We start from the raw sequence: 144,179 nt of genomic DNA on the forward strand, positions 1-144,179 counted from the left end.
CGTGGGATTTGATGCAGCGCGATCCGGGAACTCCTAGCTGGCGAACGTCTGGCTCCTACCTGGCGACGGATGGTACTTGAGAAGAGGAAGGTGAAGGATTCCCAGGGGATTTGCCCGGTGGGAACACTCCGATGCTTAAGTTAGAATACTTGGGAGAGCTGTAAAGGATGCAAAGAGAGCTAAGAGTGCAGATCGCTTTACATCAGTTAAATTCAAGATACCTTTGCCCCTTCGACACTAGAGCCTTTAAATGCAGATGTTCTTGTCAAATCGGGTGTAACCGCCACTGGCCCTCTGTCGCAGCCGTTATTTTCCAGGGCTGCGCCGGTAACTGTTTATAGAGTACTGCCCAATCGGATGAGAGACACGACCCAGAAAGGACAGACACGCCATCACCTGTCCAGAGACGTGGGTGCAGTCTGCTGGGCTGGCAGGGACTACGCCGTCAGTCAAGAGACGTGATGCAGTCTGACGGGTACGGTCTCGTCAGATAAGAAGCTTCCTGAAAACGCCGCGTCGCTTAACAGCGAACTGCTTTGTAGCGAGCTACCTTGTAGCGAGCTCCTGAAGGTATCCCGAGGTGATTCCACCTTAGGTCGCCTTTGGGGCAGTCTTCTTGCCTAAGTATTGGAGCGAGCTGATTCTCTCAACTCGTGAGCTGTGATAGATTTGGCTTGGATTATTCCCTTTCCACATACCGGGGTCCTTGAGCTCGCGTTGTAGCGAGCTCATTCCGTGGCGGGCTGTAATGTAGGGAGCTATCCTGCGAGGGCTTTAACGAGCTCGTTACTCAGTTGTAGTCAGGCTGTCATGTTGAGTTGTTACTTACGTTGAGTCACGTCCACGTGTCGCCTTCTTAGGAGGTCAGGTCAAATCACCCTCCATCAGGATTCATTCTCAAATTGTACTCTCTTCACCTTGTGAGGATTTTCCTTAGTAACTTTGTGTGATATTCTTTCTTCATCACCTTAATAACTAAATTGTCCACATAGTTCTCTATATCTTTAATAGTATTGAGTGCTCATCCTTGCTTAAGTTTATGTATATGAATAGAGGTTTTTTCTTTTCATGGTTTTTGAGATGTGTATTTCTATCAGTTTCTCCTCCATTGCTTCGTTTTCTTCTTGTAATTGTTTTGCTGTCGGGTGTGCCTCGCTCACTTATTCTACAATATCCGATTGATTTTCTATGGTATCTGGTTTTGTTAGAAACTATGTTTAAGGTATTGCACCGGTGTTATGAATAAATCAAGTATTTAACAAGCCCTCTTGCTCTTTTTCTCTATTTTATTCATCCTCTAAACTTTATCAATCTCATCTAACGATTAGTGTTAAGTCCTATCAGAATCTATTCATACATACATCCCTAACAGGGTTTCACCATACGGTGCTCTCTCAATATAGTAAACAACATCATGCATGTAGACTTATGAGTGCTTAGAGGGTGCCCTTGTAGATGGCACCCTAACCTGTTTACCATGGTAAATGCCTTTAAGGCATGATGGTAAGGGGAAGGAACAACCTAAAATTGGTGAAAAAATGGACAACACCTATCTTCGTCAACATACCTTCTAGACCAGATTGAATGTTTTCATACTCGAGACAACACCTATGTATTCTCTATTCTTTTTTCTCACTTTGACTTAGCATGAGGTGCTAGGTAAAATCATTGATAAACTCATACTCAAAAGAACTATATAAGGTGCTCATTTTGGGAGTACATGGATGTTAGTCCGTTTGTGCTGGCTTGACTATGTAGAAGAACCCCAAATACGTGAACATTGGCTTATGGGTAGTGGATAGGAAGGGGGTTGGTGTCAACGCTACTGCTTGTATCCTTGAAAAAATCATCATCCTTCACGAGTTTCATGAATTGCCACTAGAGGTGAGTATTGTGTGTAATATTATGAGTGTTACTCGTGTGATACTCACACTAGTGTGAATTGTTTTTGTCATGCTCAGGGTATAAACCCCAAGGCGGAAGTAGGCATTTTATCTTTCTAACCTCTAACAATTTCTTCATAATGACAAGCACTTTTTCCATATTGCGAGGAAATAAGGGGTGTGTAATAAGCAACAAGAGATGTGCTCCTCTTGCTTTTAGCATTAGGGTGTCTAGCTTTCTTTTCTACAATAAAGGACTCTTGCTTGGGTGGAGATGGTGTCCCCTTCCACCATCTATTTATGTTTGGCTTTTGGACTAGTTTGTTTAATTTTCCAAGACTAAATGATAGTTGGGGTGCATCTTCCTGATACATTCTATATTCTTCATAAACCTAATGAGTTTATGAAATAAGTTCAGTACATTATTATTTCATGTATATTGTTATATATATTTTTTATAATACCCCTTAAGCTAGAAACTTATTAGCTTAAAATGTTCTCAATTGATTGATAAACTTGTAGTGTTTATCATGCAAAGGCTTATAGTGAGTGAGTGTTTGAGAAACATTGATTGTGAACATCTCCAATTAAACCCTAGACCTTAGAGATAAAGGGGTAAGATTGAAAAGTTATACCCCTTGAAAATGATATTACACTAAGTGTTGGATCGGTGTTTTTTTGATATGTCAATTAGTGAGATCCATCTGAGGTCAAATAACTAGGTATGTTGGAGCAGACTGGAAGAACACTTGAGTGGGTGATTATTGTGATAGGATCAACAACTGTATTAGATAAAGAGAATATTCCTATATGATGGATACCAAAAAAACTATTGGTAGTGGATTTCAACTTGTTTTGAAATATGTTTTAAAATGTATTTATAATTATAAATAGTTTATTTTGATGAAATATTTGAAAATGATTTTAATCTTGGGATCCATCATGAGTAGAGGGTATGACAATTAGACCTGTTCATGAGCCGACCCAGGTCGGGCTCGAGCTAGGCTTTGCCTTTTTATCAACAAAAAATGTGTAGGCCCGAGCTCAAGCTCGGCTTGACCATTGGTCCTAGATCTTGAGCCCAAGCCCAGTTCTTGTATAAAGCCCGAAGCCCGACCTGTGCAGAAAATGTCTTATTTTCAATGTACTTTTATAAACTAATATTATATTAATTTAGTAATAATTTAATAAATGAATAAACTAATTTATATTTCCTAATAGTAAATTAATATCTATTAATAATTTAAGAAACAAATATATTATATATATTTATTATATATAACACAAATGTTTTTTTATTATATGTAATAGTATCGAGCCAGGCTTGGGCCCGAGTCAGGCTTATTTGAGAAAGCTTGAGCCCGACCCAAAAAATGACCGAGCCTGATATTTAAAGCTCGAGCCCAAACCCACAGGCCCAAAGTTTTGTCCTGGCCCAAACAATAACCAGCCGGGCCATTAGACTACCCGGCCCATAAACATGTCTAATGACAATGTATTTGGTTAGTTAGGGAAGCGGTCCTTCCCTACCAGTAGTGTTATGATATTATTGATTTAAAGATTATGCGCAAGTGTCTTCTTAGGCCTTTATACTTGGTGGACATTAACTTAGCCCATTAATAGTCTTGGGCTCATACATGTTGAAACATAAAACTTTAATAGGCCAATTATTGGTCCCGATGCACTTAATGCACTTAGGTGAATTCACTTGCATAGACAAATTGAATTCAGCCCATATACATGTGTAGGTTACACTTTGGTTCAGTGTGGACCACAGTTTATAATTAATTTGGATTAAGATATCGTCGGTACCGTGCCACATGGACACCCTTTCTTATTAATCCTAATCTAGTAGGGGTGTAATTTTTCCGGATTAGGGTTGGGATTTTGTCAAATTTTCAATAGACCCAACTTGAAACCCGAGCCCAAAATAGTGTAAGCTGTTAATTCGGGCCAATGCAACTTGCACCCCCATAATATAGTAATCTTTGACAAGATTTAGATGTACCCTAATGCTGGTTAAACTCTAATCAGAAAGAGTTTGAGTTGGAATTATAACTAACTAGCTTGAGTAGTCAAAGTCGTAGCTGAATTAGAAATTCTAATTGGATTGGGAATTTACTAATTGATTTAGGGGAGGATTTAGGCAAGATCTGATGGACTCTAATAGTTATGAGAACCCTTGGGTCAATCAAACCTTGTCACTCATGCATACTACCGTGTTGAGAAAAAATTATGAGAAAAGAATTCGACATGGTGAGAGGAAAAATTCAAGATTACGGGTTATTTTGGCCATAAAAGACAGGCAAATCATTGATAGTACATTAGAGAAGGAGCGATCTTGGAGGTGCGCCATCTTCTTCTTTAACATCGATATAGTGAAATTGACTGGGTGTTCAAGCGTGAACCCGGATTTCCTGCACTTGCTTTGGTGTGGGACGTGGTGCACTTCTAATTAGATTCAACCACGTGACCTTCTACATGGTCCTCTGTTTCGAATGTGTGAATTAAAAAGTTTGAGACGTTTTGTCTATAAAATTCATTTTTTAAGACTTACTATAATGGAAAAAATTGACTATCAAGTTTGACAGATGGAAGAGAAACAAAACAGATGAGGCATTTTTCTCAAAACCAATATAATAAAAAAAAAAACTTCGGTCATGAAAATACACGTTAAAACACAATTTGTAGGAATAGATTGTTCTTCAATCAAGAGGGAACCATTGCTATCAAAAAATTTTCAGTCACAAGCATACACCATTAAAAAACGATTTGTAGGAGTAGATTGTTCTTCAGTCAAGGCGTAGAATTCAATTAAACTTCTAGTCATGAAATTTCTTTGCATTCGAATGCATTTACAGTAAAGAACTTAGAAGACGTTTTTCTCAGAATCATTATTACTAGAAAAAAATAACCGTAATTTATAAATCTAACTCCTTTGAAGGATTCACTGAATCTAATTCACATAAGCACATGGATGGCTTAGATGTGATTTCCAATTACATGTTCTGGTCTGTTGCTTAACTTGGTGCAAAGTGCAGCCTGATGTTGCATAATACTCTTGTTATAGCTTCATTTGTAAAAAAGCAAGATCCTCAAGTGAGAAGAAGAAGAAGAAGAAACAGAAAAACGCTGATGAAATCAAATGATTTGTTGAAGAAAGAAATCTGCAAAGCTCTTATTAATGGTGCCCAGGGAAGAATACAAAACAGTATAGAAAAAATCCCTTTCCTTGCATTTGCAAAAGGATTTCTACTCCTTGACTGAAGAGAAGTCTACTCCTACAAATCATTTTTTAATGGCGTACGCTTGTGACTGAAAATTTTCTAATAGCGATGGGGTCTTGATTGAAGAACAATCTATTCCTACAAATCGTTTTTTAACGATGTATTTTCATGACTGAAGTTTTTTTATTATAATGGTTTTGAGAAAAATGTCTCCTCCGTTTACCTCTTCCATCTATCGAACTTGATAGTCATTTTTTTTTCATTATTTTAAGTTTTAAAAAATGAATTTTATAGACAAAACGTCCCAAACTTTCAATTTAGTTTAATTCACACATGCGAAACAGAGGATCATGTAGAAGGTGACGTGGTTGAATCTAATTAGAAGTGCACCACGTCCCACACCAATGCAAGTGCCGGAAATTCAGGTTCTGATAGTAAATAAAGAAGGAGCGATCTTGGAGGTTTGCCATCTTCTTCTTTAACATCGACATAGTGAAATTGACTGGGTGTTCAAGCGTTAACTACCACTTGGACTTTTGTGTACGTGGGTTGTCTTCCATTAAGTATAAGGATGATGGTTTTCCTCTCTTAGGTCTGAAATTCATGATGAAAAATCTCCGAAATTGATCCTGATCTTCTTGGGTGAATTTCAGGTTGAAATATAGAAATCAATATGCTAAAATTAGTTTTGACATATTACAAAAACTTTAAATCATAATTCTCTCTAAGGTTTTTAAAAGAGGCAAATTTCTTAAACTGCACCTGCTACTTAATTAATATAAACAGTAGGGATACTTTAAAGACAATATATAAATAGTAAATGTAATATCGATTAGCTAAATAATAGGAATAGTTTAAGAAATTTGTCCGAATAAGAAACTGTAGGGAACTAGTTCCTGTGTCAAATAGTCCAATCATCCAATTTGAACGAACAATTCATTCTAACATAACAAATAAAAATAAAAAAGACAAAAAACTGTTATCCGGATTGATAATTCAACTGCCTAGGTCAAAGAATCATTGACCAAATCAACGGTTTTTGACCAAAAAATGGTTTTAGGATGATACACTAATCGATTCTAGGTTTTTCAGTTCGATCATCCTATGCGATCCGATTTTCAAAACCATGATTCTACCTTCTGGCTCCATTTGATGGAGGCCATTCTTCATGCTTGCCATTTCTTAGATCAGTGATAGCCATTCTTATCTCCATGATGAACCACTTGTTGAGGAATCATTCTAGTAGCTGGTCCCAGGATCCGATACTACCTAACATCAGTTGACGAACTACGTATAACCCTTGGACTTTCATATTTATGTCAAAGGCAAAAGGACCAGGCACATCAGTGATATGCTCCTTGGAGTTGCCATTTTGGCTATCATAGTCATAGAGGTGCCATTGTTTGAGGTGGGGTGCACCCTTAGGGGTATAACTTACTCTGTGGGATAAGGTTTAAAGTATTGATACGATATACCTCGTATTGAATATATTGTATCGTATTATTTAGTTTCGATAATAGATGTTTTAGCACCTCATTTATTTCAATAAAAAACCTCTTACAGAATATCTTCAAAAATAAAATTTTGAAACATAAATAAAAAAAAAAATAAGCAAAACTCTTTTAGTACTGATACGCCCCTGCCGATACACAGGAGCTTATTGATACCCTGAACCTTGCTGTGAGATGTCCATAGAATAGGGTTTAATTTTCGGTACAAACTTGATCTCAACTTGATCAGATTTTCACCAATGATAGACTGTAGACATTCTAAGAGCACTTCTTTGCCCATAGCTTGAATTGGATAGAGCAGGATCCATATTCGACCCAATTACAAAAGAGTTCGGTTTACTCTTAACCGGATTCGAGTTTGAATTAACGGATACTGTTCACAACCCTCATACCGAATCTTCTCATCATATCAACAAAATAATTTTGGGCCCTCTCGAATGAATAAGTCAGAGGCTTCCTTTACACCTGGGGAGGGCCCTTGTGAAGGTCAAGTAGTGGAAGGTTCATATTCTTTTAAATAATCCTTCTACATGGTTCATGCAATATCCAATATAAATGGTGAGAAAGAAAAAGAATAGGAAAGAAAAAGACAGAAAAGAGATTCATTTCCATGAAAATGCCATTCATCCAAAGTATCATATTCATCAGGCCATGTTGTATATATAAAGGTTCATGTATCCTACTTGAGAACTGCAACTTTATTCGAAAGAAAATATTCTTTACACAGGAAACAATTCAATGTATACAAAAGTGTTAATTGTCTCCAAGCTGCATTTCGGATTACTAGGGTCTGGGGATAAGATCTTGTTGCCACCTTGAAAAAGAAAAAGAGGTTCGAAAGCTATAATTTCTGGCTTTTTGTTAAACTGAAATTCTTACACAGGAGACAGGACAACTCCTTTTCTCGGTATCTCACAAAGAGGTCCTTGTCTTATTCCTGCTGGAATTCTGTTTTTGTGGCCTGGAAGTTAAATAAAAAGCATGTGAATATTTTGGATTCAAAAAGATTACACTCGCACTTTTAAATGACCATTAGCCCCTTATAAATTGTATTGAAGGCTGTGTTTGGTTGCAATGCAATTTTATCTGTACTACTACAAATGAATGGAAGTGTAAATGAAGAAATGCAAATTCCTGTTTAATTTTGTTTTGGATTTTACCGTATGCTACTTCATGTCTTATTTTATTTCATTGTTACTGCAATCAAACAAAATAAGCTAAATTTTGAAATAAAAATAGGTCAGAATTTACGAACAAACCATTTGTAATGCCATAGTTTTGTATCAGTGCAAATTTATTTGCATTGCAATCAAATACAGCTAAAGGCTCAGTTTGGAAGGAGTACAAATACAAATATGTAGAGTGCAAAACCTTCTATTTTGTATTATTTTATATGTATTTACATTGTACATATTTGCATTTGTACTCCTTCCAAATTGAGCAAAAATAACATGAACAACTCATCTGCAATTGTACTTAGTTTGAAAGGAGTACAAATACAAATATGTAGAATGCAAAGTTTTATATTTTGTATTACTTTGAATGTATTTATACTATATATATTTGTATTTGTACTCTCTTCAAACTGATCCTAAAGTGCTGCCTGGCAGTCTCCCGAAGACGAGTGCATGGAAAGACTGAAAAGCTGAAAATTGGGAAGCTTCAAATGAAGCTTTGGTCTAAGGGTGTAAATCAGGTATCCCTAAGCTAATAATTTATGCTGTTCCAAACTCGGGCTTTGAATTGGACCTATTGAAAAATTGATAAAATCCCAACCCCAGCCTGCAAAGTTTGCACCCCTATTTCATTTTTTCCTTGCTAAAAATAGCCTTCCCATCTGTTTTTAATAGCCTGGTAGACCATGACACAAACCAAATAATCATAGTCTTCAAAGAAAAGACCCCAAAAACTTGATGTGTCTTCTAATCTATTAAGCTGTTAAAAGATCTACATAGAAATACTTTCCAAACAACCCCTAAATCTATTCACAGTCATTCTTATCTACATGAAAACATCCATCACCAAAAACCATCTAAAGCTGAGCATGACTGTAAGCAATCTCAAATGGAACCCAAAGCATTCGTTCTTTTTATCACAACCAGTCCCTAGGCTTATCATTTCTTTTAGTGGCTTCTCCAAAGCAGCTTTCAGTGAAAGATCAATCCAAAAAGGCCCTAAATTCAGTTGGAATCACCAAATAACAATATTATGACATTTCTATGCGTCAATTTACATGATTATACCATATTACTTTTTCATTGGTCCAGATTTTCCTATGCCTTAATAGTGTCAAAAACTGATATACCTCATCAAAGAAAAGCGTTAAAACTGCCATCCACAGTACTATTTATTAAGGCTATTTTTGGTTTAAGGAACTTTCTCTCAACTTTATTTGTCTGTCTTATTTCACTGAAACACCCTCTGAAAGCTTTGTTTCCTAGCTTCTGATTTCAATTCCTTTGGAAAATGTAGATTACAGAATTTGGAGTTATTATTATTATTATGATCATCATCATCAACGTTTTTAAAACTGATTCAGTTAATAAACCGGTCAGGAGTCCGGTTTCTACGTTGAACGGTTCGACTGTTCGAATTGAACGAATGACCCACTCTAACAAAACAATTAAAAAATTTAAATTTTTTTTAAAGAATAAAAAACAGTCAAAACCATTGAACAGTTTGAATGAATCAACTGCCAGGATCAACAGTTTGCTGACCAAATCAATATTTTTTTAACAAAAATCCGGTGTTGGAGAAAACTTGAACCAATCATCTCTGCTTCCTGGTTTTTCCGGTCTGACCATCTGGTCCGGTCCAATCTAATTTTAAAAACTATGATTATTATTTTATTTTTTGTTAGTAAAATGAATACAATGTAGTACTGGGAATCTGGGATCTATAGAGATATCTTATATTATTGAATCAGATTCTAAAGTTGCCATCGGTCTCAAAAAGCAGAAATCCTAATAATGGCATTGGAAAGTGAGTTAATAAGTTCGAGTTCTTACAAAATTTCATTCAACTTTTGAGCCTTGATGCTGTCTTCGTCAAGGGACCGGCCCATGATCAAAATTTAAAAATTCCTTCAATAATATTATAATCAAGGGAATTAGAACATTGACCTTTTGTACATCGCTTTAAGCTTAATATGAAAAGCTATTGACATTTAAAAACCCTGGATGCCGTGGAAAGCATCTGAACCAAGTTGTGAAATAAAAGTAAAGATAAAAGAAAATCAAAGAAATGAAACAGAGAATCACATCTTGTCGTTACCCAATGGGTGGTGTTGCTGTCAATGGGTTGGGTCTGGTCTGAGTCAGGCTCGATTAAGACCCGATCCAATCATTAAATGTCCTAAGCAAGTTGTGTCTTGTGGGCCTGCGGCTAGCTGCATGCAAACAACAATCACCATATAAATTAAATTAAAGTTTAACATTATGTCAGCAAAAAAGTATTGAAGAGGGTGATGAAGTGGGACAAGGGATCATGGCAGCATCTAGGGTTTGATGATGATGGTGGTTTCTTCTCAAATGAATCTATCCCAAGGATGCATATTTATATTTGGCTTCACTTCTAAGATTTAGGTGGCATTTGATAAATCTGAAAAGTTAAAAAGATATTATTCTGTTCTAAAATCTAAAAAGAAGTAGAAATGATTTTTTGTTTTTTAGAAGTTCTTAAAAGATAAGATCATTTGAGTTGGAGCAATTCTCCAACATCTAAAATTGTGAAGTTTACTATTTTACTCTTAGAAATATATTGTTTGATAATGTTATAAATAATTAAGAGAATATTAAATAAAAACAGTATTCTATTAATAAACAAATATTATATTTTTAAAATAAATAATTATTTATTATTTAATTAAAAAAATATTTATTTATTATTATTAAGTAATAATAAATAAAAGTATTTTAATTATTAATAATAAATATATTATGAAATATTCTTATTACTATATAAATATTAATACTAAATATTATTATTTATTTAAATTAGAATGATATTATTATTTAATAGTAATATATTTATTATTAGTAATAATAATAATAATAATATACTACTACTACTACTACTACTATGAAATAAATATTATTACTAACATTGTTATTTATTTAAATAGAGAAATAATATTTATTATGTAATAATAATATTTATAACTATACTGATTTATGATTGTTAATAAATAATATAAAATAAATTATTATTATTATTGATGAGGGCAGATTTGGCTCTCCAGTGAAATTGCGACACGTGGCACCTCGTGACAACTAGGCAAGCACCCAGGCAACAACTTACCAAGTTAGTGTCCCCCCCGGGCACCGGTCTGGCTAGCCTGGCGCGACCTGCACGCGGCCCACAGGCGGCCTGCACGTGGCCTGCGCGACCTGGCCGGATCAGCCTACCACAGGCACCGACCTGGCAACCTAGCCCGGACACAGGCGCTGACCTGGCAATCTGGCCCGGACACAGGCGCCGACCTAACAACCTGACCCGGACACAGGCGCCGACCTGACAACCTGACCCGGACACAGGTGCCGACCTGACAACCTGACCCGGACACAGGTGCCGACCTGACAACCAGACACGGACACAGGCGCCGGCCTAGCAACCTGGCCCGGACACCGACCCGCCGACCTGGCAACCTGGCCCGGACACCGACCCGCCGACTGACACAAGCGCCGACCTGACAACCTGGCTCGGACACAGGCGCCGACCTGGCAACCTGGCCCGGACACCGACCCGCCGACAGACACAGGTGCCGGCCTGGCAACCTGGCCCGGACACCGACCGCCGACTGACATAGGCGCCGACCTGACAACCTGGCCCAGGCGCCGACCTGGCCGCCTGGCACAAGCGCCAGCCTGACAGCCTCAAGGAGTTCATCACCGTACCCCGGTTCTGACGGGATATGACGTCTTACCATTTGAAGGCTTTTCACCCACCTAACCCGCGAGGGCACCACTATATAAGGACTCCGACCCCCAAAGACAAAGGGGAGAAAAAAAAGGATGGTAACCCCCGCTCTCTAGCTCTCTCATTTCTCTCCAAGCCCTCTCTAATCAGAATGCTAACTTAGGCATCGGAGAGTCCCCGCCGGGAAAATACCCCCGGGTCCTCTGATTCAGTTCTCGCAAGTCCCTCAGCTCCCGCCGTCTACAAAGGGGAGAAAATCACCTCACGCGGAGGGTAGTCGGGTTGCGCTGCACCAGGGAGCTCCACCATCCTCTGAGTTGCAGACCGCCTAGGAGCAAGTCAAGTGACGAGTTCTTCACTAGGCAATTCGCCATCAGGCAGTTCGCCACCAGGCAGTTCGCCACCAGGGAGCACTACCAGGCAGTTCGCCCCCAGGGAGCACTACCAGGCAGTTCGCCACCAGGCAGCTCGCCACCAAGCAGTTCGCCACCAGGGAGCACTACTAGGCAGTTCGCCATCAGGCAGTTCGCCACCAGGCAGTTCGCCATCAGGCAGTTCGCCACCAGGCAGTTCGCCATCAGGCAGTTCGCCACCAGGGAGCACTACCAGGCAGTTCGCCACCAGGCAGCTCGCCACCGGGAAGTTCGCCATCAGGCAGTTCGCCACCAGGGAGCACAACTAGGCAGTTCGCCACCAGGCACTTCGCCCCCAGGCAGTTCGCCACCAGGGAGCACCACTAGGCAGTTCGCCACCCGGCAGTTCGTCACCAAGTAGCCCTCCACCAGGGAGCTCGCCACTAGGTAGTTCGCCACCAAGCAGTTCGTCACCAAGTAGTTCTCCCCTAGGGAGTTCGCCACCAAGTAGCTCATCACCAAGGCACGTCACCACCGGGTCAAACAACGAGGTACTTAGCCAAAAAATTTATACATCACAAAAAATGGTACGTGACCAAAAACGGTTACATCAATTATTATCATTATTGATAAGCATGTTATTATTATTTAATAGAATTATTTAAATAAATAATGATAATATGAATTATTAATATATTATAATAATAATTATTATCATTATAAATAAACATACCATCATTATAGTTGCTTGGATTGAGGTGATATTGCTTATGGTTGCTTAGTACTCGGTTATTGTATGTGGTCTAAATGTCTGTTATATGATGTTTGATGAGAAGAAGATTTGTTTGAAGAGATGATCATCCTTTTTCTTTTTGTTTTTATTCTGTTTGGATTGTTATGGTCGAGAAGTTCAAAAGATTGTGTTTGAGTGAATTCTGGAAGATCCAAAGTATGCTTTATGTTGGTTTCTGGTAAAATTATGATCGTTACGAATCATTCCATTTGTCACTTCTTTTAGATGTTTCCAATATCCATTATCTACTTCCGTTTCAGAAATTGTTTATTTTAGCAAGAAATCCGGCTTTCATATTATGTCTTTTCAGTTTTCTTTTTCATGTAGTATCAAATACGATGAGTTTTTAGCGGCAAAGAAGAAATGAGACAAGCGTTTTTTGAATCCTTAATTGCATTATGAAGTACTTTTACTTTTTGATTGTGTGTTAGAATTATATATCTGTAATCTTTGAAATATCAAGATCACATTGAATTCTCAATGTGCCATCTTTTGTAAAGCAATCGGCATATTGTGCGTAACTATTTAATAAAGAATGTGTGCGGAACATGTTATTATGTTTGACACATATATATTGTAAGGCTGCAACTTGGGCTGGGTTAGCCCAAACCCAACCGGGAAAATCAGGTTGGAGCAAGTTTGAGAAGATTATGAGGGACTTATTGTGGGAACTAGGTGATGAAAAGATCATTTAGTGAAGTGGGAGCAAGTTTGTTACCCTAAGGAGCAGGGTGGATTAGGTATAGGGAACCCATTAAAGAAAAACAAAACCCTTCTAGGGAAATGGCTGTGGAGATTCCCTTGTGAAGAAGAAAGGTTGTGGCATAGGGTCATTAAAAGCATTCATGGTGAAGCAGATAACAGCTGGGATGCAAAACTAGCCCCCAATGCAGCTCCATTTTCTCCCTGGAAGGCAATCTTTGAGGTATATCCAACCTTTCTTCAATTTATCAGGTTTGATGTTGGTTGTGGCAACAAAGTTTTATTCTGGGAAGACCTTTGGGTTGGGGATGTGCCTCTTATGGTCAAATTCCCAGACCTCTACTCCTTATCAAATCATAAAGGCAAACCTGTTGCTAGGTTTGGTGTGCTTTCAGATTTGGGGATCTCTTGGGATTTTGGTTTCAGAAGAGGGTTGAGGGAAAATGAGTGTGAGTCTCTAGTGCTTTTGACTTCAACACTTGAGAGGGTCTACTTAGACCAATCTATAGCTAATTGTAGAGTTTGGCCCCCAACTTTTGATGGTTTATTTTCTTGTGCATCTTTCTTTGGTTTGCTCACTCATATTGATCTTATGGGGGTGAACTTCCTAGTGAGAGAAATCTGGTGTAAACCGATCCTTCCAAAAGTACAAGCTTTCTGATGGGAAGCCTGTTGCTAGGTTTGGTGTGCTTTCAGATTTGGGGATCTCTTGGGATTTTGGTTTCAGAAGAGGGTTGAGGGAAAATGAGTGTGAGTCTCTAGTGCTTTTGACTTCAACACTTGAGAGGGTCTACTTAGACCAATCTATAGCTAATTGTAGAGTTTGGTCCCCAACTTTTGATGGTTTATTTTCCTGTGCATCTTTCTTTGGTTTGCTCACTCATATTGATCTTATGAGGGTGAACTTCCTAGTGAGAGAAATCTGGTGTAAACCGATCCTTCCAAAAGTACAAGCTTTCTGATGGGAAGTGTTCCTAAGGAAGGTAAACACTTGTGATGTGCTACAGAAAAGGAGGCCAAACAATTGTCTCTCTCCTCATGTATGTTTCCTTTGTTTGGGATGTGGTGAAACCCTAACCCACTTACTTTTATCTTGCTCTTTTGCTTCTAGTATTTGGAATGTTGTTTGTTCTCTCTTTGGATGCAGATGGGTTCCCCTATAGGATGTGGTAAGTCTATTCAGCCCCTCTTTCCTGTATCAACAAAAGAAAAGAGGAAAGTGCTTATGGAAGGCAGTAAGAGCAGCTATAGTATGGACTATATGGGAGGAAAGAAACCTAAGAATTTTTTCTGGAAAAAGTAAAACAAAGGAGGAAGTTATTGAAGCCATAAAAATCAGAATTGCACATTGGGTGAAGACCATGGAGATATTCAGAAACTACTCCACGAATGAGATCCTAAGAAATTGGGCTGAAGTAGCACAAATAGATGTACCCAAAGTACTTGTATGGAATGGAAGCTATCAGCACTGAACAAACTAAAACTGAACTTTGATGGGAGTTCTTTTGGCAACCCAGGAAGGGCAGGCATAGGGGGTGTGTATAGAAATCATCTGGGTGTGGTGGTGACACTCTACTCAAGACCAATAGGTTTTGGTGACTCAATACAGGCTGAATCTCCAGCCCTACATCAAGGTCTAAAATTGGCTGAGCAGATAGGAACAACAGACTTAGAAATAGGAGACTCACTATTGGTCATTTCTTGGGCAAAAAACATCACATACTTGGAAGCTCAAATTTATCTTCAGAGAAATTGACACACTTGCAAGGAAGTTCAACTCTCAGTTTGGTTGGGTCAAACGGGATGCAAATGGGATGACGGATACCCTAGCAAAACAAGGGGCAAATAGATATTCATTGTACTGGGCAGAATTGTAACTAATTGTTGGAGATTGCAGTTTAGATGTCCCTCTGCAATCTTTATCTATTGTAACCGAATTTCTCAGTTATTAATGAATTTTTTTTTTGCTGATAAAAAAAAAAGGTTGGGCTGAAGTTTGGGTTGGGGCTAGAGTTGAAAAATGTGAACTTGACTCATCTTCAGGTTGGGTTCCACCATTCTGCTCTGTGCAGTGTCATATCCATTGTTAAGTTATGGGCCCTTAAATCTTTTTGGTCTGCCTCTAGCTTTTCTAGACCCTTCAACTTGTAACAAGTCACTTCATCTCATTGGTTCTTTAGATGGTTGTCTCTGCATGTGATCAAATCATCATCTTTTATTGGTAATAATTAACTTCATTGATCATAAAAAGAGTGGATGTATCTTTACAAAATTAGAGGTATGCCAAGCACTGCAAGTGGTGGCTTATCCCCTTTTTTCAAATTCCCCCATGTTACAATCAAGATCTGAGGGAAATTAATCCCCAATACAGTTGGTTTCTATGCACCCCATGTCTGAGGGAAATCAAATTCCCCCATGTCTAGCTAATTCATTGGCTAGGTCATTAGGAGGTCTCTTCAACCATTTAAAATGTGTGCACATCTCCCCAGTCAGCTGTATATCAGTGTTGCATGGACATGGATATGGGAGTCAGAATTTAATGCATGTCCAATACACTGACTTGACAAAAGGAGAAAAAAAAATGAACTCATGGACATGTCTATGGAAAGTATATACTATTAACATATTTCATATTTTTGAATTCTAACATTATATACATACAAAAGTGTTGTATTTGTTATTAAGCGATGTTTGATGCAAAAAACTGGATTGATCTTATAGATTAGCTGTTTTATTAATATCAAATAAGCTAGGAAATAAAAAAGAAATGTTATGTAGAAGTGCCCTCAAGAACCTGTGGACTGTTGGACTTGGACATGTGTCTAACATGACATGTCATTCCATTTAGGAGAGTTCATGCAACACTGCTGTGTTGCCTCTCATAATGTATGTGTACATGGTGTACGTATTTCTAAAGCTAAGGGATTTGACCAGCCTTAATCCTTAAAGTACTGCATGACATTCAGCCCTTGTAGAGTGTTCTTACTCTATGGGTCCTGAAAAGTTTGTGAGTATGCATCCACTACTGTCTCTAAAAACTCCACCAATTCCTGATTGGCCAGGATTACGAATACGACAGCCATCATAATTCATCTTGATGTAGGTGCAGAACAATGTTTTAAAACATAGAGGTGTGATGCGAGGTGTTCCACTACCTAGAGGCGTGAGGCGTAGTTCAGAGCGTAGCATGAGCCTCCTTAAGAAGAGGGGGGATGAGGAAGAAAAAATCTCATTTTTCTTTCTTTTTCTCTTTTTTTTTCTTTTTTCTTTTTTTTTCTGTTTTTTTTACATGAGGTGTGCATGAGGCATATGCCTCTAGGACGCGTCATGAAAAAAAGCATAATGCCTCATAGGTGTCAATGCCTCTAGCATACACCTCAGTGTCACGGGGGTAGTTCTACAGCGTAAGAAACCCGTGCGGCGTCCGGGCCAAGGTAGGCTAGGACAAGCCTTTATGCGCTTAGAGGCTAGGAGTTGCCCGATGGGATGGCTCCACCAAAGTCAGTAGCACTGAATCATGACCTCGGTCCAATGGTCAGGGCACTCTCCTGGCTCAGACCGGTCCATGGGAGGCACCGCTTACGTGCTAAAGGGGGACAACCATAATGCAAGGCGACCATGCGCCGATGAGGTGACTTGGCACCGATGTGAAGGGACTCCTGTATGCCGATGATGACAGGCACCTGTGTGCCATGAAGATAGGCAACCGCTTGGGCCAGAACACACCTGTGCGCTAGGGGCAACGGGATAGCTCTATATCAGCTTGGGCAAGGGGCTGGCGAGGTGAAGGGTCATGCTTGAGCCAGGCCTGCCTGCCAAGCCTCCCTTGAATGTTGGCAGCGCAGTGCCGGTCCAACGCTGTCCCCATGAGCATGTGTGCGCCCATGAGGAACCCTGGTAGCCATGCTAGCCATTAACCAGGGCCGCTCCGCAAGGGGATGAAGGTCTGGGAGTGCCAAGGTTAGGCACCTAAGGAGGTCAACCACCCCTCCTCAAAGAGTACGTTAAGCTTTTGGTGGTCTGCCTAAAGATGACATCAGTTCTCCCAAAAATCTTACAGGCGAAAATGACGGTGGTGTCCGTAACAGGCTCCCCCACTCAATTCATTGTCGTCCTCGACAATGACTCCTTCCGTTAATGGGCGTTTGTGTCCCGCGCCATCCACTTCGTCTGCCAGTTCCAGGGTTCGTCTGGCTTGCCTGGGTCTTGCCTATGTTGGTGTCCATTTATGGGGACGGAACCATTTCACCATGCCGGCCTGCCTGGATTTCACCTCCCAGTGTTGAGGTTACTCAAACCGCTCAATGGCTATGCCGTTGAACTGTGAAAGAAGGGCCCTCGAAGAAATGTGTGGTGCTTCGCGGAGGTCCGCCCCATGTATCATCTTACCTCAAGGCTCAACCGTCTTCTTGGTAGCTTTTCAGTGATGCTACCGAACACGCTGATAGGTCTACTCCTCATGTTGGCGATGACCTGGGTACCCTTTCACCATGCTGGCCTGCAGACTTCACCTCGCCGATTCGGGTTACTCAAACCTAGCCATGGCTTATGCTCTCTTGGCCCTCGAAACTACGCTTCGCCTCGTCGACTCGGGCTACATCTTCACTCCGAGGGGGCCCCACTGCTGCTGCCTCAAGGAGACCCAACCGCAATCTGTGCGAGTGTGGCAACTTTTACCCATGAGCTGCCGAACATGCACTCGCCTTGTGATGAGCTTCTGCTGCTGCAAGTGATCCACCTGAAAACTGAGCATGTCCACCTGATACTTTGCCGGTGTAGGGCCGCCATGCTCCAACGGCTAGTGTACCCACATTCCTAACAAGGTTCACGCGTCTTCCCCCGCAAGGGAAGCTGTTTTGGGTCATTGGAATGGGAACACGAACAATGAATGGCCTCTTGCTAGGCCTGATAAACAATCTGCTCGGACAGTGTACCCACATTCCTATCAAGGCTCACGCGTCTGCCCCCGCATGAGGACAACAACCAATGCGTCTGCCCCCGCAAGGGAAGCTGTTTTGGGTTCATTGGAATGGGGCCACGAACAATGAAGGGCCTCTTGCCAGGCCTGATATACACTGATTGCTTGAAACATGTGGAAGTGCCTAGGGACCGCACCCCACGATGCTGCTTGTCGTAATGACCGCTTCAACTGGCTCTGGGCTAATTTGCTGAAAACCAACTGCGGCTGCAACTGGCTAGCTCGCTCTGATACCAACTGTCACGGGGGTAGTTCTACAACGGAAGAAACCCGTGCGGTGTCCGGGCCAAGGTAGGCCAAGACAAGCCTTTATGCGCTTAGAGGCTAGGGGTTGCCCGATGGGATGGCTCCACCAAAGTCAGTAGCACTGGATCATGACCTCAAGTCCAATGGCCGAGGCACTCTCCTGGCTCAGACCGATCCATGAGAGGCGCCGCTTACGTGCTAAAGGGGGACAACCATAATGCAAGGCACCATGCGCCGATGTGAAGGGACCTGTGTGCCATGAAGATAGGCAACCGCTTGGGTCGGAACACACCTGTGCGCTAGGGGCAATGGGATAGCTCTATCAGCTTGGGCAAGGGGCTGGCGAGGTGAAGGGTCATGCTTGAGCCAGGCCCACCTGCCAAGCCTCTCTTGAGTGTCGGCAGCACAGTGCCGGTCCAACACTGTCCCCATGAGCATGTGTGCGCCCATGAGGAACCCTGGTAGCCATGCTAGCCATTAACCAGGGCCGCCCCGCAAGGGGATGAAGGTCTGGGAGTGCCAAGGTTAGGCACCTAAGGAGGTCGACCACCCCTCCTCAAAGAGTACATTAAGCTTTTGGTGGTCTGCCTGAAGATGACATCAGTTCTCCCAAAAATCTTACAGGCGAAAATGACGGTGGTGTCCCTAACGTAAGCCTGCCAAGCATAGGCCAGGCTAAGCCTGTGTTGAACCGTAACATCAGGGCGTTTTGGGGGTGCCTCCTCCAGGCGTACACCTCGCACACCTTTTAAAACACTGTTGCAGAAAGCAAAAGTGTTGAACATGGTTGGTTATTGAAGGGAACATTTGTACTTGGCTCAATTGTAATCTGATTTTAAGTCTTTGTGAGGGGTAGCACCTCTCCAAAGGTTGATATTTTGATGAACTATTAATAAAATTTTAAGTTATTTATCAAAAAATCAACTTAACTGCTGGTGGTGTGGTCCAGTTGGATATCCCTCTACTCCTTGTTGAAAAGATGGGACAATGTGGTTCCAATACTTGAAAAGGTTTTCACATGAGAAAGGCATGAATGCTTGCAAAGTTTTTACCCAATGCATTGATGGAGATGTTTTCAATCAGTGCTTCTTTACTCTTTAGTGAGACATTTTTCTTGAAATATTCTTAAGCTTCTTTTTTTCCAAATTGTCCAAACTCCAAAGCACTACTTCCCTAGTACATCTCCACAAAGGAGGAGGTCTTGAAAGTTTCTCTCAACTCCAACTGGGAGGGGGGGGGGGGTTCACTTACAAGTTTCAGCCAAAAAGAGAAAAGCACTCACAAATCCCTGACCAAACCATCTTAGTTTACCTTAAATTCTTTAGCCTACTAAAAAGTTTCATCTTTTTTGAGTTGCATTTGTGTAGATGTTCAAGACTGCTATTCAGTCTTGACCACTAAGAGATTTCAGGTTCGATGAGAAGAGAGTGAAGAAGAAGAAGAAGAAGAAGAAGAAGAAGAAGAAAGAGTGGTGAAAGAGCAGTAGAACACAGATTTTGAGGAGAAGAACAGAATGTCAATATTCTGCCGCCGCCACTTTAAGTTAATATATATATGTTATGCTAGTTACATGAAAGGACATATCTGCCCTTGGTGTTTACATCATAACTGTTAACAAATAACAAACAATATAAAACTGAAACTAGAAATAACAGAATAGCAAAATGACCAAAGCTGTGACTAGATACATTCTACCCTACGGACAGAGTGGGACCACTGCTGTGGGGCCCACATCAATGTTCTCTACAATTTGTTCTCTCTCTCTCTCTCAATGTTTGGAGATAAAAGTTCTTATCGACTGAACACAAACTGATCTGAACTCCTTGATTGACACACACTGAACTTTCAAACTGATTGAAAGTAACAGAAAGGCAAATGCATGTGTGCTACTACCATCTATTGTTTGCTTGTTTTCATCATTCAACCTCTGGTATTTGTTGGAACTTTTCCTCTCATTCATTTGTTTGTCCATTTATTCTAGTGGTTGATGTTGGATGGGGCCCACCTGTTTTCTGCAGTCTTATTTTTCCATTTTTTGCTTCAACTTTTTTAGGCTTAGTTGCAGCAAGTATTTTGTTTTTGTGTTTATAATATCAATACAAGAGTGGCTAAGTTTTTGCTTTTCTCTTTAACTGGTTCCATGGTTTCCATTTGTATGCAGCTATCCAAGGTTCATCTACTGTATTTCACATGGATGCTATTGATTCATCTTTGAATAATTTTTATATTCAGTACACGCTCATAGTTCAAGGTAAACTTCATTGATGCAAAACATAATGTTATTGAGGATTTCTTAATGCTAAAGCCCTTTAAAGGAACCAATAATTACCGAACACTTTGCATTCAGGCACCAAAAATGTAATTAGTGCTTGCCGTGATTGCGAGGTCAAAAGACTTCTGTACAATAGTTCTGCCGATGTGGTTTCTGATGGTGTTCATGATATATATAATGGAGATGAGTCCTTGCCAATGCCTTGGAGAGTATGTCTCTTTCTCTACTGAAGGGAATTTTTCTTCATTGTTTTTGTTCAACTGTATTTTTTTGTTTGAATTGAATTTTCATGAAACATCAATGATGTTGCTAATTCTGTGATTTGTACACTCCGGTACAGTTTAAGGATATGTTGAGTGATTTAAAAGCTCAAGCAGAAGGAATGGTCTTATTTTCAAACGGTTGTGATGGGCTTTTAACATGTGCACTGCGGCCAAGCAATGCTTTTGGACCTGGAGATAAATTCCTTATACCATTTCTCTTGACAGGAGCAAAATTAGGCTGGACGAAGGTTTTCTATTTATATTCTAATAGTTTACTTATATACATGGTTTTTCACAAATCAAGGAAAGAATAGTTAGCATGTTTCATGGATTGTCATCATCCTTACTAGTGCATTAGTGGCCCAATTCTTGTTTTTTTTCATGTGATCAAAAGGATTTTGGCCATCTGAATTTTGCAATAATTCTTCATACTTCTGGACCAGAAGCTAGACTAGTGTCAATCCTTCCCCAGTACACCTGCCCCAACAGAGGTTTTGGTTCTTGAACCAATAATGTGAAATGGTGGTTATGATACATCTAGATTGATGACGAGTTTTCCATATGATATGACCAGTGTAACCATATTTCGAGAAGCTAAAAGAGGTCACTTTATTGGTTCACTAGAAACAAGAACATCGAATATATTGTGGATTCTTTGAAACATATTTTTGATTTCGAAAAAAATACAAAGCTGAGATAGAGGATTATTATGTTTCACTGCATTGATCTGAATCTTGTTTTACTAGAGCTTTATTCCTTATGAGGTTTGCATGCTTAATTGCAGATCAATAGAAGATAAATTTTATTGAGAGAGATTTTGAAATATCATATTTGATCAATGATCGAAAAGACCCTGTTGATTACCTAGACAATGGAAGAAAGCTTGTGTATTAATAAAATGGACCATGTATTAATATTAACTACTAGTTTATATAAGTTTGGCATAGGATTTATAGAGGAAAATATTCAATATAAAATGGACCAATCTTGTCCATTCATTTAATATAAATATTTCTTTCCTAGGTTGGATCCGGACTAATTGACCAACCAAATAGACTTTCTCATTGTTGTTTCTCTCTTTCAAAACTCTCACTTCTGAACTACCATTTGATATGGAGGCCAAGAGTAGTGGATACATAATTACACAAATGGAATTCATTTTGGCTACTGGTGCAGAAGTTTCTTGGTAATCAATTCTATAAGTCTATGTATACCAATGTTGTAAGACTTGAACCAGATCGGAAGATCAAAAACAATCTCCTTGTGCTTGGTTTGACCAGTTCAGGACAATTTTATGAAGGGTGGGATTTACTCAATCCTAGTCTAATTATACACTCTTTGTTAAGAGGAAGGAGGAGGTGATCAAGATCGTTATTATCTATGTGGATGACATTGTTGTATAGGCAAGGACTTACTTGAGATGGCTAGTTTGAAGCAGTTCTTTGGAATACAATTTGAAATAAAATATCTTGGTCAGTTGAGATATTTTCTTGGGATAGAGGTGACATGTTCTAAACATGGCATTTACATTTCTTAGAGTAAGTACATGTGCCCGTTTGGGAGGGCTTTCACATAGTAGCTTATTACATGAGTTGAGAAAATTGGAATGTCATTAAGCTGTGTTTGGTAAAAAACTAGAAAGCTGAAAAAAGGTTTACATGAGCCATAAAATTTGCTTTCCAATGGAGCTATCTTATGTAGCTTCTCTGAAGCAGTTTAGTCAACAGAGGTCAATCAATGCAGAAGCCCTCCCAAAAGAGCTCAATGATAGATCTCCTTAGAAATATAGGGAAATTATTTTGCTATCTCTGCTTTGGGTGGAACTTGGGTTTAAGAAGAGCTTTTAGAGACATAGAGTTGGATAGTATTATGACACTCTTGGGCATCCTTGATGGGATTTGCCTAGACCTCTCATAGTTAGATACTAGAATTTGGACCCCATCTCCCTTAGGATCCTTCACTAATTCACTTGTGCCTCCTTTTTTAAGACACTTATGATGAAATATGTACTTTATGTCGTAGAAGGGCATTTTTGTCTTTTCCTCTTTTTTTTTTATTTTGTCTTGATTGCCCTAACATATAAATAACAATGCTGGCTTCTTTTTCTACTTGCTAAAACATGGTATCAGGGCAGGTTGGTGCTCTGTAAAATCTCCTCAACTACATCGGCTGATTGTTCTATAATTTTTGGACCGAGAACAAAGGAAGCATACTGATGTTCTGGACTTGAGAACTGTTCGGTTGCATCTCCTTCGTCTGTTCTGGGCTAAAAACTCGACTAAAGTGATTCCAAAAGTTGTTGATGATAGGCTGAACTTCCTAAGAGGTTGGCTGTTCTTTTTTTTCTTCTCTGTTGTTCCCTACTTTGTTACTGGAAAACCTAGAATTCTCCCGGACTGATCAAGGACACTTCGATTTTTTTTTTTTGGTTCTTGGTGCTGATACCAAGAACAGGTTAAGGTTTTTCTTTGCCCTGACCAAATGATATAAGGTGGGTTTAATCCCTTTATGGGTCGGATGATCCAGAAAACCCTTTTTTCTTGTGAAGAAATCTGTAGGTCATGAGTGACCTAGTTCGGCTGACTGGTACAACAGCTTTTTGCTGATGTTTGTGGCTAATGTTAGCCTTGGGGGATCTGTTACTCCTGTGAGAATGTTCAAGTGACCAGCATCACAGCAGAAGTTGGTTTTTTTATTGTTAGTTACTCAGGGTGAGGGTTGTGTCTTCTCTTGTGGGTGTGTAGTGGTGAAGAGTCTGCAACTTTGGGAACCGCCATGAATCACAGTGGAATGAGTAGTGGTCATGACTCCATGAACTTCCCAATGACTATCACCTCGTTGGATGGTAGAAATTACCTAGCTTGGTCTAAGGAGATGCGGCTATATATCACAGCCAGGTGAAAGGCAGGGTATATTAATGGGACCAAGAAAATTGCATGATTATGTCCTGGCTTTTGATATTCATGTTACCATCTGTCAAACAGAATTTTATGTGGGCCGAGACAGCAAAAGAAATATGGGACCAGGCACAAGCAACTTACTCAGAGCAGAGGCATTATGCTAGAATCTACCAGCTACAAGCAGAATATTCGACATGTAAGCAGGGAGAAAGGAACCTATCGGCATATTATTCTGCTCTCACTTCAGTTTGGAAAGAACTTGACCATTACTAGAACATTGAGCGGGAAAGTGAAAAGGATGCTAAAGCATATAAAATGTTAGTTTCACAACAAAGGGTGTTCGCTTTCTTTCTGGGTTTGAATCCCGTGTATGAATCTTTCGTCGGTGTTCAGATTTTGGGCAGCAAGGATCTTTCGTCTGTCCAAGAGGTTTATGCACTTGTTTAGTCTGAAGAGAGTAGGAAGTCTGCCATGAATCTTCCTGAGGGGGAGACTTTTGCTCTTGCTGTAAGGGGAAACACTAGGGCACCGAGAAAAGGGGAAAATCAGAAAAAGACAGATGATAAAGACAAAATGTGGTGTACTTGTAGAGAAGATGGGCCGAATGGCCCATAGGCTATTTATCTTTTTTTTTTATCTTTTATGTTCTTTGCTGTAATGGGCCTTAATCTGGGCTTTATTCTTTCTTATGTTATGTTTTTTAATTTTCTGCCCAACTAGGGGCCTCTCTTTAAATTATTAAAGTTTAACTTAATGAAATAGAATTAAGGGAGTAAGAGAGGAGGTTATGTTCGAAAATCTCTCTCTGAACCCTAGTTGCCGCCACCTTCTTCTTCTTCTTCTCTCTTGAAACCTGATTTCTGCTACTTTCTTTAAACAGTCCTTTCTTTTCAAAAGGTTGTTTTTCTTCTTGGGCACCCTAGGGTTTTCTAAGGATGAAAAGAATGAGTGGAGAGGCACCCTAGGGTTTTCTAAGGAGAGGGGAGTATGCTAATACAGTAGGAGGGGTGTCATTTTTGGTTTAGCAGATAGGAGGCGCCCTCCTGTGCTCAGTTTTTCACAAAACACCCCATCTCTCAATTGGACTTCACACCAGCTTCCCAAAAACTGCATTTCAGCCTTGAAACTCCCCAGTTTTCTCCAAGATTTGCATAGAGACCCTCAGAGGTCACAATATTGAATTTAATTGGGAAAAGGGCACACTTTGACTATTCTAAGGCTGAAAATGCCCTTGAAATGATGCCCTTAAGGCATCAAAATACAGAGTTATCACACCCCCCAACTTAACCATTGCTAGTCCCTTAGCAATGCAGCGTTAAAATTACACCGAGTAAAGAGATCATTCCCATTGCAAGATCATCCCTTACAAAATTAGCCAAGTATCCTGATTCCAGAATTCTTGAACTTTTTGTATAGATCGATATTGGGCTTAGGGGGTAAAACTGTCCTACTTTGAATATCGTAGAAACTTAGCGTAAAAATCTTATTTACCCTTCCATTTGCAGACTGTCTTGATAAGCTAAGGTTAATTTTTGAAATCAAGTGAGTATTCTTATCATTTTTGACAATGGATTTCTACCCCTGAACTTGATATGCACACTTATTTTTATTGTTACCTTCCACCGTTTTACACGAATCTTGACACTTGCCTTAGGTGAAGAGACCCGATTACTAAGTGTTAGGTAAGTGTCTTTGGCATACCCTTTTCCGTTTGATACGAATCTCGACACTTGATTTGGGTGAAGAGACCCGGTTACTAAGTCTAGGGTATCCATTAACCTTTTATTCTTTCTTTTTTGAAACACTATTCAGGGTAGTCCACTGTCTCTAACAATTTGAAGAATTTTTTTGTCTAATTTCTCAATCTTTCTCTTCTTATCCTGTTAGGGGAAAACTTGGGAGTATTTTCCAATTTCTAAACGGTTTCGACAATATTCAAATAAGACCAATTTTGACTCCTATCACTTGTTACCAATTTCTACAAAATTTATTATTCTTCTATCAGTTTCCTCAACTTTTTCTGTTTAGGAATCTCTTTTAATGGAATGAATTTTAAAATTTTCAGTAAAATTTTAATTCTACATATTTAAAGGCTTAGCTTCTCATTTTTTTTTTCAAAAATTTTTTCTCTCTTTCCTCACCCCCTAACTTAAATGCCAATCCTCAATGGCACGACTAGACTGATCCTAAAAGGACTTGGGCCAAAGGGAACAATTAATAGGTTTTCCTGAGGGGTTCAAGGTCTACCAAACTAGTCTCGAATCAAGAAAAGAAAAACTCTAATCCTAACAGTAGAAACACTAAAAACTACATTGGGTTGCCTCCCAACCAGCGCTAAGTTTAGCGTCTTCAACCGGACACATTCATGCACTTTCTTCATCAAAACTCTCCGACTCACTTTCATCTTTCGATAGATAGGGTTCAGATTGGGCTAACCAAGGGGTAGGCAGGGCATCTAAAAGATCGTCCACTATATCCACCTTGCACTCATCTTCCCCTAGGTTTGGATACTTAGAGGCACTAAAAACGTTTAACTGAACTTTTTGCTCCCCTAATGAAATGTCCATTTCTCTTGATTTACAGTTGATGTTTGTATTGGCCATTGCTAGAAATGAACATCTTAAGATTGTCGGGATATGGTTCAGTTCTTCGGTTGGGGTCATGTCTAGGATGATAAAATCCATTGGGAAGTGACAACCTTCTACCCTGACAATGACGTCCTCAATAACACTTCGAAGAGTCTTGACTGACCAATCAGCGAGTTGCACTAAAAACTACATTGGGTTGCCTCCCAACCAGCGCTAAGTTTAGCGTCTTCAACCGGACACATTCATGCACTTTCTTCATCAAAACTCTCCGACTCACTTTCATCTTTCGATAGATAGGGTTCAGATTGGGCTAACCAAGGGGTAGGCAGGGCATCTAAAAGATCGTCCACTATATCCACCTTGCACTCATCTTCCCCTAGGTTTGGATACTTAGAGGCACTAAAAACGTTTAACTGAACTTTTTGCTCCCCTAATGAAATGTCCATTTCTCTTGATTTACAGTTGATGTTTGTATTGGCCATTGCTAGAAATGAACATCTTAAGATTGTCGGGATATGGTTCAGTTCTTCGGTTGGGGTCATGTCTAGGATGATAAAATCCATTGGGAAGTGACAACCTTCTACCCTGACAATGACGTCCTCAATAACACTTCGAAGAGTCTTGACTGACCAATCAGCGAGTTGCAGAATTACCAGGGTAGGTTTTAACTCGCGGATCCTGAACCTGTCATGGATAATGGACGGAAGCAGATTTATACTGGCCCCAAGATCCAATAGGGCCCGATCGAAGGTGATTCCAGAGATGATACAACTTATGAGAGGAGCACCAGGGTCTTTCATTTTTTGGGGAAGTTGGTTTAGAAGAGCTGCACTAACATCTGCCGAGAGCATCATTTTTTGTGGGGCCGATCGTGGCTCCATTATTTGAGTACACAGCTCTTTCCAGAACTTGGCATAGGCCGGGACATGTTGGTTCGCGTCGAGGAGAGGGAAGTTAATATGGACTTCCCTGCTCTCCTTGTTGCGAATCTCTTTCTTCTTTCGGGTCCTCTAAAATCCTCCCACTCCTTAAGGTTGTAGAAGAAAAACAGTCTTTTGAGAGGAAAGGATTGTTTAGAAAGATGCAAAAAGGCAAAAGAAAATAGCAGAAATCAAAATTCTAGAAGGGAGAAGATGAAGAAGGTGGTGGCAACTAGGGTTCAGAGAGAGATTTTCGAACATAATCTCTTCTCTTACACCCTTAATTCTATTTTATTAAGTTAAACTTTGGTAATTTACAGAGAGGCCCTTAGTTGGGCAGAAAATTAAAAGAACATAACATAAGAAAGGATAGGCCTAAGGCTCATTACAGCAAAGAACATAAAAGATAAACAACCTATGAGCCATTCGGCCCATCTTCTCTACACTCCCCCTCAAGCTGAGCATAGATGTCAATCATGCCAAGCTTGCCAGTATCATGTTGAAGTTTAGCCTTGGGAATGCCCTTGGTGAGGAAATCTGCCAACTGTCCTTCAGAGGTGATGAAAGGTAGACACACTTCACCAGAAGCCACTCTTTCTCGAATGAAGTGTCTGTCAACTTCAATATGCTTAGTTCTGTCATGTTGCACTGGGTTGTGAGCAATGTTGATGGCTGCCTAATTATCACAGTATAACATCATTGGCTTATCATGCTCAATACCCAGTTCCTCCATCAAATCTGCCAACTGTCCTTCAGAGGTGATGAAAGGTAGACACACTTCACCAGAAGCCACTCTTTCTCGAATGAAGTGTCTGTCAACTTCAATATGCTTAGTTCTGTCATGTTGCACTGGGTTGTGAGCAATGTTGATGGCTGCCTAATTATCACAGTATAACATCATTGGCTTATCATGCTCAATACCCAGTTCCTCCATCAATGATTTAAGCCACAATAGTTCAGAAATTCCATGTGCCATGGCTCGGTATTCAGCTTCGACTGAAGATCGAGAAATAACAGATTGTTTCTTGCTTCTCCAAGAGACAATGTTACCAACCACCAAGCTACAGTACCTAAAGGTAGATCTTCTGTCATCAATGTTTCCAGCCCAGCCAGCATCTGTGTAGGCTTCAAGTTTCATATGGCCATGCTTGGCAAATAAAATTCCCTTTCCAGGGGAGCCCTTCAAATAACACAGAATCCGCTCTGTTGCTGCCATATGAGTATCCCTTGGGGCATGCATGAACTGACTGATGCAGTTGACAGCATATGCAATGTCTGGCCGAGTCATGCATAGATAAAGAAGTTTTCCAAGTAGTCTCTGGAAGACTCCCTTGTCCTCTAACTATATTCCATCTGAAGCAGAGAGTTTATGGCTCATATCAATAGGAGTAGCAACTTGTCTAGCACCCATCTTCCCAGTTTTAGAGAGCAAGTCAAGAACATACTTCCTTTGGGAGATAAGAATCCCATCCTTGGATCTAGCAACTTCTATGCCAAGGAAGTATCTCAATTCCCCCAGGTCTTTAATCTCAAACTCTGTGTGGAGGAAGTATCTCAATCCCATCAGCATGATATTTTATAGTAAAGACCCACTTACATCCTACTGGATCATTCCCTTTAGGCAAATCAACCACTTCACAAGTGTCATTTTTGTGTAGGGCATCGATTTCTGTTCTCATAGCATCCCTTCATTCTTGAATATTAAGAGCTTTTGACATAGACCTGGGAATTGGGTTAGAAGCAACAGAAGAAAGGTAGGCAAAATATGAATGAGAGAGCAAACTATAAGAAAGGTGTTTGGAAATGCAATGTGCAGTACACTTCCTTTTTCCTTTCCTAATAGCAATGGTGATATCAAGGTCAGGGAAGGATGGCACCGAAGGGGCTGTAACAGTACCTGTTGTCTCATCTGTGACTGGAAGTGCATGAGGCTCATGTGTTGTAGGGGAAACAACCTGCTCATTTCTGGTTCTTTGCCGTTGATACATCCTGGGATTAAAAAGAGGGCGAGGAGGTAAAGGGGGAGGAATAAGAACACTGGAATGAGAGTGAAGTGACTAATCCTCCCTTGATTCATTTGAAGGAGGAATAGACTCATCAAAAAACTCAACTGGGACAGGAAGAGAAAGAGCAAACACCTGTGACAAATCCTTCCCCTTTGGACAATGTCTCTTCAGAGATGAACCATAAAAGGAAGAAAGCTCATCAAAGGTGACATCCATTGAGACATACCGAGTGCCAGTTTTCGGATCAAAACAACAGTAATCCTTCTGTGTGGGGGAATAACCAAGGAAGATACACTTGTGGGCTTTTGGTTCAAACTTATGTCTTTGGACACTTGGAATATGTGCATAACAGGTGCAGCCAAAGACACGAAGAGGAATAGGAAAAAGATCCTTGTCTGGATGAAGGAGACTGAAGGGAGACTTAAACCCTAAAACCCTGGATGGCATACGGTTTATAAGGTAGGTAGCAGTGAGAACAACATCACCCCAAAACTTTGTAGGGACATGTGAGGTAAATAGGATACTTCTTGCAACTTCAACAATATGTCTATTTTTCCTTTCAGCAACTCCATTCTGTTCTGGGGTCCTAACACAGGAGCTTTGATGAATAACCCCTAAATCAGTGAGATAGCAGGACAAGTTTTTCTCAAAATATTCTTTTGCATTGTCGGATCTGAAAATTTTAATCCTGGTATCAAACTGGGTTAGGACAAATTCATGAAATTGTCTCACAAGTTTGGGAACTTCATCACGGGACTTCATCAAAAATATCCAAGTGAACCGGGAAAAGTCATCAATGAACAAGATAAAATATTTGTATCCACCCATAGAGAGTAAATGGTAAGGCCCCCACACATCAGAGTGCACAATATTAAAAGGAGAAGAAGATCTTTTATTACTCAAAGGATAACTGTTTCTACAATGTTTTGACAGTTCACAAGACTCACAATGAAGACTGGACAAACTAATTCCCTTAAACAGTTCTGGGAATAAATGACTCAATGCAGAAAAAGAAAGATGACCCAAACGAAAATGACATAACATGACTCGACTGATAGACTCTGTAGATGTAGACCCAAAAGCAGCTTTTCCAGGTTGTTCATGGCACTGTCCAGGAGTATCTAGAAGGTATATTCCATTCGCCTCACGGCTACTCTCAATCACCTTCTGAGGCTCCAGATCCTAAAAAACACAGTAGGAAGGGAAGAAGGTTACACAACAGTTTAATGACTTAGTTAGGCTACTTATAGATAACAGGTTTGTATTTAGTCTACGTACATGAAGAGCAGAAGGAAGAACCAAGGAGTCTATAGCCTTGATGGTTCCCTTGCCGGAGATAGGGGCAAAAGAGCCATCAGCTACGGTGATTTTGTCACGTCCAGGAAGTAAATCATATGAAACAAACAAAGTAGAAAGGCTGGTCATATGATCAGAAGCACTAGAATCAATAATCCAAGGGATCCTACGATTACCTGAAATAGTTGCCTGATTGGCAGAAGCCCGTATACCTGAATGAGCAAATGCAGAAGAGGTTGAGTTCTCTGAAGGGTTGGAAGAAGAGGTCACACCCTCTAGGTGACTAATCATCCTCCCAAACTTCTCATATTTAGCTTTCATAGCAGCTAACTGCACACTAGCCGACATCTCTTCAGTTTGGTACCTGTCACTATCTGAACCAGCAGCAACATTAGAACTCCTTGCCCTTTTATTATCAGGCTTCTTCTGGAACCGAAGTGGTAGTAGCTCAAGATGCAATTTCCAGCACTTGTCTTTAGTGTGTTTTGGCTTTTTACAATATTCACAGACAATCTCTTTCTTCCCTGAGTTACTTGGAGTTCCTGCAACCCTCTTGGGTTTCACTCCCATATTAGCAAAATGATCATTAAGACCAGCCCCTTGGACCTGGACAAGTCTCCTGCTTTCTTCACTACTTACCAAGGCATATGCCTGAGACAGTGAGACACTATCCTTGGATAAAATATTTTGTTTTGTAATATAATACTCTGGATTTAGTCCTGTCAAGAACTCAAACACCCTGTTTCTCTCAACCAGTTTTTTGTAGGTCTCAGCATCCATCATTAGTGGCATCCCAGGTTACAGCCTCTATCAAATCTATTTCTTGCCATAAAGACTTCAGTGTTGAGAAGTATACAACTAATGGTTTCTCCCCCTGTTTTAAATTCTTCACATCACTTCTCAACTTGTAAGCTCTGGCCACATTTAATTTTTGGGAATAGGTTTCAGCAATACTATCCCAAATTTCCTTTGCTGAATTCATCCACATATAGTGTTGACTAATTTGTGGCTGCATTGAGTGTACAAGCCAACCAATAACAGTATAATTTTCTTGTACCCACTTTTCATATGATGGATCATCTTTCGAAGGAGCCTTTGTGCTCCCAGAGATAAAACACCACTTGCCTCTACTACAAATATGAATCTTTACTGATTGTGACCAAGCCAGATAATTAGTTACATCCAGCTTGACTGTAGTCACAACCAGTAGAGAGTCTATAGAGGCTCTCGGAACCTGTTCGGATTCAGCAACATGTTTGTTTTCAATGTCTGATGGGTTCATCTTCTTAAACTGTTGGAAAGTAGAAGATTGACTCTCTGATTGATTCTCCATAATTTTAGGTCCATCAGTTTAGGAAACTTAATTTCCTAGAATCATGGGATATTCTAGAATCATGGGATATTAATTGGAGAATCCCACTGATATAGAAATTAGTTTTTTAGGAAAAGTTGGTTTCCTATTTTATCACCCTGTAAGTTAGCTCTGTAATTCTATATAAAGCTGTGTATATGCTCCTTCCAAGACAATACAATCAATTCATTTTTTCTCTCAAATTTTCACATGGTATCAGAGTTGGTCACGAATTAATCTACACATAGTATCTCTTTGGTCATCTCTGCTGCTGGTTCAAGAACACTCTAACAGTATTTGGGAGGTTCTTGAGTGTCCTTGATTCTTCTTCGAGATCGGCCCACCCAATATGTCAGAAGCCACCGTATCAAATACCACTGTACAATCGGAAGAAGTTTCCTCACATCAAGCATCTGGCGACCTGCAAAACATTCAGGCAGCATATAGGTTGAACGGGAAAAATTATTTGAAATGGTCTCAGTTTGTTCGAACATATTTAAAGGGAAAAGGAAAGCTTAGCCATCTCTTAGCGACGGGACCGAAGGAAGGAGATCCAAGATTTGATGCATGGGACGAAGTTGACTCCATGATCATGTCATGGTTAAGGAATTCAATGAACCCTGAAATCAGTGACACGTGTATGTTTTTATCCACGACTAAAGAGATCTGGGATGCCGTCCGACAAACATATTCAAAAGCACGTGATGCAGCACAAGTGTACGAAATCAAAGTCAAGACTGGAGCAACTAAACAAGGTAGCAAGACAGTTACGAGTATGCAAATTTACTGTAGGTTAGAACTCGATCATTATCGGTGCATTGAGACTAAATGTGCAGCGGATGCAGCAATCCAAAGGAGTTTTATCGAAAAAGATCGCATTTATGACTTTCTTGCAGGACTCAACGCAGAATTTGATCAAGTTAGGGTCCAGATTCTCGGCAAAGAAGAGGTACCATCTCTAAATGAGACTATTTCTCTGATTCGTGCTGAAGAAAGCCATAGGGGGGTTATGCTTGAACCCCAAGTACTAGAAGGTTCAGCCATGACTACAAGGATGGAACAACCGAAAATACTGGAAGGAATGAAGACAGATTTGTCCTCTGCACGGGACAACAAGGAGTCTCTTTGGTGTACCTATTGCAAGAAACCAAGGCACACCAAAGAGAAGTGTTGGAAGCTGAATGGTAAACCATCGAATAGGGAATGGGGCTATCGAGGAGGACAACAGACGAGTCGAAAGTCAAGCTAACTTCACCACGAATCAGCCGAGCCAAGAAAAGCCTCTAGACAAGACCGAGTTCAATAAGGAGGAGATCGAAAAGTTAAGGGGGCTTCTGGGATCGTTGGAGAAACCTAGTGGTATAGGCTCTCTTGCAATCTCAGGTAAGTCTTCTATTCCTCACGGACTAAATGTCTCAGATGAACCTATTAGGGATTTATGGGTTATTGACTCGGGAGCCACAGATCACATGACTCTCCTCACTACATTTTAGCACTTATACCCCCTGCCCAAGCAATCGAAAAATAGCCATTGCAGACGGTTCCCTTACTACCGTAGCTGACCTTGGGGATATCCATATTAATCCATCACTGACACTAAAAAGTGTCATTCATGTTCCAAAATTGTCCATTAACCTGATATCCATCCGAACACTCACCCATGACATGAACTGTAATGTGCTTTTCTATCCTTCTTATTGTATATTTCAGGACCAGGATTCGGGGAAGAGGATTGGACTTGCTAAGGAGAAGAATGGACTCTACTATCTTGAAGAATCATGCAAATCAAATATTGTCCAAGATAAGTTATCTCTGTCATTCCTTTCATCATCCAACAAAGACACCATTTGGCTTCATCACTTTAGACTAGGACATCCATCTTTTGAAATTCTGAAAACTATGTTTCCCTCCTTGTTTAAAGGATTGAGTGTTGAATATTTTCATTGTGATGTGTGTGAATTTGCAAAACACAAGCGTGTGCCCTTTCCAATCAGTCTCTTTTATTGATGATTTCACTAGGGTCTCTTGGATCTTTCTTCTTAAATCTAAATAAGATGTAAGTAGTGTACTCCCAAATTTCCATAACATGATCCAAAATCAGTCTGGGGTCAGAATCAAAAGATTTAGATCGGATAATGCACGGGACTATTTCAACCAAACTTTATCCCCATATTTTCAAAAAGAAGGGATCATCCATGAATCCTCCTGCATTAATACTCCACAACAAAACGGAGTAGTAGAAAGGAAGAATGGTCATCTACTAGCTGCAACCCGAGCCTTACTTTTCCACCAGCATGTTCCAAAAATCTATCGGGGGGAAGCTGTGCTTACAGCCACATATCGGATAATGCACGGGACTATTTCAACCAAACTTTATCCCCATATTTTCAAAAAGAAGGGATTATCCATGAATCCTCCTGCATTAATACTCCACAACAAAACGGAGTAGTAGAAAGGAAGAATGGTCATCTACTAGCTGCAACCCGAGCCTTACTTTTCCACCAGCATGTTCCAAAAACCTATTGGGGGGAAGCTGTGCTTATAGCCACATACATTATAAATCTCACCCCAGTGGTGTTGGGATTTAAAACACCAATGGAAACACTTTCTCAATTTTATCCCGATCTACGTACAACAAATAATCTCACCCCAAGAATCTTTGGATGCACTGCTTTTGTCCATGTTCATACCCATAATAGAGGGAAGTTAGATCCAAGAGCCGTCAAGTGTATTTTTGTGGGTTATTCATCCACCCAAAAGGGTTATAAGTGTTACCACCCACCTACTAAAAAATTATTTGTCTCTATTGATGTCACTTTTGAAGAAAAAACACCATATTTCACTCGACCTTATCTTCAGGGGGAGTCCTTGTCATCCATTGAAGATAAGGACAGAGATTTGTTCCCGCTTGGTCTATCTATAGTTTCTCAACACCCAAACTCAGCATCTATACTAGTTCAATCCGTATCTCCACCTATCGAACCACCTCAAACCAAATCAACTTCTTCACCCATTCATACCAGACCCATGACAGAGAATGATGAACTTTGTGGCTCTATGAGATTGCAGGTATATTCAAGAAGAAGAAACCAGGATCCTAATCTTGTGCAGGTTCAAGATTAAACTCCTAATCCTGAGAATGAGGTAAATACAGTTCCAAAAATTTCTTCTGAATTAGCATTTGACCAAGATCTTCCTATTGCCCTCAGGAAAGGCACAAGAGAATGCACTAAACATCCCTTATATCCCTTAGCAAATTTTGTGTCCTTTAAAAAATTCTCACCATCACATAGGAGTTTCCTAGTTAGTCTAAACACCATTCATATTCCTAATACTTTATCTGAGGCATTATCTGATGAGAAATGGAAAGATGCTATGAGAGAAGAGATGCAGACTCTAGATAAGAATCAATCATGGGAAATTGTTGACCTACCACCAGGAAAGAAACCCGTGGGCTGCAAGTGGGTTTTCACAGTAAAGTACAAGTCAGACGGCTCTCTAGAAAGATACAAGGCAGACTCGTGGCAAAGGGATATACACAAACCTATGGTGTTGACTATCAGGAGATATTCGCTCCAGTGACTAAGATGAATACGGTAAGAATTTTGTTGTCACTAGCAACTAACTTCGACTGGTACTTGGAGCAATTTGATGTAAAGAATGCTTTTCTTCACGGTAATTTAGAGGAGATATACATGGATATTCCTCCAGGCTTCAAAGGAAATCTAATAGGAAATAAAGTTTGCAGGTTGAAGAAAGCACTATATGGTCTCAAGCAATCACCTAGGGCGTGGTTTGGAAGATTTACTAAAGTTATGCTTGCCATTGGATACAAACAAAGTCAGGGAGATCATACACTCTTTATAAAGCATTCAGATGCAGGGGGAGTCACGACTCTTCTGGTATATGTCGATGACATAATTGTGACAGGAAATGATGAAAAGGAGAAGGAAGCCTTGAGAAGATGCCTAGTCAGAGAATTCGAAATAAAAGAACTTGGGAGATTGAAGTATTTTCTAGGGATTGAAGTAGCTCATTCCAGAGAAGGCATCTTTATCTCACAACAGAAATATGTAACAGATCTTTTAAAAGAGACAGGAAAGTTAGCATGCAAACCATCCTCCACACCGATTGAGCCAAATCACAAATTGGGAGAAGCAAATGAAGATTCAGTGGTGAATAGGGAAATGTACCAAAGATTAGTAGGAAAACTTATATATGTTGCCCACACAAGGCCAGACATAGCATATGTCGTGAGCGTGGTTAGCCAGTTTATGCACAACCCGAAAGAGGTTCACCTACAGGCGATCTATAGGGTACTACGTTACCTAAAGGCTAATCCTAGCAAAGGAATCTTGTTTAAAAGAACTACTGGATTAACCCTAGAGGCATACACTGATGCAGATTATGCAGGCTCTCCCATGGATAGGCGGTCCACTATAGGTTACTGTACGTTCCTTGGAGGAAATCTTGTAACATGGAGGAGTAAGAAGCAAAATGTGGTAGCTAGATCAAGTGTAGAGGCAAAATTCAGGGCAATGGCTCAGGGAGTATGTGAATTACTATGGCTCAAGATAATTTTGGAAGACCTAAAGATCAGATGGGAAGGTCCAATGAGATTATTCTGTGACAACAAGTCAGCTATTAACATTGCTCACAATCCCGTCCAACATGACAGGACAAAGCACATTGAGATAGATAGGCATTTCATAAAGGAAAAGCTGGATAACAGATTAATTTGCACTCCATACGTCTCAACGAATGGTCAACTGGAAGATGTGCTGACAAAAGGGCTCTGCAGTGTGGCATTCCAAGGACTTGTCTCCAAGCTGGGAATGAAAGATGCATATTCACCGGCTTGAGGGGTGAGTGTTGGAAAGTAAAAGATTGACTCTCTGATTGATTCTCCATAATTTTAGGTCCATTAGTTTAGGAAACTTAATTTCCTAGAATCATGGGATATTAATTGGAGAATCCCATTGATATAGAAATTAGTTTTTTAGGAAAAGTTAGTTTCCTATTTTATCACCCTGTAAGTTAGCTCTGTAATTCTATATAAAGCTGTGTATATGCTCCTTACAAGACAATACAATCAATTCATTTTTTCTCTCAAATTTTCACATAAACACCTCAAAAAAAATTTCAAGTAACTTCGAAAAACACCAAATGAAGACAGAACAAAAAACTGTGTTGTGAGCCAACCTCTATGCAGCCGTACTAGTAATCTATGTCACACCCGGAAGTTGGGAGAAACAGAGAAAATTCAGCCGCTCCTTGTAGACTTCACAGAACACCAAACCACTTGATTCGATCTTCAAGAAGGAAAATAAGAAAGCCTTCAGTCACTGAGCGCCCAGGACAAACTCCCTGTGGGGCCCGCAATCCGATTTCTCCAGAAAATTAGGGTTTCGGGCAACACCCCTGAAATTGTCAAGGGGGCGACAAAGTCAGTCCTCTTCTCTCCAGAAACCACTAATAACTGGGCTGAAAAGGTGTCTTTAACTATTCATACAATTCAGTTCTCCATACACACAGTGTATGGGAAAAAAGGTGAAAAAGAAAGAAAAACGAGCCTGCTCTGATACCAAGAAGAAAAACAGTCTTTTGAGAGGAAAGGACTATTTAGAAAGAGCAAAAATTCAAAAGAAAATAGCAGAAATCAAAAATCTAGAAGGGAGAAGATGAAGAAGAAGGTGGTGGCAACTAGGGTTCAGAGAGAGATTTTCGAACATAATCTCTTCTCTTACACCCTTAATTCTATTTTATTGAGTTAAACTTTGGTAATTTACAGAGAGGCCCTTAGTTGGGTAGAAAATTAAAAGAACATAACATAAGAAAGGATAGGCCCAGATTAAGGCCCATTACAGCAAAGAACATAAAAGATAAACAGCCTATGGGCCATTCGACCCATCTTCTCTACAGTTGTAATAGCCTTGGTATTTTCAATCTAAGGGTTCTTAGGAGGTGGTTGAATCTGCTGTGGAGGAAAACCCGGTGGCTTATTTATAGGATTCGCAACCGGTTGACTCGATAGTTGCCCTACTTTTTTCCTCGCCTTGGCTAACGGCTAGTTGTCCTATTTGGCTCTCTAATCTATCGATGGACTGCTACTGATTTAGGATCAGCTGCTGAAGCTGCATGAATTGGTCATCAACTGTACGGGTCTGAGGAGGTTGTTGGTAGGCCTGATAAAATTGAGCCGGTTGATTCCTACGGTACATCTACTAGAATTGACTCTGCACTTGTGGCCTCTGAAATTGCTGGGCCATGGAGTTAGATGGATGATGATACTGCTGTTAGGACTGTGTGTAGATTTGACATGGTTGAGTTAGTTGAGTCCTAGGGTAATCATTGTACTCACAGTGAATCTGGGCTTCAAACTACTGAGAGTGCATATCTGACAGGGTGGTTTCTTGGACTTGGGTCCTATAAATGAAGTTGGGCTGATTTTCCCACCCAGGGTTATATGGGCGAAAGAACGTGTTAGCTTTGGGTTGGAAAAATCTGTTGGCCGCATGCACTTGGTTTGGAATGATTGATTGACATGGGCCCGCCGCAGGGCACTGGCTAATATGATGGGCCGGGTTTGCACAGATGGAACATGTTGGATAGGATGACAAGGTTGGGTATGGGCCACTTTGTTAACGAAATGCAAGGACTTGATCAAGTCTTTGGGTCATCCATTAATCCTATCCAGTTGTTGAGACAAATGGTTCCAATCTATCTGTGGCTCAGGTTGGAAGTAGTTTCCCATTCCACAAACTCTGGCCATGGAATACATTTTATCTTATTTTGTTTTAACCACCATTTTTCTTCTTTTTTTTTGAAATTTGAAATTTAAATTTTGAATTTTAATTTCAAATTTAGATTTTGAAATTTAAATTCTGCAATTTAAACTCAAATTTGAATTTAAAAATTTTTTAATTTCTTTATTTTTAATTTTTTATTATTTTTTTGAAAATTTAAATTCAAATTTAGATTTTGAAACATAAATTCAAATTTGAATTTTTAAATTTTTAAAATTTTTTTTATTCTCTTTTCTTTGAAATTTGAAATTTAAATTCAAATTCAGATTTTGAAATTGAAATTTTTAAAATTAAAAAAAATGCAAGCAAATCAACCACATGACCTAGGGCTGACCTAGGGTTTCCTAAACTAGTGGTTCAACTAATGTGAATCCTTTTAGGTTCACTTGGAATTACACCACTTCCTTTGGCTAGCCAGGTAAGAGGTGGGGATGTGGGAGGCTCCCCTTGCTCTCGCAAGGACCTAATTAAGTAACCACAAAACCCGCTTAGGCTTAGCCAGGTAAGAGGTGGTGGGGATGTGGGAGGCTCCCCTTGCTCTCGCAAGGACCTAATTAAGTAACCACAAAACCCACTTAGGCTTAGCCGTTTAACCTCTTTCCTTAGACACCAACTGCCAGTTATGGTAAGTAATCACAAGCTTCCCTAAAATTCAGCACACCTTTGAACCAAATGTGGGGCTCCCTAAAGGATCTTGCTATCCAGATTTTAAATTAGGGTTTAGGGTGAACCGCACGTGAAGGATGGCGATTTTTGGGCCAAGGTGATGAAATCCCCACCTTATCTTATTTAAGTTGGATTGCCCTTAAATGGATTAACGAAAAGAAAACAAAATAAACAAAGCAAATGCAACTAATTACTCTCAGGGTGTTTGGGTGTGTCTGCTTTGCACATATCATTGGTCCTCACCGCTCGAAGCCTAATCCCAAGGCAAAGAAGTGTGTCTTCCTTGGATATGCAGAGAATCAGAAAGGGGTACTGCTATGATCCAGTCTTTGGGAGCCGGTATGTTACCATGGATGTCACCTTTTTTGAATCCACGTACTTCTTCTCAAAGAATCCTTCTCAGGGGAGTGTTTTGGGGAAGTGAGTCAACAGTCTATTCCTCTCCCAGTTCCAGTCCCTATGCTACCTTGCCATCTCCTTTGCGTTCTGCTTCTCGGCATTACTTACGACAGAGATTTCACACGGAGGTTGATTCCACTACAGCAGAACTCACATCACTTCCTGTCGATTCCTTGGAGACTCCAGATTCGGCTGACATGGATTCAGGTATTCCTCTTGGTCCCGCTACTGTTTCAGTTCCCATTGATCCTACTAAAACTGTTACAGATAACCTTGATCTCCCTATTGCTCTCAGAAAAGGGAAGAAAAAGTGTACTGCTCATTGTATTTCACAGTACTTATCCGACAGTGGACTTTCTCCTTCCTACCGTGCTTTTCTTTCCCCTCTTGATTCAGTGTCTATACCCAAGGGTGTTAGTGAGGCTCTCTCCAAACCTGAGTGGAAGACAACTATGCAGGAAGAGATGGCAGCTTTGATTAAGAATCAGACATGGGACATTATGGATCTACCAGAAGGCAAGGAGACAGTTGGATGCAGATGAGTTTACACAGTAAAATATAAGGCAGATGGAAGTATAGAAAGGTACAAGGCAATACTTGTTGCGAAAGGGTACACACAAACCTATGGCATTGATTACTTAGAGGCCTTTGCACCAGTTGCAAAGATGACCTCTGTTCGGATACTTCTTTCTCTTGTTGCCTCATACTCTTGGCCCTTGTTTCAACTTGATGTGAAGAATGCTTTCCTAAATGGGGATCTGCAAGAAGAAGTGTATATGGATCTTCCTGTTGGCTTTTACAATGATACTGAAAAGGGAAAGGTATGTAGGCTTAAGAAGTCACTTTATGGCTTGAAACAATCTCCATGGTTTGACAAATTCAGAAAGGCCTTGATTGCTTTTGGCTACATTCAGACTCAATCCGATCACACCTTGTTTGTGAAGCGAAGGGGATCTTTGGTGTCAGTCCTAATTGTTTATGTGGATGATATTGTTGTCACCGAGAATGATCTGAGTGAGATTGATGGTCTGAAAAGGAACCTACATAAAGAATTTGAAATTAAGGATCTTGGAGAATTGAGATACTTCTTAGGCATTGAAGTTGCAAGATCAAAACATGGAATTTTTATCTCTCAAAGGAAGTATGTCTTGGATCTCCTTCAAGAGACAGGGAAGCCTGGAACAAAGGCAATTAACACCCCTATTGATCAGAACCATAAAATCAATGCATCAGAAGGTGAACCAGTAAAGGATATTGGGAAATATCAGAGACTTGTGGGTCAGCTGCTATACTTGTGCATGACAAGACCAGACATTTCCTATGCAGTAAGTGTAGTAAGTCAATACATGCATGCTCCACGAGTCCAACATTGGGAGGCAGTTGACAGGATTCTTGCTTATCTGAAGGGACACCTGGGAAGAGGCATATTGTTTACTGATCATGGACAGTTGAAACTAGAGGCTTATACAGATGCAGATTGGGCAAGATGCCTTGATGACAGGAGATCAACTTCAGGAGTGTGCACCCTTGTTGGGGGTAACCTTGTCTCATGGAAGACTAAGAAACAAATAGTGGTGGCAAGATCAAGTGCTGAAGCCGAATACAGGGCCATGGCACATGGAGTTTCAGAACTTCTTTGGATTCGTTCCCTGTTAGAAGAAATTGGTGTATAGGCAGAAAAACCTATGATGCTATACTGTGATAACCAGGCAGCAATTAACATTGCCCATATAACCCAGTCCAGCATGACCGAACTAAGCACATTGAAGTGGATAGACATTTTATCAGAGAAAGGGTAACTTTTGGAGAAGTTTGTCTTCCATGCATTGCTTCTGATCTGCAGCTCACTGATGTTCTCACAAAAGGTGTTGCAAAGAACAAGTTAGAGCATGATCTATGCTAGTTGGGAATGTGTGACATTTACTCCCAACTTGAGGGGGAGTGTTGAGTTGGTCCGAGTTGTTTTTTATTTAGTTAGGAAGTTGTTGGGCTTTAGGCCCATTAGTTTATGTTTTTTTAAGTTGTGACTGTTCAGCTATATTAGTAGCCGTCCTACTAAGGGCATCCTTGTAATATCTCATCCTTTAAGTTAAGTATAAATATAATGAGAGGTAGGCGGCTAGGGTTAATTCAAAATCCTGGTTGACTTCCTACTCTTTTCTTCTCCTTTCTTCTCTACTGCTGAAATCTTCATCTTCCTCCTCTTTCCTTTCACAAGAAACTCGACTAAATCTGCAATTCGTTATTTCTACTTGGTATCAGGATTATGCTCACTACGACATTATGATCTTTGTGACAAGTTGGGGATGATTGACATCTATGCCCCAACTTGTGGGGGAGTGATGAAATATGTACTTTATGTCGTAGAAGGGCATTTTTGTCTTTTCCTCTTTTTTATTTTGTCTTGGTCGCCCTAACATATAAATAACAATGCTGGCACCGCTAGCAGTGAATTCTTTTTGGCTCTCACGTCTTTCTCCTTCTTCTTCTTCTTCTTCTTCTTCTTCTTCTTCTTCTTCTTCTTGAAAACAACTTACTCAACTAGTTGACTTTTTTGGTTTGTCTTTCCCTATTAAGGAAGTCTAATGTCAGCCTATCCCTCCAAAGGTTAGGAGTTTTTGTTAGGAAGTGTTTCTAGAAAGAATCAACACAGGTGATTTGCTTCAAAGAAAGAGACCTTATAGATGTTTATCTCCTCATTGTTATGCTCTCTGTAAGGTTGACAGTGAGTCTAGTTACCACTTATTAATTTCCTGTCAATTTGCAAAAAGTATTTGGGAATGGTTCACTTCTTTATTTGGGTGTAGTTGGAATCTCCCACCCTATGTTAAACAAAAATCTATCCAATTTTGAGCACAATGGGTTTTCTTGAAAGTTGGACCAGGTAAAGTTTGTTTGCAACAGGGGGATCTCCTTCAATTCACACAAATCTATGAATTCATTAAACTTCCTCATACTAGCACTTGTTAATTTCCTGTCAATTTGCAAAAAGTATTTGGGAATGGTTCACTTCTTTATTTGGGTGTAGTTGGAATCTCCCACCCTATGTTAAACAAAAATCTATCCAATTTTGAGCACAATGGGTTTTCTTGAAAGTTGGACCAAGTAAAGTTTGTTTGCAACAGGGGGATCTCCTTCAATTCACACAAATCTATGAATTCATTAAACTTCCTCATACTAGTGGTGATAGACTGATGGGGGTTAGAAGTTTCATTGGAAAATCTTATTACACTGAAATCACCTCCCTAACACCACACACTTTCCCACAAGCCCCATACTACATATAGTTCCTCCCACATATCACTCTTCTCTCTATAACTATTTGGTCCATAGACATCAGTTAGCATCCAAGTGAATCCATCCTCCACAGTTTTGAACTTAACAGATATGGTATATCTGCCAATTAGTTCTTCCATTGATTCCACCGCTTCATCCTTCCATAAAATTGCTATACCCCAGACCTCTTACATTCCAACTAGTTATTTTCATTCTTTCACTTTTTAGATTGACTCTCTTTTATTCTTTCCTCTCTACTTAAGCTTTTTCCTTATATCTCCTCTCCCACTGAATTCAATATCACCCTCTACATCAGATATTAGTCTTTCTACCTCTGTCTTTTTCTTCTTTTTTTTGTCCTTTATTGTTTCATCCTTTCTAACATACATCTTCACCCTCTGATTACCTTGTTTTTGTGTGTTTTCCTTTACAACTGGGTCAGCCTTATTTTGGACTCCCTCTTGACTTATTTCTTCCTTTTTTTAAGGTCCTCCAAGAATTCGCTAATCAAACCCCAAATCCTTTCTACTTCCTCCTCTGTCCCCCTCCTAACTTCTATCTCCCTCCCTCACAACCTCTCTATCCCATCTCCATTCTCCTTCCTTGGGATATCAGGTTGGGTAACTGCTGTACCTGTTTCAGGCAGAGCACACACATCAGTAACCAAAACTGAATGGACACACTTACCTGGAGACGCTAGTGGAGGAACAAAAGTGCAGTTTGGGGTCCAGGTTTGGAGATCAAAGAATTGGGATTATCCCCCAAACTTAGTTTCTGTTGATCGGGAATTGGAGAGTTTACTCTCTGTTTGCGCCATTAACCTTCTCTGTTTTTCCCTTCTCTATTGCCTCCATGCTAACCTTCAAGCTCTCCTCTTGTCTCATTTCCTGAGCTTCCTGTCCTTGCTGGGAGACTGGGGGTAAATTCTCTAAGTTTAGGGAGGAAGTAATCTGCTCAGCTTCGACTGTAAATACTGCATGTCTGTAATCTTTTATTTCTTTTTCACCGATCGATTCTCCAAAAAGTCTTCTAAAAACAGTTCTTCGGTGTTGAAGCTCTCTGCTTCATTCATATCAATCTTCACTGTTTGATCTATACTGCCCAAACTCGAGTATTCACTTGATTATGAGTTGCTACTGTCTTCAAACTCTGAGTCTGAATCTTGCAATTTCTTCTTACCTTTGTTGCCGCTCCTATTAAACTTTGGGTTCCTCTTTTCTGGGGAAGTCGAAGCTTTCCCTTTGGTCTATATCCACATCATCGAAAATAGCCGCCCCTGGTTTTTTCTTCAGCCTCCCACTGTTTCTGATTTGGTCGAGGAAGATGATGATGGACCGAAATTATCTTCCATCATTGGGCTTCCCTTAGTGCTCATGTGCCCTTTAAAAATGTCATGTGCTTTGGCCTATTGAAGCCCACTGGTTGGGCCCAAGGGACAAAACGAGCGGCTAGGCCCAAGTATTGAAAGCGCAGGCCCGATTTCCTTATTACCTCTCACGTGGTCACTTAAAGTGCCACGTGATGGGCTTTTAGAATTTGACCCATCTGACTGAGTCCGGTTCAGGTCTGATGTCCCAGCCGGCTGAGTCACCCCTGCTTTTGAATTTTGAATTTGAGGCTGCTTCCCACATCAAAGTCCACTGGTCACTGCTTCAGCATACGACCAGCCGTGTGTCTCGTCCCTCTCTATCCTTGGCTTATATATTTCTGTCCCTGTTATTTCACCTTTTTCTCTCCCCAGAGATTGTTTTTCTATTTCAGTGTAACTTCCTTTCTCCTTTTCTTCATCCATTTGACCTCTGCCATGTAACCACTCTTCTTCTGTCTTCTCATCTTCTTTTCTTCTTCCCTCCCTCCATAGCTCAGCTTCAACGGCTGTTACTAACCAGGCTGAATACAGTACTCCATCAACCAGCACTTTCATGAATGGGGGATGTCTTCCAAATTCACATTGCTCAGACATATTGCCGCAGAATGGGGAGGTCTTTAACAAAAATACCATCCAACCTTGCTTTACATAGAGTGGCTATAGAGGCAAAAACATCTGGACTCCAAAGATGAAACAACAATCCCAAGATTCGAACAGTTACTTTGTCTTTCTCATGCAAATCCTTGGAATTAGAGTGAGGGGACCATTTTGAAACAGTCACAGAAGCTGACTCCAACTGATAACACATGGCATGGAGTTCCAATTTCTCTCCTACTAACTCTAGAAGGGCTTTATATTTTTCAAAGGGGGTTAAAATTATAGTGCAGTTTTGAAGGGATGGGATATCCATCACATGGACGCCCAAGTCTTGCGGAATGGACTGGGCGAATTTCAAAAAAAATTTCTCCCATCTTTGTAGGGAATCGAATTCCCTATTTTAGAAAACAAATTTTCAATGATCAATCTTGAACCATGAACCAAATCAGATTTGAACCAAAAGGAGTAGGAGGGAGGATGTACTTGATACGGAGAAACAATATCTCCCAATGGAGGTGTTCACGCCCAAGGAAGGATCCAAAATCTGCTCCCACTGAAGATGGCGCAGTGCAGGATGGAGCAAAATCAGCAATGTTCTTCCAAAAGAACTTGACCCTTCGCAAGAATCAACTGGATGGCTGGTGAGTACAGCTCCAACCAATTTTTTCCCAAAAGATTGGAATCAAGATCAGATCTTGATTTCTCCCAAGAACTGGAGATCGAACTGAAGGTGATGGCGGTGGCAGGAAGGAGGCGGCAAGAGAGAATTCGCAGGGTGCAGAAATCTCTCTTCTTGTGATTTTCAGCTCTGAAGAGAATTGAACATCAATCACTAACTGTTTTCGCCCCTTTCTTCTTTCATAATCTTAAAGGGATCAGCTCCTAATCCCATTAGGAGTTGCTAATCCAAATCATATTTGGATTAGAAGTCCCTTTAAGTGATAAGGGATAACCCTTATCTTATCTGCAGATCAGATCAGCCATCTCCTAATCTAATTAGGAGGCTTCCAGATCTAAATCTCATTTAGATCTTGGACTCTCTAAGTAGATAGGGTCTAGGCCCAATCCTATCAGCTGATCCATCTCAGAATTCGCCCCCTTTAAATGACTGATCAAATCAGCCCAGTTCGAAATGGGCTTAAGGCCCATTTAAGGTTATGTACTCACTTATCCTTCCAAACTACTGCCCAGTTGGGCTTCCTTGTATGGCGTGGGACCCAAACATTGATCTACACATTAGCCACATAGGTTCAGCCTAGCCTTTGTTACAAGGCCTGGCCGAATACACTGTTATGGACAGTGCACCCCCTGAAACCCATCTTATGGGCTCTATGGGCCCAACACTTACCCTAAGTGGTCCCTGGGCCAAGCCACCTTGTAACACCCAGGGACTGTGGGCAGATGCAAGATTAGCCCATCAGGTATTATCCTCAATGGTCTTACACTTAACCTCTCAGCCCATAAAGATATATATATATATATATATATATATAAATCTTTATATATAAATATATTTTGCAAAACAAAATCTCAACAATTGAAATCGGCTGCCGGCAGTCTTGGTTTCCATCAGAGAGAGTGCATCCCCGATCATTACCTTTGTCCGACAAAGGGGCTGATCCTATCACTATGATCACCCACTCAGATGAATTCTCGAACTGTCCCAACATACCCAGGTTTTGACCCCCGCTAAGGATCTCACTGATTGGTACATCAAAGACAGCCCAATCCAACACCTAGTGCAGTATCATAATCGAGTCTAGGGGTCAGGTGTAACTTTCCAGTTTTGCCCATCTATCTCCAAGGTCCAGGGCAATACTGGAAATCTGGTCCGGTTCAGAGGTTCTATTAATCCTACACTGCATGTGCTTCGGGTCTCACCCTGGTAGCTGAGACAAGCCACCCCAACAGTTGGCCGCACATCAGTGTCAGCCTTGGCAGGATAAATCTCCCCAGACTTACCCAATGGCTGTGAACATTCTAAACTAAGTGTCCAGTTTAAGGGTATTACACAGAAACACACCACAGGAACATGAATCAAATGTGTACTTTATTCATTTACAATAAATTCATAATGTACATAATTCTGATTGAAGCTAAGGGCATACAACTGTCTAACAAGTTTAACTTCAACTTTTTCAACAATTCTTCATCAATCTTCTTCCAATCTTGCAGTGGTACTGTCAAATTTACAATAAATTTCTCCTCCCAATCATTCTTGAGCATATTGCAAACCATTATGCAATCCTTTGCTGCTTTAGCCATAATCTGCATTTCTGTTTCTTTTTTGGGCTTTTCCTTCTGCTTTCCCACTTCAGAGTCTCCAGTAACTCCTTGTGTTTCTTCTACAAGTTCCACTCTTCTATCTTCTCTAGTTTCCTCCTGAGCAATGTAGTCCTTCAAGATTTTGTGACCTCTTTCCAGCCAGTCCCATTCTTTCCTTAGGGGGAGCATACCATCTGCTTTTTTCCTTCCCCATAAAACTCCATAAGCACCACATATGTTCCTTTAACATTCTCCCTTCTTTCTGCATACCTCCTACCAGCAAAATCAAATGATTCTTTGCCTACAAGCTTCCTTCGCACCTGAATAGCATCCTCCATGAAGGTCTTAAACCACCCAATAGCTTCTTAGCCTATCAGAAACAACATCACCATGTTGACTTCTCTGATCTTTAATGCTTTCTTCCCCTTCATCCTAAAACTTTCATCAAACACAAAATGCTTTGCTTCAATCCTTAGAGGTCTCCTTCGAACCTCAGTCTTCTGAATTTTCCTTTCCTCCCTAACTTCCATTTCTGCCGCTCACCCTTACAACTTTCCTATTCCCTTTCTTTAATCCTCTTATTGTTGAATGTGATTTTACTAACCATAGAACAGATTCTTGGATATAGTATTATCAACTCCATCTTTCATTTGATTTTGACAAGCTTGTATCCCATGATTGTGTATTTTGCACTGTAGATATGATTGATCTTATGTTATTTGTTTGGTTGTTCCTATAAAGTAATAGAGGCCTACTACTTCAGTTTATTATAGGCAGTGGTGAAAATATGTGTGATTTCACATACGTTGAGAACATAGCCCATGCTCATATCTGTGCAGTAGAAGCTCTACACTCTGCAATGACATCAGTGGCTGGAAAGGTATTCTTAGTTCAGTCACTTGAACATCACCTTGCGTTACTTAAAGTCTTTCTTAAATATAGTATTCTTATCTTCTATATGTTTTGTAGGCCTTTTTCATCACTAATCTTCAGCCAGTGAAGTTTTGGGAGTTTGTTTGTCTGATATTGGAAGGCTTGGGATATCAAAGGTAAAATATGAATTTGACGTGACATATGATCTGTAGGTCCGAGGACATTTTTTTGCTAAATTAGGTCTTATATATTTATGCACTAGGTCTTAGGACATAAATCATATGTGGTCAACATTTTCTTAGGAACTGGAATGTTTAGGAAGGGTAGAAGTCATTGCTATTGAAATCAATAAAATGGTCGAAAGAACAAATGATCAAAATTGGACTGATAAGCACTACAGAAAATTGTTAAATTTATATAAGTATTCTTACATTGTAGGAAAGATCACTTGAGAAGTGACCAGTAGTATATATGGTGACCAGTAGTATATAACATGTTTGTAAGTGGTGACTAGATGGTGATCAGTAGTATATTCTGACACTCCATCATTCTTTCTAACTCTTAACTCTCTCTCTATAAATTCTTAATAGTCACAGTCAAACTAAGTTGTTTTGATGATTAATGGAATTGACTTTAGGGTCTTAAAAATATATCATTCTAACCCAATTTGAGTCTTACATAACATACCTAATGCGATGATTCAATGATTTTATGGTGACTAAAAGACTACATTTATTGTTTATGTAGGCATATATGTTGTTTGGTCTTTCTAATTGGGTTAAGCCCAATAGAATGGCCCATACCATATTAGAAACCACACCAAACCATAATAAATCAGTTTGGTTTGATCTAAGAAATTAACAGATCGTATTTGATTGGTTTAGTCTAAGATCTTCTCCAAACCGCACCGTACCAGACTGTTGAACACCCCTAGCCATAAGTTTGAATCTTCTTATTCACATTTTAAAGTTTATGGTGATTTAGGGTGTGTTCTGTATTGTGGATGAGCACCACACCCTGTGGCAAGGACCAATCCACACCACACCACAGTCTACAGTTGTTCTGAACTGTGGACAGACTATGTGGATTGGACCAATCCACACCCACAATGGTGTTCTGTAGGTGGGGTGTGGACCAATCCACACCACACTTTTTGAATCCATGTATCTCATATACGTTTTATGAATGATCTACACATTCAATCATAAATGTCTAATTTTTGCATTTTATATGATAAATAAATTGAAAAAAAGGCATCAATAAATTAATATTAACCAATAAATATTAATTTTAATAAAACGGATAGTAAAATAATTAAAAATAAAAATATTATTTTATTGATAAAACATTAAAAAATTAATATTTAAATAAATGAAAAAAGAGTGGAGAAGGAGCATCGTCGGGCTTGTGCTAGAATTAGCATTAAAAATTATTATTTTATTGATAAAATATTAAAAATTAAAATTAAAAAATTTATTATTTTAAATTTTAAAAATTAAAAAGAAAGAAAATTGTGGACCAGTCCCGTCGAGGTATATGTGTAGCCGAGATGTGGACTGGCCACATCCACGAGATATATGTGTGGCTGAGATTTTGGGCTGTGGATGGGGATGTCCATGATAAATTGTGGACCAGTCCCGTCCACAGCCAACCGAACACCATGGCCATCCCATGGCGTGGACCGAAACGGGCCATCCACGAAATGACGATGGTTCTGAACACCACCTTAGTGACTTGGGCAGGTCAAGAAAATAGGCTGGGTTGTTGAAACCTAGCTGGTTTTCAAAGGTTCCACCAGTTTTTTCAGAAATCTGAAAAAATCGGTTCGGTCCGAGTCTTACAATATTGGTTTTAGTTTACCATATTTTTAGTGAAAGAAAACTTATACAGTTCCTACAAACCAAGAACACACACATGCACTATTATTACCTACTAATTAATTACCTTTAGAGGTCAACTTGGGCAGGTTGGGCCAGGTCGAAGGTCAACCCAAGCCCCAACTCTAATGGTGGAAGCCTTGGGCTCGGGCCTAGCCCAATCCAATGTCAAGCCCAAGTTTATCAACCCAGTCCCAACCTAACCCAACATAATCAAGCTGAGCTCCGGTTCAGGTTGTTTTGGTTTAAAATAATTTATGTATATAGTTTTATAGTGCCATCTTTTTGTTGGGCTTTATGCCCAATTTAAGAGTAGAATTGATTGATAATATGTACAAATTTCATATATAAATATAAAAATACATATTTTATACATGTATACTGTTTGAGCGGGCTCAAGTTGGGTCAGTTCTTGGTTGGGTTGGGCCAGGCACATGTTGGGCTCAGGTTACCCGAGGCCTCAACCTACATTTAGGTCAGGCCCAAGTTTTCTGGTCCAGGTCCAGCCCACCGCCTGAAAACTCAGGCCCGACCCGTGCAAAAACTCGGGTTGGGTCTGCCCAAGTTGCACCCCTAAGTACACAAGAACCTTAGCCATGATATTTTATATACTTCTGAATGAATTTATTGGTCTATAAGTCCATTGAAGTTTTGGCTTTGTCTTTCTTTGAATTAAAGACATGCAAAGAGAAGAAAATAAAATGACCTTCTCCATTCTCAAAAGACAATGCTTCTAACTTTGCACATTACCATTATTAGGAAACCAACCTCATAAAAATAATAAGGAAATATTCTTATTTCTATATTCATCAAAAAAATATCCCTTCATTTATACCCAAAAGCTTACTTCTGCACATAAATAAAATATATACACCTAAGAGAGCACCCCATCAGGTTATTATGTTTATATCCAAAGCGACTTTCCAAAAGAAACATTGGCTAGTTACTGTAAACTGGCATATGCAAGGAATATGATTGCTCTCAAAATACATTTTCTTCACTTGATGCCATATACTAGTAACTAAGAAGATCAAAATGCTGCTGATTTTATGTTCCATGGAATTTCACAACCATGTTTTAATTTGGACATCCTCTTGTACCCAATCATAATAAATAAAATTACTAGATTCTGCTTTCTTAATCAGTCAAAATATTTAACTTTTCCCTTGTCCGTTAGAAAAAACTTCAATAGATTCCATCCATACAACATAGTTGCTCCTATTCAACTTGATCAAAGTCGTTTGAATGGATAAAAAGCCAGAAGACAACATAGCAGTGGATTTAGAATCTATTTTCACTTGCCACATTTTTTATCAGCAACAGAAATTTATTGCATTAATATGTGTCGCTCACCACTTTCCTAAATGATCACAAAAATGGCCATTTTTCAGCATGTAAACACCAGTGTGAACTTACAAACAGCACCTCTTGACAGTGGTGGGTCATATAACTGGTTAAAGAACTGACCAAACAACACTTTCACTAATCACGGACTGCATGCATGTCACTCTTTTCTAGTATCGCAGAGACACAGACAACGTATCACACCAAATATTCGCAATTCCTATTTGTATTTAAACAAATAGAAAAAAAACATATCAATTCACCATCACATCACTTAGGAAGGAGGAAATCATAGAGAGGGAATAGTGAGAAGCAACCGCATCTGAATCACCTCTCAATGTTTCCTAAAAACATAAAGAAAGAGATCTGAAATAGAAGAAAGAGGATGAATGAACTCTGGTCTAGTTAAGTTCGGAAATAATAGCCTCTGGTCCACGGCCATTTAGATTTGAGAATATGTGATTAACTCACCCGGATTTTGTGCACTTGATTGGAGAGTGGAGAGAAGATTTAAGAGGGGTGAAGTGGAAGAGAGTGAGATTCCACAAAAAGCTGAAAAGGTTGAGATCCAAAATTAAGGAGTGGAGCAGGGAACAATTTGGAAGAATAGAGGAGCAAAAAAATAATTTGTTGTCTAGGGTCGAGGAATTAGATTCCAAAGAAGCCCAAAGGATGATGAGTGAGCAAGAAAGGGTTTTGAGAAGAAACTTAAAGAAGGATTTGGAAGAGGTCCTTCTGAGAGAGGAAATTTCTTGGAGGCAAAAGTCAAAACACAAATGGATTAAGGGGATGGGAACACAATTTTTCCATGCGTTGGCTAATGGGAGGAGAAGAAAAAATTTCGTGGCTAAGTTAGAGGTGAATGGGGAGGAAGTAACAAATCAAGATGAGATAGCAAGATTGTTTGTGGATCATTTCAAATCAATCTATAGGAAACCATTGAATAATAGGCCAACATTGGAAGATTTGGATTGGAATAGGATATCTGAAGAACAAGTAAACTGGTTAGAAAGGGATATTGCTGAAGAAGAGATCAGACAGGCGGTGTTTTCAATTGATAGATCCAAAGCACCTAGTCTAGATGGCTTCACAATGGCTTTTTATCAGGATTGTTGGGATGTTGTTACAGAAGATCTTGTTGGGGTGTTTCAGGAATTTGCAGATAAAAAAAAAAAGGTAAGCATTGGAGTTAATGCAACTTTCTTAGCCCTAATCCCAAAGAAGATAGATGCAAAGGACCCTAAGGATTATAGGCCGATTAGTTTGGTGACAAGCATCTATAAAATCCTGGCTACAGTGTTATCTATGAGAATTCGAGTAGTACTACCATCCATCATTAGTCAAGCATAAGGTGCTTTCGTGCAGGGAAGGCAAATAAGTGATCAGATCTTAATAGCAAATGAGTGTGTGGAGGACATGAGAAAGTCGGGGAATCAAGGTTTTGCATGTAAGCTAGACTTAGAGAAGGCTTATGATCTGGTGGATTGGAGTTTTTACTAGAGGTCCTTGGGTGTTGTGGTTTTGGAGATAGATGGTGCAACTAGGTAATGGACTGTATTAGCTCCTACCATTACTCAGTCTTGTTAATGGGGTGGTCAAAGATTTTTTCCAGCTTGTAGAGGCCTTAGACAAGGTGACCCACTCTCCCCATTTCTTTTTACCTTAGTTGCAGATGTTTTCAGTAGATTAATCTCTAAGGCAGATAGGGAAGAGGAAGTGAGTGGTTGGAGGATAGGAAGGAACAGTGTTCGGGTAACCCATCTATAGTTTGCTGACGATATCATAATATTTTGTGGAGGTGATAGGCAAAAAGTGAGGAACCTTAGAGCTTTGGTACAACACTTTGAGAAGGTCTCCAATTTGAAGATAAACTTGGATAAGAGTTGTGTGGTAGGTGTCAATATGAATGAGGGGATTCTTCAGTCTGTGGAAAATTCTCTAGGTTGTCCCGTTTCTTCTTGGCCCTTGCAGTACCTAGGTCTCCCTCTAGGGGCTAACCCAAAAGAGAGTAGTTTTTGGACCCCAGTTTTGGAAAAGTTTGAGAAAAGATTAGCTTCTTGGAAAATGAACTATATCTCTATAGGGGGTAGAGTGACTTTATTGAGAGCCACCCTTAGCAAACCTACCGGTCTATTTTGTGTCCATTTTTAGGATTGCCAATAGGGAGGTTAAGAAACTGGAGAGATTAATGAGAACTTTTCTTTGGAAGCCAGGGGAGGAAAAGAAAGATCATCTAATCAATTGGGAAATAGTTTGTAGGAGCAAAGAGGAAGGTGGACTGGGGTTAGGAAGGTTAACTCTCAAGAATAAAGCCCTATTAGGAAAATGGTTGTGGAGGTGGCCTAGAGAAAGGGAGAGGTTGTGGCATGAAGTGATAGCTAGTATACATGGCAAACTGGAAAATGGATGGGATGTGTGTGTATTACATCAAGCAACGTCAGCATCTCCTTGGAAAGCAATCCGAGTATCCTCCCTCAATTTCTCAACTTTGTCAGGTATGATTTCAATTCCGGTAACTTTGTTTTATTTTGGGAAGACACTTGGATGGGTACTATTGCTCTTAAGGACCAATTCCCGTCTCTTTATTCTATTTCCCTTTACAAGGAAAAAGCTATCTCTCATTTTCTCCCATCTCCTAATTCACCCTCGTCCTTAAGTTGGGACTTTGGCTTTCAGAGAGGTTTGAGGGATGATGAACTTGACAGTGTTTCAGATCTGTTGTCTCTTCTTGGCAGTGTCTTTTTGGACCCTCTTACTGTGGATGTGAGATTATGGTCCCCTCATCCAAAAGGTCACTTTTCTTGTGCTTCCTTCTTTAAGTCTCTATGCTCTTCCCTGAGGCAGTGGGGTTTTCCAACCAAGGAGATTTGGTCTAGACCTGTTCCACCTAAATTTGTTATTTTCTGTTGGGAGGTGTTTTATAGAAAGATTAATGCTTTGGATTGCTTGCAGAAGAAAAGGCCTTTCATGTGTTTGTCCCCTAACTGGTGTGCACTTTGTAGGGCTAGTGGTGAGGATTGTTCCCACTTACTTGTATCTTGTTCCTTTTCTAGTGCTATTTGGATTTGGATTTTTTCTTTGTTTGGGTGCAGGTGGAATCTATCCACAGACTTAAGTCAGCTGTTTGATCCTTCCTTTTTTGTATGGCCTACAAAAAAAGGAAAATTGATGTGGAGATGTATTAGAGCAGCTGCATTGTGGACAATCTGGGAAGAGAGGAGTGCAAGGATATTCAAAGAAAAGGAAAGAAGCATTCAGCCATACAAAATACCCCTGTACTGTCAACTCTAACAAGGCTGTTGAGGATTGTATCTTGACTAGGACCATTCATTGGTTGAGAATTATGGACTGATAATATTTGGAGAAATTGGAGAGCGGTGGCTAACAGCCATACAAGGAAGGACAGGGAATCTGCGGTTTGGATCCCCCCGCCCGAAGGATGGGTAAAGCTGAACTTTGATGGCAGCAGCCAAGGAAACCTAGGCCCATCAGGGATAGGAGGGGTGCTGAGAGATACGGAGAGCAACATCTTAGCCTTGTTTTCAGGCCGCGTGGGAATAGGACACTCTAATAGATCTGAGATTTTAGCGGCGGTACAAGGTATTCAGATTGCAGAACAATTAGGAGTTCAGCACCTGGTAGTGGAAAGAGACTCTCAGATTGTTGTGGGATGGCTGACAGACCCAGCTTCAGTCATGTGGCGACACAGACTTATTGAGGGAAGTCAACTGGCTTACAAGAAACACGACTATTACCTCTCTTTGGGTGGGAAGATCAGCAAATACTTTAGCGGATGAGTTAGCTAAGCAGGGGGCCACAAGGGAAAATTTATTTTGGGCTGCTCTGTAATTTTACTTCTGGGTATTTCTGTTTTAATTTGATGTAATATTTTTTTTTTTTTTTGAAGAGGTAACAGCTCATGCCTCTTCTTGGGTTTCCTGTATTGCCTTTTTCTAAACTAATAAATTATCTTCATTCATCAAAAAGAAAAAGAAAAGAGGATGAATGGATGGTCTTGATAATATTAGTATTCCTTTTCCAATGCAATGTACAAGATCATATTTTATACATAGCAAGGAAAAAGAAGTAATTTGTTACAAGTGGAAGGTAACAGCTCATGCCTCTTCTTGGGTTTCCTGTATTGCCTTTTTCTAAACTAATAAATTATCTTCATTCATCAAAAAGAAAAAGAAAAGAGGATGAATGGATGGTCTTGATAATATTAGTATTCCTTTTCCAATGCAATGTACAAGATCATATTTTATACATAGTAAGGAAAAAGAAGTAATTTGTTACAAGTGGAAGGTAACAGCTCATGCCTCTTCTTGGGTTTCCTGTATTGCCTTTTTCTAAACTAATAAATTATCTTCATTCATCAAAAAGAAAAAGAAAAGAGGATGAATGGATGGTCTTGATAATATTAGTATTCCTTTTCCAATGCAATGTACAAGATCATATTTTATACATAGTAAGGAAAAAGAAGTAATTTGTTACAAGTGGAAGGGGCTAGAAGAGCTAGGGGTAGACCACAAAGGACATGGTAGAAGTAGTAAGAAATGATTTAAGCACTAATAATTTAGCAGTAGATATGGTTTTAAATAGGATGGATTGGTGAAACAGGATTCATGTAGCCAACACCATATAGTTGGGATAAGGCAGACAGCAATCACATTTGAGAGATCCATTCTCCCAATCAGTCAAGCCTCTATTTATAATTTTATGTAACTTGTTTACATTATGTATAGTATTCAGCTCATACTGATGCACACAAGTCATGGACATGATGTACATTATGCATATATTAATATTTCTATGTAATTTTCTTTTATTTAGTTTTCTAAGTCAGAGTATATAGCCAAAAATGAAGTATAAAGCTGTGAAAAAAAAACCCACCCAAGTTAAATTCCCCCTTTCCCTAGTTTTATATTGTTAACTATTGGCTTCATAGTCTTGGGGTCTTCTTGGGGAAGAATTCTGAGTGGGTTATTTGTAGAGATTTTTGTGATGGTTTTTCAGTAGGTGGGTGAGGTCCTTTCTTTTTTCCTTATTGTTTTTTCTTATCTCCATCCCATCTGCTGTTCTTATGTTATCTTTGAAGTCATAGACTTGTGCCATTTTCTTGAAGGTGCTGGCTGACTTCATTGGTACTCTGAGGATTGAGCCCCAAACCTGTTCTGCTTCCGCATTCTGAATCCTAGACACATTTATTATCATATTGTTATTTAGATTGCATCTTATATATGGACTCCCTGAAATCGTGCTGCTATTTGTTTTCCATGGCAGGCCAACAGTCCAACTTCCTGCTAGGATGGTTTCCTTCTTTTTTGTTCTTGTCAGATGGGTGCACAAGAAGTTGGGGTATGAAGGAGATGTCCTTTCCTTACTGACTCCTGTGAATGTTCACCTGCTCTCACACACAAAGACATTCAACTGTTCTGTAGCTCAAAACCATATTGGATACTCACCAATTATATCATTAGAAGTAAGTCTTACTATTTATGTCATAGGCATTTCCTTGCTGATAATGGGTTCTTTCGTTATTATTTTTGTTCTCCTATTTGGGATTGTTCTCTCACCTCATCTGTGCATTCTTCAGTAATATGGGAGCTGAAGATTGAATGATTGATGTACAAGAATCCTTTTGTTCTTCTGTCAGTAATATGGGTTCATAGGAATTTACAAGACATTTTATTTTCATGAATTATTATAATTATTCATGTGTATTTTGAAATTTTAAGTGGAGAATCCTTTTGTTCTTCTGTCAAATCAATCTTGTAAATTCCTTTGAATTCATCAGGGATTAATATTTTTTTCTTTTTTGCTATATCAAAATTCTTTGATGACTTGCACATTTGCAATTAAAGTTATCATCACGTATGCAAACCTAGTTTCATAATTATTTTCACCTGCTGGTAAGTGAGGAATGCTCACATCAAGGTGAACTGTCGTCTCCCTTTATCTGCCATAAATTGATCAAACAGTTGTCATCTATGCATTTCCTTGTTTACGGAATTTATTTAGTTCTCTTTTATGACCACATAAAAGAAGATATGGTTGGATAGTTAACAACATGAAATTGGCTACTTCTGGGACACAATATCTTCTTACTTTGAGATCTTTTGAGTGGCTGTCCTTGTCAATATTTAATAGCAAAACTAGTAAAAGCATGTCAAACCTATGCTGAAGTTTTACCTGTGCCTCTGATGGTTAATTACTGGATATACAGGAAGGTGTTACATTAACCATTGAATCATTCTCTCATTTAGAAGAAGCTTCACCTTCCATGAGATTCCAAAACTCTACTGAACCATCTAAAGCAAATATAATGCTCGGCAGTGGAAGAGGTAGGCTTCACATTCTTAGTACATTTGATGGTGGCAATTCTCTGTTTTCCTTTTAGAGCATGATGTTAATATTATCCTTTTTGCAGTTGCTGACATTCTTTTATGGAGAGATGAGAAGAAAACATTTTCTTGTTTTCTTGCTTCATCTCTATTATTTCACTGGTATATCCTTTCTGGAAGAACTTTTATCTCATCCACCGCCAAGCTTCTTCTAGTAGGCATAGCCATCCTTTTCAGTATTGGCTTTCTACCATCAAGAATGTAGGTATCGGCACCTCCCTGCTACATTCTAGTATGTTTTTAGCTTGCCTGTATTTTATCATGATAAGGTTGTATGCTATGCCTTCTGCTGCCACAAAATCGTCAATGGTACAACATAGTAACACATAATTATTGTGAGTTTCCATTCACATAAATGAAAAAATGGGATATTTTATGATGATTCTTTTTATAATTGACTCAATTAATTTGGGGCATATGTTCCTCTTAGCATTCATTAGTTACCATGAGTCAGGAAAAAGAAAGTAATCAACTGTTTTTAAGTAGGGGTGTAACTCGGGTTGGGCCTTTGGGCTGGACCCATTCAAATTTTGACAAGTCAAAGCTGAGTTCGCTGAAGTTGCACTCTTATTTTTAAAATGCCACCATGCAATTAATTTGTTAATTTCTGTATGAAAAATGTGTCAGTGATCTATATACTAAAATCCTAACCTATTTAATATATTCTATTACCTTATCTGATTATTTAGATAAAAAAATATAGATAAGTTTTCCTTTTCTTTATCTATGGAAGCATTGTTTATATAATCCTATCTGATAAACACATGGTTTATCCAAAGGGTCTCCTATCTGATTAACAGTTTGGATCAGACACATTATACTATATGGCGGAAATATGTTGGATTGTATAGGGATCTTGCACAATTAACCTATTTAGGAAACCTTTAACACAGAAAAACTAAAGCCCTTCCATATGGCCTTTATTTTCCTAACATTAGTCTCCATCTGATCAAATGAAGAACTTGTCGGTGTCGGTGGAAATACCAGTCATTCAAATATAGGAAATATGTCTATTTATGCTTGTTCCTACATGAAGAACGTATGCAGAAAGAGGCATTTAAAATCTAGAGCAAAAGAATATGGAAAATATATTGGAAATGTTGGAAACATCGTATGGATGTATTGTAAAAATTATAAACATGGTGAAAACATCATGAAATAGGCAAAAATATAGAATGCTATTTTATGTAGCGATAAAAGATGCATAGGTAGACCCTTTTAACTTCTTATCTTGATCCAAGTCATCAAAACAACATGATAGAGTGAGTTCAAACAAAATATAAACTCAAAAAAAGTGCAAATAGTTCTAATAGATCGACCAAATAGTTTATTATAAAATAAAAACTAAGATTTAATTGTGTTTGAAAAGAATTTCGAGTTGGCTCAAAGTGATAATTGTTATGTCCGAAAGCGCGTCGTTAACACCCTGGAACACCAATTTAAACATTTATAATTTTATCGTTTCTCAAACAACTACTAATGCAGTAAAGGGATGAGAACGGGTCGTATCCACAGGGAAGCAAGGGAAAAATTAATATGTACTTAGATGCAGACAAGAGAATGCAATCAGAAATGGCAGAAAATACGAAAATAAAATCTATTATTGCTGAAATTAAATGTTTCGAATTTAAGCAAGACAATAAATAAAAATCAGAATTTAATAAAGTATGGGAATCAACAAAAGAAATAAAAAAATAAAAAAAAATGATCCAGAATCTAGATCCGGTGGCGGTTGCTGCAGATCGGCCAGACAGCTTGCAAAAACCCCTCTTGACAAGAACCGGGCGCCTATCCTTTATACAACTCTCGAACCCCTCAAGACACCTTAGCCTTGAACCGAATGAATTCAGATATGCAAAACAGAGAAATGAACAAGAATTAAATCCCAAAAAATGCAAAAATAAAAATAACAGAAAAAAATGAAGAAAATAAGAGTGGTTGATCAGATCCAGTGGTGGTAGTTGCAGATGTTGAACAGCTTGCAAGAACCCCTCCTGACAAGATCTGGGCGTCCTCCCCTTCTACAACCCTTGAACTCCTCAAAAAACCTTAGCCTTGTTAACTGGGTGAATTGACCAACCCCTTCTCCTATATGATGCATGCTCTAAAACATATCAAATCCTAGATGTTGGAATGCAAATTTAAAACTTTTAAAATATTAATTATTTTTTATTATTTTTTATTTTTTAATTTTTTTTTAATTCGAAAATTAAAAATTTAAATTTCGAAATTTGAATTTCAAATTCAGATTCAGATTCAAATTAAAATTTAAATTTAAACTCAGATTTGAAATTTAAACTCAAATTCGAAAATTTCAACAATTTCCTATTTAGCAATTAATTATTCAATTAAACAACTAAAAGAAAAGAAATTAAATGAAGCAACAAGTAATAATTGCAAACAGAAAATAAAACAACAATTAATTGTGCTAAACAGAATTAACAACTACCAAAAATAAATCCTAACAAACTAATTGCTAATCTAAAAATTAAACTGAAAATAAAATGATCAAAAAGAAAATTATGCAAGAAATAGATAAAAAAAGAAAAAAATACAAATAAAATAAACAAAAGAAAAATATGCTGCAAAAATAAATAAAATAAAATAAACGAAAAATTTTTGTATTTCTTTTTTTTATTGTTTTTTATCTGAATTAAAAGAAAAAAACGAATCTAAAATTTAAACTGAAAATATAATAAAATAAACAAAAGAAAATTATGTTGCAAGAAATAAAATAAAATAAAATAAACGAAAAAAATTTGTTTTTTTTTAAATCTGAAATAAAAGAAAAACACAAACCTAATAAAGCAAAAAAAATCGAACAAGAAATTAAAATAAAGAAAGAAGAATAGATCTAGAAACAAAATGGAAGAAAAATAATACTAAAAAAAATAAATCAAATCTAGAAAAATAATTAATTAAAACTTCAAAAATAACTATTCTAACAAAAAAAGAGTTTGGAAATAAAAATAAGAAAATTAAAAATAAAATGGAACGACTACACCTGAAACACAATCCAATTTCTCTTCTCTTCTCTTCCGTCCCACGGTCCCGCAATGCTCCAGTACCCCACCTTTCGCTATTCCGTCCTGCAGAATCAAAGAGAAACAAAAACTAAACTGAGATAACGGATAAAGTAATAAAACGAAAAAAAAACATAATGAAACAGATCCAAAAAAAGTAAATAAAATTTTTTCTTCGTGCTTTCCCCGTTAACAGCCCCAAAAACTTGGTGTGTCCGGAAGCGCATCGTTAAACACCCCGGAACACTGCTAATGCAGTGAAGGGATGAGAACGGGTCGTATCCACAGGGAAGCGAGGGAAAAATTAATATGTACTTAGATCTAGACAAGAGAATGCAATCGGAAATGGCAGAAATTATGAAAATAAAATCTATTATTGTTGAAATTAAATGTTTCGAATTTAAACAAGACAATAAATAAAAATCAGAATTTAATAAAGTATGGGAATCAACAAAAGAAATAAAAAAATAAAAAAAAAATGATCCAAAATCTAGATCCGGTGGCGGTTGCTGCAGATCGGCCAGACAGCTTGCAAAAACCCCTCTTGACAAGAACCGGGCGCCTATCCTTTATACAACTCTCGAACCCCTCAAGACACCTTAGCCTTGAACCGAATGAATTCAGATCTGCAAAACAGAGAAACGAACAAGAATTAAATCCAAAAGATTGCAGAAATAAAAATAATAGAAAAGAAAATGAAGAAAATAAAAAAGTGGTTGATCAGATCCAATGGCGGTAGCTGCAGATTGGTTGAACAGCTTGCAGGAACCCCTCCTGACAAGATTTGGGTGTCCTCCCCATCTACAACCCTTGAACTCATCAAGAAACCTTAGCCTTGTTAACTGGGTGAATTGACCAACCCCTTCTCCAGGGCCCCTGGGGTCCTTTTTATAGAGAATGGTGGATATAACTGGAATTAGAGAGAAAGAGGGGGGCGGTAGCTGGGTTTTTTGTAGAAATATGGGTGCCCTAGGGTTTAGAATGAAGGGTTAGGATGGTTTTAAGGTGATCCTAAGGCTGAAAAGAAAAGGAGAGGGCACCCAATATTATGTAGGGCTGAGATTTAATAGCTAAAGGTTGAATGGTGAATATTAGAAGTTAGGTTGCTCCCTAGGGTTAGAATGCTAAAAAGAGAGTGCCCTAGAATGGATGGTGGAAATTAGAAGGGACGGAAGGTGAGGATTTAGCAGTTAGGGGCGGCTAGGGGTTATTAAGAGTGAAAAGAATGGGTTAAAAGGTGCCCTAGGGTTTGCTAAGGCGTGGGGAGCATGCTAATACAGTAGGAGGGGCACCAAACTGGGTTTAGCAGCTAGGAGGCGCCCTCCTGCTTTCAGTTTTTCACAAAAAACCCCCTCTCTCAGCTGGACTTCACACCAACTTCCCAAAATCTGCATTTCAGCCATGAAAACTTCCCAGTTTTCCCCAGAATTTGCACAGAGACCCTTAGAGGCCACAACATTGCATTTAACTAGGAAAATGGCACATCTTGACTATTCTAAGGCCGAAAATACGCATGAATTGATGCCCTTAAGGCATCAAAATGCAGAGTTATCAATAATCATGTTTGTTAGGTGGGTAATAAATTGGTGCTCAACATATCTAAAACATTGTTGCCAATTTTGTTATAATACAATCTCTTGTAGTCCACATAGCACTGTAGCTTTCATTGGGAAATATGTCGGTTCCAATAATATTTCATGTTGGTACCCATGGAAATGGAAATATGTCATAGAAATATTGGGAATTTTGTGGACATTTTAACCATGATTGTACATGTAGAGAACACTAATGTGGACCCCACTAAGGTGGTTAATTTCATGCCACAAGGATTTCAAGATTGAAAAATAAACAAAAACTTGTTTCTCACCTTGCTTGAGATTTTTAACCTCACATTTCAGCTCATAAGCCCTAGCAACATTAAGGGGCTGAGAGTAGGTTTCTTTCACAACATCCCATATTTTTTTAGCTGTTTTTGCCCATAAGTAATTTCGACTGATGTGTGGCTGCATGGAATTGCACAACCATGTCATCACCAAATAATTTTCCTGAATCCACTTAGCATAAGTGGGATCCTCTTTATTTGGTTCCTTCACATCTCCCAACAAATAGTTCAGTTTTCCTCTTCCCCCAATGGCCATCATGGCTGATTGGGCCCACTCTAAGTAGTTTGAACCATCAAACTTTACAGTTGTAATCTGGAAGGTATTTTCAATCATGCCACCTGAACCAGTCCCAAAAAAAACCCTCCCCTTGGTGCTTGAACTCCATTCTTGGTTAGGGGTTAAGCAAAAAACACCTATTTACTGTAACAATCAGCCTACTGGGTCTGAAAAAACTAACAGCAGTTGGCCTGGGTACAGAACTCCAAAAACAAAGGTCAGAGAACAGAAATCAGATAGCAGCCAAACTTAAAAACAAGTCTAATCTCTTATCCAGACACAGTAACAATCCTGGATTTCAGGGTTTTCTCTTAAAACCCTAGAAGAGAAAAAGAAAAAAAAAATTCTATATAGTCGTACCTCACAAATTAAGCTATCCTTGTTGCTGTCCTCGAGAAGGAATAAGACCTTACCCAGGAATTTCTGAGAAAAAAAAAACTGATCTTGATTCAAAAAAATCTTGCTGAAATTCTGATCGCCAACTTCAGTTTGCTCAAACTGATCTTGATTCTGATTAACCCGAGAAACTTCTGAAACAGAACTGATCTCGGAGAAAAATCTTCTTGATCGCCAACTTCAATCTTGATGAGAGAACCAAAAAATCTGATTGGCACCTCCAATCTTGACCAAAGACCTAACCTTGATCACTTAATTCTTCTCTGATTCTTCTTGATTACAATGAGCACTTTCCAATCCTTGGACAGTTGCTGAAGACTTCTTGTAATCTCCAAGAATCAGTCGAATGAAAAAAATTCAGCCCTAAATAATTCTCATGTGGTCGGCTGAATTAATTCCACATGAGAAACCCTAGATCGAATGCTCTGATACCAAGTAGTCACTTAGGATTCAACAGACACTTAAAAGGAGAAGAAAAAAAATAAGAAAAGAAGAGGGAGAAAAGAGGAAGAGAGAGAGAGAGATTTTGATAAAAGAGAGTTGGGTTGATGTGTTTAAACAGCCGCCCCTTTCTTAAATTTATGTACATAGTATCATACTTTTAAAAGGACTGAATTGCTTACATGGCAAGATAAGATAAGCTGAAAAAAGACTAATCCTAATCTTATAAAAAACTAGTCCTAATCTTATCATAAAGAACTAATCCTAATCATAACTTATTGCTGACATACGAACAGTGGGGACCACCTTAGTGGGGTCCACACTAGTGTTCTCCACAGTACATCAACATGCAACTTCATTGCTGAAAATTCCATTATGTAGACCAGCTCCTGAATGTCCAAAGTGATCATAAAGAGGTTTTGGAATTTTATAATACAACTCTCTTTTATTCTTTCTTGTACTTGAGGAGGACATAATTGCCCTTTCCCACCTTTTGTAACTTAAGAATATATAATACAACTCTCTTTGGGTGTGCAGGCACATTAGCCACAGCCACATAAAACATTCTTTCTTCCAAAAACTGTCTCTGACAAGCCCAACATGTGAAATGCATTTAAATTCAATGTTGTAATCCTTTTTGTATGTATCGGGCCAGTACAAGCCTGTTTCGGGTCATTTCTAGTCTATATCAGCCAATATGTGCCCAATATAGACCGATATTCTAGCTATCAGCTGATACATTATGGTTTTAATATCTAAACCCAATGCCTCTCTCTCTCTCTCTTTCTCCCTCTCTCCCTATAATTACTTGTGCATTTTGATTCATAAGTAAACTTTCTCTTCTTAGTGGATGCTTGTCAATAAATACTAAACTTGACTATTATTAAGAAAAATTATATTGATTTTCTAAAAATTAAGGTATATACATACACATTTTAGTTCTTCCATCATTTTTCAATTGTTACCAATTGTGCCCTGATATCTCATATTTTCTATAAACCATTGAAGTATGGTTTTTATGTTTAAATAACTTATTTATAGTCATACAAAACTTGTATTTATTGTTATCAACATAGTTTTTAGAATTTATTTGAATTTCCTAGTGTATCCGTGTGTATCCCGATATTTCTCTTAAAATTACTTTGAGTCTTATTCCAGATTGATCAACTTAGAGAATTTCCATTTTATATTTTTTCTGTAATTTCTTCTGAATTGATATCTTTTTAAGGGATTGTATTGCCAGTAGACCTGTTCATGGGCCAGGCCGGGCCGGGCTCGGGTCGGGCTTTTACTCATCATTAATGGAAATACGCTAGGCCTGAGCCCGAGCCCGGCCCAACCAACGGGCCTATAACTTGGGCCCGAGCCCGGCCCTGATAAAAAGCCTGAAGCCCGACCTAATAAAAAAAATTACAATTTTCCCTATTCAAATTAGAATTAAAAATTCAGATGGTTTTTTTTTCCTATTTAAATGAACAATGGGCCTACAAGATGGTTTTTTTCCCTTTCTTTTACGTTTTAAAACACAGTTTTACATTCTTAAATCAAAAAATTTATTCAAATGGACATAATCACATAACCCATTTTAAGTCTAATTTTAGGTCAGGCTGGGCTATTTTGACAAAATCCGAGCCCGGCTTATTGCGGGCCGGGCTTTTTGGCCCGAGTTTAAGCCCGCGGGCTTATAAACATGTTCAAGCCCGTCCGGGGGCCGGGCCGGGCCGGCCCATCAGGCCACCCGGCCCATGAACAGGTCTAATTGGCAGTATGATTGATTGTTCTCTCCAATCAAAATTTTCAAGTTTCCCCTTTATTTTTTCTTTTGGTTTGTACAAAACTGTTGCATTCTTGTCATTTTGGATGCCTTCATTTTATATTTAGGATTGGAAGTCAGTGGAATTGGTTTAGAAATGTCCCTTCCACCCTATTGCAGTTTCACTATTCCTCTTTTGCCTAGTGGAAAATTTCTCCTTCAGGCATTTTTACTATTAAGTTTTTGTTACAGGTTTGGTTTCACTTTTCAAGGAATCTCTTCATATTTTGAAATTTCAGAATCAGTGATTAGAGATGCTTTTTTGTTCATTGCATCTGTTTGGAATAGAGCAGTTCTTACATTAAGATCATTGGCACAAGGAAGTGACTGGAATTTTTTCTTCAAGGTAAGTTTTGTGTAATTACTACGTAATGAAAACCAATAAGACGTTGCCTTTCTCCATACTGATTTAAAGTAAATTTCATGCTTATAATGCCATTTTCAGTGGATGGAACTCTATGGTATAGTTATTCTAGGTCTAACCATCATATAAGAAGATCCAGAAAGGTTTTGTGCATGTAGAGGGTCCTGACCCACCAATTAGAGATTAGATCTTTGAGATCTAGTCCAGAAGTTGAATCCAAAATTTCAAGGAGTTGGCAGATTTTGATCATTGTTGTCATCTGGTTTGGTTGGTTTTGATAATGCCATGCTATCATGTTAGTTTCTTTAAGCTAAACCTTATTTTTACAAAGTATATTTCACCAAAAATTAATTTTTATGATGATTTGTCAAGGTATACCTAGTGTTTTAGAAGGCGTGGGAGGAATACGCCTGGAGGCGCTCCCAAAACGCCCTGAGGCGTTGACATACGCCTCATGTGCTTTTTTCATGAGGCGTGCTAGAGGCGTACGCCTCGTGCACCTCATGCACACCTCATATAAAAAGACTGAAAAAAAAAAGAAAAAAAGAGAAAAAGAAAAGGAAAAGAAAAGAAAAGAAAGGGAAGGGAAAGAAAAAGAAAGGAAGAGAAGAAAAGAGAAAAGAGAAAAGGGAAGGGAAGAGTAAAAGATAAGGAGAAAGAAAGTGGTCTGCCCCCAGCCCCTTTGGCTGGGGGGCAGAGTGCCCCAGACCCTGACCCCCCGCCCCCCTTTTCAATGCAGCCCATTTTTTTGTGCTAGGCTTTCAACTAGTGTCATGCATTTTTGTTCTTAATATAAAGAAAATATTAAAAATAAAGAAAAATGAGATCCCCCTTCCTCTTCTTCCTCCAAACCCCCTTCCTTTTAAGGTGGCTTACGCCTCCTTGTGTTTGGGAGGCTTACGCCTCTTACGTTCTGAACTACACCTCATGCCTCTAGGTAGTGGAACGCCTTGTGTCATGCCTCCATGTTTTAAAACATTGAGTATACCTTCCATATATTTTAGAAATGTTCATGTTATAAAGCACACTCCCTACATGTCCATGCAATCTGGTATCATCATGTCATGTCTGACAAAAGTAGGTAAAGCATGCAAAGTTATCCAAGTGTCATTTTTGTCAATATAATATTATATTGGGGTTTTTCCTTCTCTCATTTTTTATTTGGGAGGGGAGGAGGAAAAGACGCATGAATTTCTTTCTGTTTTATGTTTTGGCTGGGGTAATCAAAATTCTGCTTTGGAGAAGCTTCCAAGCAGATTTACATTGATTTGAGTTGGAGAACCAACCCATGAATGCTTTGTGTAGATCTCCCCAAATCCTCCTTGGAAATGTTATAAACAATAAAATCATTGTATCTAGGAAAAGGCAGAAACTTAGAGCGAAAAAAAAAAAATCTGCTTGGAATGTGAACTTCAGTACTCAGTCAGTCCCAGAGACGGTCTCAGAGGATATTTATATTTTCATTGAATCACTAGAAACTGAAACTTTGTCAAGCCCAAAATCAGCAGCAAGCACTGAATTCTCTAGTTTACCAGGCCACTGCCACTTCATTGCTGGCATAACTTGGAACAGTCTTAGCACTTTAGCAGACATAACTATCCAGGACCTACATAGACAGAAGCTGCTACTGCACAACTTGACTTGTAGTTCCATGGAAGTGATATATAACCCACAAGGATACTCAAATATGGACTCTAACCATTAAACCAACTTCAAAACCAGAGCAAGTCAAATATAAACCCAAAATAGAAATTTTTTAATCATGTCATAGGCTTAGACCCTATTATCAATTTTTTTTTCTACCCTATTATATGACTCTAAAAATATGTTAGATTTACATGATCATGATCTTGTCAGATAGATTGCTTAATAACCTATCTAATGACACCAAAATCACATAAAATGGGCATTTCAAGATTCTAAGAACTCCCTAATAGGACTCTAATAAGACTCTTTGAACTAGTTTGACCCTTTAAGAAACTTAAACGATAGTCCCAAGGCACTAATAATTCTATAAAATAAACTTTAGAAACTTAAATTGACCAAAAGTTGAAGGGACCTTAGAGAGCGAAGTGACAACCTAAGTAGAGCCATCTCATGATCTAGTCTAGTAATCACCAAACTAAAGTTGGCCAATGAAAAGCCAACGCATACCATGCCAAAGAAACTGAAGTTAGTCATTAAAAGGCCAATCACAACCACCAAGCTGAAGAACCAACAATGTCAAACAACTAGATAACCGAAGATGCCAACAGAATTGCCAAAACAGAGTTGACTATCGGAAAGCCAACTATGGTGAAATCCATAAACCAAAGTTCGTCAACAGAAAGCCAATTATGAACTCCATAAACCAAATCAAGGAATTGGAGTTGGCCAACTAGATTAAGTGAATCAAAATCCCAAGTCTCCTATGGAGATCAAAACTCCAAGGATTTCCTCAACAATAGCTCAGAACTGATGAGCATAATAAAGGATCATTGCTGAAACATTTCATAAAACATCTTCCATGAAGAAAATGTATGAGGTAAACAAATTGGATATTGGACAATTCATTTTCTCGAGCAACAAATAGTCACCTTGAGATTCGATATTACATGCTGGTATTGATAATCATAAATTGACCAGAGAAATTGCAGAGCTTCTATAACATTTCTTTGAAAAGTTAGAACTCCCAAAGAAAAACACCAAACTTGGTTAAATGACCAGCAGTCAACCTTTATGACAATAATTAAACAGCTGATATGCAACATAGAAACCAGAATTTTCTTGAAGATATAAACCGGTTTAAATGCTAAAGAGCATAGCCCACCCGACAATGAGGGAAAAGATAAATCCTTCCATGGAGAGAGTCCTTCCAGAGAACCAACAAAGGAGGAAATTAAAAAAAAAAAAAAAGAAAAAACTTTAATAGCATAGCATTAAAATAAGGACTGGAAGACACCATAGTTTACCAATCATATCAGATTTCCTTGCCCAAATGGCCCTTTGATAAGAAATAATATCACCCCTTTAGGGGTCTAGTAAAATTCCAGAAAAATGATGAAAAATACTCACAAATATTCCCCATTGAATGGTAAAAGTCCCTTTTTTTATCAGCAAAATGAGAATTTTATTCAATTAATATAATTAAAATAGAGTTACATCAGAAAGAGCGCAGACAATTCAATAGAAAATGTTAAATTAAAGCCCAAAAAAGTTGTTGCCTTTGAACTCCCTGTTTAGCTAGAGAGTCAGCCATTCCATTTGCAGTTCTCCTGACCCATGTGAATGAGGCATTAAGTTCCCTTGCTATGCTTACTATCTCCCTTAATGTTGTCTGTAGTTCCAAGGAACATTAGTGCTTGAATTGGGCCAAGATTTCACTGTTTTTGAGTCCCCTTCTATCCCCAAGTTCTTAAGATCAGCTTGCTTGGCAACCTTTAGCCCTTGCAGTAGGGCTAACAGTGAGCAACTTTTATCTTTATGGCCTCCACAATAGCCTCTTTTGGCCTATGCTTCTTATTGAAGATTCTTGCATTCCCTTCCTCCCATATTGTCCAAACCTCTGCCGCCCTTGCTGATTTCCACATAACCTTTCCTCTTTTTGTTGGCTGCCTTAGAAAGTTTGGATTGAAGAGGCTTACTACATCTTGGGGAGCACTCCACCTACAACCAAAGAGAGAGCATAGAGATTCCCATACAAAAAGGACAAAGGGGCAATGGATCAATAAATGGGGCAAGGGTTCACCATTAGCAGAGCAAAGGATGCACATATAAGGGGAGAGGCATTTATTGGGCCTCCTTTTTTGAAGCATGTCACAAGTATTTATCTTCCCAAGAAACACCTCCCAACTAAGAGCTTGAATTTTTGGTGGAATGGGCTTGCTCCAAATCTCTTTCATCGGAAAATTCTCACCCCCAACAGGAGTTTGTACAAGGGTATTGAAGAAAGAAGCACAAGTAAAGGTTCCATCAGAAGAAGCAGACCATACTCTGGTGTCCTCCAAAGATGGATCGAAGAAAATTGACTTAAGAGTATCAAGCAAGCAAATAAGAGACTCTTATTCATTATCCCTCAAACCCCTTTTGAAACCAAAATCCCAACTCAATCCAGAGTGGGAAAAGGTGACTAAATTTGAGATTGGTTGTAACTTGTAGTTAGAGATTGAATATAGATCAGTGAATATGGAGCAAAAAGGAGTATCACCCAGCCAAAGATCTTCCCAACAAAGCACCCTAGATCCCACATCCCACATCAAATCTGATGAGATTAAGAAAGATAGGATATACCTCTTGTATTGCTTTCCATGGAGAGCTCAAAGAAGATGTGGTGGCTATCTTTGCATCCCAGCCATTGTTCATCAGCCCGTGAATGCTTTCTATCACCTTGTGCCACAGCCTATCTCTTGCCAATGGGAATCTCCAATGTCACTTTCCTAACAAAGAAGTACTCCTATGAACTAAGTTCCCCAGTCCTGCCTCCCTTTTCCTTTGTTTTGCTGACTTGTTCACACTTGACTAGATGATCCCTCTTTTCCTCCCCATGTTCCCAGAGAGAATCCCTCATAAGTTTTTCTAGATGTCCTGACACTCTAACTGGGATTCTAAAAGTTGAAAGGAAATAGAATGGTAGATTTGCTAGAGTTTCTCTAATCAGTTTTATTCTCCCACTTATGGACAAATAATTCCTCTTCCATAGTGCCAACTTCCTTGTGAACCACCACTAGCTTCCAAAAATCTTCTAATCTTGGATTTCCTCCCAATAGTAGCCCTAAGTAGACCTGTTCATGGGCCGGGCTTTTACTCATCATTAATGGAAATACGCTAGGCCCGAGCTCGAGCCCGGCCCGACCAATGGGCCTATAACTTGGGCCCGAGTCCAGCCCTGATAAAAAGCCTGAAGCCCGACCTAATAAAAAAAATTACAATTTTCCCTATTCAAATTAGAATTAAAAATTCAGATGGTTTTTTTTCCTATTTAAATGAACAATGGGCCTACAAGATGGTGTTTTTCCCTTTTACGTTTTAAAACACAGTTTTACATTCTTAAATCAAAAAATTTATTCAAATGGACATAATCACATAACCCATTTTAAGTCTAATTTTAGGTCGGGCTCGGGCCGGGCTATTTTGACAAAATCCAAGCCCGGCTTATTGTGGGCCGGGCTTTTTGGCCCGAGTTTAAGCCCGCGGGCCTATAAACATGTTCAAGCCCGTCCGCCCCCCGTCGGGCCACCCGGCTCATGAACAGGTCTAGCCCTAAGTACTCCAATGGCCATTGTTTGACTCCACATCCCAAAATCTCTACTAGCTCTCTCAAACTTTCATCTTCCAAGTTAATCCCTGCTACACAACTTTTCCCCCAATTAACCTTCAATTTGGAGAGTGATTTAAAGGTGGTGATGAGCTCACAAAAAATTTCTTATGCTCTCCTGGTTACCTCCCTCACAGAATAAGATGATGTCATCTGCAAACTGCAAATGTGTGACTGTCACCTCAAGTCTTCCTACCCTCCATCCTCTAAAAAGGTTTCTCTGATCAACCTCCATGATCATCCTACTTAGGACATCAGCAATTAAAGTGAATAGGAATGGGGAAAGGGAATCCCCTTGTCTCAATCCTCTTTTCGCTGGAAAGTAGTCTCTAGAGTCTAGCCACACCATTAATCATGATCGAGTATTGCACTGAACTAAGGCATCCCTTCATCCACATCCTCCACCACTTCCCTATCCCAATTCCCCCCATAATTTCTAGGAGAAAAGACCAGTCCACAAAGTCATAAGCCTTCTTTAAATCCAACTTGCACACCACACCCCTCCCTCTCCTCCTCTTCTCTAATACACATTCATTTGCTACCAACACCTGGTCCCTTACAAATTGCTTTACAAATTCAAGCATTATAGACCTTGTGTGAACAATAACTCATTTGCTAGCCTTCATTGGTTCACCAAACTAGCTCCCACACTAAACCTGCTCCAATACCATGTCAACTAACAAAAAAGAGACTTAAATCAAGAAGATAGGAAGAAGAAATAGAGAAAACACCAAAGTTTGACATGGTTCAGCTTGGTAGCTTACATCCACAAGAAGAGAGGGAAAAATATCCACTAGGAGAAAAGAGATACATGACTGACCTCTCTATAGACTCACAACAAGATATCCACTCTCACTTTAACCCTAATCCCACACAGAGGCCCAATTATATCAGGTTTTCACAGAGGCCCCTCTTCATTCCATAAATACATACAAGTCCCTAAATGCAAGGTTCTAAGTATTGATACGATACAAGTTTCGGTCGTATCGTATCGGTACTTAGAAACGGCCGATACATACTTTTTTTTTAGTTTTTTTTCAAAGTTCAGTTTTTTGGGAAGCTTATAAGATATTTTTTATTATTAAAAAAAATTTGGGGGTCCGAAACACCTAGAAACAGGCGTTTCGGACCGTATCTTTTTCAAAAGGTACGATACAATACGCCCCGTATCAGGCGTATCGTATCGATACTTTGAACCATGCCTAAATGTTATCAACATTGCCGATATACCCCTATAACCTCTAACACCAAGATGGGTAAATGCAAAATAACATCAAGATCAACTACCATTGACTATTTGACCATAATCAATGACTGGATGAGCTAACTAAAATAAAGGGGCATTATGTGATGTGCCAGTAGAAGATTATGGTGGACATATAGTAGTATCTTTTGTTCTTTTCAATTATCAATATATATATATATATAGAAGTATCTTTGTTTCCTGAAGAAATAGGAGAGGTGAGTTGAATTGATTCTTTCCTTTTTATATATTTTACATGAATTGATTCTTTACTACCTTCATGTCTAAAGTTGTATGGTAGTGTGTAAGGGGGTGTCCAATGGAGGTTATATTTTACTTCTTAAGTTTCTGATAATTCCCTATAAAAATTTCAGGTTGCAACACCTTTATATTTTCTGAGGTTGCTTTTACCGTTTTCCTTCTCTGCAGTTGTCAGTGTAGGTAAGGTGTAATATAAGCTCAGACTCAGAACGCAGTTTAAATTTTATCTTTTTGTTTTGATTTTTTATAACACTATTGAAACACAATGCAGCATTGGTTTTTGTGTTCACTGCATTCTTTGTGTATGAGCAATATGAAGATGAAGCCAGTAGAGTAACTGAAGCTGTTACCATTGGTACGAGGAAACTAAAGGGATTGTTGATTAGAAAATTGCCACCATCCTTATCAGCATTTGCTTGTAATTACAACATACTGTCTCAAGACGAATTTCCTGCTGGACCTAAGGATCAACAGATTCAACACCAAGAGTAGCTAATAACTTGTCCAGTTTCATTAACTGTTAAATTCTTGCAGTATAGATCAAGCCATAGAGATGGGGTAAGTTTCTTCACACACTAGAAGCATTGTGATTTAGTAATCCATATATTAGAAAGTCTTGAAGTACCTCACTACTTTGTTGGTGCCTTCTTGATGAGTATCTTATTGAGCATGAATGTACTAATGAATTTCCCAATGGCAGACATTGTCATGTCTGGTAAATCACTAGTAAAGAAGATCAACCGGCCTCTGTAATGGTCCTTTATCAGCTAACTACTCACTTTCATTCACATTTAATAGGATTATGTTTAGTAGAGAGCATCGGAACAGATTTACCTCCCAACTTTCATGTATCTTTCAATAATGTAAGACACTATTTTTGTAGGAACAAGAATTCTTGAACTTGCTGTTTCACTACCAAGGAATTATTTAAAATATCATACGTTTTTTGTTTCAATTTCTAAAGTTGTTTCAACTACCAAATTCAATTCCATTTAGTAAACTCAATAAATAATTGTGGTGATATGGTGCATATGCTCTTCATTTAGTTCCATATCACCAGACAAAAGGTATCAGTACTGCTCAAGACCAAACAACAAATGAAGATATTATTATTGAGAATATCTGAATGTGAATATTAAGTTATATTGAGCCAAAAAAATATGAATATGAAGTTATAATGATCCAAAAGAAAATATGAATATGTAGTTATTTTCCATTCTTATTTCCCAAAACTCTTGTTGGTTTGTTAAGCTTAGTATCTAAGATTCATGAACCATGAAGAAAGTTGAGCCAAATGAAGATATGTCTAAAAAGGAGAAGATCCTCGTCTCATTAACATCAACAAAGATGACCTAGATTGTCAAACAGGACCTTTTCAATAGATATAGACTATAGAGATCAAGTAACCCAGCGGTTAAGAGCCCTTACACATGGTAAGAGGTTCATGGAATTCTTACAATAACAATTAACAAAAAAAAAAGTAATGTAAAGAAGCCTTTAAAACCACCTCTAACTCTGAGCGAAGGCACTAGAAACAATAATCAGTGGATAAGATTGAAAAAAAAAAATCAACATGATGGTAGCAAAGGAATTAAAGCTACCAGACTAAAGAGGAGGAATGAACGAACAATCCAAATTATTGAAAGTTTCACCAATATATATCAAGCACAACATTAAGAATTGCTTATCTTTAAAGCCCTCATTGAAGAAGGTTGACAAGTGGTTAAAGTCTCTTCCTACAACAGCCCATACAATCTCTGCTCTAGACATTTGAAAAAGAGCCAGTAAATAGGTTATCTTTAAGATCAAGGCTAAATAAGAAAAAGAGGCAAAGTGTTTAGAAAAAAGCAATGACGGCTTTATAAATGAAAAGAGAAGAAAAAGAAGTTAGATGCAAAGTTGAAGAGAAAAATGCTTAAAATTGATGAAATATTGATACAACCTCCATGAGTTCCAATTCACCCCAAAGAACTATCTCTATTGGAGTTGAACGGTGTGGGACTAAAACTAAATGAAGAGCTCCTATGGGGACTAATAATATGAAACAACATTTTTGTAAGTGACCAAGTCTTGCCTGCCCACCATGATAAGGAGATTTCTATGTATCAGATTTTCTACTTAGACATCTTTTCCTTTGCTTAAAGAGTTGCAGAGAGAATTCCTGGGTTATGTAGAAAAGAAGAAAATGGTAAAAATATACACATCTTCCATGAAGGCAATGGTTGCCACTTACCAGTAACATGATTGAGACATGTAATTGAACTTGCGCCTCAATACATATTAGGGTGAATTACTGACTGCCACCCTTTATCTTGGGGGTAGTGACACTTAACCTCCCAAACTTTCGTTTGTGACAAGGGTTCAACTTTGATACCATATCATAAAAGTAGCAACCAATCAGATGGCTATTTAGTAAAGTCACCGGGAGGGGGTGGTTTGATTGGTTAAAGCCTTTCTGTTGGTATAAATTTTTCCTTGTGACAAAGACCCACCCTAAATTTTGCCGTCACTGTTAACATTCCGTCAGTAATTTTAAAAAAGATTCTCATGTGATTGTTATATAAACATTTCTAAAACCCCAAATTGCCCCGATAAGATTTTATGAGATAATTTTGCAGAAATTTGATAGTATACAATAAAAACGAAAAAGAAGGAACAGTATGGAACTATAGAAAATAAAAGAAATATAACAAAATACAAAAATAAACAGAAAAATGCTTAAGATACAACAAAGAAAAAGATGAAATGCAAATAAATGGAAAACTACAGTAAATATTGAATTTTGCAAAAAACCGACAAAAAGGAAATTGAAAAAATGTAGATATAATGAAAATACAGAAAATTTCAGACAAAGAAAAAGAGGAAATTTAAAAAAAAAAAAAACGAACGATAAAAGGGATGCAAAACTTTTAATGGGTATTTTAACAATTTTATCTTTACTGTCAAGCCTGTTATGGGCGGGGGAGGGGGCAAAATGCTGGAATCTGAAAGTTTAGATTATCTACCTTGGGTAAAAGGCTTCACACTGAGCTTTGGATACTTCATTAACGTGATAATGAACATTGCATATTTAGAAGTTGATGCGAATGTAATAGATAGATTGAGATTATTACAACACCTCCCGCACTTAAAAAAGGAGAAGCAAGAAGACAATGATATGAAACAGATAAACTTAGGTGGTGCCACGTAGAAATCACATCAGAATAAAGCGATGTTTCGGAAAATGGCCTCTTGTTTGGTATCGTTTTTTTAGGAAAAAAATGTTGCTCTAGACCATACCTTGAAAATCGGGAAAGTGTGGTATGACGAAACACCAAATTCAATGTTTGTTTTCAGAAAACAGCCCATGCTGCCAGTCGTGCAATGTGGCATCATCTTAGACTTTGGATAATATAGACCAAGATAACGTCTACATCACTGGTACCAAATAAAACCAATGTTGTTTTCCCAGAAAACAGCCTATGTGGCAGCACCATTTCCAAACAAAAAATCAGTGCTTACAACTTAGGCATTTTGTGTTCTCAGCCAAGGTTCAAATTTTCAATACAATACACCTGATACGCCTATTTACAAGTGTTTCGGGACCCCATTCTTTTTTAATGAAAATGCATGTATTTAACTCTCCAAAAACCAAATTTTGAAAAAAACATATTTTCACATGTATACCTATATGCCTCTACCGATAAACAGAGGTATATCGATACTTTAAATCATGTTCCTAGCACCGATGCCAAACACCTATTTAGAATTTAACAACGATCTGGATTCACATTAATCAATGCGTCTATCATGCCCAATAGAGAAGATGTATATTGATTTCCACAAATTAAATAGAAACGTATCTGCATTTTGCATGGACATACTAAAACTTCTAGGGTTTGACTAAAAAGTGGCTTATCTATAAGGCTATAAGCTAGCAATGTCTGGTGGGCCTCACGTGCTACCCCCGATTCCCATCTAAATCGTAATATGCAATACAAATAAGTAAATAAACATGGTGGAAAAATTAAGATATTGTAGAAAATGATGAGAATTCAAGCAAATAAATCTAAGAAATACATCAATAAAACTATTACAGTCTCAAATGACAATGATTATAAGGTGGGTTCAACTATGATTTCAGAAAGACATGATACCAGAAAAAACTTATAGCCAATCAACCAGCATCATAAAAGTGTAACCAATCAAGTGGGTTTTCACTAAAATTCATGGAGGGTTTTGATTGCTCAAGGCCTTACAGTTATTATGTCTTATCATATATTTGTATTTAGACACATACAAAATTAAGATATGTGTGGTAAATGATGAGAATTCAGAAATACACCAATAGTACCAAGGTCTCAAATGACAATGACTATAAGGTGGGTGATTTCGAAAAGACATGATACTAGAAAAACTTATAACCAATCAACTACCATCATAAAAGTGATAACCAATCATGTGGGTATTCATCAAAATTCATGGAGGGTTTTGATTGCTCAAGGCCTTTCAGGCATTATATCTTATCATAGATATGTTATTTTTTTGGTAATACATATCTATTATCATAGATATGTATTTAGATACATATGTTTTGATAGTTTATGTGAACTATGGACTACTATTAGGGTATGCTAAGGAAACATTGGGAAATTAGTGAAGAATAAAATTATGACTTGAATCAAGAAAATTACTATTTAAATGATCAATTGATTATTGCATTTCTTTTTTTTCTGGTTAATATAATATTATAAGAAAAAATGATCAAATAGTTTAAAAGGCTAAAACTCAAAATATATGTTACTTTATTTAAGCCATGAAGCAAAACAATGTTACTTTAACAAATTGTTGTATGATAGCTTAGTCGAAAGAGTCTCTCTTTCATGTGGTGACTTGTGATCAAATCTTATCAGTTGCATTTATGTATTATAGTTTTTAGCAACATTAATTAATGGGGTGATTCAAATTTGCAATAGATGGGTATAAATGGATTTGCAACAATTGATATCAATTTGTAATGGAGTTCAGATCTCATACACTTGTTATGTTGCACCTGGATTTGTGATTTTGTTCTTCCAGCAAAACGGCCCATGCAATCCCTACATGCACTTCCAACACTTATGCTGTGTTTGGTTGCAATGTGAATAAATTTACGCTGATGCAAAACTATGGCAGTGCAAATGATTTGAATGTAAATTTTGACTTATTTTTGTTTCAAATTTTAGTTTATCTTGTTTTATTGTAGTGCAAATAAAGTAAATTAAGACTTGAAGCATAATAAAGTAAAACCCAAAACAAAATTAAGCAAAATTTTACATTTTTCCATTTGCACTCCAATGCATTTGTACTAGTACAAGTAAAATTGCATTGCAATCAAACACAGCCTTAGTTTCAGTTTGGAAAGAGTAATACAAATATATACAGTATAAATACATATAAAATAGAAGGTTGTGCACTCTAAAAATTTGTATTTGTAATACAAAATGAGAAGAGTACATTAGGCTCAATTTGTTGATGCTAATGAGAAGAATCTTCTCCATTTTTAATACAAGGTTTTGCACTCTAAGTCAAACCCAATAAGGCAATAACTTCAAACCCCTTAAACCCTTTCTCTTTCGCATGAAAAAAAAATGTTAAAAACCCTTCATCTTGTTTTCCCCTCTCTCATCTACATTGCCAACACCACTTTTCTCCTATTGGTCACCAATAATCGCTGTTCTTCCTACTCATATCAATCAAAAGATCAATGAATAGCAAGAATAGTATTGAGTCAACATTCAAGGTTTTCAAAAATCTCCCACGAGAAAACTTTTTAAAAATTTATATCTTCTAGTTCTAGTTTCTTGATCTAGCATGATCCAAGGGATAGGGCTAGATAATCATAAATTGGAACAGGGGTATCAATTTTTATATGCATTGATGGATTTGTTCACATCACTATGAGTTGAGGACTTGTTCTCACCGAAAAGGAGGGGACAACCAATGCTGACTAATGTTTTAAAATGTAGAGGCATAGCGCAAGGCATTTTACTACCTAGAGGTGTGAGGCATAGTTCATATGTAAAAAGTGTAAGCTTTCTTAAGAGGATGGGGTTTTCTTACTTTCTTGTATTAAAAAGAATGAAGAATGAATATGTATAACCAAATTGCTCTACATTAAAAAGGTGTTGGGGGTTTGGAGGGCAAAGTCCCCCTCCCCCAAAAATTCTTCTTTCCTTCCCTTTCCTTTCCTTTTCTTTTCTTTCTTTTCTCTTTTTTCCTTATTTCTTTCTTTCTTCCTTTTTTGTATGAGGCATGCATGAAGTGCATGGGGTGTACGCCTTAAGCATGCCTCATGCAAAAGGCATATGAGATTGAGGTGTGCATGAGGTGCATGTGGTCTATGCCTTAAAGCATGCCTCATACAAAAAAGGAAAAAAGAAATAAAAAGGAAAGGAAGTAAGAACGAAAGAAAAAAAAGAAAGCGAAGAAAAAAGATAAAAAGAAAAGGAAAAGAAAATAAAATAAAATGGATGAAAAAGAAAGGAAATAAAGCTTGGGGGTCTTACCTAGCGGTGTACCTCCCACGCCTTTTAAAACACTAGTGTCGCCATATCCAATCTTTATCGGAATTAGTTGTAAAACCCATGCAAGTTGTTATACCAATACACACAATCATTGAATATCATCACTGTAATCATTTGTTATTTCATGTAAATCCATCAGATGTAATGATTTTCATTGAGTTTCTTAAATACCCCCATTTACATGAATAATGGCCGGTGGTTCATTTTCTATAAATTTATTGCTTCCTATTATAGGTTGCATAAGTGATGTTGTTGTTTGGCAAGTCTTTTTAGAAAGATCTTCCATCAGCCCAAATGGCCATAAGACATATTGAGCTTTTGGGGTCTTGACTTTAAAGACAAATATCGTTTAGTAAGCAGCTCGATTTACCAGGCTTTTATAAATGCGTTTAGAGACTTTATCAGGTAGAAAGACCAAAAGGCTTCATTCATAGCTTCCTGAAATTTGACGTTTTTTCATCTTTTTGGGACTTTTCGTGCACATATCTTGTCATCTTTCTAGCTTCTAGTTATCAAATGGAAGAAGAGTAATTCAGTCTTTCAAACTTGTTGAAGCCAAGAAGACCATGCGGAAAGACTTGCCAAATGCCGCCAATGTTCTTCACATTATAAATATGACTCTCTTTTCGAAACTAGAAAGAAGTATGTATCATTTGGTATCAAAGTCGAAGATTGTTGGAAATTTTATGGTGGATTTGGAAAAAAGACTAAGTAAGATCAAGATGAACCAAGAAAAGATCTTGGCACTCTTGAAAAAGATCATAGACAAGCTCAACTAGATTTTCCCTTTGATCAATTCTCTAGAAGAGACATAGGGTCGAACCATATAACGAGCACCCAAAGGAACACTTCAACTAAAGAGATGCATCCATCAACCTTATGCTATCAGTATGTTAGATAGGGTATCTTTGGTGACTTGTGTCACAATGATCATATGCCTTCTAAGATCTCACACGAGTGGCCTAAGAAGGTCAATGTTATTGTCCTTGTCATCACTACTTTCTTAAGACCCTTCAAAAAATCATGGCCTATCTTGATGCTGAGAAGGAGAAGGATAATTGCACCTGTAACCAAAAAGAGAGATGATGAAGAGTTGTTGATAAGTCTCTCATATGGATCTCCTCATCACCTTCACAAATATCGAGAAGTTGATCAGAGATGCAACCAAGAACTAGATAGAGGAGATGGATAATGTAGCTAGGATGCGATGTAGGGGTATTAGATTGATGCTCAAATGTCATACACCACCAGGAGGGATCTTTGGATAGATACATTTGCCTTGGTCTCAGTGAAAGCAACTGATACCTCAATAGTGTCATCATAGAGCTCATTCACAACATTGGTCAAGGTATGGATGGAACGACTAAAAGACAATGGATTTGCCTTTGCACTTGGATTCCAACTTTGACAATAGGCTATTGACAAACATAACACCATTGTTCCCCAGCTACAACTATGAGTGTTGGTTCATTATGGTGAGTACAACCAATGGTTAGAGTACTCTTGACAACAACTATTGTAGTAGATGTGTGTCTCCTCCAACTAAGCTCTAGTGTTGTAGGCACCATAAGTTCAATATCGCCTAAAGGTAGTTTGCTACTGCCATTGCTATCGCCATCAATGTCAAACACATCAACATCCAATTTGAGTCAACTAGCTATAAGGGAAAAGATCAACTTGGTCATACCCTAGGGGAGTTGGATATTATCCTCATGTTTCCCTTTCTCAAACTTATATTGAAATGTCCACACTAGAAGTAGGAGTGGATTCAAGCCAAGCCGAATATTTGGCTATTTGATCTTAGCTCGCATAGACTATTAAATTCGAATGCTCGAGCTCGGTTCAAGCTAGAGACTTGAGCTTGAATTTGGCTTGAGTCAAAAGCTTGGAAGTTCAAGCTTGGCTCAAGCTCAATTGTGAATTAAATTCTTTATAAAAATAAAATATACATATAAAAAATTAAGAAGTACAATAATGATAATAATAATAAATAATATATAAAAATTAAAATTTGTTATATATAATATTTTTATATTTATTATTTATATGTATGCTCGTGAGCCTCACGAGCCGAACTTTATTAGGCTTGAGCTCATCTTGGTTTAGATCGATTCAAGCTTGAACAACTCGTGAAAAGCTTGGCTCGTTGACACCCCTAACTAGAAGTAAAGGGAGATCATTTGTCATCAGGTGGTTGGTTGGATACTTGTAGTTTTGTGTTGCCTAGATAACTCTCAAAAAAAATAAATAAATAAAACATTGAGAACTTGATTGGATTGGGTTCTATTAGCATGGAGACTACTATTTAGCTCATCGAGATGGTTTAGCCATTATTGAGTCAAAAGCTTGAAAATTCAAGCTTGGCTCAAGCTCAATTGTGAATTAAATGCTTTATAAAAATAAAATATACATATAAAAAAATTAAGAAGTACAATAATGATAATAATAATTATATATAAATTAAAATTTGTTATATATAATATTTTTATATTTAGTATTTATATGTATGCTCGTGAGCCTCACGAGCTAAACTTTATTAGGCTTGAGATCAGCTTGGTTTAGATCGAGCCAAGCTCGAACAACTTGTGAAAAGCTCGGCTCATTGCCACCCCTAACTAGAAGTAAAGGGAGATCATTTGTCATCAGGTGGTTGGTTGGATACTTGTAGTTTTGGGTTGCCTAGGTAACTCTCAAAAATAAATAAATAAAGCATTGGGAACTTGATTGGAGTGGGTTCTATTAGCATGGAGACTACTATTTAGCTCATCGAGATGGTTTAGCCATTATCGATCCTACTTCAGGGGATAAGCCTTTATTTAATAAAGACAAAATGAAAACTTAAAGGGAATTTAAGTCTATTTGTTGTAATCATCGATATCCAGTTCCCGATACCAAATTATCCACTCCTTGTATCTACCCTTATAAACTCGTTTCAGCACCTAGTCTTGTTTGCCCCAAGACATCTAGAAGCAATTCCAAATGGCATAACCAAAATACGATATTTATGAATCCCTTAAAATTGAATATTATGTTTGGCTTCAAGAGAAAAGTTGTGGAGTACAAGTTAAGAAGTTATAGCTAATGTTTCAAGTTATGTTCTAAATTTGAGGAGGATTACACATGTGCTTGTCACTACACTTTATCAAATAGAACCCTTCGTAGAAAATTAGACTCAACTTCCTTTTACAAGATACCCATCAGTTTTTCTTAAGTCTAACCTATTTCCTCAATTTAGTGTAATAAGGTCCTAAGTTACAATAGACACACAAGTTTCTACATCAAATACCAAATTTGCAAATAGATCACAATAGATCGATTTGCAATTGGGTTAAATTTTTCTAGCCATTTCAAGGGCAAAAAAAATGAAGAAAAACAATTGAGTGCCACAAAATCCCATAACACAACGGTCCTCACAAGAAATAAAGAAAGGGACTAAAAAAGGCAAGCATAACAAATAAAAAAAAGACATGGCAGCTTTTGAGCATACCTTGATGGTCAAGTATTGGTAAAGTCAACAAATAACAATATGGAAAATTTCTTAAAGTACCCTTATGGTTTAGCTAATTGATTAACTCTACCCTTACTATTTACATATTGTCTTAAAGTATCCCTCTTGTTTCTAATAGTTGACATCGTCATTAAATGCTAACGGAAAAAATAAAATGTCAAATTTGCAACTCCCTCTTCATCTCCATCTCCATCCCTATTTCCATCTCTGTCTTCGTCTTCGTCTTTGTTTTTCGTCTCCATTTTCATCTTCGTTTCCATTTCCATCTCTGCCTCTCTATGTTTTTCATCTCTGTCTTTGTTTTCCATCTCAATCTCCACCTTTATTTCTGTCTCTACCTTTGTTTCCATTTCCATTTCCATCTCCACCTTCGTCACCATTTTTTTGTCTTCTCCTCCATTTGCATCTCCATCTCCGTCTCTACCTCTGTCTTTGCCTTTTAAGGTTTTTAGCCTCCACTTCTCCTTCCTCTCTCAACATGTTCATTGCTTCTTGCACTCTCTCTGCTACAATTTCTCTAGTCTTCGTCGGAAGCTCCACTAAAAGCTTCGCTTTAATTTGCAGATGAAAACTTCTATTCATTCATGTCATTAATGAAACCAAGTCGAAGAGAATACTTCTCTCTCAACTATTCTTTGTTATCATTCATTTTATGTTTCATATTACAATTTCTTCTATGGCTCGAATAGAGTTTTGACACAGGTGAAGCCAAAGTTATCCAACTATATATACAAAGAAGAAAATTGAAAAACATGTAAAGGTCGAGCTCTAGTCATTCCATTAATAAGGAGCAAAAGAAGTCCTAAAATATTCCTTATTTGCTAACATTTGGTTTGATAGATTTCATCTTCATGTAAATAGAAGAGATGGACTAGAACCGCCTTTTTCTTTTCCATGGAAATCAATGCCTCTTCATCGATGATCTTACAAGGCTCGTCTCTTTCCATCTCTCTCCATCATTCCCTGCATTGGAAACCCCACAAATCTAGTGTATCCACTAGTCATTTCAAACCCCACCATCACTTTGGCTACTAGCAACAAATCTGAAACGCCCCTGTGCATGAGTGAAGCTTGTAACCAGCTCTGAGTTTTTGCTAATGGCACCAATACCAAGCCTATAACCAGCTAAAATATTTCTTGGGGTTGTAGGTTTTGGTCATCCCACTGGTCAACTTCCATAAACGATCTCACAAGTGTTGAAACTAAAGATCAATGACTGGTCCAACCACTAAAGGGCATCATATGGAAAAATCTTATTGCCCAAACCAAAGAGAGCATTTTTAACCATAAAAGGGTAAGTTAGGGATTTTTGAAAAATATAACAATCACATGATGCCACATGTGAACAGTTTATGACGGAGCATTAATGGTAAGGAAGGTTTTAGGCAATTGTCAGAAACAATAGGGGTGGTGTAAGACAATAATTAAATAGTAGGGGTATAGTTAATCAATTATCTAAACAGTAGGGGTAGTTTAAGAAATTTGCCCATAACAATATTGCCCATGAATCACACTACAAAATTCCTTCAAACTCATTGCATAAATCACAAAAAAAAAATGCTATTATAGCACCAGATGTCGTCTCATTTATAGTAGGGATTAGGGTTTGAAAACCCACTTCAATTATGCAAAAATAAAAGCAGCTAAAGCATTCTTAGTTACCTGTGGACGATTTAAATGCAAAAATTCATGTTGAGATTTGTAGAGGTCACCTTCTTTGGTATTTTTTACTCAGTGTGGTGAAACTTTAGTTTTTAGTTGAACGAAGATGGGCATCTAAATCCATTCTATTTGCTCAAATCTATAAGGCAAAACAATCATTTGCCTTCATTGTTACTTTTTGCAATTTTTAATTTATTAGCTCTTTACTTAGTGGAAGGTCAATATCATCAGTTTACTTTTTTCCCATCAATATTTAATGGTTTCGTCCATTGTCAGAAAACTTAGGAATACTTTAAGTAATTTTTGAAACACTAAGGTAAGTTATTGTCCATTTACTAAACCATAGAGGTATTTTAAGTATTTAACCCTTATATAAATAAGCAATAAATTAAGATAACTCATAAAATATCATATACTACATTACAATTCTTTGGCATGTATATGTAAACCTTTTTTGAATATAATATAGTTTTATTAGGTTTGGATGACAAAAAAAAAAGAGAGAGAGAAAACCAAACATTTTTCTCTAAATTATTTTCTCACTAAACGAACATGGGAAAGGAATATTTCCATTGTTTTCCATTGCATAACTAAATGATGGAAAGTGAAAATTTCACACTTTCTCAACCTATATCCTCATAGAGGGTGAATTCAATCCTCACAAATTTGTGCTTTCAATGCCTCACAGCCTTTTTCAGTCATGCATTGGGAATATCTCCGTATTTACATCTTTTTATTCATGGGGAGATGTTCTCAATGCATGACCAAAAAGGGCTGCAAGAATAGTGTGAGCACAATCTTGTGAGCACTAAATCCGATTTCATCCTCCTATCATATCCCATTCTTTCCCATCCAACCCAAATCACTGAGCTAAGGATGTAAGTTTTCTCATTCCGCCAAACATTACAATGTGTTACTTTGGTAGGGCTATCTTTTATACACACACTTAATATAGAATGGTGCAAAAAAAAGGAGATGTGGTCACATGAGGAATCAAGAAAAGATATTTACTCGTGTGAAGTTGAAGCCATGGAATCTTACGTCTCCTTTACTAAACATTTAATTATTTATAATATTGTCATTGAGTGAAATAAAAAGTAATGATATCTTGTTATTTGTCATCCCCCTCTTTCATATTTGATGCTAAACACCTAACTATTTACAATGATGCCATTAATAAACTTCTACCTCTTTCATATTTGTTAAAAATCATCTTTCTCTCTCATTTTATTTATTTAACTCTCTCTCTCCCTAAGCCCAATCTTTAGGATTGTCAGTGGGTTGGTTTGGTTCTAAATAGCTTGGACCAGTTTTGTCCCAATAACAAATGAATGTTATTTACTCATTATTCATTTATTTAAGTAAGTTATTGTCCATAGATTTTATTTCTTTTGTTTACTAAATTATTTAATTAATTAATAATTTATTTTATTAACAAATTATTATTTTTCTCTCTCTCTCTACTTGAGCCTAATATTTAAGGCTATCAACGAGTTAAGTTTGGTTTAGGATAGCCTCTACTTGTCCCATCCCAACAATAAATGCAATTTTATTTATTTATTTTACCAAATTAAAATTTACTTATTATTCATTTATTTAATTAAATTATTATCCATAAATTATATTTATTTAGTTTACTAAATTATTTAATTAATTAATCATTTATTTTACTAATGAATTATTTTTTCTCTCTCTCCCTCCTCGAGCCTAATATTTAGATCTATCAATGGGTTAAGTTTGGTTTGGGATAGCCTCTACTTGTCTCGTCCCAATATATAAATGAAATTTTATTTCTTTATTTTACCAAATAAGTTATTTTTTTATTTTAATAAATTAAATAAGTTATTATCTATAATTTTTTATTCAATTCAACCCGAGCACAATAATTAGGGTTGTCAATGGGTCGAGTTGGTTTTGGGTAGCTTGGACCAATCCTATCCCAATTATTTATTTATTTTACTATATTATTCATAGATTTTATTTATTTAGTTTACTAAATTATTCAATTAATTAATAATTTGTTTTACTAACAAAATTTAGGGTTGTCAATGGGTCGGGTTTAGTTCTTGATAGCTTGGACAATCCTGTCTCAATTATTTATTTATTTTACTATATTATCCATAGATTTTACTTATTTAACTTACTAAATTATTCAATTAATTGATAATTTATTTTACTAACAAATTTTCTCTCTCTCCCCCTCCCCAAGCCTAATTTTTAGGGCTATTAATAGGTTAAACCTATTCACTAACTAGGTTCAGGTTGGGCTTTGCCTTGCTATCAATAGAACATATTTAGGCCCAAGCCCAAGCCTAGACCGACCAACCATCAGGCCTAGATCTTGAGTCCGAGCCTATCCCTCATGTAAAGCTCAAATCCCGGGCCTGAGCTTGAAGCCAGGCCAAGAAATTGAGAAAACAATTTTTTTATTCTTTATTTAATAACAAAATTATTTATTGATTTATATTATTTCATTACATAAAAATATAGTTTTGTTATATAAAATATAATTTTTGGTCTCGCTCGGGCTTGAGCCAAGTCTTTTGAGAAAGCTCGATCTTGGCTCAAAAAAAGTCGGGCTTGGTGTTTTGGTCTCGAGCCTGAGCCCATACACCCAAATTCCTACCCAAGCCTAACCAACTAGGTAGCCTGATGGCCCGTTGACAACTCAAGGTCGAAAAAAGTTGGGCTTGGTGTTTTGGGCTCGAGCCCTCAGACCTAAATTCTTGTCAAAGACCGACCAAGAGCGGGTTGGGTAACTCGACGACTCGACCTGGCCCGTTGACAACCTTAAATTAATTAATTAAGTAAAATAAGTATATAAATAAATAAAAATTTGTTTATTAATGGGACGGGATTGGTACATACAATCTCGAAACAAACCTAACTCCTTGATAACCCTAAATACTGAGCTTAGGGGGAGAGAGAGAGAGAGAGAGAGAGAGAGAGAGAGTTTGTTAGTAAAATAAAATATTGATTAATTTAATATTGTAGTAGATTAAATAAATAAAAATTGATGGATAATAATTTACTTATTAAAAAAAATAAATGAATAATTTAATTTAGTAAAATAAATAAATAAAAACTCATTTATTATTGGGATGAGATAGGTACAAGTTATCCCAACTCTACCTATTCATGGGTCGGGTAACCCGATTGCTTGTCTCGGCCCATTGGCAGCCCTAAATTAATTAATTAATTGAGATAAATTGTACCAATCCTATCGCAATAATCCATAAAATATTATTTATTTATTTACTTATTTTATTAAATTAATGATTTAATAATCTAACAAATTATTATTGCTATCAAAGAAAGACAGAACTGTGTCATTTATTTTACTAAATTTATTTTTTATTAAATTAAATTAATTATCATTTAACTATTTATGGTAATGCCACTATATAGAACAGGAATACGATGACAAAAGTCATATCTCCCGCATTCACTCTCTCGCTGATTATTTATTTATTTATTGTTTTATTTTATTAAATTAATATATTGTCCATAATTTTTTATTAAATATTTTTTTCCAATAAACTTTTAACAATAAAATTACCTTTCACAATATTTTTTCATATACTAATTTACCTTTGGCAAGCCCCTGCAACTAGGGGTGATCATTTCAGCCCGGCTCCGCCTGGCTCGCACAAGCCCGACCCAGAAATTCTAGGCTTGGGCCCTGGTTTTGTGTTCAGGCCCAGCCTGGGCCCGAGCCCACATCAAGTCCACAAATTTTAGGGCCGGGCTTGGGCTTAATACTTCAAGCTTGGCCCGGGCCTAGCCTGGTCCACATATATTTAAATTTACACATTTTGTATATAATGCATACATATGTATACATGTTATTTTACATTATATTATATATTTTATATTGTATAATGTATAAAATAAGTTTATATGCATGTTTTTCCATTTAATATATAGATATATAATGTTTTATATATAGTGACATTGACGAGGAACCTGGCCCAACCCGGCCCGGGCCTTTATAAACTTGGGCTAAGGCTTATATTTCAGGCCGGGCCAGGCCTGAGCCTAAGCTATAACCCTTATGATAAGTGAAAAGCCTGGCCCAGCCCGACCCATGATCACCCCTACCTGCAACACAGGGCCCCTCTAGAGTTCACAACTTCACATCGTCTGCATCCCGGTTGTAGAAAAAATTCTGCAACCAGAATAAAAAAAGGCCACGTCACTCCACCTTATTAATAATAATTTAACGGGGTCCAAACGGTTAACCGGAATCTGGACTAAAAAAAAAAAAAAAAAAATTGAAGTCTATTAATCCCGCCTTCATTCTCCCCTCAATCGTTTTATCTTCATAGTTCCCACCTTTCTCTCTCCATTCTCCTTCAACCCAACACTGTCGTCCGACCCATCGCAACCACCAGCAGCTGACGACGAGCAATGTTTCTCTCTCTTCCCTGTTATTTCTCTCCCGCCACTCTCACCACCCGAACCAGTACAACAAAGATCGCTTTAGATAACGCTTTTGTTTAATTCGATTACAGAATTGCTAGAAAGTTGATCATGTATTGGATTCAGATATGAGAGAAATTTCTTAGTGGTACAATCCTTTTGGCCCCATCCTTGCCTAGGTAGAAATTCAAGTTGAAAACCTCGAGCAGAGCAACCTATATAACAAACAGTTGATGTGATCTCTTCTACGATCCATCAAAAGCTTATTTGGCAAGCAAAAACTCCTTGGCAGGAATTTTATTAGGTAGCATACAACTGAGATAGTAAGATTGCAACAAGATGGATTTTAGCAAAAACAAGTTCTCAACCCCAATCACCTTAGAGATCAACCAATGCAAGCTGCTAACATTCATTGATCAGAATAGGAGTGAGTTACCTGGTGAGATTCTACCTAAGATTAGAGGTATACGAATCTTGGATCAATTGAATCTATTGAAGAATATGAAAAATCATTTTGTAGGGAGCATTCCTGTGTCTATCTTTGCAGTGACGGTGGAGGGTTGGGTTGCTGATTCCAAGGAAGAGAGAAGAAACAGGAGAGAGAGAGTGTGTTTCGACGGCACACCAGTAACGGTGGACGCTGGACGGTGATAGGTTATGAGAGCCTGAGAGGAGAGAGAAGGCAGGGAGAGAGCGAAGGAAAGTGAGGGGAACAGGACTTTCGAGTCCAGACAAGAAAAGGGATTGGGATTTGGGCGGGTTTTATCACGTCCGTTGAACCTGGACTCCGTTACTCTTGAAACCTATAAGTGACGTGGGATGTAGAAAATTTTCTGCAACCCGGATCCGGATGCAGACAATGTAAACTCTAGTTCATACTTCATTCTAGAAAATGAAGCGGAAAATTATTTTTCGAAAAAAAGAAACTAAGAAAGGTCCGATACGAAGCAACCCACACGTGTGAAATAGAGTAAATGTCTATTCTATTCTAAATTTCTGGTTCTTTCGAGGAGCATAAATGAGATCAGATTGACGTCGAGCTGATGGCGTCCCACGTACGCCCCACATGCACATCACTGCGTGCATTTGGAACATCTCCTTAGATGTTCTCAATACACGGGTGGGCGGTGCTGTGGGGCGCCAATCTGATCTCAGCATAAATGGCTTATATACAACGTTACGTTTCCGTGAATCTGGCTATTTCGTGAACCCTGGCTATAAATAAATAGATGGCTTCTCCCTCGTACGTCCTCTTCAAAATCATTTCATCGTCTCGACATCTTCTCTGCATCAGTTAACCATCTAGGGTTTTCTAGTCCAGAACTTTTTAAATCTGGGTCCGTAATTCTGCATTCTACACTTGCTATTCTCTAGGGTTTTCTAGTCTAGAATTTTTAAATCTGGGTGCGTAACTCTGCATTCTAGACTTTTCGTTCTCTGCATATTTTCTGGTTCTCAATCCATTACCTTACAGCTTGGCTGTTTATTTTCTTCTATTAGATATCCTAATTTCGTCCCTACTCTCGGATCTCGAAATCATTGTTACTTCTCTGCCTATTTTCCAGACTTGTTCTTGGAGATTATCTAGGTATTGGTATGTGGGATGCCGCCTCCAAGCAAGCCGAATGCGGTTGCAGACCAGAACGCCAGGTCGAACCATGGGGGAAAAGATACAGAAGAAGAGGAGACACCTTCACATAATCTGTGGGTGGGCAATTTGTCGAACGATACCACCGATACTGAATTAATGGATGTTTTCACCAAGTATGGCGCTCTCGATAGTGTCACGACGTATGCTTCCAGGAACTATGCATTTGTCTACTTCAAGCGCCTTGAAGATGCGAAGTCCGCGAAGGACGCTCTCCAAGGTTTCATTGTTCGTGGTAACCCTATCAAGATCGAGTTCGCTCGACCGGTTCGTTCTTCCCTTTTGTGTATTTTTTCTGATTGTAATGTGAAATGGATAATTTGTTTTCAGTTCATGGATCAGATTTTTTGTAATTTTATTGCCACAATCACAGTATTATTATTTAAACTTCTATTCCAGTTTCGGCACCAAAAAAACTTGAAAAAAGATCCGTTTTTTTATTAGTAAAAAATTGAACATTTGCTTAATACGAATGGCGTTTTGCATGCCACCGTATCCCGTCGGTGGCTCAAGTATGATGTAATTATCCATTAATTCGCATGCGGCTTTGTAGGCAAAAAGCAGGATGAACATGACTGGAAAAAACTTGGGAAAAAATTGGTAAAAAGGCCACTGCCAACACAGATGTAGTTCAAAGAAGTCAAATATTGATATGATTCAATAAAACACTAACTGGATTAACTTACAAGAGAGAGGCTCATGATTGATGAAAAAAAAAAAGAGAGAGGCTCATTGGATCTTTTTCTTATATTTTATGTGAGAATTGTGAAGAATGTGGCAAATAATATATAGGTGTTTTGGTTGTCTTATTATTCTTTCTAGAGGAAGGGGCCTTGGAAGGTAAATATAACAGTTCAGCGAAGAAGATTAAAATGTTAAAACATGAAGAAACACAATTAAGCATTGTTTAAGGTGTTCCTTTGGTGAATTAACCGAATTCTTCAAAGACTTGCACAATTTACAATCAGATTTTGATTTTCATTCTGATATTTTTAAGCATTGGGATTTTCTGAAGTATTTCTGATGGTTTAAACATTTAATCATTTAGTAGGGTTTGTTATGAAGTTATCTTGTCAAATTTGTAGCTGAAAAAGAAGGCCAACTAAACTGCAAAGAGAATGGTTTGATTTCCCTTACTGCTGTATGCAATAAGTGTGTCTTCTGTGCTGTACAGAAGAAAGGACATATAAGAAATCTGTTGAGAACTGAGTGGAGGACATTTAATGATGCTTACTTCCTTGCAAAATGCAAAAATTTTAAAATTTAAATCCATTTCATGAGGTGGATGACATGTAATCTTTGTTACCTTCTCAACCTGTTATAGATGACTGAGAGGTAGGTCAATTGTTTCCTATTCTTTGGACGAAGCTGAGCAAATTGAGTGCATGATAATTTCAACTGCGCAGTCTGGTTATTATTATTTTTTCGATCAGCAACTCAAAGAATTTTATTATAACTTAAAATGAGAGATCAATAAGAAGTTAGAAATAACACCCATTACAACAAAGAATCCCACAATGCAACTAACATTGAGCCCAAAACAAATGTTGTCTATTCACTCCTTGGTTAGATGATCCATCTGCCAAACCATTACCAGAACTCCTAACCCATCTTAACTGAATTTGCATATGTCTTGACAGCATCTCAAATTGCTTGAATTCATTTCTTAAGTGCCATAATACCCCTTATTTTTTTTTTTCAGCCAACCATTGACTACTTTTGAGTCACCTTCTACTATCAATCTTGTAATTCCCATTTCCTTGGCTTTCTGCACCCTAACAATAGCCACCATTAATTTAGCTTTCACCTTGAAAACAAGTCACAAATGTTCTCATGCCCATCCCTAATCACTCCTCCAATTTGAGGGGGACCCTGATTACTGAAACTACTTCCATCAAAGTTAGGTTTCATCCAAACTTCACTTGGGGGAGATCAAACCTCCAAGACCTTTCGACTCCTAGAAGAAGAAAGGGCAATTGACCCCTAATTTCGATAAAAAGTCTTCCACTAAGAAATCAGAGAATAGTTTCAAAGTTTTCACCCAATGAGCTACTCTACGTGTAACGGTCTCCAAGATTACTTTCTTGTTTCTTTCTTTATCCTCAAAGATTCTTAAATTCCTTTCTTTCCTAATAGTCCACAGGCTCCACACAATTGCTGCTCTAGCATACTTCCACAAAAATCTGCCTCTTCTTTTTGTGCTTCTCAGAAAGGATGGACTAAAGAGACTTTCAAACCAACAGGAGGGACCCACCTGCAAGGCTGTAAGCTTGTAACCAAAGAGAGAGCAAAACCATTCCCAAATACAACAAGCAAAAGGACAAGAGATTAAGAGATGAAAAGCACTCACCATTCAACTTACATAAAATGCACCAATTGGGGACAAACACCAATTTGGTCTTTTCTTTTGCAACATGTCGCCCATGTTGATGCTCTCATGATAAACTTCCCAATAGAAAGCATAGACTTTTGGGGGGGATAGGGGCACGCCAGACTTCTTTAACAGGGAAGGAATGGAATGGGGTAGAGGCCACTTGTGAAGAGAAAAAAGGATTTACAAGTAAACGACCTAGAGGGATTGAGATCCCACACCTATCTATCTTCCATAGACTTGTAAAAAACCAGGTTATCCAAGATAATCAAAAGGTTAGACACTGATGGGATTTCTGATTCTCTTAGGTTTCTCACAAACTCCAAGTTCCAACCCCCTCCCCAAAGGAAGAAGAAGACCCAAAGAAATCAGACACAGGATTTTCTTTAAGGCTTGATAGAGCATGCAAAGAAGGGAACACAACTTTCAAAGGGAGATCCCAAGCCCACACATCTTCTCAGAATCTGATCCTATTACTAGAAGCCAAGTCATACCTGATGTGCTCAAGGAATTGAGGAAGAATACTATGCACTACTTTCCACAGTGTAGCTTGGTTGACTCTTTGTAGAATACTGGCATCCCAACCATTCCTAGAGAGCCCATGAGTACTTGAAATCACTTTACGCCACAATCTATCATTCTCCAAGGGGAAGTGCCACAGCCACTTAAAAAGAGCAAGGTTTTTCTTCCTTTTTTTCCTAGACCCAACCCACCCTTTTCTTTCCTTTTTACCACCTTCTCCCACCAAACCAAATGATCTTTTTTTTTTTCCTATCTTTTGGCTTCCACAAGAAGTTGCTCATCATTTTTTCTGTTCTCCTCACAATTGCTTGAGGCATCCCTAAAGACAGATATGAAATAGATAGGGAGGTTTTCCAAGGTTGATTTGATCAATGTCCCCCACCCCCACCCCCCCAAAGAAATGTAGTTCCTTTTCCAGTCTAGTTAGCCTTTTCCCAATTCTCTCCACCAAAAGCTGACAGATCTTGGATTGCCACCAAGAGGTAAACCTAAATATTTTAAAGGCCACACAAGCTGAAGGTGCAAGATGAAGCATGTTCCTGAACAAACTGAGGTACTCTGCAGAAAAATCAAGATAAGAACTTAATATACTAAGTGAAGGATGCATCTGATCAAAGTTAGGTGACACTGTTGAAGAAAATTCAAGAGAAATACTTGATATTACAAAGTCAAGCATGCACCTAAACAAAGTGATGTCAGCTACTTTAGAAAACAAACCAAGGGATAATGTTTATACTAAAAATATGCAAGTCTAAACATAGTCTTCAAGGCGCCAAGGCGAGGCTAGGTGACCATGGGGTGCCCAAGCAGGTGCCTAGCCCTTGCTTAGGCGATGGAATTTAAAAATAAGAAGCTGATGGATTTCTACCCCTTCTGAACTCGTTTTTTTTTGGTTTTATGTATTCTGCACTTTTGTGCTTGTGTTTCTTGCAGTGTTTCTTGATGAGAACAATTACTAAAATAAAAGAAGAAAATGAAGAAGAAACATAAGGGGCAGAGACCCTGTTCTAGACCCAGAAAAGCTGGTGAAAAAATATTAAAATAAAAGAAAAAATATGAAGAAGAAAAGAAGGGGCTCCGCTCCTGTTTCAGACACCAACGATGAGAACAAAAAAAAGCTGAAAAATGCAAGAAGTTAAGAACAAAAGAAGCCCTGTTCTAGATCCAGAAAAGCTGGTGAAAAAAATACTAAAATAAAAGAAGAATAAAAGAAGGGGCGGAGCTCCTGTTTCAGACACCAATAATGAGGGAAAAAAAGCTGAAAAAATGCAAGAAATTTAAGAACAAAAGAAGGGGGCAGAGCCCCTGTTTTAGTCCAATAATATGATTCAAACCAGGAAATAAGAATGGTTTTAGTCCAACAAAAAGGAAGAGGAGAAAAATGAGGCCTAACCACTGTTTTAAACCAGTGGAAAAAGAGAACAAAACGAATGAGGAAACTGATTAACTCACCTTGACTTAGAGGACTGTGTCGGAATGATGGAGGGCTGTTGTTCTCTTCTCTTCCTCAGTTTGATTCTTTTGTCATAGTGAAACTCTTGAGATTATTTTGTTTTTACTTTCCTCACAACAAAAACATAATAACATGCAATATGTCCTATTATAAAAGCTAAAACCAACCAATAAAATATTATATTATACTATTTTTATTTTTTATTTAATAAATATTGTATATTATATATGTGTTTCAGTCCCCTAAGCATGCACCTAATACATTTTTTCTTGGTGTTTGGGCGAGGCATTCTTTAAAAAGCGCCTAGTCGCCTAGGCGCCTACCTAGGTGTCGCCTTGACAACTATAAGTCTAAATTGTGAAAGAAATAAAATGTTTCAAAAAATTATTAGCTGAAATGGTTATGCTATCATTTTATTGACATGAAGCTTATAGTTTTGTATGATTAAGTCCTATGTAGGCTAAACTGTTTCTCCCTCGAATAAGTGGCATCTTATTTTCTCAAAAAAGCACATCTCAAAAGTGGTTATTTTCACTTCAAACAAATGCTTTCCTTCTTCAAACATGTGTCTACCCACTCAAATGTAGTTACTTCCACTCTCAAAAAAGTTAGTGGTTGTTTACTAAAAAGAAAAAAAAAATCATTTCAACTGATGTAGTGCCCATAAAGTGAGGTATTGTTTAGAAATAAAACTTGATTTAATATCTATATGTAAAAAATCAAATAAAATAATAATCTAAATAAAAAAAATATAAGAATACTTGGTCCATACCTCGTACGGGGGGTTCTTCTCTAGTAATACAGTACATTGCTCATTCAACACCAAATTCAAGGTTAATTTATTAAAACACAACAAGAAATCAGGTGATGAGCACCCAACAAAATGAGCCTTTCCTTAGCGACACCTTTTTCACTGTTTGTTTTCTTAAAATTTTATTTTAAGAACTAGAAGGAACTTTGCTAGATAGCCATTGTTGTGCAGGGACCTCAAACTAATTAATGCCTTAGGTTGGAGTATGCTACTTGTGGAAGGGGATTTTCATGTTGTGATTGAATATATCATCCAATGAGCCTGATTCATGGGCTCATAAACACCATGTAAGGGAAGTTAGGGTATTTGTCTCATGTCTGGATTGCTTGTTCAGATGGATTATGGGATCATGAAATGACTCTGCTTATGTTCTTGCTAGGGGTGTGTTCAGGTTTGAGTTAGATTAGGTCTCCAGTCCTTGGGGTTTGGATCAAAGTTCACAATGTTTCCTTTTCATTTGATGGTTCATATTAATTATTTATTTATTTTATGGTGTTAGACATATGCTGTTACCGGCAGGGTAAAGGAGGTATTACCCTAATGTGGGCTGGTTTTTTTTGCTCTCTGATTATTGCCACTGATAAAATAGAAATGGATTTCAGTTGCTTAACATTTTCTGGTTGATACTTATTTAACAAACAAAATATTTTTCATTAAAAAAACAAGAAGGTACAAGATTGGATAATAAGATATTACCAAAGAAAGAAGAAAATAAAACTAAAATCAAAATCATCTACTCAACACTCAGCACAACTCCCTTTAATTCCAGACCCAACACTAAAATCAACCACATCTACATAATGAGAATACACTTATATTCCATCAGTTGTTAAAACATAAGCATGCCTACTTATAGATTAACCAGAATCATCAACTGTGGTTTTTATTTTTTTGATATCGAGAGCTTAGATCAGCACAAGCATCCCATTGAGGGGTGCGAGTTGCGACCTCCCCCAAATCTATAACAAAAAGAAACAGATTAAAATCCAATTACAGCTGAGCCAGTATAAAGTATCCCTGTTTTTCCCTTGTTTAGCAAGACAATCAGCCAAAGAATTTGATCTGACCCAGTGTACTCTTGCATTCATGTCCCTTGTATACCATTTAAATTTCTTGATTTCATCTCTATAATACCAGGGAATAGAATCTTGGTTTTGCAGCCATCCCACCACCACCTTGGAATCTCCTTCTATTATCAAATTTACTAGGCTAAGCTGGTGAGCAATCCAAATTCCTTCTAATGTAGCAAGCAGTTCTGCCCTAGTAGAATCTCCTTCTCCACCGTTCCCGAGAAAACTGCCAAGATGTTCCCATCCTTGTTTCTCACCACCCTACTACCTACACCAGACTGGCCTGGATTTCCTTGACTGCTTCCACTGAAATTCAGTTTTAAGCACTCTTTTGGAGGTGGTGTCCAATCTAAATGTGTTCTAACCTTCTGGGAACTACTATTTTCCACCTCCCTCCAGTTTCTCGAAAAATCATCTAAGGAAAACTGGTGCAAACAGTCCATGCTTTTTAACCAATGTATCATTCTAGTCATCACTCATCACACACTCCTTAATTTCTTGTGCACTTCTTTCCTTTTCCTGAAAAATTCTTGCATTTCTCTCTTTCCAAATAGACCAATTCAAAGCTGTTCTTGTAAACCTCCGCATTATTCTTCCTCTTTTTTGGCCCACACAAAAGTAGATGGGTCAAATAACAAACATAACTTTGAAGGGAGATTCCACCTGCACCCAAACAAAGAGAGAAAACCAATCCCACAGTTCAGCAGAAAAAAAGAGAAATAAATAAATAAGTGATAGCAATCCTCTCCACTAGATTTGCAAAGAGTGTACCGGTAAGGGGACAAGCATTGATCAGGTCTTCTCTTTTGCAGTTTATCCAAGGTAAACTTTCCCATATAAAACTTCCCAACAAAGAGCATTAGCTTTAGGGGGAATAGACCTACACCAGACTTCCTTGACGAGAAATGCTTGAGGGTTAGGAGATTGATAAAAAGACTTGAAAAAGGAAGTACACAAAAAGAATCCCTTAGGGTTAGGAGACCACACCTGTCTATTTGGGAAAGGGGGTCCAAACAGATATTATCAAGAGAAAGCAAAAACTCAGTCACAGCAGCACACTCTTCCTCCTTTAACCCTCTATGAAAGCCAAAGTCCCAATTCAGACCCAAGGGATTAACAGGAAGGCTAAGGAAATTCGAAACTACCTCTTTTTTATACAGAATCATGTACCATGTTCAAAGCCCATATCATCTTTTAGAAAATGAATTTCTAAAATATCTAACCATGAAACAACCTTTTTAACCACATTAAACTTCTCAAAATATCACCAACAAATGCAACCCTCATCACTCCTAATGAGGGTTGGAAGTGGTTATCCCCCAAAACCGCCTAATCACCTAGGCGGCTAAGTGCTCCCTGGTTGCCTGGCTTCTTCTTGGTACCTTAAAAATTGTGCTCTAAATGTGTTTAGATGTATTTTCTCCTCTAATTCCATATTATTTCACCACATTGAGTTCAGTAGTATACCATGGTACGTTTGTATGAATGAATAACATCCTTGGACTTCAGTTACATGATAAGGACATGTATGGAATGCCTCCCAAAAAAATGGAATTGTTCCATACCCTTTTTCATTCATTTTGAGGTATCATTTTAAGATGATCTGGATGTTTTGTTGGTATGTCTATAAAAAGAATGTTCTTTGTAACATAATTTGCATTATGTTAGTCTCTATACGAAAAGTGGGTTTGGCATTTGAGTATGACATGCTGTATTGGAACCTCCAAGATTTCTTGAAACAGAGCATAGTTTTCAAGGCGTCTAGGCAATTCTGGGTGACATTGGGTTGCCTAGTTGCCTGGGTGCCTGCCTAGGTGATAAAAATTTTATAATATAAAAAACTAACTTTTGGTTAGTTCCCTAGTTTTATATACCATTCTGCATGTATATTAAGTGAAAAATAGCAATTCTCTTTATTAAGGACATTAAATTTCCTCTAAAAATGTGGCAAATCATCACATCTAAAAGATAAAAATCTTTTACATATATTAAATTCATTATTTTCAAAAATAATACTACTATAATAAGTAGAGAAGAGATTGGACAGATGGAAGGCTAAGTACCTATCTTTGGGTGGGAGAATTACACTCATAAAGAGTGTCTTGGTTAGCTTACCACCTATTACCTTTCCTTGCTAAGAGTTCCTAATGAAGTGGCTATGAAGATTGAGAAAATTCAAAGAGATGTTTTATGGGAAGGGGTTGGGGGAGCTAAAAAATATCACTTGGTCAAGTGGGAAAAGGTGTGCAAGCCAAATGAGGGGGGAGGTTTGGGGCTGAGGAGGGTAAAGCTAATAAACAAAGCACTTCTAGGGACATGGTTGTGGAGGTTTGGGCAAGGGAGAGAGAAGGAGGCTTTATGGAGAAGGGTGGTGGTTGGGAAGTATGGTGTGATAAGATTTGGGTGGGAACCAAGGGAAGTGAGGAGTTCCTATGGGGTGAGTGTTTGGAAAGGAATCATAAGTTTCAAACAAAATTTCAGAAGCTTGGTCAAGTTTAAAGTAGGGGAAGGCTCTAGGGTGAGGTTTTGGGAGGATGAGTGGTTGGAAATAGGGAAGTTAAGTGAGGTGTGTCCGAGATTATACAAGTTAACAGAACAACAAGTCTTAATATAGCCCAATGTTATGAGTGGAGAGGGGAGCAATTGATCTGGAATCTGAAGTTCAGACTTGAGAAGGCCTCTATTAGACCAAGAAGTGGAAGAGTGTGTACTACTGCTGGAAAAGTTAAAAGGAACCAGCATTTCTAGAGATATAGAAGATGGTCTCTAGTGGAAAGAATGCAAGGCAGATTCACAGTCAAGTCGTTCTACAAAGCATTAATCAAAGAAGAAAGGGGTTCAGATCAGATAAAAGGAGTATGGGGGAACCCAGTACCTCCAAGGGTAGAAGCTTTTGCCTGGTTGGTGGCACATGATAGCATTCTCACCTCTGATCACCTGAAATTGAGGGGATTTCATCTGGCCAGTTGGTGTTTTTTGTGCAATCAGGAGGAAGAAACAGTCTTCCATTTGTTCTTCTCATGCAGCATAGCAAGCTTCATATGGAGTTTCTTCTCTTTTCTATTTGGGATGGGTGGTTTCCATCCATCAGCTCCAGCAGAAATATCCTCATTGTTGCCAAAGTTTAGAGGAAGTAAGAAAGCCAGGATTATTTGGAGTTGTGTTCCTTTTACAGTATTGGTCTACTTGGAGGGAGAGAAACAGAAGAGTTTTCGAGAACAGGTCAAACAATATAGAATACATGGTTGCTACAGTGTCCAATCCGATATCAGAGTGGGTTCTCCGTCTCCCAGATTTTGATCAAGTTTCCAAAGCTGATTTATTGGAAAATTTGTGGAATTCCCTTGACTTACAGCCTTGTAATGTAGAAGCCTTTTCAGTTTAATGTTTTGAGCATGTACTTGAAGTATGTACTCATAGTTTTGAAGGCGCCAAGGCGAGGCTAGTCGACTGGGGGGCACCTTGTCGCCTAGGCGATGGATTTTTTATGTTAAAAACATAGATCCTAGGGTAGCTCCCTAGGTACCATAATCATATTTCTTTAATAATTGTTCATGATTTTCATAAAATAGTATAAATTTCATATTAAAGTATAGAAAATCAACATATTCATGAGAGGAAAAGGAAGAAGGAAAATAAAATTCAAAAAATACAGGGGCTGAACCCTTATTTTTGTTATAGGAAAAGAAGAAAATAAAAAGTATTGGTAGTAGTAGTAGTAGAAGAAGAATATATGGAAGAGGAAAATGTGCTGATTAGATAAAATTTTAAGTTCTTCCTTACTTATTGGTTCAGGTTTTTAAGTCTTTGAGGTTTCAATACAGCATTTAGCAATGTTTGTGTTGATTAAACCCTAATAAATAAGAAAGTAATAAAAAGAAAATAGTATATAAACACACGAAATGATTATTTTAGTTTAATAATGTCTATTTTATAATTATAATCTCAAGAAAGAATGAATAAAAAAGTATTTTATAGTAGGAAGTAGAAAACTGCTTGGTGATTAGGCGAGGCGAGCCTCAAAGGGAGCCTTGTCGCCTAGGCATCGCCTTGACAACTATTAATGTACTTGATGTGTTTGGTGTGTCATCTTGACAACCAAGGGTGTTAGGATGTAACCTTTTCTTTTAGGCTGAGTTTGGAAGGAGTACAAATGCAAATCTGTAGAGCGCAAAACCTTATATTTTGTATTATTTTGTATGTATTTATGCATTTGTATGTTATATATATATATATTTATATATATATATATATATAACATAAAATGAAATGTATTAATACATACATTAGTATGATACAGCAATTCTAAATGATACCATAAAAGGCGCCCACCTTGTCATTTTTGTTGCCTAGGCGGGCACCCAGTCGCCTAGAAGGGCGCCTAATTGCTAAAAGTCAAGGCGTTTGGGCGAGGCGCCCAGCCAAGGGCGCCTAGGTGACACCTTGGCAACTATGAAACAGAGTATGCCTTATGTAGGGTTTTGTTGTTAAATCTAGATTGCAACATCATTCTTCTTGTCTGTTCAGAAGTTCCAATCTATCTTTAGGTCTTAAGAAAAACAAAAAGCAAAAGTCAAATGTTCACCTGATGCACAATCAATATTAACTAAGTATTTGACCAATGGAAAAAGAAAGGGGATTAGTAGAAGATTTTATGATAAAGAGAAACAAAATAAATGTAGAAAATTAAATTGAACTTCACCCATTGAGGAAAATAATGCTAAAATTCTTATCTCATTAATGAGTGTAATATGTCAGGTTTTATATGCTTATGTTTTTGTGCCGATGCTATTCTTATATGCTATAATCTGTGTAGACATGTGTGTATGTATCTGTTCCATGCTCATGCCTATTAAAATGTGCCACAATTTTGTAATAGGGATTAGAAAATTACCATTTCATTGAAATTCCCATTTTGTCTAATCTGAAACTGGTCAGATTTTTTTTAGTTGGGTTTCTTTTATTTAAACAATATATTGTCATTGGGATTTATTGCTTCTAGATTGTCACTAAAAGAAAGATGAAATTTTTAGCCTTTGTTTGTTTTGGAGTTCTTATGGAATTTCTTTTTGCAGGCTAAACCTGGTAAGCATTTGTGGGTAGGTGGAATTAGTTCATCTGTTACAAAGGAACAGCTAGAAGAAGAATTTTTAAAGTTTGGGAAAATTGAGGACTTGAAATTCCTTAGGGACCGCAATTCTGCACTAGTTGACTATCTTAGATTAGAAGATGCTGCTGAGGCTTTGAAAAGTATGAATGGGAAGTGCTTAGGTGGTGAGCAAATTCGCGTGGACTTTCTGAGGTCACAACCTTCACGAAAGGTAAGCCAATGATGTTACTGATATAAAAGTTCATTCTGAAGGCCTTATATGAAGTTGTTAAAAAATGGGGTTATTGATAAACCCATAAACCAGACAAGAATGATTCTGGTGTGAAATTGCAACAATGGTGCACATATGGTGGTTTAAATGTTCTGCTCGGTGATGTTGTTAAAATGTTGCCTGGGTGTCAGCTAGGTGATTGTTTTGGAGGCCTATCACCTAGTTGATCAACTAGGTGGGCAGTGTAGATGTAAAGTTGAGGTAACTACAGACAAGGCTTCCTTTATATATTGATATGAATGTGTATCACCTATTTCTGGTTATAATCAGATAGGAGTATGCATGTAGAGCCAAAAATCAGGACTCTTAATTCTTATGTGTAATGGTAAAATCTCTGGTTGGCAATCATGAGAATGTGGGTTCAAGTCTGAGGCCAGCCACTTTGTACCAAAAAAACAGGTCAAACATTAGGGCTGTATACTGTCTACTCCTCCCAAGAGGCCAAGACCCAGATATCTGGGACCATGATTGGGTGATGATCTTTTTAACCCTCGTGTCTATTTTTCTTTGAGCTAGGTGGTCATTCAAAATTCATAGTTGTTATTTATGAAAGTCAAGTGTAAGTTGCTATTATGTGGTTTACTGATTTAGGGGTGTTTGCCAATGTGTATGATGTGGCAGTTGTTATTGTTTTGAAAAAAAAAGCTGTACAGTGCCCCCTTAATTTGTGGTTTAATAGTCTATAATTAACATGAAATTTCATAATACTTATGTATGGTATACATAAATTATAAAATAATTGGTTGAAATTTGATTTTCATCCTGGTATCAATAGGAAAATTGGTCTGACTCCCATGAATCAAGGGACGGACATAGAAGGAGCACAGGATCTGCAGAACATTCATGGATTCCACCAGATTCCATGAAAAATTTCCCAAGGCATCAGGTAATTTTCATCTGTTGGATCTTTTCTGCTGTTATAATTGCATTGACTTTATCTCCTTAAGTGCTTGTGTTATTTTAAGTTGTTGTCATGTATCTAGGAGAAATTACATGATTTAGCTGGATGCATTGTATGTAGTGCAGTTTACCACTTTTCATTCAGTAGTGAAGTCAACATAACTACTTCTGTGACAGGTCGCCTGCAAGAAAAATCTCTGCACACACTCTGCAAGCACGGGCATCCAGCTGCACATTGGGAACATCCATATAAATTTAACATACATGTATGGGAGATATTCCTGATGTGCGTCAGGACGCCATGTGTGCAGAGTTTTTGTTTGCAGGAGCCCAGGCTCACTATTTTCAGGAACTGGCTTATTGATGATTGTAGACCAGCTGCTTGGGCTTTGGGGCCTTGGGGGTGTATTTGCAATGCATGATAGTCTTCTGAATCAAGTATACATGGAGTTGTTTTCTATGAGATTACCACTTTGATTTTGGCATGTATGAACTGTTTCCAAGTGGCTTGACCATTTGCTATGTTCTTATGTTGTATTTTTGACAGCCTTCTCAACAACTAGGAGGCCGAAGAGGAGAAGGACAACCAAGCAATATTTTGTGGATTGGATATCCTCCTTCAGTTCAGGTTGATGAGCAGATGCTTCATAATGCCATGATCCTGTTTGGAGAAATTGAAAGAATCAAAAGTTTTCCATCCAGGCATTACTCATTTGTAGAGTTCAGAAGTGTAGATGAAGCTCGGCGTGCAAAGGAAGGTCTCCAAGGCCGTCTTTTTAATGATCCTAGGATACAGATACTGTTTTCAAGCAGTGAATTAGCACCTGGTAAAGATAGCCCAGCATTCTATCCAGGAAATAAAGGTGCTAGGCCAGATATGTTCTTCAATGAACCTTCTTTTGGACCTGGAACAGGAGATATATTTGGTCATAATCGTCCTATCACACCAAGTAACTTTCCTGGACCTTTGCCTCCTACTGCCATGCCTGGTCCAAATATGATGAGGCCTTTTGGTCCTCAAGGTGGTTTTGATTCACTTCATTCAGGCCCTGAGTTCAATGATTTGGCAGGGCCCCTCCATAATTTTCCAGATCCTAATCCTAATAATTCTATGGGCCCAAACTGGAGAAGGTTGTCACCACCTGCACCTGGCATGCTTCCTTCTCCTGCACCAGGTATGTGGCCACCCATTAGGCCTTTGCCTGGTACATGGGATGGATTTGACACTAACCCATTTGAAAGAGAGGCTAAGAGGTCAAGGATTGATGGTCCTCCCATTGATGATGCTCCCTTTTCTTTGAGAAAGATGGACAATCAGGGTATTATAGAACAGCCATATGGATTTGGGCCACAGCTTGATACAGGCACTCCACTTGCAAATGTTCAAATCCAGGGTCGTCATAGTCCATCTGGTGTAAGAATTCCAATTGGAGGGCCTCCTGACCAGGGCCTTCTTGAAAAAGATTACTGTTGGCGTGGCATTATTGCTAAAGGTGGAACTCCTGTTTGTCATGCTCGATGTATTCCTATTGGAAAGGGGATAAACTCACAGCTGTAAGAATAATCTTTCCTGAAACTTACTCTGTTGATAATTGTTGCTATTTTATTATCATGGATGTGTAGACTGTAGATGTCTTTATCTGCTCCCTACACAAATATGTGGTACACCTGTGGTGGTGTATCTGCTCCCTACCGTATGGGCTTTCTACCTCATGGTATAATTTCATGTTTAATATCGAAATGATACACCCCTATATACGCATGGGTATACCAAACTTGGGGATGGTAGAAGGCATCCTTCTAATGCTTATAAAATAAAAAAATAAACAATATAGAGTATCGATCATATCAATATGCAGTGACACCCAACTTTTGGTATCAGATGTATCAATATTTTGATCTTTGGTTTCTTATAGAGTGGGAACCTGTGCTTCATGTCCCGGTGCCATAGCTAATAGGGGAAATTATACACCAGATTATCCTAACCATCTACCTAAGAACTTAAGTGGCATTTTGAAGTATGAAGTCTGATGTCTCTAAAGTGTATTTAGATCTTGTTGATCGAGTGGCTATTTAGTGCTGTCAATGGTTTCCTAGTTTTCTTGTAATTTGTGTTATATCTTATGTCTAAAAGGGTAAAATTGATAGATAATATATAAGATAATTTTGGTTAAAAACGCTTGATTTATTAACATATAAACAATTTACCATTTCACTATCATTTTTATTAAGGTTATATTATAAAAAATGAAGTTTCAAGTTGTTATTAACATAGATAATAATAGATGTCAGTATAATTGGGTCTAATTGCCATCGGTTCAGACCTGATTATTCTGATTAATATTTGGGATGGTTCTGGGTTTATGATTTTGTCTTGATTAATAATCGGTTCAGGACTGGTTCACCCTGTCCTATGGCTCTTGGAATTTCTTTTCTATAAACATAAGTATGAGGGATGTTGTCATTATAAAAATTAGAAGGTTAATGAGTGAAGGGGGCCCTTAAGTGCACAATTAATAAATGATAGTGGTGATTCAGAGCAAAAGTTCAAATTTAACTGGTCCTATTAGAGACATAACCAAAGACAGAAAAGTGAAGATTATTAATTATCTGATTAATTCAGACATAAGTGACAACATTTTAGACTCCCGAAGGCCACCTTATTTTCCCTATCTTTTGTCATACTGTGAGTCTGTGACCACTGACCATTCCAAGTACTGTGATGATCCTCTGGATATTGGATGGCTAGGGTTACTCCCCTCCTCTCTTCCTATTCTAATGGGAGTCTTGACTTCCTGCATCCTGTTTTGCAGCCCTGCTGTTGTTAATTGCTCAGCAAGAACAGGATTGGATATGCTCGCCAAGCACTACTCAGAGGCCAGTGGCTTTGACATTGTTTTCTTTCTACCAGATAGTGAAGAGGATTTTGCTTCCTATACAGAATTTCTTCGTTACCTGGGTTCAAAAAATCGTGCTGGTGTTACTAAGTTTGATGATGGAACAACTTTGTTCTTAGTGCCCCCATCAGATTTCTTAACCAAAGTTTTGAACATCTTGGGTCCTGAACGCCTTTATGGAGTGGTTCTCAAGTTGCCACAACAAATGCCAAGTAGTGCATCCATACAACAACCCCAGCAGCCTAATCCTTCATCCCAGTATGTTGCAGGACAACAATTTCCTCCTTTGCAAACAGATTATGGTTTAACTCCACAGAAAGAGGACCATATGTTGCAAATGGATTACAGTAGGGCATCTCATGGAGACTTGGTAACTCAACCCTCCAAGGCTCTCTTACCAACTACTGATGAGTCTCACTTGGCACAGTCTGTTTCCCAGGACTATGCCAGAAATCCTGCTACAGCATCCCAAGTTGGAGTGTCTCTAACACCTGAGCTCATTGCAACTCTAGCTGCATTACTACCTACTAGCATGCAACCTTCAGCTTCAACTAATGCTCAGTTACCCTTGGGATCTTCTGCTTCGCGGCCTTCGTTTCCTGCTTCTGTAACACCTGATAAAGCAATACAATCCCAGGGATGGAGAAGTGACCTTCATGGTGTTGGTACTGGTGCTTTTCAGCAATCAGGAGAAGATCAAACAAGTCATCCTTCCCAACAGTTGGGACATCAATTTAGTGCTCAGTCACAACTTTTGTCTCAATTTCCAGCATATGCAAATGCATCAAATGGGCCTGACCACTCTGCACAGGCCATCCTTGGTAGCACTCAAAATCAAGGTCCTGCTCTCCACATGCCACAGCAGGGTGTAAGTTCTTCTAAACCTCTGAGTAACTTTGTGATCCCATCCCAAGGAGGGCAGTATACCATTCCTCAGCAGGCTAGCCAACAGTATCAACTTGATTCTTCTCATAATCTTCCAAAGAGCTATGGGATGGTAAGTGCAACTGATGCTACTATTTTTTTTCCATTTTCCAGTTCAGCAACCTAAGCCCTCTGTTGGTTCACCTACTCAGGTTCAGGGTACAAATATATCCCAAGCACAAGCACCCACCTCATTAGTAACTGACAACACAGATGTGGAGTTTCCAAATCAGTTTCAGCAACTACAATCTACTCTGTCTGGTGCTGGTCATGGAACACTGGAGGGTGAGGCAGATAAGAACCAAAGATACCAATCAACACTTCAGTTTGCTGCTAGTCTTCTTCTGCAGATACAACAGCAACAGCAGCAAACAAATGGTCAAGCAGTGCAAGGCTCTGGAAGTCACCAATGAGACCTGCCTCCAGGTAAAAACTTTACTGCATAGATATTGTCTTTTCTCCATTTATTTATTGGGTGCATAATCTTTGTTAAGACCATGCTCATCCTGCTAAGAGGCAAATTGCTAACCTAGCTTATCTTAGAAGGAAACTTTGTTGGCATAAGTGTTTATATGTGGAGAAACATATAATATCGGCTTTGTATTTTGTTTTATCAAATTATGTTAGGACTGTAGGAATGCATTGGTTACTAGCAAAACTTAAAGAGCAGTGTCTCTATGAAATTTCTAGAACCTGAAGAATTTTATTGTCTTGTAAAGTTGGTTATTCGATATCTTGATGGAAATAGTTAGTATAATTACTTCAAGCTAGAGATAGACATTAATTTTGAGGTTCAATTTGGTGGAAAGCTTATATTGTGGTTTCTTTTGCTTGGGCATTTAGTATTTTCTAAATAAATAGAACCAAGCTGTTAAAGATTGAAGTCTACAATAGGAAAAGAAAACACAGAACTAAACTATTAAAGAGAGGATGTTGAAATTGGAGTTGAAGCTGTTGAAGACAAGGACTCAGCTGAGGAGGAAATGGTGTTGTGGATGAAGCTCATGTAATTGGAAGATCAATTGATGTGGAGACAGTGATGAATACAGAAGTGGACGTGAATGAAAGTTTTGTTATTTTTTATTTTTTTCCTAGGGAGAGGAATTTGCAAAGAAAACATCCAAGAAATTGGAAGAAAGTTTTGTGGGCCTTTGAAGAGTGGGGAGAAAATGAAATGGATGGTTTTAACTTCAGGGTAGAGGATGCTTAAGGTAGACTGAGATAACTTTGAGTAGTAGGGGATGTTGATAAAGAGGATGGAAAGGCGGTTGTGGATCAGACCTTTGAAAAGAACGTGGTCTTAGAGTTAAAAGGATCAATGTTAGATCTAAGGATCCCTTCCTTTTTTGTTTGAATGAAAGTTACCCTTCTCTCGATAAAAAAAGGTTCTTGAGAAGATTCCTATTGTAGTAAGACATTTTTACAAGTTAAAAAAACATCAGAACTGTTCAGGTTTTGAAAGTTTTCTTCAGATTGAAAAGGCGAAGGTGAAAAAAGTAAAGGTCTGCAAGAGGAGCAAAGTTCCCATTCAAGCCACTGGAGCAGCTGAGTAATTGAGCAAAGTTTGTGAAGTGTCAAAAAGCGGTGGAGTTAGGGGCATGGAAGCTGATAGTTGAAGGAGACTAAAGTTATTATAAGCTGGCAGAAAAAAATAAAACTGAGAAGATTCCTCAATGCTTCAAAAATGAAATCAAACAGTTTAGCAGCCTATCAAGGGATATGCAATTGGTTTTTCAATGGGTCCCAAGATCAGCCAACACTTTAGCTGATCACTTGGCAAAGCAAGGGGTACAATGTTTCTGGGCTAACTTGTAAAACTAAAAGTTATAGCTTTTTGTTAGCTAAATGATGTAACTTTATCTCTTTATTAATAAACTAGTGAATGACCCCGTACTAAGTACGGGGAATCAGTAATGTTAAATTTACATTATGAAATCAATAATGTTAAATTTATATTTTAATATTTTAAATAATTATTAAATTTCAAGAAATATTTATTTCAAAAAATGGCTTTTCAATAATTATTAGAATATGGATAGTTTTCTTTTGTTATGATACGTAGAGGGTTAATGATTAATTGAGATTGATAGAATGTAGGCAGAAGTGGTTGTGGATAACCATTTTTGCATTTTTTGCATTTTTTAGGAATGAATTGAAAATGGTGGTAGTGGGTTGTGGGCTTTAGCAGCAACTTCTTAGAAAATGCCATGTGTCTAGCTTTCCAGAAAAATGAGAAGGCCATATGTCCGAATGGTGGGGGGCTATAGCCTGGTAGTGGGTTGTGGGCTTTAGCAGGAATTTCTTAGAAATTGCCATGTGTCTAGCTTTCTAGAAAATGAGAAGGCCACTTGTCTGAATGGTGGTAGTGGGCTGTGGACTTTAACAGCATTTCTCAGAAAATGCCATGTGTCTAAATTTGAAAAAGCCACATGTTTGAATGGAGACCGGATCTGCTCCTCACAGAAGGCGCCTCACACACGCCTCACAAGCACATCCTACCAAGCATTGGGAACATCTCCCGTACTTTTAAGTTATTATTCATGGGAGATGTTCCCAATGCACGGTGGGTGTGCATGTGAGGAGCAGATCCCATCTTGTTTGAATGGTGGGGGCTGTAGCCTGCTTGCTTTAATATAAATATATATCTGTTGCTAATCATTTTTTTTTTTTTTTTTTGTGAGGTGTTAAGTTGGAGTTTAGTGTTTTTTGTTGTTGGTTAGGGGTGTGGAGTCTTGTGATTTTGGGTAGGTAGTGTGTATTTGGAGTGGAAGGTAAGATTTCAAATTTTGTCTTGTTTTTTTGGATTCTTGTTTGGGTTTGTATTCAATTTTGGTTCATGTTCAGCATTTGGAGTTGCAGTTTGTGGCGTGTGAAGGGTTTTTTTCTGTTTCTTCTCTTAAATGAGTTCTAGTAACCTTTCTTGTATTTTTTTTTCTTTACCCAAAAAAATGAGACTGGCTTTAATTTGAACAAAAGTTGTGGAAGTTTAACTTAAGACTGGATAAGTTCTGCTTTGTTTATATGTTCCAATCTAAGTAATCAGAGATCGGAGCAGGAGCAACACTGAGGCTGGGAAAGTTGATTGTTACAGTTGCAAATGTAGAAAGTTTCAAAGATTTTGAGCATTCTAGGAGCATAGTATGTATATAAATGGTGATTACAATTCCTTGACTGCAGTATTTTCATTATTAAATAAATATTTAAAATTGGTCGTTCCAAAGATATAATTGCTCTAACATTTATATAATATTCTGTTACTTAGAGTGGCAAAGAATTTTGCTGGTAAAGAGAGAGAATCATGGATTCACAATTTTCTACTTTATCCACATACCAGATTTAGAAATTTCCGAAGATTTTGGAATGTTTTCAGAACATTACATCTATTAATGATTAGTGAAATATAGGCACTGTTTGTTCAAAAAGTGTATTTGATATAGCAGATTCAACGTGAAACAGGAACACTACATTTTTCCATCAGGTTTCACACATAGGCAGTGTTGGAAGAAATGTCAAAATGACTTTCTTGAACCAGGGGGCATTCCTACTTCACTTGTCCTATGTGGTGCCTAAAGGAGCTTATGCTTTTGAAACCAAGGTTTAAAATGTCGATGTCGATAGAAATGTCGCTTACCAAAATATAGGACATATGTTGGAAATGTCGGAAATGTTGAGGGGAAATATTGTAAAAATTAGAGACATTGTGGAAATATTATGAAATATGTGGAAATATGCAATGATATTTTGTGAAATGATAAAAAAGCATTAATACATATTTCTAGACTATTATCTTATTCCCAACCATTATATAAAGCTAAGAAACTAAGATCAATAATGAATTAGTAAATGACGGTTTACTGATTTATTATGCATTTTGATGTTTTTACAAGGTTATCCGATATTTTCTTTTCTTATTTTTAATTCTGATTTATTATAAATTCTAATATATTTATTTCACACTAGTAAATAGAAATACATTTATTCTGATTTTTTAAATATTAAAGTTATAATACATTATGTTTTATTATAAATTTAATAAACTGATTCTCCTTTTATTAAGATTATGATAAATTTTGATTTCTTATATAAAATTTAATGAATTTATTATGATTTTTAATACTAATTTATAATAAATTATGATTTAGTATAAAATTTAGTAAATTTATTCTGATCTTTTATATTAAATGTAGAATATGATTTATGATAAAATTTAATAAACATTTTCTGATTTTAATAAATATTTTAAAAATACTAACTAGTTAATATTTTATTACCTGAAAAATATTTTATGTTTTATATTATAAAGTAATTAATTTATTCTTTTGTTTTTATTTTTTGTTAATTCTTTTTAATAAATATTTTATAAAAATATTAACTAGTTAACATTTTCTGTTTTTTTTTTATTTTGTTTTCTAATGAATATTGTAATTTTATCTCAAATATTAATTTTCTTCTTATTTATTCATTTTAGTGGCTTTTGTAGTGAGGGTCTACATTATTGTTGTAGACCTTCATGTACTATAATAAGAGTGAAATAAAGATTCTATTTGTAAGTTTTCATTTATGAGGTCTATAATATTACAATAGACCCTCTTGCATTGTAACATGTTTATATAAAGGTGTTTTAAAGATTCCATTTTAGGGCTTGCTATTGTGATGGTCTATAGGCTTCCATAGACCATCATGGACTATAGGCTTCCATAGACCATCATGGACTATAGCAAGTCTTTAAAGTTTAAATAAGCTTATGTTAAGGCTGAGGTTTCAATTTCATTCAAATGAACTTCAGCCTCCTCAATTCTCGAAGAGATGCAGAGTCTGTCTGAACGTCCTGCTTCCAAGAAAAAGATATTTCAGAGCATGACCACTCTTGTGCTTGGTTAGATCTTGAAGTTGTACTCTAGCTCCAGGTACACAAGGTAAACGTAAAACCCTCTTCTTTTTTTTTTTTTTAATCAAAAAACGTTATTTTTTCCCCTTGTCGACATATACTTGGAAATATTTCGATATATTATATATATATATTTTTTTTGTTTTTGGGAACGATATGGTCGACATTTACCGAAATGGTCGAAATATCGACCGACATATTGTATTTTTTTAATTCATGTAAAATTTATGTCGTTGGGTCTCGACACTGACATATGTCGGGCGACATTTCGCGACATTTTAAACCAAGTTTGAAACTATAATAAAATATATTGTTCCATATTTTGTGCCAAGATGTCTCTTCTTCTTTGTTCCCACTGTACTTGAAATTCCCCAAAATTTACCATCAGTTCAAACTCTTTTTCTATTGGTTGCATTGGGAGGAAAACCACAGAAATGGAAACATGCTCTGTCATTTGCAATTGTGATTTGTTGGTGCATCCAAACACTGGACCATGTTTCTAACATCAGGACGCTATAAATAGGTAGTTCCGGTTACTAAGCTTCCAACTTTCTGAGTTTTATTATTTCTACAATCTACGCCTAGAGGTACAAACTGTTCAATTCAGTTGGATTTGGGTGAACCCTACTTTCAATTGTTTTAGATTGCTCAATCCCCTTAAGCTGGGTATTGAATTCATTTTCTTTTTATTCATCATGAACTTTATTTTTCCTCTCTCTTTCTCTCTCTGGCTTGTTTTATGTTCATGTCTGTAGGGGTAGATATTATTGGAAGGTTTCTGATGATACTTCATTTTCTGTTAATTAATTCAACTTTTACGTGTGCTGTCTTCTGCTAGTATTGTATAATTTGCCCTCTCTTGGTGTTTGGGGTCTTTACCCCATACCATGGATTGTTTTTTTTTTTTTTTTTGTTGATCAGCACCCCATACCATGGGTTGTTGTATTATGGTATTTCTGAGCCTATGTAAAATTGATGTATTATGATATTATGATGTCCGATTGCATAGTACTGGTGAAATATTCTTATTCTGAATGAGCATATTGGGAATTTCCTCAATTTTTTGTTTTAATATTTGAAATTGTACAAGCGTTTACATGAAGGAACTTGCATAACCTTTAGTTCCACACTAGATTCTAAGGATAAATAATATGTAAGACAAATCTGGGTCAGTTCTTGTGTCAAATTCCTTAGTCAGAATAGGGATAACCTCTTGAGATCTACTTGATTATAAGTTGATTGTCTTATAATGAACTCAGAAATGTGAGGCACTCTTTAAGTGGATGAAGCACTGACAAGGTTACTAGATAATTGGTTACAACATATTGCAAATGTATTGGGGCTTTTCCTTCTTGTGTCAACATGTTATCGAGGCTGTCCTTTTACTTCAAAATAAAATGAAAATCTAGCAATATATGATGGTGCAAATGTGAAATACGTAGATGCCAAATTTTACTTTCCATCTAGGATTGGGTGTATATTTATTTATTGCATCTAAGTATTACCGCAAAAGGAACATGATAAGCAATGAAATGTCTTAAAGCAGCCTTTTCCAACAAGCATGGCATCCTTGGTCATTGAGGATCCATGACCATGAAAGTTTGGCATAGGTTTTAATGCTGTCTACCAACCTGATGCAACCCTCCTTTATCTGGGCTTGGGATCGACCGTGCAAGACAAAGCACACACTGGTGGACAAGACTTACATGATGGTAATGTTGATTTCCTTGGTCATTCATTGTCAAGGGTTCCTTTGACCTTAAGATGAATGTCATATAATTATGTTATTTATTCCTAAAGAAAGAGAGGGCTGATTAAAAGTTTCTGTAGTAACCTTGAGGCATAAAATAGCAAGTTTTTTATTGTCATGAACTGAAGGTTTTATGTTAAGTCATAAAATCAAAAAAAAAAAAAAAAAAGAAACAGAGTAACAGAGTGCAAGCTCAAGCCTTTCCCAAGGTTTAAATTATTGAGAGGATTTCTCTTGTCTTGTTATTGGTTCCACTAGAATCTGCCTCTCAAAATTTCCAATTTTTTCTTGAAAGTAGATGACAACCTGATGAATGTAGTGACCTAAAACATAGTTTTCAAGGTGCCAAGGTGAGGCTAGGCGACAGGGGGGCGCCTTGTTGCCTAGTTCAATGATGGATTTTTTTTAATGTAAAAAACATAGACATGGTTTTAAAAAACGACTCGGAAACAGAACCGGGTTGACAGTTTGACTGTCCGGTTCGAACGGACGACCCGTTCTGACAACAAAAATTTAAAAAATAAAAAAATAATTAAAAATAAAAAACAGCCAAAAAACATTGATGGGGTCGACGGGTTGACGGTTCGACCGCCCGGGTCAACGAATCGTTGACTGATTCAGCAGTTTTTGGCTAGGGACTAGGTTTGGGGTAAAACGGAACCAGTTGCCTGGACGGTTCTCGGGCCGAACGGTCCGACCGTCCGGGTCAACAACGGTTCAAAAACATTGAACATAGATCCTAGGGTAGTTCCCTAGGTACCATAACCATATTTCCTTAATAACTATTCATAATTTTCATAAGAAAAGTATAAAGTTCATGTTAAAGTATAGAAAACCAACATATTCATGAGAAGAAAAAAAAGGAAAAGAAAATTCAAAAATTACATGGGCTGGACCCTTATTTTTGTTATAGTAAAAGAAGAAAAGGATAAGTAGTAGTAGTGGTAGTAGTAGAGTATACGGAAGAAGGAAATATGTTGACTAGACAATTTTAAGTTCCTCCTTGTTGGTTTAGATTTTGAAGTCTTTGAGGGTTCAATACAGCATTTAGCAATGTTTGTGTTGATTAATCCCTAACAAATAAGAAAATAATAAAAAGGAAATTAGTATATAAACACACAAAATGGATATATTAGTTTAACAATGTCTATTTTATAATTATAATCTCAAAAAATAAAGAATAAAAAAGTATTTTATAATAGAAAGAACAAAACTGCTTGGCAATTATGCGAGACGAGCCTCAAAGGGCGCCTTGTTGCCTAGGTGTCGCTTTGACAACTATGCCTCAAAATTCATGGTCTTATTATCATCCCCAAAATCGACAAATGCCTAAACTTCCAAACATCTTCTATATCTCTATACAAACCATGCTCTAACCAAGGAAATACACCTTTATCTTCTTCTTTATCAAGTTATCTTTAAGCTCTCAATCCACTATACCGTCCCTATGCGATTCCGTACGCCATACTACTATTTATAATCTTATAGTTCTTAAATGAGCTAGATTTTTGCTACTTTATCATCCAAATGCATCAATAGGATCATCTCTGGATTGAAAATTGGAATTGTCAAATACAAATCCCACCCGAGGCTATTCCTGATCTTCCTGAATGTGAGGAGCTTGTGCCAGTTCAGGGCTTGCTTCTCTTCCTGCTCCACCTCAATCTGTGGCTCATTTATTTTGACCAGTGGTATGAGCCCTAACAAAGATGAAGCGGATTTTTTTTGATTGGTAAGAAGCACAAAAATCTGGATAGAAACAAAGATGAAGTCCTATACCTATCAAAAATATAAAAGAGACATGGTCCCCACTACTTGTGGAACCCCAACTACTTTCATGTATTTCATTTTTAACCACCCTATCTTATCTATTTAGGCCATGTTTGGTTCAACTCTCGTTTTTGCTCATTCTTTCCAATAATACAATTCTAGAATGGACAAAAATGGATAGAAATAAAGAGAATGAGAATGTTACTACGAAAAGCTTTTGCATTTTTTTTAACCACCCTATTTTCATTCATTTTTTTCATTAACCAAAGTTTATATATATACACATAGATTGATAGATAGAAAATCTTTTGCATTTGGTTTATCATCATCATTGTTTTCAAAACCGGACCGGACTGGACGGTCGGACCGGAAAAACCAAGAACCGGTCACTTGACCGGTTCTGTTTTCCTCCAAAACCGCTTTTTCCTCCCAAACCATTGATTTTGGTTAGCAAACTGCTGAACCGGCCAGTTAACCGTTTGAACGGTTTTGACCGTTTTCCAATTTTTTTAAATTTTTTATTTTTTTTGTTAGAATGGGCCGACCGTTCGAACCAGTAGCCGGACCCCTGACCGGTTCGTTTTTAAAAACCATGATCATGATCATGATCATCATCCATGTCTTATCCCAACTATATGGGGTCGGGTACATGAATCCTGTTTTGCCAATCCGTTCTATTTAAAGCCATATCCACTGCTAAATCATTAATACTTAAACCATTTCTTACTACTATCCATGTCTTTTTTGGCCAACCCCGAGTTCTAGCCCGTTCAATGAGTAATAAATCACTTATTCTAACTAGCGCAATTGGTGGTTTTCTATGCACGTGCCCAAACCATCTTAGTCTACTCTCTCATTTTATCACCTATTGGGGCTATTATTAGATTCCTACTTCTCTCATTTTGTATTTGGTTGCATAGAGAAAATGTAAAAGACAATTTACAGGAAGCAATTAGTAGTTTAGCACCTATTTAAAACTAATTTAAAGAAAATTAGTTTGCTGAGTTGAGTAGGCAGATGTGCAAATGAAGAAAAGAGCTTGGAACTTCCAAATAGAAATGGAATTAAAAAACTGTAAAATTAAAAATAAAATTAATAACATGAAGTACAAAATTCCAAGAATTTTCATCAAATTGATAATAATATATTCAATAAAGATAATATATTAAGAAAGCTATAAAATATAACATCATATAGTCATGCCTCATTGCTTATTTTGATTTTTCAAATGTGCCGGTGGTCATAGATCAGTGGTCTAGGTCTCAAAACCCACCGGCATATATTTTTACCAGCGCATGGCTGGTGGTCAATGCCCATTGGCATAGGTTTTGATGACAACAGTGGCCGATAGATAGTTGACTGCTGGCCATCTGCTAGTAAAAATCTATACCGACGGTTTTTGAGAATTAGGCTGGTGGTCATAAATCGCCGACACATAGCTTATTTGAAGAATGAAGATGAGCAACATGGAGCACTAATATTTTTAGTGTTGCAAGTTACCTCAATTTCTGTGCCACGGGCTCATCTTTCATTCTAAAATGAATGAGGTCCATGGCAAGAATTTTGTAACCAAATACTCTCTCGTAATTCATTCTTGCCCACATGCTCAAAATAAGTAAGAATTGAAAAAAATGAGAGGCCCATGGCAGCAAACCAAACATGGCCTTGGAAAACTTCATATGTTAGAGTGACATCCGCAATTTGAAAGTTGAAACTCCATAACTTCCATGTTATTTCTTCCTGAATCATCTAAATCAGCTTCCTCAATATCTTCTGGGTTTCCATTAATTGGTTTAGTTCTATACTTGGGTTTTAGAAAGCAACTTTGATCAGTAACACAAGATGAATGATAATAACACCTTACCATCCATATCATCATCTCCAACACATTCTCCTATATAATTACTGTCACGACTTCACCTGATTTCCTATTTAATGTCATATCATCATCATCATCATCATCATCATCCTTCTCCTCCTCATCATCATCTAATCCTTACCTAACTGTATGGGGTTGGCAACATGAATCCTCTTTCGTCATCTCTTTTTTGCCAGTGCCATATCTATTGTTAAATTATGAATACTTTTCTTACAATCCATGCCCTTTTTGGTCTGCCCTTAGGCCTTCTAGCCCCTTCAACTTGTAATAGATTGCTTCTTTTTATAGGCAAGTTGTAAGACATTGGTATTGGTGGAAATGCCAGCCATCCAAATATATGAAATACATTGGAAATGTCGGAAACTTCAATTATTGTAAAAATAACATGGCAGAAACATCATGAAATATGCAAAATATAGAATGTTATTTTCGATAATGTTAAAAGATTCATGGGAAGACCCTTTCAAATCATTATATTGATTCAAATCATCAAAATTACATGATAAGAGTTAGAGGATTGCCTTGACTCTAAAGAAGAAAGGGGAGAACTTGGAGAGGAAGACATTGAGCTCAGGAGAGATTTAAGAAGACAGCTAGAGGATTGCCTGCAGAAGGAGGAAATTAGCTGGAGACAAAAATCTTGATGTAAATGGGTGCAAGAGGGGGATAGAAACATTAGGTTTTTCCACTCTCTAGTAGAAGGCAGGAGAAGGAAGAACCTGATCTCCAAATTGGTAGTAGATAGAGTTGAGCTAGTGCATCAAGAGGAGATTGTCGGGGCTTATGTGGAGCACTTCAAATCTATCCTAAGAAGGCCTGTGTAGAAGGGTGTGGGTAGAAGGTTTGGACTGGCCAGATGTAGGGGTGGAGAACAGGAGAAGGTTGGAGAGAAGCTTTAGTTTAGAAGAGATCAAGGAGGCTGTATTTTCTATGGATAGAACAAAAGCCCTAGGGCCGGATGGGTTCACAATGGGTTTTTATCAGGACTGTTGGGACATTTTGGAAGATGATCTTTTGCAGGTATTTGAGGAGTTTTACAGGAGAGGAATTGTCAATCCGGGTGTGAATTCCACATTTATAGCCTTAATTCCAAAAAAGAAAGATGATTCCCACCCGAAGGATTTTAGGCCAATTAGCTTGGTTAATAGCTTGTATAAGATCATTGCAAAAGTGTTGTCTTTGAGGCTGAAGAAGGTTTTGCCAGATATCATTGCACACTACCAAGGAGCTTTTGTGAATGGAAGACAAATCACTGATCAGATTTTAATTGCTAATGAGAGTGTGGAGAACTTTAAGAGGGATAAGAAGGGAGTGGTTTGTAAGTTGGACTTGGAAAAGGCTTATGACTTGGTGGACTGGGAATTTTTGAGGAAAGTTTTGACTAAATTTGGGTTTGGGGCTAGATGGTGTAAGTGGATCATGGGTTGTGTCCGGAATTGTCATTACTTAGTGCTAGTGAATGGGACAATGGTAGACTTCCAGCCAGTAGGGGTATAAGACAAGGAGATCCCCTTTCTCCTTTCTTGTTCATTCTAATTGCGGAGGTTTTGGGGAAATTGATTCACAGAGCAGATTCTAGGGGGCTCATTAGAGGCTGGAGAGTTGGGAGGGCGGAAACCCCTCACTCACTTGCAGTTTGCTGACGACACAATTCTGTTTTGTGAAGGCGGTAATGTGAGCTTTATTAGGAATTTGAAGTCGGTGATACAACTGTTTGAGCAAATATCCAACTTGAAAGTTAACCTTGGGAGAAGTTGTGTTGTGGGGGTGAATTTGGAGGAGGGAGAGATCAGGGAGAGTGCTGAAGTATTGGGGTGTGAAGTTTTGGGTTGGCCTTTGAACTACTTAGGGTTGCCTTTAGGGGATAATCCCATGAGAGAGAGCTTTTGGAACCCGGTGGTGGAAAGGTTCGAAAAAAGACTGGTGTCATGGAAAAAGAACTACCTCTCTCTTGGTGGGAGAATTACTCTTATTAAGGCCACGCTTGCTAATTTACCTTTCTTTTTCCTGTCGGTGTTTAAAATCCCAGTGAAGGTTGCTAATAGATTGGAGAAGTTAATGAGAGATTTCCTGTGGGAACCGGGAGAGGAAAAGAGGGATCATAGAGTGAGTTGGGAGATAGTTTGTAGGAGTAAGACATGTGGTGGCTTGGGGCTTGGGAATTTTAGGAGAAGGAATATGACTCTGTTGGGAAAGTGGTTGTGGAGATTCCCATTGGAGAAGGAGAAGCTTTGGGCTAGAATAGTGGCAAGTATTCATGGGCTGGAGCATAATGGATGGGACGCTGGAATCAGAGCTAGGACCACAAGCAATTCTCCTTGGAAAGCTATTCATTACCTACTACCAGTTTTCTCCCCTAATATCAGGTATGATTTGAATTCCGGTAACTCCATAAATTTTTGGGAACAAACTTGGGTGGGGAGTGCCCCTCTAAAGGATCAGTTTCCTTCTTTGTTTGCTCTTTCTGATTTGAAAAATGAGCCAATCTCGTCTTTTACCACCCCATCCTCTTCCATTTCTGGGATTGGGTGGAACTTGGGTCTAAGAAGGGATTTGAGGGACTCAGACTTTGACATTATTTTGAGCCTTATTGCAATTCTTGATAACGTTGTCTTAGACCCCACTAGGGCGGACTCTAGAATTTGGACACCTTCTCCCAATGGCATTTTTACTTGTGCTTCTTTCTTCAAAGTCTTAAGTCAGTCCACCAGTCCTACCTTCCCTCCTTTTCCTGTTAATGAGGTTTGGTGCAGAGCAATACCTCATAGGGTTGGTAGTTTTTATTGGGAAGCCTATTTGGAAAGAATCAACACTGGTGATTTACTCCAATAGAAGAGACCCAATACTTGTTTGTCACCTCAGTGGTGTGTTCTTTGTAAAGCGGATGGGGAGACTGGTTTTCACCTATTGGTGTCTTGCCATTTTGCGAGGTCAATTTGGGAATGGGCTTTGTCCCTATTTGGTTGTTGTTGGAACCCCCCTTCAGGCTTGCAAGGCCTTTTTTCCCCTTCTTTTTTTAGGTGGCGGATAAAAAGGGGAAGGACAATGTGGAGAGGACTAAGGGCTGCAGTATGTTGGACACTTTGGGAAGAAAGAAACTCCAGGATATTCTCAGAAGCTCAGAGAGGAGCCGCACATCTGAGGGCTATCATTCATATTAGGGCGGTACAGTGGCTGAAATCTTTGGAGCTTTTCACAGATTACACTATGGATGACATGTTGAGGAAGTGGGGTGAAATTGCAAGTTGCACACAAACTAAGTCAGTAATGAGTGTGGCTTGGACCCCTCCACCTAGTGGATTTGTGAAACTAAACTTTGATGGGTGTAGCAGGGGAAATCCGGGACAATCGGGGATTGGGGGTGTTTTTAGGGATGAAAATGGGGTCATTTCTGCCATGTTCTCAGGCCCAATTGGAGTGGGTGACTCCCTTAGAGCTGAGATCTTTGCAGTTATGGAAGGAGTCCAAAAAGTTAAGGAGTTGAACATCAGGAAACTCTTAATTGAAGTGGGTGGCTGCTGCGGGAGATGAAAGTACAATAATGATCACAATGGCTTATGGAAGTACAATAATGAGAGGAGGAAATTCAAGTGGCTGGTGCGGGAGATGGAAGTTAAGATACGTTGGGTTAAAAGATCGGCTAATTTCCTAGCTGATGGTTTAGCTAAACAAGGGGCAGAAAGGGATTCACTTTTTTGGGCCAAGCTGTAACTTTAGTTTGTTTTCTTTCTTTTCTCTTTCTTTTTTCCTTTTCTTGAGGTTCTTTGTTGTTCTTGGAAGATAAGCGTGTTTGTCTTCCTTTTGTAAATCTTCTATTGATGAATTAATGAAAGTGTTATTGATCAAAAAAAAAAAATTACATGATAAGAGTATTGTTGCCAACTTAGGTGGGCAATAAACTGCTACTCTACATATTTAAAATAGTGTTGCCAACTTATGTTATAATACAATCTTTTGTACTCCACATAGCACATGTAGCTTTTATTAGGGAATATGTCGATTCTAGTTGTATTTCATGTTGGTACCCATGGATATGAAAATATGTTGTGAAAACATTAGGAAATTTATGGACATTAGGAAATAATTTCTCTTGCTTTATCACCTTTTGGAGCTACTCCTAAGTTTCCTTCAAATGAATTCATTTCCAACCTTACCCCTTTTAATTTTTCCACTCATCCATTTCATCATATGCGATTCTGCTACACTAAATTTTTTGGGCATGTTTCTTGACTGCTTAATACTTTTGCTCCATGCAGCACTGCTGGCCTTATGTTTTATGGATATTTCCTTCCAACCTGAGTGGTGTCCGCCCATCACATAAGATTTCGGATGCATCCCTCCATTTTGTCCATCTTTCTCTAATTTTGTGTGTGGCATCCTCAAATCTCCCTTGTTATGGATTATTGATCCAAGGCAATGGAAAATGTCATATCTGGAAATCTCTTGATCTCCAATTCTAAGTATATCCTGATTTGCATTTCTCCTCCTCTTGTTACTACTATTATTACTACTACTACTGAATATGTTTAGTTAATTCATGTATGATTAGTTCTGAGCCTTAGTGAAGACCCATCTGCCTATAAACTCTGATGTCTTTACCATAGGTGCTAAACGTTAGTTATGTCCTTTGTTTTTAAATATAGGCATCATAGTGCACTCTCCATTCATCATGCATATTTTCTTTCATCATCTTATTAAATAGTTTAGTTAGCCTCCCATTTATTGTCGTATCAGAAACAAAAACCATTTGCTTCATCAAAACTTTTCTGATCAGAGATGCTACTACTGTGCTTAGTTCCCCTACTTCATTAAATCCTTTTAAAAGTTCATGTAATAAACTCTTTTACACAAGACAATACTTGGGTAATATGGACCAATAAAAAGTTCTTAGAAGTTGACTCTTCTGAATGAAATAAACCTCTTTTCCTTCAACAGAGAATTCTCTTAGAGAGATTATTACATTCTTATGTAATAATGTCATGTTACTCTAAGCATAGCTGCCCCCATATAATAATTTGGACAAGGTTTAGTGTTCTTTTGGAAAATTTGATTAATCTGATTGGGAATTTACAATTCCTCCATTATTTCAAGTGTTAAGCAGTCATGTGTTTCCAGTCCTTTCGGCAGTAGCAATTTACAAATGTCCTACATTGTCCTGTTGCCTTACTGGATCTCAGTTTGATTTCTCTCATAAATATGATGATTTGTACACCTATATATTGATTATATTGGAAATAGTAACTTATTTCTATGCCATTGTACCAAGACTGGTAATGCCAATACATGAATGCAGTCAAAAGTACATGGAAACATTCAGTTCCAAAAGAATAATTGTCAGTTGGAGTAATCTACTTGCTGAAGATGGCTTAACCAGATACCATGATGAAGTGGGATTTCTTTATTACATCACCAACCTATTGTGTGAACCTCCAACATGATGTGCAAATAGATTGGTAGGAGAGGAGTGGCAAAGAAAGGATTTGGAGAGTTGTCCGGGAGTTGTGAAGTAATGATGATTGCGCATAGAGCCCTCCAAGCTTGTGTTGTCCTATCATAGATAGCTCCCCTGGGGAATGTATAATAAATCAGTCTAATCGGCCCTGAGAGACAGTCCGCTAGAAGTCGTTAAACATAGTTATAGTTTGGTAATCAGTCTAATTTTGCAAGGTATTGATAACCTAGTTATTTTATTTTTGGTGCCGCTGCAATAATGCCACTAGGGATTATCAAAGGAATTGTTCCATGATGTCAAGGAACTAAAGATTTTACGCCTAATCTAAAAATCGAAATACGAAGAGTTTTGGCAGACGTTAAAAAGTACCAGTTTCTGAGTTTCCTTGTTTGATTTGCGGGTGATCAGATCAGATCTCATGACCTTTTTTCAGTTATTTCAATCAACAGGAACATTTCGTTCTTCTAAATTTCTTGTATTGATTGAATCTTGGAATCAGTTCCAGCATAATAAGCTTCCAGCTCTTCCATTATAGTAGTTAAAAAGGAAAAAAAAATCTCCCACTATTAGCTCTTACAAAGAAAAGTTGTACGGTATATAGACGAAATACCGAAGTGGTCTTCTGGCAGATTGTTGGAGGTTTCGGGGTCCATGTTTGATCTGGGAAAGGAATGACCGACTTGAACATAATGGCTTGCTTTTTTCTATGGGGCACACCTGCTATCATACGTTTCCATAGTTATCCGTCAACTTCGTTTTGAGGTGGTGTGAGATTTCTGTACGCTTGTGGTGTGTTGCAATTGTTAGAAGTTCAACTAGAAGCACCAATGCTAAGGTCAGTGACATTTTCGCATATATACTACAGAAACTCGTAAAGCTTTTTTACCTCAGTTAAAAAAAAAAGGCTACAGAAAGTTGTTGCTACGCCTGCTTTTGCCTTGGATCTTTAAATGATAGAGTCAGCTTAGGGTCGACATGGTTTCTGACTTTCTGGCAACAATCTTTTTTCACTCAGCAAAAGTGGTTGATTAAATATTGTGGTCAACAATATTCATGAACCCACGAATTACATCTGGTACAAGTGGGTCACTCGCTGCTAATGGCGAAATATCAACCATGAGAACAAACGTTTCCCAAATGTGCTTTCGTTGAGGTACATAATACATTGGGGGTAGTGTGGTCTTCAATAATATTTATAATTTTATCTGCCTATGTTTTGTGTTGTATGACTACTTATTATTGATTGGCTTTACCACGCAAGTTTACGCTTTTAGTTAATTGTAACAATATAACAAAGAATTATGACCCTAATCATCTGATACATGGTTTTGATGTTTCGGTATTTGTAGGTTTGCCTTTCTCAGTGGAATATGGTCGAAAATAGGGGCGACGTTATGTTGGTTTATTTCCTGGAACTGAAATTAAATGGGTTAAGATGTGACAAGAAAAATATCAGCTTCGTTTGTTTATTTTCAAAGATTGGTGCTTAAAAACTAGGCTATTGCACCTGTGCCGAGCAACTTAACGCCACGTGGTTTACATTTTTTCGTTCTTTTTTCTTTTTTTTTTTTTTTTAGGATTTGTAGGCTAGCAAAGGTAAAAGGTGAAGTAGAGAGTAAAATGGTTAAATACAGAGTATTGGGTGAAACTCTTCGCTTGTTTCTGGACATAAAATATACACTTTAATATCCTTGGACTTGGGAAACTTCTAACTACATTATAACCCAGTTATAAATGCAAGTAAGGCTGTGTTTGGTTGGAAATTCCTAAATACATTATCACTCAGGTATAAAAATGCATGGCATACTTCAAGCCAAGTACACTACAATTTATATAGGGAAATTTAGGGGTGCAATCAAATCAATTTTTAAGTTGAATCTTAGGGTAAATTTGGTTAGCTATTCCAATTCAAATTAGATCAATAACATAAAAAAGTAAATTATACATTCATAAATATAAAAGTATATCAGTTTTATGAGCTTTTGAGCCTAATTTAAATGTATTGAACATTTAGTCGAACTGAATTTGAATTGAGAAATATAGTTCAAATTGAACTTGAACGAATATAAGGGTGTTTTAATTGAACCAAGTCAAGACATAAATTTCGGCTTGGCTCAAATGCACCCCTAGGAGACTTTTAGATATAATATAACTCTACTGGTAAGACGTAATGCATCAATCAAAGAGTCTAAGGTACATCCAATAGATTATGTAGTGGTGTTTGGTTGACTATCTTCAAGGAGTGCCTTGAGGTGGTGAACTACCAAAGTGCTCACATTGTCTTAACAATTTCAAGACAACTCTCATTGTGTTGTTCGGGTAGGGCTTGCTTCTTCAGACCTTAAAATTTAACTGAGCTCCCAATTTGATGGATGTGTATTGGAGATTTGAGGTCCTTTTATTCTGTTTTTTTCTAGGTTTGGGCGTTTTTTTTTACGTCAAGCAGGGACTTAATGAGATGGACATTTTAAACAAAGTTTATGCTGCAAATGGATTGGATCGAATTTGGATAGAGATACATCTAAATCAAATCCAATAAGAATCCAAGAGATCTGAATTTGACCTGACATTTGATAGGTATGTGAAACATAGATTCAAGTTTGATTTATTTGTATATCTGTGAATGGATGGGAGATCCATCATATGGATGGCTAATCCTGGCAGGAAGGTTGGGCGAAATTTCAAAAATTTCTTTACTCCCATTCGGAAATCCTATTCACAATTTTAAAAATTGCATTTTCAAGGTTCGTTCTTGTAACCAAATCGGACCAAATCTGAAACCAAAATAAGGGAGGGATATACCTGATATGGAATCCACGCAAGAGTGCTCCTTCCAACGTAGATGTTCATGCCCAAAGAGTGCACCGAATTCTCCCTCTACTGAAAATGACATGATGAGGCATGATCAACAGGTAGTTCTTCACCAAGAACTAGTGATTCTTCAGCAAGAATCAAATGGAACAGTGAGCACAACTTCTAAATTGTTTCTTCTGGCAAGAAACAATATCATGATCGAATCTTGATCAAATCCAAGAACTGGAGATCGAATAGGGTAGGGCGGCAAGAGTAGGAAGAAAAATAGCTGAAGGCAAGATCAGTCTAACTGAGTTGTTTTCTCTCTGTATTGAGTAAGTTTTTATTCAAGGTTCGCCCTGCTCTCTTATTTATAGCCTTAAAGAGACAATTTCGTAATCTCATTAGGAGTTTCCTGATCCAAATCTTTTATTTGGATTTAGACTCTTTAAGTGATAAGGATAATCCCTTATCTTATCTATAGATAAAGATCAAACTTCCTAATCAAATTAGGAGTTCCTATAATCCAAATCTTTATTCGGATCTGGATTCTTTAAGTGGATAAGAATAATCCCTTATCTTATCTGTTGACCCAAATCCCAGATCCGCCTCTATTTAATTAATCTAATTAACCCAGTTCAAAATGGGCTTTTAGGCCCATTAAGCTTTTATGCTCACTTCCACTTTAATGTTGGCTAGTTTGGCTCTCTTTGTATGGCGTGGGACCCTATCATTGATCTACACATCAGCCACATGGGTTTAGCCTAATCTCTGTTACAAGGCTTGGTCGAATTCACTACTGAATACAGTGAACCCCTGAGTCCATCACTATGGGCTCTTAATGAGCCCAACATTTACATTAAATGGTCCTTGGGTCCAGCCATCTTATGAAGGCCCAAGGACTGTGGGCAGATGCAAGATTAACCTATCAAATATAACCCTCAATGGTCTTACACTTAACCTCTTAGCCCATAATGATCAAACACTGCCCGACAAGAGAGGACCTCTCCCTTTGCTGCAAGGTGTATTGCTGCACTCTCTACTCACATGGATCACGGGAATTAAAACCTTTTGCAAACATTTTGAAATCATAATATATATATATATATATATATATATATATATATATATATATATATATATATATATATATATATACATATATATATATGTATGTCTCTATATAAATATATTTTGCAAAAACAAATTTCAACAGTTGAAATCAACTACCGGTAGTTTATGTTTCCATCAAAGAGAGTACATCCCCGATCATTCACTTTGTCCGACAAAGGGGTTGATCCTGTCACCATGATCACCCATTCAGATGAATTCTCGGACTGTCCCAACATACCCAGGTTTTGACCCCCTCTAAGGATCTCACTGATTGGCATATCAAAGTTAGCCAAATCCGACACCTAGTGCAGTATCATAATCGAGTCTAGGGGTCAGGTGTAACATTCCAGTTTTGCCCATCTATCTCCAAAGTCTAGGGCAATACAAGAATTTTGGTCCGGTTCAAGGTTTCAAGAAAACTCACACTACATGTAACCTCAGGTCTCACCCTGGCAGCTGAGACAAGCCACCCCAACCAACTTGGTGGTACATCAGTGTCAGCTTTGCCAGGATAAATCTCCTTACCTCTATCCAACAGCTATGAATATTCTAAACTAACACGAGTCTCATATGTGTCAAGTTTAAAGGGTATTACACAGAAACACACCATAATAATATGGATCAAATATGTACTTTATTCATTTACAATAAATGCCATAATGTACATCATGCTGGTTGGAGCTAAGGGCATATACTATCTAACAATCTGGATATCTGATTCAAAATCTGATTTGATCAAAATATCAGTAAATCTATATAAAATCAACATCAATTCATAAAATTAAATATGAAATAAAAATATACATATCACAAATAAAAATAAGTTTATATAAATTCCAAATCTAATACAATTCTAATGAATTATAAAACTAAAAATTACATTTTATATATGCACATGATTGGATCAATTATGGCTAAATGGATATCTGAATCTGACTTAAAATGGATGGGATTTCAATTTGGATTGAATTAAATCCAACAGATTCGCGGCCCTAAGACAAGTTCACTACAAAGGTGGGCTGTGCCTAGTTAAAATCACATACACATTTTCTTTCGTTTTCTGTTAATCAAACCAATCTGTCGGCCATCTTTTCTCTTCCCATGCTTCTTCTTCTTGCCCAAAAGGACCAAAATAGGATTTTTAAAATTTTAAATGACTTCTGATGTGCCTTTTCAATGATTGAGAGTATGTTTAAGTCCAAAGAGGTCACCTCACAAGGTATATTTAAGTATTTTTAAAAACTCAGGATATGTATTAATCAATTTTGAAAACTCGGGATATGTTTAAGTCGTTTACCCAAATCATTATTATCATCATCATTCAAGCCATATCTGATGATACATGGTCAGCTACTTGAATTACTACTTCAACCCATGCTCTTTTTGGTACGTCTAGCCCTTCTAGCCCCTTCTATTTATCTATCTTAGCATGCATATTTTTAGTTGCTATGCTCATTTTTCTAACATATTGTTTCTTGTCTGTCAAACACTTTGCTCTAATATGGCATCAAGGTTTAAAATATCGATACGCTTGATACGCCAATAGGGACATATCAGGCGATATCGATAGCTTTTTTTGTCTTTTTTTATTTTTTATTTTTTTCAAAACCGATTCAGGACTGGTTCAAAGCTCCTCCACCCCCTGAACCAATCAGAACCCCGATACACCCCCTATAGAGGCGTATCGGGAAGCCACCGGCATGATATCGATACTTTGACCCTTGCATGGCATTGCCATCGTCAATCATCATTTAGTTCCCATACGTGGCATAAAATCTATGTCCACCCTAAATCATTCTCAGGAAATAATGATGGGTAACCATATGTAAGTAATGAATTAATGAACCCAACAAATTTTACACCCCCCTCCTCCACCCAAAGAAAAGAATCCATAAAACAGTTCAATACTATGAAATCACAGGTTGTGCAATAGGTATTATTTTCAAAAAGTATGAAGGCAAATTGTAACAGATACTATGACATCCATATGATTTATTCCATTTCTTTGGGGGGAAGAATTGAGTGACATTAGATCTAACTATCCCGAGGCAAGGTTTTATGGGTATTATCCTACGACAAAAGGCAGCTCAGTTTGCAAGGAGTGTAATCTTTTATATATATTAATAGAAAACAGGTGTTCTCTCTGTTTAGAAAACAGGTGTTCTCTCTGTTTCGTGTGAGTAGATTCTCACGTGAGAGCAACCCAGAAATATATATATATATATTAATATAAATAACAGTAATTACTGTAATATATATATATTTATATATAAATATATATATTACTGATAACAGTAATATATATATATATATGTATTAATATAAATAATGGTAATTATTGATTATTACAGTAATTTAATAAATATATAATTAGTGATTATAATTAATAATTACTGTTATTATAAAAATTCTTAATAACTAGATATTTACTTTAAAATTATAGATACTGTTATTAAAAAAATACTATTAATAAATTACTGATTATTATAGTAATTTAATAAATATATAATTAGTGATTATAATTAATAATTACTGTTATTATAAATATTGTTAATAAATAGATATTTACTTTAAATTAAAATTATAAAATACTGTTAATAAATTTAGTAATTATTGTTATATTAAAAATAATTAAAAATGTTATTAAAAGTATTGTTATTGGCGGTTTGACCGTCCGGTTTGAACGTCCACCCATTCTGACAACAAAAATTAAAAAAATAAAAAAATAGCCAAAAACCATTGAATGGGTCAACGGGTTAACGGTTTGACCACTCGGGTTAATGGGTCATTGACTGATTCAACGGTTTTTGGCCAAGGATCGGGATTGGGGTAAAAAGGAACTCGTTGCTTGGACGGTTCCCAATTAAAAAAAAAACGAATGACCCGTTTTGACAAAAAAATTACAGGCCAAAAATTGAGTGTGTGAGGTCCATTAAGCAATACCATACGTGTTATGTCATTCGAGCGTGTGACTCATACAACCTGAAAATGAAACTATTCTATCCACCGGTTTTCAGGTTGACAGTTCGAACAGATGGCCCGTTCTGACAACAAAAATTAAAAAAAATAAAAAAATGACGAAAAACCATTGAACGGGTCAATGGTTTGACTGCCTAGGTCCATGGGTCATTGATCGATTCAATGATTTTTGGCTAGGGACCAAGATTAGGATAAAATAGAACCGGTTGCCTGGATGGTTCCCAATTAAAAAAAAAAGCCAAAAACCATTGAACGGGTCAATGGGTCGACAGTTCGATCGCTCGGATCAATGGGTTGTTGATCGATTCAACGGTTTTTGGCCAAGGACTGGGTTAAGGGTCAACGGGTCGACGGTTCCATTCTAGGAAATGGAATAGGAAATGGGTGCTCTCTACATCTAGGAAATGGAATCCACTCATGTGAGCACCCATTTCCTATTAATAATAATTGATTATTACAGTAATTAATTACTATAATTTAATAATTATTGTAATATAAGATAACAATAATTACTGATTATTACAGTAATTAATTAATGTAATTTAATAATTACTGATTATTATAATAATTTACTAAATATACAATTAGTGATTATAATTAATAATTATTGTTATTATAAATATTGCTAATAACTAGATATTTACTTTAATTTTACTTTAAATTAAAATTATAAATATTGTTATTAAAAATACTATTAAAAAATTTAGTAACCCGATTTTAATAATTACTAATTATTACAGTAATTTAATAAATATATAATTAGTGATTATAATTAATAATTATTGTTACTATAAATATTGTTAATAAATAGATATTTACTTTAATTTTACTTTAAATTAAAATTATTAATATTTTTAATAAATTTAGAAATTATTGTTATATTAAAAATAATTAAAAATGTTATTAAAAGTATTGTTATTGATTATTTAATAAAATATTATAATTACTGACTATTATTGATAAATACTTTTAATTTAATTTAATTTTGGTAATTATTAATATAATAAGTATTGTTAACAAATCCGATTCATAAATTTAATAATTACTATTATATTAAAAATAACTAAAAAATATTATTCAAACAATCTTTAATGATTATTTAATTAAATAGTATAATTACTTACTATTATTAAAAAATGTTGTTAATAAGGTTCTGATAACCGATGGTTCGACCGTCCGGTTTGAATGGATGGCTCGTTCTGACAACAAAAATTACAAGCAAAAAATTACGGAACCATTCTGGCTACCGGTTTTTGGGTCGACGATTCGATCATCTGGTTCGAATGGACAATCCGTTCTGACAACAAAAAATTGAGTTTGTGATGTCCATTAAGTAGTATCATACGTGTTATGTCATTTGAGCGTGTGACTCATACGACCTGAAAACGGAACTGTTCTGGCCACCGATTTTTGGATCGACGGTTTGATCGTTCGGTTCGAACGGATGGCCCATTCTGACAACAAAAAATTACGGAACTGTTCTGGCCACCGGTTTTCAAGTCAACGGTTCGACCATCTGGTTCGAACGGACGACCCATTCCGACAACAAAAATTATAGGCAAAAAATTGAGTATGTGAGGTCCATTGAGCAATATCATACATGTTATGCCATTCAAGCGTGTGACTTATACGACCCGAAAATGGAACCATTTTGGCCACTGGTTTTTGGGTCGATGATTCAATCGTCCGATTCGAACGGACGACCCATTCTGACAACAAAAGTAAAAGAACAACAAAAAACCATTGAACGGGTCAACGGGTTGACAGTTTGACCACTTGGGTCAATGGGTCATTAACCGATTCAATAGTTTTTGGCTAGGGACTGGGATTGGGATAAAACATAACTGGTTGCTTGGATGGTTCCCAATTAAAATAATAAAAAAATGGATGACCCATTGTGACAACAAAACTATAGGTAAAAAATTGAGTATGTGAGGTCCATTAAGCAGTACCACATGTGTTATGTCATTCGAGCGTGTGACTCATATGACCTGAAAACGGAACCGTTCTGGCCACCGGTTTTCGAGTCAACGGTTCGACTGTTCAGTTTGAATGAATGGCCCATTATGACAATAAAAATTAAAAAAATAAAAAATGGCCAAAAATCACTAAACGGGTCAACGGTTCGACCGCTCGAGTTAATGGGTCATTGACCAATTCAATAATTTTTTGCTAGGGGCTGAGATTAGGATAAAACAAAACCAATTGCTTGGATGGTTCTCGATTAAAAAAATAAAAAAAAGGCTAAAAACGGATTATATATATATACACAAAGCCATGTATTTTGTATTTCTAAACCTGTATTATTTGCACTCCTTCCAAACTAAGCCTAAATATAAAAAAAAAACAAATCTCCAAAGTTAATACTCAAACCTCATATAATTGTAACAATACGATTTTTGGTACAATTAAAATAGTACACTTTATTTTGTTCAGAAGCAATCATATGCCATAATTGAGAGAGGGGAGGGGGAAGGAAGGAAGATGCTACTTAAAGAGCTTTGCGTATTTAGGGACATTTCAAGTTTAGTTATTTGACCTAAGTCTCTCTCTCTCTCTCCCTAGCTTAAGTTTTTCTACCTACATCTTATAAGAAGTAGGGATAAAAACGGATCGGATCGGATTTGAAGCAGAGTATATTCGAATTCGATTCGAAGATCCAATTGGATTTCATAAATATTGATTTGTTGAATCTGATAAGAGTGTTGGATATGAAAAGAAAATATAACAGTTTAAGTAAAGAAAAATAAAAAAATACAAGTTTTTTTTAACTATTTTCATCATATACATACATGTTTTTATAAAAAAAATAAATAATATAAAAAATTTATAAAGATGTAATATAAATAATAGATTTACATACATACATACATACATACATACATACATACATACATACATACATACATACATACATACATACATACATACATACATACATACATACATATGTACATACATACATACATACATACATGATCCGATCCATTTTTAATAATATCTTATTGTCCAATTCAATCCGATCCAAAAATCCAAAATGATGATATCCAAATGTGACAAAATAGGATCAGACTTTGGATCATGATCGGATCCATTTGCACCCCTAAGAAGAAGGTTTCTTTAAACTCGTACCTGCTATAAATTTCTGCATTTCCTCAAACTACTCCGTAGTCATTCCATCATAATATCTATGAGCTCTTTCCTAAAAATAGAAATGATAAGCTCTAGAGAGACCCCTCTATCTTCTAAAGTGGGAGAGAGTTTACACCCGAAAAGATGGGGAGGAATGGGAATTAGGAAACTTCAATGGGTCAATGGGTCAATGAGGCCATTCTAGAAAAATTAGGATGAGAATATTAAATGAAGAGAATAAACTTTGGATTAAGGTTATTAAAAGCAAATACATGAAGAGAGAATTTATGGAATATTAAATCCAGAAAAGATATCTCTTGGGCATGAAGAGGGATTCTCCTTGCTACAGATCTCATTAGGAAAGGCACTTTTTGTCAAATTGTGAATGGCAGGACCATTAGCTTCTGGCATGACAAGCGAGTGACCAATAAACCCTTGGCGAAAGCTATTAATTATGAGAATATAGAGAATGATAACATTATGGTCTCAAACATGATTGATTTTAAGAGAGAATGTTGGAATGAGGTTAAAATTCGAGCTGAGGTCCTCGACCATTTGTGGTAGGAAAATTAGGCTAATCTTTATTTCACCTAACTCTATAGAGGACAAGGCTATTTGGGAGTGTAATCCTACTGGATCATTTTACCATTAAATCAACTTATCTACTGAAATGTTCTTTTATGGTGCCTGACTCCCTTCAAACAAGGATTCGGTGCAACAGCGTGTGTGGTATTAGACATGCAAGGACACTTCCTAATGGCAAAGTCCAATGCAGTAGTGGCGATAGATGCTGAGATAGTGGAGATGCAAGCTTTACTTCAGGCTGATGAAATTGCAAATTCGTTCCAAGGTAAACAGGTTCATATCAAGAGCAATTGTCAGGTGGTAATTTCTTACATTAATAGCTAGAAAATGGATACACCCCAGAGATGGAATAGTTACAAATAAGAAATTGTTTGTTGGTTTTCTTCTTCGTATTCGAGCAGGTTCTCACTTCCTATTTTCTTCTCTTAGGTCCATAAACTAAGTTTATTGAATGATTGAAGATTGATGCTACCCAGTTAGAGGAGATTTATGGAGAAGATTTATCATTTAGATTGAGGCCCGAGGCAGGTTGTTGGAGATTTTTTTCCCAGAAACCCTAGCTAAAGGGAGTTTACTGATCCATTTGGAGATCGGCTCTAGTTGGAGAAGTTTCTGGAGTCCTTGGTAGGAGTGGCCATAAGTTCTCTCTTCCACCCATTTTCTCTCATTCTTTTGGGTGTTGTGAAACCCTAATTTTTTTTGTTACAGAAAAGCTCAAGTTAGTGTTTTTGATCAGTAGTATCTTATTTTTATTTTCATTTGCCTTTGTTTAATCAATGGAGACTACTAGAGGTGAAACAAAATATCTTACTGTTTGGGTCATGGTTGAGCTGGCCTTAGATGACACGTGGCCATCCAGTCATCGCTCGGTCATCCCCGACCATGTCAGCATGGCCCGACCAGCTCTTCAGCATACGTCGATTCCGCAGCCATGGCTGCACTGTGCTATTACTGTAGCCCCCCATCTTATCCTCTCAGCCATGTCAACTACACGTCACGCAGATAAGCACGACTAAGGATAGGAGGGAGGAGGACAACTCCACTGGGGAATAGGATTCTATCCCAAAGACCTCGGCGATTAACCTCATCTTGGCAACCCCGGAAGCCCAATTCGACCAGGACACGGACTTCCGGCTATAAAAAGGTATCTCCCACTCAAGGTAAGGGATTCCGACTTTTAGCACCCATACTGTTACTCTGTTCGGACCAGCACCTTTATTGCTCGGTCTGACCATTCACCACCCTCTACTGACTTGAGTGTCGAAGTATCTACTTGGGGATAACTCCTCGGGCCTCTGACACCCTTTCTTGATCACAAGTCTTTAAGTGCAGCTCTGTCCTACCACCTCGGCTCTACCCTGTTGGCAAGGACTTTCTTACTGCCTTCCTTGGTTCGTGCACCACCTCAGATTGAGCAACATCAGATTGGCGCCGTTTGTGGGAACGCACAAAAAGCCTTTCCCAAAATCTCTTCCTTACCGTGTAACCAAGAAAGTGATCAAGATACCCAAGAACCAGTTCGATCGATCAATAAGCCGATCCCCATCTCGAGAATCTTGCCGTCGTAGCCCTTCACACCAAGAAATCCCGCATCCCCCAGCTGTGGTTGACCCTACGCAATTCCAAGCAATGCAAGAAAAAGGTTGATAAGATCTTTGAGATGATGCAGACGATGGGTTCTGCGGCATCGTCCAACCAAGTTGTCCCCCCTCACGCCCCGATGCGTACGAAGGATGATCCTCGCCCTGAGGACCCCAAAATGCGCTGAAGCGCAACACACGCTACACAACACATGCCGTGCAACACAGGCCGTGCAACACAGACCGCGTAACACAGGCAATGCAACACCCGCCGCGCAACACAGGCCGTGCGACACCCACCGTGCAACACATGCCATGCAACACCCGCCGCGCAACACAGGCTGTATGGCACCCACCGCGCAACACATGCGTAGCTCAGCACACAACACTGACTCAATTGATCTTTGAACGGCCTGCGCCCATGACACGTAGATCGGTAGCATATCGCCAACCAAGTAAACCGTCTCAGCTATCCACGGCCCGAGCCTAAAGCGGAGAAGAACGCCCCCGCCCATCAGGGCCTGAGGGCGGTCATTGAACTCCACACATCCACTAACTAACAGTCAGACCAGAGCTAGCTGAGCAACGACCAGCCCTCAAAGAGCCAAAAAGCTCTCGACACCAATAACTGAGCGTCCCGAAGATGAGAGCTCAGAACATAATCCAACCCCACTAACCGGAGATTGAATATCTCGGCCAACCCTAGACCTCGGCCATGACAAGACCGAGGAACCCAACTGGAAAGAGAGAGAGAGAGCCCGCACTGCATCCCAACCGGGCACTCCATTCTTCGACTTTGGAACTGGGGGAGTGGTGTTTGGATTCCGAAATGTCGGGTATTAGCTCCTCAGCCGAAGAACGAAGAGCCGTTTTGCGATGCAACACAACCAAGCATAAGAGAGTCCCAAACTTCGAACACCAACTTAGCTCCTCGGCACCTAACTAGGGTAAACGACTGCACAATGCCTTGGCCAAGCACTCCTCTCACGGTCGCGCAATGCCTCGGCCGAGCACTCCTCTCATGACCGCGCAATGCCTCGACCGAGCATTCCTCTCCTCGACTCTAGAACTGGGGGAGTGGTGTTCGGATTCCAAAATTTGAATTCTCGAAGTTTCGTAGCCGACGATCGAAGAACTCCTCAGCCACAACCCACATTGCGCAGGTGACAAGTTCCGCCAAGCATCGAGGAATGCGAGGCGGACAAAACGCTCAACCAGGACTTCAACTTGGAGTTCCTCAACTGAGAAACAAAGCACCATGCCACTCTACACCTTAGCCGAGCACTTCATTCATCGACTTCAGAACTGGGGGAGTGCTGTTCGGGTCATGGTTGAGTTGGCCTTAGACGACACGTGGCCGCCCAGTCATTGCTTGGTCATCCCTAGCCACATCAGCATGGCTCGGCCAGCTTCGCGGCATATGCCAACTCCGCGGCCATGGCCATGCTGCGCTATTATTGTAGCCCCCATTTTATCATCTCAGCCACGTCAGCTACACATCACGCAGATAAGCACGACCAAGGATAGGAGGAGGGAGGAAGGCAATTCCGCTGGGGAATAGGACTCTATCCCAAAGACCTTGGCGGTTAACCTCATCCTGACAACCCCAGAAGCCCAATCTGACCAGGACACGGACCTCCGGCTATAAAAAGGTATCTCCCACTCAAGTTAAGGGATTCCGACTTTTAGCACCCATACTGTTACTTTGCTTGGACCAGCACCTTTATTGCTCGGCCCGACCATTCACCACCCTCTACTGACTTGAGCATCGGAGTATCAAACTGGGGATAACTCTTCGGGCCTCTAACACCCTTTCTTGATCACAAGTCTTGAAGCGCAACTCCGTCTTTACACCTTGGCTCTACCCTATTGGCAAGGACCATCTGACTGCCTTCCTCAGTTCGTGCACTACACCGGATCAAGTAGCATCACTTACTTACTCTATATGTGGTCAGGATGAAGGGATGGGATATCCATCACATGGATGCCCAAGTCTTGCGGAATGGATAGGGCAAATTTCAAAAATTTTTCCCATCTTTGCAGGGAATCGAATTTCCTATATTTGAAAAACATGTTTTTCAATGATCAATCTTGAATCAAGAACCAAACCAGATCTGAACCAAAAGGGGTAGGAGGGAGGATGTACCTGATACAGAGAAGCAATATCTCCCAATGGAGGTGTTCACGCCCAAGGAAGGATCCAAAATCCGCTCCCATTGAAGATGGCGTAGTGCAGGATGGAGTAGAATCAGCAATGTTATTCCAAAAGAACTTGACCCTTCACAAGAATCAACTGAACGGCTTGTGAGTACAGCTCCAACCAACCTTTTCCCAAAAGATTGGAATCAAGATCAGATCTTGATTTCTCCCAAGAATTGGAGATCGAACTGAAGGTGATGGCGGCGGTAGGAAGGAGGTGGCAAGAGAGAATTCGTAGGGTGCAAAAATCTCTCTTCTAGTGATCTTCAACTTTGAAGAGAATTAATTGAACATCAATCACTAACTGTATATCGCCCCTTTCTTTCTTTCATAATCTTAAAGGGATCAACTCCTAATTCCATTAGGAGTTGCTAATCCAAATCATATTTGGATTAGAAGTCCCTTTAAGTGATAAGGGATAACCCTTATCTTATCTGCAGATCACATCAGCCATCTCCTAATCTAATTAGGAGGCTTCCAGATCTAAATCTCATTTAGATCTTGGACTCTCTAAGTAGATAGGGTCTAGGCCCAATCCTATCAACTGATCCATCTCAGAATTCGCCCCTTTAAGTGACTCATCAAATCAGCCCAGTTCGAAATGGGCTTAAGGCCGATTTAAGGTTATGTACTCACTTAGCCTTCCAAACTGCTGCCTAGTTGGGCTTCCTTGTATGGCATGGGACCCAAACATTGATCTACACATCAGCCACATGGGTTCAGCCCAGCCTTTGTTACAAGGCCTGGCCGAATACACTGTTATGGACAGTGCACCCCCTGAAACCCATCTTGTGGGCTCTATGGGCCCAACACTTACCCTAAGTGGTCCCTGGGCCAAGCCACCTTGTAACACCCAGGGACTGTGGGCAGATGCAAGATTAGCCCATCAGGTATTATCCTCAATGGTCTTACACTTAACCTCTCAGCCCATAATGATCAAACACTGCTCGACAAGGGAGGACCTCTCCTTTGACTGCAAGGAACAGTGTTGCACTCTCCGCTTACATGGATCCCGGGAATTAAAACCTTTTGCAAATCATTTCGAAACCATAACATATATATCTTTATATATAAATATATTTTGCAAAACAAAATCTCAACAATTGAAATCGGCTGCTGGCAGTCTTGGTTTCCATTAGAGAGAGTGCATCCCTGATCATTACCTTTGTCCGACAAAGGGGCTGATCTTGTCACTATGATCACCCACTTAGATGAATTTCCGGACTGTCCCAACATACACAGGTTTTGACCCCCGCTAAGGATCTCACTGATTGGTACATCAAAGACAGCCCAATCCAACACCTAGTGTAGTATCGTAATCGAGTTTAGGGGTTAGGTGTAACTTTCCAGTTTTTCTCATCTATATCTAAGGTCCAGGGCAATACTGGAAATCTGGTCCGGTTCAGAGGTTCTATTAATCCTACACTGCATGTGCTTCGGGTCTCACCCTGGTAGCTGTGACAAGCCACCCCAACAGTTGGCCGCACATCAGTGTCAGCCTTGGCAGGATAAATCTCCCCAGACTTACCCAATGGCTGTGAACATTCTAAACTAACACAAGTCTCATTAAGTGTCTTGTTTAAGGATATTACACAAAAACACACCACAGGAACATGAATCAAATGTGTACTTTATTCATTTACAATAAATTCATAATGTACATAATTCTGATTGAAGCTAAGGGCATACAACTGTCTAACACATGATATGTAGAGAATGTTTTATGGGGTAGTGACTATTGTGAAGTTAGATAGGACAAACTATTTGGCATAGTCTCAATCAATAAGAATTCATATTTGTTAGAGAGGAAAATGGATATGTAATTGAAAGTAAGACAAAACCCAAGGAGGATGATCCTACCTATGAGACTACCAAGGAGGTAAGAGATATTGTTGAGACCTAAAATTAGCTTTCTATGCTTCTAATTCTTTTAGTTTAAAAATTACTAGGATTGTTGTGGACGTGTGGCGAGGTTTTCAAGCTAAATTTTGTTCTATGACTGAGTAGATGCAAGGACTGAGGAGGCGGGCTACCAAGTTGGGCTACTTTGGGCCTAATACAGCCTCACCATCTGGGGAAGTTCTTGGTCATTCAGGCAGGGTTCTCAACAACTGAACTGACAAACCTGTTTCCTCTGAGGCTGCAATTTTTTCCCTCAAAACCCATGATGCTATCTGACTATCGTAAGCTATTCCTGTGTTACGAAAAGTGCCATGCAGCTGAGATGCCATGCATCCTCCTTCAATTTTCCAAATGAAAGCATAGTTATAAAAGAAGTAAATTTTCGAATGATCTCCTTATTTGGTTTTAATTCTGTTTGGGGTCCAAGCCAAACCTGGTCTATTGATACCCTTATTTTCTGGATATTGGTCCAATCTGACCCAATTTAATATAAATTCATTGCAAATAGACCATGTCCAATCCAATCCAATAATAAATAATTTAGACCATTAAATCTGGGCTGGTCCAAATTCAATGTCTTATTGGACTGTCCAACCCATTCAAAATTTCAATTTGGCTTTGATTCCGATGGGGTCTAATGAAATCCAAACCTGGTTCCTTGACACCCCGGCCCCTATGAGGTGGTAACCACTGGGGTTTCTCATATGGTTAGGGGCGAGGTGTTCTGTAGTCACAATTGGTATTAATGAACCTAACAAGTTATATATATTGAAAATCATTGAGGTTTAACAACTTTTATTCAACCCCCTTTTATGATGCCTGAAACGAAGCTTTTGTGCTCTTTTTAGATCTACACAAATGTAGCCTAAAAAGTCACATTCTTCAAAGTTTAAGATTCGCTGTGCGATAAACAAAACATGTAGTTACTATAGATCTGATCAAAAACCAAGAACAGAACAACCCTAATACCAAAGAGACAGATAGGACCCAAATCTTAGAACCCAGATAATTTCCTCCTCACTTTCTCTACCCGCACCCTGCCCACAGTAGACTGCAGCCTCACATCTCACAATAAAAGATGGCGATGTGTGGCTGCAATTCAACGCGGGTAAAGAGTAGTGGGCAGGAAATCAGCAGAGTTTGCAGATCTTATTGTTTAAAGCAATGAGGTAAAACAAACAAACAAACACCCATGACCCAGCTACATGCAAAAGCCCTATTGATATTACTGCAGCTTGGTACAGTCTGTTGGCTTGAAAGACAGCTTCTGGTTTGTAATGTCATAGCCAACCAAGAAGTTCACTTGAGAAAAAGTGCCAAAGATGCCAAGACCAGGGTCATCATAAGGAAGCATGGCCAAGCAGACGATATCATCTTCCCAATCAATGAAGGTATTCAACGGAGTCAGCACCACGTCGGCGCCAGTAAAATGAACGGTGATGTTTGGCAAAACAAGATCAGTTGTCTTCCTATAGCATAACCGGAGAGACCCATGATGGCCACTAACAGGCTCTTGATTAATTGCTGCCTTCAAAGCCGATTCTAGCTGAGGATAGAACTCAGGTGGGAGGAAGGTTAGAGGTGTGCCAGAGTCGATGACGATGTTTCCTTCATTCTCGTCGCTGTCATCCGATGGTGAATGAGATTTGTATTCCAACTTGCAGTCTCCAACACTAATGCCTTCGAGTCTGAGATAGTATAATCTATCAGTGGATTTGAAAAGCATAGGAGTTGAAACCACCCCTTCACCTGAAACGACAGCATCACAACCAAAGCTCATCTTGCTGGACTGATTCTCTGCAGATGTTGGCACCAAGCAGTAGGAGAATTTCCCATCAATTGATGAACCCAGTTGGGAAACCAGCGACATGGAGCCTCTGCCAAGACCAATGACACCAGAGCCATCTTCTTCGAACGTGCCACTGTTGTTGTGCCCACACCCGAATACCACCTCAGGGAAGGCAACAGTCTCGCCGCAGGTAGAGGACTCCATGGTGATTGTGTCAGTAGCCAGATTTCCATTGGTGTAGGATTGGTCGTCGTATTGATAGGAGTACTGGCAGACGTCTGATGAGCTGCAGGTCCTGAAACGTAGCACTTCACAGCGTTCTGATGAACACGACAAGTCCCTATACGTGGACGAGCTCTGGGGATCAAAGAGCGGAGCTCTTTGTTGGTAGCAGCCGTAACAAGGATTACACTGTGTCCATATGAGGTCGCTACCGGTGTCAGCAAGGGCGAGGATTTGTACAGGTGGAGTACCGAGTGCTATTTTCATGTGATACTCTCCCTTGTTGACTGTAATGGATGACTGAACAGTGTTGGGAGAGAGCGCAGACGACTTGAACCGATTGGCATGGATTATTGACCGACGAACAGCATTCTGCAGCCGCTCCGAAGGTGATTGGGAAGGATTGTAAAATGGAGAGAGTGGTGAATCACGGTGGATGAGATCAACAGTAAAGCCACCGTGGTTATTGCATTGTGCGACAGAGCAAGAGAACTGGTAAATGGAGGCGATAACAATAATCACAATACACAAAGGTGTAAACATGGTAGCTGCTAGAGAGAGAGAGAGGAGGGGGGGATCGAGTACTGGGTCTGTGCTTCGTTGTGTTTGTAATTTATAGATGGAGAGAGATGGACGAGGATGTAGAGGTACTTGATAGTATAGTTGTCATATTAATTGAGTCTAATTAGAAACATTTATTATATGTATATTGTTATAATTAACAAAGAGCTCTGGCCGCTTGTAAGCTGGCATTTGCAAATTAATCTCAGGTTGGCTTTTTCTCGTTGAAGCCTCTGCAATCCCAACTTCAGCCATAAGTGGATGACAACCTGCTATTTTGTAACTGATTCAGTAAGGGTGCGTTTTATTTCGTGGAAAAATTATTGATGATCAGTTTAATTTAAAATTTTAATGGATAGTTGGAGTTTTTTGCATGGTTTTTAAAACCGAATCGGTCAGGGGTCCGGCTACCGGTTTGAATGGTCCGACCATTGAACTCGAATGGTCAGTTCATTCTGACAAAAAAATAAAAAAAAATTGAAAAACGATTAAAACTGTTCAAACGGTTCGAACGGTTAATCAACCAATTCAGCAGTTTACTAACCAAAATCAATGGTTTTAGGGGAAAATGGACCGATTCCTGATTTTTCTGGTCCGACTGTCCAATCTAATTCGGTTTTGAAAACCATGATTTTTTGATAATAATTGTTTTAAATGTACATCAATAAAATTAATGTATTATTTACATCGATTAATTATTGATGAAAAAGTCAAGGATTAGATGATTTAGACGAAAATGAAGGGCAGCCTAAAAGTAAATCCCTTGATAGCCCCAAGTTCGATTGACCACAACAAATATTTTATTGTGAGTAAATGTGTATTTTATTATTATATAATAATTAAGTTACTGATGACGACTCTAAATATTATGTTTGGAATCTAACTTTTTATTTGATTTTAAGAAATTAAATCGGGTTTTTATTAGTAAATATATAACAACTCACTTTGTATTCAAAGCCGCTTCTGTTGGTCTTTTATTTGATAAGAAATTAATTAAGAAGTTCGGTCGAGGCCTCAACAAGTCTCATGGAATGGTTACATAACGGGTGAAAGTTATTGAACTGAATGATTTATTCATTCTCGATTTTTTAGCAAATTAAATAAATGATTAAATATTAAAGTGTAGTAACCGACCCAACTCCAGCTTCAGCCATTAAAGAGAGGGCAACCTCTTTTGTAGCTAATTCAATAATGTAAGATACTTGCCTCAACTTTACATGTAAACTAAAGATTTCAATTGGTTAATATAACAGATCCAAATTGACCCAACTATTAATCAGGACGGCAGGACCATTGGCCAATTATAATTGATAACTCTACACTTAGACTAGATTATTAAGTCAAAAAGGTAGTTCTTAGCATATATAGGTGATTTAAAAAGTTCTGGGGCCTGATGGAATTTCGGTTTTTGTGTTTAATAAAAAATTCTTAGTACGTTTTTGCTTGTGGATTCTTCCAAAACAGAACAAGAAAAAATATAAAAGATTTAATCGTAGCTTCATCATTCTTGTTCTCAAAGTGCCCCCCACCTAATTCTAATTTCCACTGAATTTTGAACTCGTAAGTTTTGTAATGTTGCGAGATATACGTTACACACCCTATGATGTTGTGAGTGTGACATTAGGGGTGTCGATTGTCCTGGATTTGGTTCAATCCGATCCAGTCTAATGTGAATCCATTACAAATGGAACAGGTCTAATTCAATGAATAATTTGGATTATTCTGGACCGGTCTAATTTAATGTTTGGACCGTCCAATTTGTTCAAATTAATTTTAATTTAGATTGGTTTCAACCCAAATCCAGACCATTGATGCATATATTCTTATCTTATATCAATAGATTGGATATTGACTTACTCCAACCAAATCCAGTATAAATTAATTTATTACGGACAGATCAGGTCCAGTCCAATCTAATAAATATTTTGGACCAGATTAATCCAATCCACTGTCTTTTTGATCTGTCCAATCCTTCCAAATTGAGTTTGGACTGGGTGGGGTCCAATCCAAAACCAGTCCATTGACACCCTGATGTGAGATCACAAACACAACAATTTCCACTTGTTCCAGTCTATTTTTGTCAACCACGCAATCATCTTGGCGCCAAAATTTGTAATCCATTTTCAGTTCGATAGTATAGAAGCTGTTCTATTTGCTGTACTAATTAAATAGATTCTAATTAGATAGATTGTATTAGAGCTGGTGTCAACTCAAATTAGAAAGAGAGATGATGGACAAGTTTTAAATATGGCTAAAGACATAAGGGCATAATTTGTATTTGAATGTTTGAGACTGGACCTAGGAGAGTGAAACTCTTCCTTGTATATAAGCTAAATTATACGCTATTTTATACCTTAGTCTCTGTTTAGATAGGGTACAAATACAAATATGTATAG

The 144,179-nt window shown here is 38.0% G+C and overlaps 2 protein-coding genes and 1 pseudogene across 7 annotated transcripts; 2 read left to right on the forward strand and 1 right to left on the reverse strand.

Moving 5' to 3' along the window:
- Positions 1-12,646: 12,646 nt before the first annotated feature.
- Positions 12,647-74,030, forward strand: LOC104605277 (3beta-hydroxysteroid-dehydrogenase/decarboxylase-like). Of its 4 annotated transcripts, none has more exons than XM_010269975.3 (12): positions 12,647-12,862; positions 20,772-20,861; positions 20,958-21,091; positions 21,223-21,393; positions 48,348-48,464; positions 48,554-48,633; positions 56,962-57,160; positions 57,905-58,022; positions 58,109-58,283; positions 66,107-66,260; positions 73,189-73,255; positions 73,347-74,030. In XM_010269975.3, the coding sequence occupies exons 1-12, from the start codon at positions 12,850-12,852 to the stop codon at positions 73,565-73,567; spliced, it is 1,539 nt and encodes a 512-aa protein (XP_010268277.1). In that variant the 5' UTR covers positions 12,647-12,849; the 3' UTR covers positions 73,568-74,030. The 4 variants fall into 4 exon arrangements, with proteins under 4 accessions (XP_010268277.1, XP_010268276.1, XP_088752370.1 ...); XM_010269974.3 differs by having other exon boundaries at positions 12,652-12,840; XM_010269976.3 differs by lacking the exon at positions 12,647-12,862 and adding an exon at positions 13,376-13,609.
- Positions 74,031-90,403: 16,373 nt separating this feature from the next.
- Positions 90,404-124,640, forward strand: LOC104605276 (flowering time control protein FPA-like). 3 transcript variants are annotated; one of them, XM_010269973.3, is made up of 8 exons: positions 90,404-90,549; positions 90,778-91,127; positions 102,163-102,408; positions 103,244-103,354; positions 103,916-104,922; positions 106,182-107,262; positions 107,342-107,615; positions 124,278-124,640. In XM_010269973.3, exons 2-7 carry the CDS (start codon positions 90,816-90,818, stop codon positions 107,600-107,602), a joined length of 3,018 nt encoding a protein of 1,005 aa, XP_010268275.1. In that variant the 5' UTR covers positions 90,404-90,549; positions 90,778-90,815; the 3' UTR covers positions 107,603-107,615; positions 124,278-124,640. The 3 variants fall into 3 exon arrangements, with proteins under 3 accessions (XP_010268275.1, XP_088752391.1, XP_010268273.1); XM_088896265.1 differs by having other exon boundaries at positions 90,416-91,127; XM_010269971.3 differs by lacking the exon at positions 124,278-124,640 and having other exon boundaries at positions 90,416-91,127; positions 107,342-110,416.
- A 15,497-nt stretch (positions 124,641-140,137) lies between these two features.
- Positions 140,138-141,771, reverse strand: LOC104605326 (aspartic proteinase CDR1 pseudogene; annotated as a pseudogene).
- Positions 141,772-144,179: the final 2,408 nt, after the last annotated feature.

Source organism: Nelumbo nucifera, chromosome 1 (assembly GCF_055504915.1).
Source record: "Nelumbo nucifera cultivar China Antique chromosome 1, China Antique-T2T, whole genome shotgun sequence".
Classification (NCBI taxonomy): Eukaryota; Viridiplantae; Streptophyta; class Magnoliopsida; order Proteales; family Nelumbonaceae; genus Nelumbo; species Nelumbo nucifera.

Excerpts from the sequence above, each read along its gene's own strand:
- LOC104605277 (XM_010269974.3), top strand. The coding sequence starts at position 12,789 with ATGGTCGAGAAGTTCAAAAGATTGTGTTTGAGTGAATTCTGGAAGATC. Across the intron at positions 21,394-48,347 it reads CAAAATTAGGCTGGACGAAG|TTTATTATAGGCAGTGGTGA; the intron begins GTTTTCTATTTA and ends CTACTACTTCAG. Across the intron at positions 73,256-73,346 it reads CTCTGCAGTTGTCAGTGTAG|CATTGGTTTTTGTGTTCACT; the intron begins GTAAGGTGTAAT and ends AACACAATGCAG.
- LOC104605276 (XM_010269973.3), top strand. The coding sequence starts at position 90,816 with ATGCCGCCTCCAAGCAAGCCGAATGCGGTTGCAGACCAGAACGCCAGG. Across the intron at positions 103,355-103,915 it reads AAAATTTCCCAAGGCATCAG|CCTTCTCAACAACTAGGAGG; the intron begins GTAATTTTCATC and ends TATTTTTGACAG. Across the intron at positions 107,263-107,341 it reads TTCCAAAGAGCTATGGGATG|GTTCAGGGTACAAATATATC; the intron begins GTAAGTGCAACT and ends TCACCTACTCAG.